A 144,179-nucleotide genomic window follows, 5' to 3' on the forward strand; every position below is an offset into this window, starting at 1 on the left:
ACAACACGGCTCTGCGCCGAGATGACGTGCATTGGCTCTCACTTTAGACTCGCTAGGCTTCAAAAAAACAACAACATAAGTGCAGAAACAAAAAAAATGCTGCATTTCACTATGCCAATTTCTGAAGCAAATTCCTGCTGACAAATTCAGCAATCATGGAGGGAATCCTGCTAAATGAGAGGGGATCTTCTTCGCTTAATAAAATTAACACTAGTAACCCTAAAATTTAGGCGGGACCCCCAAACGCAGAATTCAAATTAGCCTGCTCAAACCATCCGCATTGCTATGCAACTTTCCCTTCTTATATCTAACGGAGAAGTTGTACTCTTGGAGAGTGAGGCTCCATCGGAGCAAGCGGCCGTTTTTGTGTGACATTTGATTGAGCCACGTCAGAGGACAGTGGTCGGTCTCGAAGATGAACTTCGCTCCGTACAAGTAACACGACAACTTCTGGGCGGCCCAAACCAAACAAGCGGATTCCTTCTCTGAAGCGCTGTAGGCTTCCTCTCTTACATTTAGTTTACGGCTGGCGTAGAGGATAGGATGCTCCTCGTTATCGTCGCCGACCTGACTAAGTACCACGCCCATACCTCTGTCGCTTGCGTCGCATTGAACTATGAATTCCTTTGTGTAGTCTGGCGCGCGAAGCACAGGGCGAGAAACCAATAGCGTTTTCAAACTTTGGAAAGCGTTCTCTTTGTCCTTATCCCAGTGTACGTTACTCGGTGCACCCTTTCGGAGGGCGTCTGTTAATGGACTTGCCAATTGCGAGTAATTCGGAATGTACCGTTGATAGTACCCCACAAGTCCCAAAAATGAACGAACGTCCGTTTTCGTGCGCGGCTGAGAAAAATCTCCAATCGTAGCTATTTTCAGCTCAGCCGGCCGTCTCATGCCCTGACCAACAACATGGCCCAGATAAGTAACCTGCGAACAACCAAACCTACACTTTTCCGCTTTCATCGTTAAGCCGGCTTCCCTCAACCGTGAGAACACCTGTTTGAGGTGCGATACGTGTTGTTCCCAGCTGTCCGAAAAAATGGCTACATCATCAAGATAAGGTAAGGCGAACTCCTGCAAGTCTTTTAGGACAATATCCATTAACTTAGAGAAGCTAAACGGCGCGTTCTTCAGCCCGAAGCTGAGTGCGAGAGGGCGAAAAGTGCCTACAGGCGAGATGAATGCGGCATAGCGGCTGGCACTTTCTGAAAGGGGAACTTGCCAGTACCCCCGCACGAGATCTATAGTTGAAATGTATTTAGCAGCGCTAACTCTTTCAATTCGTTCCTCAATGTTGGGTATCGGGTACAGCTGATCCCTAGTGATCGCATTTAACTTCCTGTAGTCAACACACGGACGAGGGTCCTTGTTAGGGGTTTCTACGAGTATTAGCGGTGACGTGTAGTCACTCTCAGCGGGCTCAATAACTCCCAACTCTAGCATGCGCTGTATCTCTGCCTCCATAATCTCTCTCTGTCTTGGAGACACCCTGTAAGGTTTTGATCTTACTGGTTCGGCAGAGGTCAGCTCAATTTCATGCGTTATCAGTTCGGTTCTACCCGGCCGATCACTGAATCTGTCGATATATTCCCCTAACACCCCTTTTAGCTCATCTAGCTGCTCGGGTCTTAGAGCATGCGAGCTTACCGAGTGTTCTACTACTTCTTCTAGGCCGATTTCAGAGTTGGAGGTTGTCCTATACTCCTTAAACTTGGTACCAATGCCATCCGGCTCTTTGACAGTATAGTTAACGACTCCGCTCCGCTCTACATACGGCTTCATCAAATTACAGTGATATATCCTCACTTCCTTCCTGCGACCGGGCATTCTCAAAGCATAGTTAGTTTCTGAAAGTTTGTGCAACACTTTAACGGGCCCGTCCCAGTGAACTTCAAGCTTGTTCTTTCTTGAAGGTTTGAGGATCATTACCTGGTCTCCGGCGTTAAACGTACGAAGCCTCGCATTCCTGTCGTAATAGAATTTGGCGTTCTTTTGAGCTAGTGCCATGTTCTTTCCGACTAGTTCTTGGGTTGCGCTTAGCCGTTCCAGTAAATTTAGCACGTATTCAACCACGGTTGGACTCTCCCCTCTTTCCTCCCACATCTCTCTTAACATTCTCAGTGGAGAACGGAGTGTCCTCCCATACACTAGTTCTGCTGGTGAGAACCCTGTCGCTTCATGTGGAACCGTTCGCAAAGCAAACAAAGTTGCCGGCAGACAGTTCTCCCAGTCCTCCTTGTGCTCGTAACAGAGCGCACGCAAAACTCGCTTAAGCACCGAATGCCACCTCTCTACACTGTTTGACTGAGGGTGATAGACAGAACTGTGTATTAACTTTACCCCGCACTTTTGCAAGAATGTGGAAGTCAGTGCGCTCGTGAATACTGACCCTTGATCTGCCTGAATTTCGGCTGGAAACCCAACTCGTGCAAACACTGTCAAAAGCGCGTCTACTACTTCAGAGGAGCTGAGCTCTTTCAAAGGGATTGCTTCTGGAAACTTGGTAGCCGGACACAGCATGGTAAACAAGTACCTGTAGCCTGATTTTGTTTTTGGAAGAGGCCCTACCGTGTCTATTACAAGCCGTCTGAAAGGCTCTGTTATTAAGGGCACTACCTTCAGTGGAGCTTTCCAAGTCTCTCCTGGTTTACCAGAACGCTGGCAGGCGTCGCATGATCTTATAAAGTTTTCTACATCTTTGAAACAGCCAGGCCAGTAGTATTCCATAAGCAGTCTTTCCTTTGATTTGTTTATGCCTAGGTGGCCGGACCACCCATTTCCATGACAAAGACTCAAAAGGTCCTCCCTATACGTAGGTATGACTAACTGATCTAAAATCTTACCCTTTCGATCTCTGTAATGCCGATACAACAATCCTCCTCTCTCATGTAACGTTACGTTGCGCCTAGCAATGCCTTCTTTAGCTGTGTCACGTAATTTAGCTAAGCTCTCATCATTCTTTTGCTCAGCTGCCAGTGACTCTCTATCCACGCGTAAGAGTTGATCGAAGTTCTTTGAGGCCGGTGATAATAACGACCCTGTCTCGCTTGTGAGCGCGTCTGCTTGCTCTTCCTGCAGGCTAGAACTCTGACACTCTAGTGCTACGCTCTCATTGAGCTGGTCAGCTGGCAGGCTCTCCTCAACTGTTCTTTTGTCCCTCGGGCCTAGCTCGGATTCGGGTATTGAAGTTATGCCCTTTTCTGCTTCCGCTGGAGGAGCTTGAGCATTTTCAGCCGAAAGCGCCGCGATCTTACGAGCTTGGCCTCGGGTCAATGCCTGTACTATGCCCTCTCCCAGTTTGAGCCCTCTGTCACGCAGCAACTGATTCGAACGATTCGAAAAGATGTAGGGATATTGCCGTGACAAAAATTTGGAAACTGCAGCCTCAGTCTCTAGCTCCCCGAATGGTCCACTGATTTTGACTTTGGCCATGGGCAGACACACGCTGTGTTCTTCTACAACCTGTTTTATCCATGCTACTTCTCCGGTGAAGTCATCTACCATCACGTAGGACGGATGGACAATGTCCAGCGTGGCGGCACTGTCTCTTAGCACTCGGCATGGTTTTCCATTAACTTGCAGGTCGTGGAGATATGGACTTAAAAGTTCCATATTCTCATCCTTTTCCTCCACGTAGGAAAAAACTACGCTAGACTTCTCGCAGTTTACAGCTATATGTCCCAGTTTGTGGCATTTGTAACAGCGAATTGGTCTAACAGATTCGAATTTTCTTTTCTGTTCTTTTTGTGTGGTTTCTCCGTTAAGTTTCTCCTCGCTCTTTTCTGCGGGCTTTTCCGCCATGTCTACAGGCTCTGATCGTCTAGTTTGCGCACCCTTTTTGAACGGAAATGGTTTCCGCGGTCCATTTCGACCGTCCCAGTTTCCCTCCTCGGCGTTCAACTTTCTACGGGTTGCGTACTCTTCGGCTAATTCAGCCGCCCTTTCCACAGTGTTTACATTACCTCTGTCTTGCACCCACAGTTTCACAGCTTGGGGGATGGTTTTGTAAAACTGCTCTAGACACATGCATTCAATGATCATGTCTCTGCTGTCGTACGCTTCCGTGCTTTTAAGCCACTCGACTAGGTTGGCCTTTAAGCTATATGCAAACTCCGGATAGCCCTCGCTATCTTTCTTGCCTGTGCTCCTAAACCTTTGCCGAAAAGCTTCGGCTGAAAGGCGGTATTTCTTCAGGAGACTAGCCTTAACTTTTGCATAATCATATGCATCCTGCACACTCAGTCTGGCGATTACTTCCGCCGCCTCACACGGCAACATAGACAGCAACCGCTGTGGCCATGTACTCGGACCGAAGTTCATCTTTTCGCAAGTCCTTTCAAAATTGCTTAGGAACAAGCCTATGTCGGTCCCGACCTCAAATGGCTTTAATAGCCTGTCCATGCGGTACGATTCTGCCTCACTTGATCGACCCAGAGCTCCTTCACTTCCTTGAGACAACTCCAAACGTCTGTTTTCAAGTTCAAGTTGCATTTTTCTTATCTCGCGATCTTTATCGCGTTCCTCTCTCTCTCTCTATCCCGTTCCTCTCTCTCTCGTTTTTCTCTGTCTCGTTCTTCTCTTTCTTTTTCCCGTTTCTCTCTCTTTTTGAGAAGTTCCAATCCCATTTCAATATCTTGCTCACTGGCCTGATTGGAAATTAGCTCCAATAATTCCGATTTGAGCATTTCCTTGCGTACATCTAGGCCCAGTTCCTCACCAACAATCAACAACTCGTCTCTCAGCAGTGTCCTTAACTCCATGACTGCTGCTTTACTGCCTTGATTCTGCTCTCTAAATCTAGCTAGGAAAACACAACCTAGCTAACACACAACAATCTAGCTTCCCTACTGTTCTAAACAGAACAACCACAAAATGAAGCCTAGAAAGTCAAAGCAAAAACCAAGCACTCACCGCAGATACAGCACCATGTCGCAAAGTCCATCTCACCGCTGTCAGCCAGTTGTCAGGATTGGGGGCTCAATCCCTTCGTCCGTGGACCTTTGCCAAGATTGGAGTACGGCATGAATTCGAAGGTAGCTGGCCCATGCCGTCGTCCAACTTATTTACGCTGAGATCGTTGAGGAAGTGAAGAACTGCTTCTCATCGAGAACGGGGAAAAGGGTTTATTTACAGAAATTAACTCAGTCTAACATGACTGTTTGAGAAAAAGAGTAACAGTCCAACATGACTGCTCAAGAGAAGTGTGTCCTCAGCATTCGCACAACCACAGTTTTTATACACTCGATCCGCCGGTCCTACGACGCGGCGACTCTTCGTTTTCACATCACCAACTCGCAGCTGCTCTGAAGATCAGTTTACGTACACAAAGGCAACCACGCTCTGTACACAGAGGCAACCGCACGGGGTGCCGTTCCGGGAAACTATCGTTGCCGATCGAGCGTCGCTCATTGTTCCGTGCCACTCCGAACCGTGAGAAGCACAAAAATACGTAGTCCCCACGGCAGCTTGACCAGGCGTGTCAAATCAGCTCCGCGTTGGGGAACTCTGGAATCATTGTCCACACACCGAACTCGTCCCGTCACAATGTCGATGGGGCTGGGGGGAAGGAAGCGGGTTCCAGCGCAAAGGCCGCTTCTTTGAACGCCTCCCAGCTGCAGCGACGGAGAGGGAGAGGTGCGCGTCTTGCACCCCTTGTCGTAATCGGGTGGCAAGGTGGCAATCTTGTTGCGCAACTCGCCATTCTTGACACTGCGCAGAGAAGGCAGCGAGTCCGGCTAGACAGCGCCTGGGCGCCGGATGTTCAAGGTGTGTTTTGCTGCAGATTGATGCGTGTGCTGCTTATTTATAACTGCTGTGAGCTGACGAAGATGCCTTCAACTTCAAAGAAAAAAACTCAGAGGTGGTGCTTCGTGCCAGGGTGCGATTCCGGTTATAAATCTTGTTCGGAAAAAGTGTCCCTTTTCCGTGCGCCGACTTGCCAAGAACTGTTTTTGAAGTGGGCGCGTGCCATTCCAAGGGCCGACAAACCGCTACGTGTTTCAATACATTCCACAAAGGCCCTCCTGAAGTACTTAACCGAAAAGGTCGGCTTCAGATACCTGATGACGTCGCACCTGAGCCAAGACGGCCTTGAGCGCTCGTTTGGTATAGTACGGCAGGCAAGCGGTGCAAATGATCACCCCACCCCGGCTCAGTTCATCCTTATCATCAGGTACTTGTATATCTTTGGCTGATGTGCCCCATCATCGCACATATCGACAATCGACGCAAGCTCATCGCTGTACGAAGAACGCTGCAAGGCTCACTGGGATGGTTTCTTCGACCATGACGTCGACGGCAGGCTCGTCGAGCATTGCGAAGCACGTGACCCAGGACTGGCCTATATAGCTGCACATCACCTTGACTGCGTGGGATTTAGAGCCGGCACGCTTGCCGACATGCAGCTTACGCCACTGTTGTTTCTGCAGGTTAGTACTGTTCACCTAATTGAAATTTCTAAAGCAGTCATGGCGTTGCCGGCTCTTCCCACGCGGGCATGTGTTGCATCTACAGCGCGAGTACAGTGCACTGGACGTGATAGACGTTTTCGTTTGGTTGTGAACCGAGTTTTATGGCTCGTTTTGCTCTTGCTTCTTTCCGGCGACATTGAGCTCAACCCTGGGCCTTTTGATAAAGGTGAAATGGATTTCTTAAAGACGCTACAGGATACTATTATGAATAAGTTAGAAAACATTGATGCCAGGATAACTAGTCACGATGCCAAAATGGCTGAAATGGACAGCAAGCTTGACAAAACCCAAGACCAGATAGGAAACGTTATGAAGCTAGTACAGGAACAAGCAACTGTAATTAGGGACCTAAGCCATCAAGTAAGAATTCTGCAAAAGAAAAATGTAGACCTCGAAAACAGAAGCCGTAGATCGAACCTCGTATTTTACGGGATAGATGACAATGATCGGTCCGAAACATGGGAACAATCTGAAGCCTTGGTAAAGGGTATCTGCGCTACAAATTTGGGAATCGAACTGCAGTCGGTTCAAAGGGCACATCGGGTTGGTCGTTTTTATGAACGGAAGAAAAGACCTATAATTGTAAATTTTTCATCCGATAAAGAAAAAATGGCCGTTTTGAAGAATGCAAGCAAGTTCAAGGGCTCCTCTTACAGTGTAGAACAGGACTTTTCATTTGAAACTCGAGCAGTGCGAAAGAAACTTTGGGAATACGGCAAAGTAAAGAAGGCGGATAAGAAAAGCCAGGTTAAGTTGAAGGACGATAAACTGATCATAAATGGCAGAGCGTTTACATGGGACGATGAGAAGGAAGAAGTTATTGCCCTGTCAAAACGGTGACGTACAAATGATATTTGCTCTATTTATCGTGATTTAGTTATTGCGGTGGTAAATTGCCGTAGCATAGTCAACAAGATAGATGAGTTTGCCGGATTGGTTGAGTCATTAAAGGCAGATATAGTGTTTGGTACTGAATCCTGGCTAAACCCATCCATTACTGATAGCGAGGTCTTCCCCTGCAACTATACTGCTTATCGCAACGACAGGCCGGGTCATGGCGGTGGTGTTTTTATATTAGTTCATTCGTCCCGTTCGTCTTCGATGTTGAACATCGGTCATGACTCAGTCGAGTCGGTTTGGTGCACAGTTAAACTGGCTAATAATCTTTCTTTTGTCACTGGGGCGTTTTATCGATCACCAAGTACGGATTTCAGTGTTTTAGAATTACTGTGCGATATCGTTTCGGAGGTATCTGGGCAAATAATACTGCTTGCGGGTGATTTTAACTTACCCGACCTAAAGTGGGAAAACGGTACATGCGAGTTAATGAGTGCAAACCGTATTAATCTAGAAATGAGGAACCTGGTTGATAGCTTTGGCTTTTTTCAGTATGTCCTCGAACCCACACGAATTAATAGTACCCTAGATCTTCTCCTTTGTAATTCGCCAAATTTAGTTGGTAATGTTGATGTCATTCCAGGTATCAGTGATCATCGGGTTGTGGCTGCAGAGATCAAAACGAAAGTACGGCGCATAAAAAAGTGCATCAGCAGAAAAATTTTCTTCTTTCAAAAGGGCGATTATTCATCAATTTCTGATAAACTTCTTGATTTTCTTCCTGTTTTTGAATGCTTTGCGGAGGAACATGAAGTAGAATTTTTATGGAGCACATTTAAACAAAAGCTGTTTGACCTTACAGAGAAGTTCGTACCAAGTATTGAATCGGCTAGACTCCAAAAGCGTAAGAAACCGTGGATCACCTTTCGTGTATTGAGGTTAATTAAAAAACGAAGGCATGTGTTTCAAAGATATAAAAGAACAAAAACACACGCGTGTTTTAAAAGGCTGCAAGAATTAACACGCGAATACAAAGACCTGTCGAAAAAAGCAAAAGAACAGTATCTTAAACGATTAAATGACAAAATGAAAATAAATCCTAAACCGTTCTGGCAATATTTGAAGGGATGTGGGTCTGATCCTGTTGGAATAAATGAAATTATTTACAATGAACGCATTCTTACTGACGATGCAGAAAAAGCGACATAAACAGATATTTCCAATCAGTATTTCTTTCTCAATCTGCATGCAGCCCAAAATCATCCAAAAGCAACGTTCCTCTTATGAAACCAATCGAACTCAGCGTTAGCGGCATTGAATCTCTGCTAAAAAACCTTGATGAAAGTAATTCTATTGGCCCTGACGGTATCTCTCCGAGAATTTTAAAACAGTGTTCTCACGCCATCTCGCTTTACCTTTACTTAATATTTCACAAGTCATTAACTACTGGTCAGATGCCACAGGACTGGAAAATTGCAAATGTAGTCCCTATTCACAAAGCGGGCTCTAAAAAAGAAGTTATTAATTATAGGCCTATCTCACTTACCTCGATTTCGTGCAAGATCATGGAACACATAATATATAAGGCTATCATGGAACATCTAACGGACAACACATTGCTTACAAACAGACAACACGGATTTCGCAAGGGGTTTTCATGTTCGACACAACTGATTGAATTTTATGATGACCTGGCGTCAGTGGTTGATATGGGTGGACAAATAGACTGCATATTTCTGGACTTCCGCAAAGCATTTGATACTGTCTGCCATTCTTTACTACTTCATAAACTTCGAATGCTAAGTATAGATTCTAGTGTTTTTAGCTGGATAAAGAACTATTTGTCAAGTCGCCGTCAACGTGTGGTCCTAAATGGTACTACTTCAGATTATCTTGAGGTCACATCAGGCGTCCCGCAAGGATCAGTTCTGGGGCCTCTTCTTTTTCTTATATATATTAATGATATTAACTTAGGTATTGACTGTAACATGCGGCTCTTCGCAGATGACTGTATTGTGTATAGAAAAATCGATAATGAAGATGATGTTCTCAAACTGCAGGCCGACCTAGATCGTATTTGCGAATGGTGCTCAAAGTGGAAAATGAATTTGAATACCGGAAAGTGCGTCCATGTGCGGTTTACAAAGAAGAAAAAAGTAATCGATGCCAGCTACAGTCTAATGAATAATATATTAAGTACTAAATCCAAGGCTAAATATTTGGGCGTAATGCTGTCGGGCGACTGCTCTTGGCGGGCACACGTGGACTATGTAGTTGGCAAAGCGGCAGTTGCTCTGAATTACATTCAAAGAAATTTAAAATGTGCAAATTCCAACCTTAGAAGCACGGCGTACCTAACTTGTATACGACCTATTTTGGAATATGCTAGTACCTTATGGGACCCGTCGCAGATATGTCTGATAAATAAACTAGAAAAACTACAAAACAGAGCAGCCAGGTTCGTCTTGAATAGGTACGGGAGGAGGCACAGTTGCACAGCAATGAAAACAGAGCTCAACTGGGAGTCCCTGTCGTCTCGCCGAAAGAGGCTGCGGCTAAAGCTTCTATATGAAATCTATCATAACAAAACGGGAATTGATAGGGAAATGTACTTAAAACCGCCACACTATATATCGGCTCGCACTGACCACCAGTGCAAAATTAGAGAATACCGGGCTAGGACGGGCCTGTATGCCAACTCTTTTTTTGTAAAAACTATCGCTCAGTGGAATAGACTGTCATGTGAACAGGTGTGCAGTGAGAATCAAGATGTATTCTTTTCATGCTTGTAACCCCCCTGCTGTAACGCTTTCGGGCAAAGCGGGGATATGTCTGAATAAAGAATAAAGAATAAAGAAAAATAATTTTGCTGAATTGCTTCGTGTAATTTCAACATTTGCAGGTGCTTGAGCTTTTACAGTCTTTCAAAGAGCCCTAGAGGTGGAAGCGTGTCGCCATCTGGATCTCCCTTCTTTCTGCGGAAGAGGCACTCCTGGAAAATGAGAAACAAGATGATGTATTACCCATGGAGGCTGTTGAAGTGGCCGTGGACCATGTGGACTATGTTGAAAAACGAAGCGATGCTCGCTTGGTATACTACATCGCAGGCTACGTGGCCAGGAAGCGTGTGCTCTCAACTAGCTGTGCAGCATGCAGGGATGCCTGCCTTGTGCCGAGGGACTGTGTCCCAAAAGAACTCCCAGCTGATGCCTCCAAAGAGTGGGACTTGGATGGGCTTCCCGTCGGAGTCATTGTATCGTCTGATTCAAGCTCTTGAAAGCAGGCTAACACATGAATTTAGCAGAACGCGTCTGCATTCTAAAGCTGCCCTCAGCATACTCAAGAAAGCGAGTACAAATGTGCCACAAATTGGTTGTGGGGAGCATTGCCTGGCGCTTACAGAATCGGTGGTCAGGTTTTGCTGCCTTACCAGAATCCACTTTCATTTGAAGAGCCTCAACCAGGAAATGGATGTGAAAAAAGGCAAAAGAACGAAGCCTTGCGTGATGTGAAACAAGCAGCAGAATTGGAAGTACATTCTGCTGTATGCAATAAAGTTTGCTCGTCCAGAAACATGTTGCTTTAGTTTATCTGGTTTTTGAATTGCAGTGAGAATGAAATGACTCCAGGACGTTGCACTACAACGTATGTCATGGTTTAATGCTGATTTGGCAGGTGTAAACGAACTTAAACGCTTTCGTACGTAATAACGCCCACAACTAAAAAAAAAAAAAAAAACGGGTGGCGAGAATGAACATTCCGGGTGATCCTAGCAGTTATCGCGTTAACCTCGGAGAAGAAAGAATACGATTGCATATAAATCGTGCAAAGAGCATTCTACGATAGATAAGCTCCCCGCTGATTTAGTGGCTTTAATATGGGATTTCTAAAATGCGTGCTCGCTTTCTGCCAGCAGAAAACTCGGTTGTGTTACCCCGTATTCGAAAACCGCATGCCAACCGTAGCGCAATACCGTCTTTGCGATGTCTAAGGGACCACAGTATTAGCTAAAATTTCTAAAACTCAATCAAATGCGTTTCCACTACAGCATTCCCTCTAAACACGCAGCGGACGGCCGCGCGTGCTGACGGCGCCCCTGACAACAGTGCCGCCCCGCGGCATTCACGCGAACGGGGGTCAGGTTTTCCTGGCCGGTCATCACACCTCCCCTATCTAGACACCATACCCGCTGTGGTTGCTTAGTGGCTATGGTGTTGGGCTGCTAAGCACGAGGTCGCGGGATTGAATCCCGGCCATGGCGGCCGCATTTTGATGGGGACAAAATGCTAGAACACCCGTGTACTTAGATTTAGGTGCACGTTAAATAACCCCAGGTGGTCCAAATTTCCGGAGTCGCCCACTACGGTGTGCCTCATTATATCGTGCTTTTGGCATGTAAAACCCCATAATTTAATACAAGAACGGATCGGCAATGACATTCTCGTAAACAGCTTGAACATTCACACATAAACATTTCACCCCTCAGTTACTCAGCTCACATAAAACACAAAAATAAAAAATGAAAACAATGTACAGTTGGATGTAAAATGAAACATGATTGTTTGTGTCTGGCAGCAATTCCACAACACATTACCACTTGCAGCAAGGAAATAGCATAAATAAATATGCAACATATAGAGAGAAAGCTAGTCCACTGTCAATTTTGCAGTTTTTTCCTGTAGCGTAAATAGCCCAAGGACTTAGAAGAACAGACACACACACAGGCGCTAACTTCCAACAATAATTTATTTACGGAACAAACGCCCCATTTATACCCTCACTTTTTCTCACGCTTTTCTTCACAAGCACGTCTACTGACAAGGTAATAAAGCACATGATTGTATAACACATTTGCAGACTAGGCAAAAATTATAATGTTTAACACATGTGCAGCTATTTCAACTCCTTCTTTGATAGTGACAGGAACAATCTGCTAACACAAGCATCACCAAACTCTTCAATGCGAGCACTTTCGATGATAAGCTGAGTTTATTCGGATTTCCTTCCCCTGATAATATATCTTCAAAGTGGGGAATGCATCCGCACTTGTGACAATGAATTGCGAGGAAGCCATCCAGCAAAGGCTTGTTAACATTACTGGAGTGCTCCATATAAGCATATGATTAATGCATCTGCCGGTTTGTTCGATATAACTATTTCCACAGTGCAACGGAATTCTGTAAGTAACACAGGTCCTACAGTTAATGTAACCTTTTCTTTGCTGCTTTTTGCACGCGTCCTTTCTTCTACCATATGGTCTTGTTTTTACACACAAGCTTATAGGCTTGTTGAGAGATAAGGGTACTATGTCAACCTTTCTGTCTCTTTCAGCCCAAATATCTCCACTCTTAATGTCTGAGCTTCCTAGCCACAAGTGTCTGATGGGCATAAAAAGAAAATAATTTTGGCAGATTAACATTAATTAGAAGAGGCCAACATAGCCCACATCATAACTGCTATAAGCACCTTGACAAGCACAGCATGTACAATTTTTCTCGAATGTTCCCAAGCCACTGCATGCAGCACAGCCAACCCCAGGCTTTGGCACCTCTCAACCTAGCATCTAAATGCTCCCAGAGAGTGGAAAGAAACCACTGCGCCTTTGGGACAACCGGACCGAGAAATAATCCCCATCATGCAGGCCTGCAAGAAGTCTGGGGCAGCAAAGTGGCCTGGCACAACTTTTTGACAAGAACAGTACCATCCAAAACAATACTGTCCATTACAAGCTCTTGGTTGCACACAAATACATATGCACACCTTCGAACTACCCAGCAAAGCACGTGGTAAAACAGAAAAAAAGAAGAAAAGGCACATGATAAGAAGGAAAGTGTGGTGCATTCTATTGTTTGTTAGTGTGTCTCTTGGTTAGTGTGTTTCTTGCCAGTGTTTAGTTGCTTATGGGCTGTACTTCTGACAGAGTCACTGCACCCACAGTTTATTCAATGACACCAATTTTGATAACAGCTGATAGGATATATACATGCATAATCACCTTAGCTAAATAGAGAACAGAAGGTATGGCCACGAGCAATAATTGGTATGAGCAGTGCCTCATTCATGTCTTCGGTTTGTTCCCTCCCTAAGCTGTATTTAGCTATAACATGTACAAACCAATCCAAGTCAGCATTCTTCTGCAGGTACCATGTGCAAGAGTATATATACAATTTGAGGGATGATCCAGGTTCCTTCAGGCTCATTAACACAGATCATTCAACAGATGTGTATATATATTGTCTACACTGCTGGTGAAGCCATACACACACACACATGCATGCACACATGCATGCACACATGCACGTGCATACACACACGTACACACATGCACACACATATATGTATACACACAACTTTTTCATAGCAGGAAAGCAGTAAATGCTCAAGCCATAGGCACATAAAACGAATGTATCAGCAGGCCACTGGCTCCAGGTTAGTTCAGATTGCCTTCAAAGTGTGGTACACATGTGGTAGATAGCCCCCTTGCTTTAACCTATCAATTTGCAGGCAAAACTTTCAGCTGCTGAAAACAACATTGTCTTTGAACAGCTTAATGTGTGCAGACTTGAACCTCAACAAAGTGGGAATGATGCTAGGAGGCATAGGGGAACAAAACATGTAGGTAAACATGTGTTCACCAATTAATGTGCGGAGTGGCTCTAGTGCAAAACAACACAACCAGAAACCTTAAAAAATGGGCTCCAATTTTGTATGTTGCATGGCCTAAAAAGAATGCAGCCATATAAGACACCATTCATTTTTGCACTCGATTTTGCACCAGAAAAACTGACTGCCTTCTGTGCAAAGTTCCAGCACAAGGCCAAGAAAGAAGAACATAATCGCAACAGCAATATAGTATATGAAGCACACAGCACCACTGGTCCTTGTAGTATGGGCACAGTCGACATGCAGCCAATGTGTAATGCCCTTTACATGAAACATACCCATTGCTGTAGCAACCCCTTCCATGCCTTGGGGAAGCTGGTTTCATCTCAGTGCTTTGTCGTGCTTCTGGTCATTGCCTCCTATTCAGGTATATGGAAGTTTACTCTGGTGGGGTAAGAAAAACAAGCTGGCTATGAGGTCTTCAAAAGTGGTGTAGCCGGCTCGAGCTTTGATGACTTCCTTGTGATAAAGAAAAGCTGACATCAGCGATGAATCGAGTAATTACAAAAACGAAGTGGCACTGCTCTACAAGTGAATAAGACACCAACATTCTCAATACACTCAGCTCATCTTCTGGCAATTACACGATTATCACATGGTATATAATATAGCACTGTTAACCTTCAGTTTTGCAATACTGGTTGACATTTTGAATAAATAAATACTTAAAACATTGTCTGCAGTGTTTTTGTTAAAAAGTCTGCAATAACACAATTTGGCCATTTTTTGTCTGAATTTGTTGTAATATTGGGCATGGGAAGGGTTCCTGAGCATGCGCAGATGAGTTTTGTGTCTTCTTTCATTTTTCGCCTCAGTGCTCCCTTCAGTTGATAGTCGGCGTTCGTATTGTCCACTTCTCTACTCTTGTGTCCTGTCTGCACGCCTCACTTCTATTTTGCATAATGAAAGGGTTAACATGAATTTCAAGGAACATAAAAGAGGCAGTAAACACTCTTCGTTATGTATGGTTAATGACCTTACTCCATTCATAAAGCCATCATCCTTGTTGTCAGCAGTTTGTTATCTCATGGCCAGCTTAGTTTCTCTTACCATGCTTAGTTTGCAATGAGCTATTTATAGTCAGCACTTGTCCCATTCTTCTTGTACTTGCTCTAATGATATTGCCTCACTTTCCAGTAACAGTAACATATTTTCACCAACTATCTCAATTGTCTGTTTTGTTACTTCAACATACCTAGTTAGCAGCATACCATATTATATAGCTGCATGTCTCTGCAAGCCCCCAAAAAATGTCTCATCCACCAGAATCAGCTTACAAATACTGTTAGCAAAGCACTATTCTCAAGTAGGATGTGAAGGATGTAGAAGTGTATCTGGTAGGGCAAAGAGCTGTCATCACAGGTTAGTGTGGTCCAGGATTGTTTTGAATTTGCAGAAAGAAAGGTCAAGATTAGTCACGAAGAAACAGGTCAACCTAGAAGCATTCGGTGGAAAGGTGGATGCATTCAGGCTAGTGCTCGGGAAAAAAATATGAGGTTTTTGAACAGGTGGATGAGGATGTTAAAGAAATAATGAATGATACCTTTAACAGAAATAATTTCAGAGGCCACAATTGAAGTTGGAGGTTAACCACAAAGACAGCAAACAGGCAATCTCTTTTAAGTAACAAAAGATCTAATAAAGAAACAACATAACATGAAAGTATGCAACCCCGGAGATTAGAGCAAATTTGCTGAATTGTCAAAGCTGATAAAGAAGAAGAAAATAGGTGACACTCAACATTAGCAGGTCGGAAAGATTCAGAAAGCAGTAAAGAATGGGGCAAGGATTAGATAAGTGAGAAGGAAACTTGGTATTAGAAAGAACACGATGTATGCAGTGAAAAATAAGCAGTACAATGGTCATCAGCAATTTTGATAACAATGGTAAAGGCAGCAGTACCCAATGCAGCCATGTAACTATGACTGGACGTAGTGATAAACAGGATACATAAGTTCCATGTGTAATTAACTAATACCAACGAGGTTGGAAGGGCTTTCCAAGATATGTTCAGGAAAAAAGTGACAGGAGAAGGTGTAGTAACAGTAAATCTGATAAAAGATGGAAGGGATCTGTATTTGAAAAGCTCGCAACCCTTTATTTGCAATGCCTCACCTGATGACTTCAAGTGTACCAGATACTTCGAATGCCAACAGCATATCATACCATAAAAGGGAGACATTAATGAATTTATGAATTATAAGCTGATTAGGTTGCTTTCAGCATTGTATAAAATATTCACTAAGGTTACTTACAATAGAATCTGGACAACACTTGACTTCGATCAACCCAGAGAAAAGACTAGCTTTAGAAAGGGGTATTTAACCATAGATCACACCGATATCAAGTAATTGAGAACTAAGGTATTTGAGAAAAGTAACTGGGAAATCTGCAGAGCATAATCAACTTCTGTGTATGGCTTTCATAGATTACGAAAACGCTTTCGATTCAGTAGATAATACTGGCAGTCATATAGGCATTGCATAATCAAGGTGTGCCTGAAGGATACAGTAATGTCTTAAAAAATATCTCTAATGATTCTGCAACTACCTTAATTCTTCAGACGAAAAGCGGGAAAACATCAATTAGGAGTGGGTCAGGCAAGGAGACCGCCAATGCTATTCACTGCATACTTAGAAAAATTCTTTAAGCTGTTAGACTGGGAATGATTAAGTGTGAGGATCAATGGCAAATATCTCAGTAACATGCAATTTGCAGATGACATTGTCCTGCTCAGCAGCGCTGGAGATAGTTGCAACAAATAATTGGGGACCTTAGCTGACAAAGTGCAAGAGTAGGGTTGAAGATTAATATGCATTGAAGTTGAGATTAACAGGAAAAAATGGAGTTGGACAGGCCATGTAATGCACAGGGCAGATAACTGATGGTCTATTAGAGTTATAGAATGGGTGTCACGAGAAGGGAAGCACAGTCAAGGATGGCAGAGAACTAGTTGGTGTGACGCGATTAGGAAAGCTGTAGCCATAAGATGATGGAAAGACAGGGGTAATAAGAGATTTGATGGGAGAGGCTTTCATCCTGAGGTGGAGATAAAATAGGCTGAAGATGGTGATGATTCTCTTCCAGACTGCAGATAAATATCAAGATTTGGATTATAATTTAGCTATCACCATCACATATTCAACTCTTGCACTGAATGTTAATATAGTCTGCACATAACCATACATATTCATATTAGACAAAAATTAAATTATATAATCCTGGCATAGAAAATGGTTGTTTTCTAGAAATATCAAGCATCAATTGAAGCAATGCACTGAAAATTTCCTTTCTGCTAAGCACACAATGGCAACATGGGCGGGAGCAATTGGAGACCTTCCAAGTGTGATTTTGATATTTCACACATGATTTCATGCATTCCAAAGGACTACCAATGATTAGTATGCATGGACAAACATAACATGATGTGCAACACTTTTTTGTCGACCTCTACCTGCTACCAGACTGGACAGAGATTTCAGGATTTTTTTTGGTTTGCTTAACAGCTTGTAAGCCACCTATATAGATGTTGTTTGAAAGCTATCAAGATTGCGATATCCATACCTTCATTTCTTCTACATATCTTCTTCTACTTATTTTACTCCAAATACTCTCTCTCTCTCTCTCGCTCTCTGCGTGCTTGCGTGCGTGCGTGTGTGTGCGTGCGTGTGTGTGTGTGTGTGTGTGTGTGTGTGTGTGTGTGTGTGTGTGTGTGTGTGTTTGTGTCTGTGAACGACTAAGTGGAACAGCCTGCTGTGATGAAGTTTTTAGTGAAGGAAGGCATAAAACTTGCTGAAATTTACAGAAGACGTCAGGCTCAGTATGGTGATGAGACACTCAGTTGCAATAAGACATCTGAATGGTGTAAGCACTTCAAAGATGGCCGTATCTCTTTTACTGACAATCCCGGTCATGGTGGATCACAGCCCACAGTAGTCATTCTTGAGAACATTCAGCGCGTGGAGCAGCTAATAGTGGACAATCATCGCATAACCTGTCATGAAATTGCAAGGGTGTATAATATGTCGTTAGGGAGAGTGAACATAATAATTCATGATCATTTCTTGTTCAGAAAAGTCAGTGCACGCTGGGTCCCAAAGCAGCTGTCTGCATTTGACAGAAAGAGAAGAGTTGAAGTCGGTAGAGAACTGAGGGAACGCTATGAAAGGGAAGGCCAGGATTATCTTGATTGCATCATGACATGGAACGAAACATGGATTCAACATTTCACCCCAGAATCCAAAAGAGCATCGATGCAGTGGAAGCATACGGAAACACCACCTCCCAAGAAATTTCGAACAGTTGCGTCTGGTGGTAAAGTGATGGCAACTGTAGTCTGGGATAAACAGATAATTATTCACATTGATTTTTTACCCCATGGTGTCACTATCAACAGTGAGTATTAATGCCGTGTTCTGCGTGATGTGCACCAGAGTTTATGGAAGAAACGTGCAGGTTTGATCACAAAGGGTGTGGTCTTTTTGCAAGACAATGCATGACCGCATACCGCTCAACGCACATTCTAAACAATCCAGGAACTTAGCTGGGAGATATTACCCCCTCCCCCCTTTAGTCCTGACTTAGCACCAAGTGACTTCCACCTGTTTGGGCCCCTGAAGGAATTCCTTGGAGGAAAACATTTCACCACTGATGATGAAGTGAAGAATGGTGTCCTACAATGGTTTCGTCGTAATTATATATCTTTCTATGCCGAAGCATTCCAGGCGTTAGTTAAATGCTGGGATAAGTGTATAACTGTAGATGGAGGTAATGTGGAAAAATAAATCCACTTCCCATACATTGAAATTTGTTTTTTTATTGTTTTTAAAAAAAAGTCCCGGATTGACTTGAATGACCCTCGTACTTAATAGGCGAGTTAAAGAAATCATAAATTAATGGCAATTAAAGTTTGAAGAACACATATAAGAATTGAATGACAATGACGTTCTCGTAAATAACTTGAACATTCACTCGTAAACATCTCATCCTCAGTTACACAGCTCACATAAAACACAAATAAAACACAAAAATGAAAAATGACAGCAATGAGCAGTTGTATGTAAAATGAAACACAATTTTATGTCTGCGAGCAATTCCCCAACCCATTACCACTTGCAGCAAGGAAATGTAAAGAAATATGAAAGGCACAGAGAGAAAGCAGATCCACTGCCAATGTATGTTCCTTCCTAGCTGCACGTGTCTGATGAGGGTAAAGAGAAAATAATTTTGCCAGCTTAACATTAAATACAAGTAAGCGGCCAACATAGCCAACATCACAACTGTTATGAGCACCTTGAAAAGCACGGCGCATACAATTTTTCTCAAATGTTCCGAGGCCATTGCATGCAGCACAGCCAACCCCAGGCTTTGGGGCATCTCAATCTAGCATCTAGAAGCTCCCGGAGAGTGGAAAGAACCCACCGTACCTTTGGGACAACCAGAGTGCTGAAGAATCCTCATCATACAGGCCTGTAAGAGGTCTGGTGCAGCAAGTAACCTGGCACAACTTTTAAGGTGAAATTCTTCAGTTGCTCATACCCCCAATTGCCTTGAAAAAAAAAGGCATTGTCAGGTCCAATGGTACAAAAACTATCAGCAGCAATGGCTCATACCCCACTAATCAAGCAAAAATGCAATGGCTCATCCCCGCTATACAAGCGCACGAAGCTGCAGCTAAGCATCGAAAATGAGCCGAAGAAGCCGAACTGTGAAAGCAGCAATGCACCGGTGCAAGACAGTGCATTACCAAGTGTGCAGCAGCCTCCATGTGTTACACAAACAAGTGTGACATGCTGCCAAACTTTTTTGACAAGAACAGGACTATTCAGAATGACATCGCGCACTACATGTTCTCGGTTGCACACGAATACATACGCACCTTCGAACTACCCATAAAGGCAAGTGGCAAAACAGAAAAAAAGAACAAGAAAAGGCACATGATAAGAAGTAGTGTGGTGCATTCTCTGGTTTACTAATGCTTTTCTCGCCGGTGTTTCGTTGCTCATGGGCTGTGTGCGCTTCTGACATAGCCACTGCACCCACAGTTTAGGATGGATGGATTCTGGAGTTTGTGCCAAAACCACAATTTCATTATGAACAGCCAGCCATGGTGCTGATTGCCCAAGAACTGGCAGGTGGTAACAGCAACACAGCTTTCAGTGCAGTTCGAGTTACAAGGAGGAAAAAGCTGCGCAGGCACCGCAGTGACACAATTTTGATTGCCAATAAGGTCACCTATCCAAAACACATTCAAAAATGTTCTTGGATGAGAATATTCACAAGGAGACATGCTCTAATAATGTATTCATTTCACACAATTCATAAGAGTGTTTCAGCTAAGGACTCTTTAAACATTGAAGTAGTAGAGATTTGGGGACAGAATTGGTAACAAATATTTCTTTTGGCAATTTTTTAATACTTTACACCTCATGATTCTGTGTTAGATAAAGTTTAACTGGAACATTTAGTTTCTGTTGGCAATGGCTGAGTGAGACAGTACAAAGATTTGCTTGAACATTTCATTGAGTTCAGTGAACACCTAAGCATACACTTTGCTACAATTATTCCATGGCAAAATGCTGACCATATTTTAGTAATGCTTACTGAATTGCATGGCCAGTACAAGACATTTGCAGATGTCTTATAATGGCATCGCCTTAATGTTGTTACCTTTTTATTGTTTTTCATTGCAGAAATTTTACTTGTAATAAAACACAGAAAGCAGTCATTGCACATCACCCAAGCTAGGAATAATGCAGAAATTCCTGGGAAAAAGAAAGCAACCATTTATGTAAATAACTGCTGAAAAAGTCATAGGCCTTTAGGAGAAAAGAGAAGCCCCCCCAACAAACTTAAGGGGAGACGCTCCTCAAAAAAACATTTCTTTACTATTTGTACTATATAGACATTTGAAAATCCACCCACTTATAGAGAATTTCAAGCGGATTTCAAATATTTCATTAGTTTCTGTCTAGCTGCTATAGTTCTTGAGTTAAGTCCTACACAATGGCAAAATAGATTTTGCAGGCACTTTATTGTGTAATGAATTTTCACAAAACGCTTTGTGCTGTAGCTTATTTAGCTCTTTGTAGACCGTAAAGTGCAGATATCTATTCAAACAGCATGTACAATTACTAGAACTATAAAAGAAAATTGGGACACTTCAACAAATTTTTTTTTTCACAATCACATGAAAATAACCTTGTACACTTACAAGTGTCTTATACTAACGAAATTTGGCATACATACCCTTGAAGATACATACAGTGCTAATATTTACTTGAAATTACAATATCTCCAAGCAGTAAGTTGTGAAAGTACATGGTTATATTTCAGAGAATTGAGAAAAAAATTTGTTAAAATGTTCAAATTTTTTTGCATAGTTTCAGTAATTGTACACACTGTTGGCTAGCTATTGACACTTTGCAATCTACAAAAAGCTAAACAAGCTACAGCACGATGCTTTGTTGTGAAAATTTATTACATAAAAAAGTGCCCATCAAGATGATTATATTTTGCCATTATGCATCATCATAACTCTAAAACTATAAGAGCTACACAAAAAGTATTGCCATATTTTAAATATGCATAGAAAACTCTATACTTGCCTGAATTTTGAAACCTCTAATACAAGCAATAAAAAAAAATTGTTTCGAGGAGCGTCTCCCCTCAAGCAACACAGTCAGTGTATGTTTCGTCACTCACCATGATTACTCATCCAATACAAAAAGCGCAACGCCTCAAGAGGGGATGCGGGGCTCGACGCCACGGTACATCCCTCGGCTCCGGTATGGGAAAGGCAAGGACACTGCTTTGGAATGCTACGTTGATGCAGAGGGAGAGTGTGTCTCCATTGGCAGTGGCTCTTGCCTCCTGGCAGCATGTTAACAGGACAGTAATTTTTTATATCTCCTAGCTCTAATAATGAAATGATCTGAAAAATCATAGCCATAAAACGCTATACTTAGACAATGAGCAAAATGAGAACAAGGTGAAAGCAGGAGCCAACGTTTCGACAAGTGGACTTGTCGACAAGTCCACTTGTTGAAACCTTGGCTCCTGCTTTCACCTTCTTCTCGTTTTGGTCATCGTCTTGAATTTCCATCTCCCACCTTCCCCGTGTTTCCCCTATACTTAGACAGCGTTTTACAGCTTCCAATGTATAATCGAAATCTGCAATAGGGCCGGTGAGGGGCCTTTCAAAGATTCTCGCAAGGACAAGAGGCTAGGCGCAAGTTCAGCACCTCTCATGTAGTAAAATAACTAATTCCTTACATTAATACTGTTTCCCACAATTTAAAGAAGACTGCTCAGTGTGCAAGTGTTCGCATGGTTTTTTCCCAGCTTCCAACAAGCTTGGGAAACTTTCTAGGCTCACAAATCTGAAGAACGTAGCAAGTCCTGTTTGGGGAGAAAGACATAGAGTCATATATGCAGATTGTGAATGATGTGTTGTCCATAGGATAGCTTTGTCTTGTGGCAAATATTACATCGGACAAACGCAACACTGTCTTAACGACAGGTTGCATGAGCATAGCAACAATGTTATAAATAAAATTGCAGCAGGCAGTTTTCTTACCTCTCACTGCAAGAGCTGTGGCTGCACCCCTGACTTTAACAGACGTGCGGTTAAGCGCAGTTATAGGATGTTATCATAATCAGCCGACACATGAAATAAAGGAAGCTGAAGTCATAGCAAAATATGGTCAGATGTGTGTAAAGCTTGCCGTCTATAGCTTGATCATGTGAAAAATTTACGCTTTTTTGGCTTGCCGGCACGTGTACATTGAGTTGTGGGTGTATTGCTATTTGCAATGAGTATATAAGCTTTCACAGTTGTCACAAAATAAATAATGCGGAAGTTCAGCACTCTCCTGCGTCCTGTTCTGTTGTGTTCATCTTGTTTCTTTCACACGTCATGAGTTGCCCAACTCACACGAATTACACAAATGTCATGAGTTGCATTTCCCCCAATCTAAACTTCAGTTTCGGTTTCACAGGTAGTTAGGTCTCGCCGAGACCAAAAATGTGCTTTTGTTTTATGTCTCTTATTAAATATTTTTGTCCATTTTCAATACATTCAACAGAAGGTCTTTCATTACTAGAAAGCCAAAAAACAAACTGTCTAACGAGTGAATTGATGCTGCTTTAGGCCACTCTGCGGCTCTAAATCATGAAAAATGGCACTCGCTGACGCTTTCGATGGGAAACGCATGCCACCATCAAGTAAAATAAAACTCATATTCTCTTTTCTATGGCACATATAGTAACCAAAGGATTTCTACCAACTGGGCAAACTGTCGACATTATATTTTACATGGAAGTACTCAATCCTTTAGAAAGAAGCTCCTACTCATCTGCAATGCAACCACCACTACCTGTGGGAATTCTCCCTCATGACACTATGCCAAGTCAAACATCACTGAAAGTGAAGAAGTTTTTGGCTGAGCATAATGTGGAAACGCTGACACAGTCCCCTTGCAGTCATGACCTGGTCCTGGATGACTTCTTTGTGTACCCCAGAATCAAACGTGGTTTAAGACTATCCCTTTTCAGACTGTAAACAAAGTCGAAGCAGCCGCAATGCAGACTCTAAAAGATGCCACCTATCAAGAATCAAACCAATATGGTAGAAATGCTGGCAACGATGTATCGACACCCAAGGAGCACATATTAAAGATGTTTAAGTGTTTGTATCTGTAATTTAAAAAAAATTTTTGTCCTGGCTTATTAGTACTCTTGTTAGGTCTTATTATTACTGTCCGGGCACACCCCGTCGTTAACATTCAGCATCTGGGTTCACATTACTCTGTGATGGGACTTATGGCTAGAGATATACGACTTGTGCAGATCAAAGTACTCAAGAGCACAGTGGCTGGCTACTCCTATCTGAAGTTCACGAAAACTCGATTTGGGGCATGCACAACAAAGGCTCATGAAATTGTCATTGTAGAGCACTTGCGAAATGTTGCTGCTTTCCCCCAGAAAAAATTCCAACAGAAATCTACGTTGGTCTTATAAGAAATACATAGGTCCAATAGGGAAACCTACACATCCCATAGCAAAGTGTACAGGTCCCATAAAGATTTTTGCCGGTCCTGTATCAGGGCAATAGAGAGTTCTATAAGAAAAATAAAATGCATTATGGGTCCTAATTGAAGCAGTAGAAGTACAGTAAAAGCTCATTACTTCATAACACGTTAATTCGAAATTTCGGATAATTCAAACTAATCGCCGCGGTCCGTCCAACAATGTATTGAAAGCAATATGCAACTCATCCCGCTAATTCACACTGAAATCCGCACCGCCGCCGATAATTCTAACCCCACGCCGTCGTGGATGGGGAGAGTGCTAGTGCGCAGGAACACGATGGGGACGATCATCGCCGCGCAGCTTTGCTCTTTCCTTCTGCGGCCGTCTGTTGCAGGTCGGTTCTCTCCCTCTCTCAAGACCAAGATAAAAACGCGGACGCGGCGCTGCGCCTTATTCTTTTTTATTATTGTTTATTGCGATAGAAATTACATGGACACTCCAGGCGCATTTCTGCCGTCGGCGTGGGTGTCGGCGTCCCCGCGAGGTTTCGTATAAAGTCCAAGGGCGATAATTACCACCGTCGCCGCGCGCCCAACGCTGTATGTGCGAGTGAATTGAGTGAAAGCGTGCGAGGGGAGCCTACCATCGCGGCTCAATCACGCCCGCGCGAAAGGGACGAATGCGAAGAGGAAGCGCGCCACCTTCTCTCACGCGCAAGGCACCCAACGTTGCGAGGCCCAAAAGGGGGGAGTCGTTCCCTCCGGCTGAAACTGCCCATGTTACGGCTGCGCGCGGTCGCGCGGCCATATCTTGAGAGCGATTTGCCTTGTGCGCAGACTCTACACTCTTAAGCAAAATTACACCCTTTGGGTCGTATCTTGCCACACAACGATAATCGTAATCTGTTTTGTCCGCATTTCTTTTTTTTTTTCAATGCTGCGAGGCCGGTACTTCCAAGTCACGAACGGCATGCCCGTTATCAGCATGATAGATCATTCTCGACAGGAAAGTAGCGAGCGCAGCGTTTTCAAGGCAAGAAACGCAAGCAAGACTGATGATTATTGGCCATCCACTAGACAAGCATGGCATCCAACCCGTCCCATCCTTTTGTCCAAGTCATTAAAGATTTCCCCACGTTCCTCTTTCAAGCTCTCTCCCGTCTTCTGGGGGTAACGCACCATACGAATGACAGCTTACCACCCAAGTTCCAATGGTATGGTATAACGCTTCCATCGTCAACTAAAAGCAGCACTTCATGCCCATATGACTGCATGATTCCATGGTCAGAGCACCTGCCTTTGGTTCTACTAGGTCTCCGCACAGTTCTGAAAACAGATGCACTGTGTTCCTCAGCAGAGCTCGTTTTCGGCACGACACTTCGTATACCCGGTGAATTCTTCACCTCGGAACCGTCAGCTGCTGACATACAATCTTACGCCGACTGCCTTCACATTACAATGGCCACTGTTATACCACCGCCACTTCGTAACGACAGTAGAAACGCTTACATGAGCCCATCTTTACTGCATAGCAGTCGCGTATTTATCCGTCACGATGCTACTAGCGCTCCTTTACAAGCTCCTTACGATGGTCCCTTCAAAGTCCTCAAACGTGGCACCAAGTTTTTCACACTTCTTGTCAGCGGACGCAAAGAAACAATTTTTCATCGACCGCTTGAAGCCAGCTCATCTAGACTCTGGCAGTGCCATCTACACAACTTAAACTGCTCAACAGCAGTGCCTTCATCACTAGAGAGGGAGCCATGTAGTGGACAGTACTCATAGAGCCTTGCTGTAGAAGAAGAGACTGGACTAGTGCCATCAGGCATATAGGCTCGACGATGGTAGCCGTGACATCAACGCAGTCATCTGTTTATTAAATGGCAATTCTTTGTGGGCCTTCTGTTCCTACACACTAATAGGCCTATTAGACTAATACACCAACAGACCTATCAGACTAACAGACCAATACACCAAAAGATCCATTAGGCTAACACACTAATAGACATAATAGACTGTGTTAGTGTCAATAACCTCATAGGCTATTAGTTTTTGTATTAGAATTTTCGCTAGGGTACGCTCGCCATCCTCAAAGTTTTCTCAACACCACACTTCCTTTTTCACCTAACGACAATGCTTCTGTTGCGCTGATATTGTGTCGTGCCACAGAAGCACATCGGCTTGCCCAGCTCAGAACCCTATCGTCACATTTTCATGCTAAGGCTCGCTACGACACACAACCATCTGCCCGTCAGGATTCGCCACCGGTGGCTTCATGTGGCTGTGGGCACCGGTTCGGAAAAGGGGACTTTGCCAAAAACTTCTCTACAAGTATTCGGGCCTGTTAGACATTCCCAAATGCTTGAGTGAAGTTACCTATGTCATCGCTAAAGTGATGGCTGATAACCGCCATTCACGCAAGACACAAGTTGTGCACGTCACACAACTGAAACTGTACCATCAACGCACACTCTGGCTCGCTCGGTGAGTTTCGTCTGTCCCGGAGAAAAATGTAACCCCAGACTGAAGGAGCGTGGAAGAGGAAGAAGTGGCGCAAGATCTTTGAGTGATTGCCTGTTTCGGACTGTCTGATGTGTTCGCTACCCTTTTCACTGTAAATAAATCTATTCTACATCTGTAACAATATAAACTTGTATTGGTAGTATTGCTTGGCAAGAAGTCGACATAGCAGACGTGCCAAATATCGAGAATGAAGGTAGAAAACCTGTCGCTTTAATAAAGGGTTTATGTATTCCAAGCTGTTTATTCGTTATAGTGAGGATAGGAAGGTATCGTTTGTTGTTTCACTGCATTATTTCGTAGAGATCAGAGCTGGCCACCAGCACATGCGGCTCTATATAGGCCACGATGTGGTGTATAAGTGGTGTCCTATGTCTGAGCTGTTTGGCAAGGCAGCAGCCGCAACCATGACGAGCAAAATGTGGCAGGGTTTCGTGTAGAAAGATTCGCCTTAGAATGAACAATTAATGCACCTTTGTAGAACAAACCACTTTGACACAGAATGCTACTATCTAAACCAATACACCTGTAAGCTAATAGACCAATACAGGCTATCAGTTTTATCAGTGCCAGGCATATTATTTTATGGTCCAATAGACCAATAAAGGCTATCAGTTTTATTAGTGTATCAGGTCTATCTTTTTATAATCCAATTAGATGAAACATATAGACACCAATAAAATATTTCTATTAGAATTTTTCCTAGGTTCGGTCAGTAAACATTGCAACAGGTTTACTAAAATAATAAATAAATAAATAAATAAATAAATAAAGAAGTGGTTCAACATGGGTTTCGCCCAACACAAGGAAGATGCATGGGAGTCATCATGTGGAAGGACAGTATTCTCATTGCTTCCAAAAAGAACCCAGAAGAGCTGTGGGTCAAAGCATATCACGTACAAACATAAGGACAATGTGCACTTTTGATTATTTTTCCGAGAAACAGTAACTGATGCACCATGCAGAACCTAAGCTTCCAACATGTATCGTACCTCAAAAAACACATGGAATGCAGAAACGATATCAAAATGAATAGAACTAAAAGGCCCCACAACTTCTGAGGGGCTGCTTCACTGTTAGGAGGATGTAAAATTCAAGCCCACAGCTAAAGTTAAAACAAGGGGCCCAAGCTAAACCAAACGAGACATGGTCGCTAAAAAAAAATTAAACGTTCTGCTTGACATGAATCACTACCCTACAAATCAGGCTGAACATCAGTGGACTGAGCTGCAGCATCACCTGAAGAAAGGCCGCATCATTGTTCGCAGGGGCCTGTACTTGACAAACAGGGACCATGTTCATCTTAAGACCAAACATTGTGTTCGCTGCCATGGTTGTGAATGGTTCTGAACACTGAACACTGCTGACATCAGTGCTTCAGTTGGCATATTCAAAAAGATGGCCAATTAAAAATGACAACTGTCCAGGGAAACCAATCAGAGTCTGCATCTATGATTGAACTTGCAAGGAGTTCACAAAATGAACTGAGGCAAAAGTTACTTCTAGAGACCAAGTAGTCAGTGTGAAGAGCCTTATAATGTCTGGCATCAATATTGATTTCCTACTATCCCAACGAAACATAAAACTTATCCAGATGACCATTTCAAGCCCAGAAGGCAGTCCATCATGGGTTCGAATGTCGCTGGGGCATTGCACAGGCCAAACGGCATGACCTTCAATTGATAAAGACCGTCTGGCGTTATGAACGCGGTCTTTTCCCAATCATTGTTGTCCACTACAATTTCTCAATAGCCCAAATGGAGGTCGATCAAGGAAAAATACATAGCTCCGTGTAGACAGTCAAGCAGGTTGTCAATTCACGGCAATGGAACATTCTTTTTAGTGACCTTGTTCAGGTGGCGATAGTCGACACAGAAACATCAACTGTTAACCTTTTTTTTTAATGAGGACAACAGGGGAAGCCCAAGGGTTGCACGAAGGCTCAATGATCTCCTTTTCAAGCATCTTGTCGACTTCTTTCCGAATGATGCAACATTCAGTCGTGGACACTCGACAAGACTGCCAATGAATTGGGTTAGCATCACCAGTGTTGATCCCGTGTGCTGCTGTACAGGTTTGACCCAACGGTCTGCCATAAAGATCAAATACATCCCGGTATGACATTAGGAAGCAGTGCAGATACTGAAAGTTGGCCATAAAAAGGTCAGCTGCTATCACTTTATCGACGTTGTCATCCTTGGACAGTGTCTTGGTGCAAGGAGATGGCAAGGCAGTATTGGGATCAACAGCAAACTGGGGATGTTCTTTAAAGGGACACTAAAGGCAAACACTAAGTTGACGTGAACTGTTTAAATAGAATTCCAGAAACCTCGCAACACTTGTTTCAAGCCAAGAAAAGACTTGGTTTATGAGAAAATTTCGTCTGAAGGGTACAAATGCCTTTTTCGAAATTCAAACCTCCCGCCACCCAACTGGGGGAGAGGCGACATTGCATACGCCATCACCATCCTTTGCTGTCATTGGTAAGTCAAACGGCGCCCGACAGACGGCAGTACCGAGCCAAGACAGAGCGATGGATTCGCCACCGTATCTGCCTCTTGGCCAAGTGGTGTAGACCATTCAGGTGCTCGGGCATGTCGCAACATCACATGCATTCAAGTTGAATTCTGTACTACTTGCAATTTGTGCGAGTTTCACGAGCCAGCAAAACCAGCACAGCACTATGCGACAACGAAACTAGTGAAACACAAAAGCATGGGCGGCGCGGAGTCAAGCAAAAATGAAACCTTTCGACCACCCATGTTGTTGCCAAGGGTAACCTCAATTAGTTCTTTTGTCCAAAAAAATATACATATAGAGCTGGACAAGTAGCATTTTACTTAGTCTTATAATACAATACAAAGATGTTTTTTGCAACGAATGGTTGAGTACTAGTGACAGAATTTAACTGAGGAGTACTTTCATCATGGGGCAAGTACTTGAATGTCCCGGGGGAGTCTCCAGGGTGTCTACCAAGTTGACATTTCCAAATTCCCTGAGTTTTCCAGGTTTTCCCTGAGCACCTTTGCGAAATTCCCTGAATGAGTCATATCTTTGTTTTATGTCAAGACAGGCTGACACCACGTTGCCCGATGCTGTCACTCTCTAGTAAGCATGCTGAAACAAAAAAATGACTTAATCCAGTTTGAATAGTAAGGAGTAATATATATTTTATTTAAAAAGAAAACAGAAGGAAGGTGTTAGTAAAATGCACAGCGAAAGAAATGGTAAAGCCCATTCCAAATTGAGTCGAACATTTTCAAATACGAATGAAAAGGAGATGCATACATAAGTAAATATTTTTTTAATATCAGCTATTTCTATCAACTGATAGCAAGCTCATCTGTATGAGGTCCTGAACTTTGTCACAACTATGGTTCTCTCTCAGCAGCTGGGAAGTCAACCTCAACTGTCCTGACATACTCTCAGCCCGTACACAACATCTCAGTGTTGGGTTTCACTGCGTAAACAATTTATTTTGGTTTGGATGAGGGACACCTGTGTCTCAGCATCAGCCATCACTTAGTTTTTTTAGCTCAAGCTCCTTCAAAAAGGTGGCGGCACCCTTCCTTTCCCGTTAATTCCTCAGTGCGTCGGTCCTTTCTGTTCTCATCCTCCTTCTACCACGCTTTCACCACATGGATCATCTGAAGCATCCTCTGGGTCAGTTGTACAGTTAACATTTGATTTCTTGGACTTCCGAGGGGCCGCAAAAAAAAAATTGAAAAAAATTAATGCATGTCTTTAACTGCCTTTAAGGGCTAACATTACCACAGGCACGTCTCAAAAAGCTCTGAAGGCCTGCCAGTACGCTTTTTAGGCATATCAGGGCTTGTACTGTGACAGAAGACGACGTGCACGCATGTGTAATTAAGTAATGTATACTGTGTCCCGCGACAATTGCCCCCTTCACACGCTTGTTATGCTTCACCGCCTAACACTAGTGTACCGAGGCGAAGCTAACTTTCGCAGACTGGCATTACGCAACGCGCTGTGCTCTGCGAGCTTCAAAGCCAATCGCTAGGATTACAAAGGCGGAGTCGGTGCCATTGGCGGTAGCGGCGAATTCTTTCAATGAAAAACACGGCACCGCACGGCAAGAAGCTTAATAGCGAACATAGAAGCAGCTAGGCCAGACGTTGCCGCGGTGGTGGTTACGGATTTGCGGATTTGCCTGCGAGAGTGCCGGTTCGAGGCGGCGAGATAATCAAAATAGCGGCGGTGGCGGCTTTGATTAATGCCATTTCAGACCTGCAGTCGGGGCAATATACATTGACTATATGGAGTACGTGGTGGTGCCGCAAAACCGTGCAAATTATCGGGCATGTCCGAAAAATCGGGCGTCTAGAAAATCGGTCGTTAACTACTCTGGCAATACATCGTGCCGATGACACGGCGTCAATAATGATTCGTTGCGATTCCTCTGTTACTGGAGCCAGCATTAACACGACTTTCGTTCCCTTTCAATAAAGTTACAGCTAATTTTCCCTGATGGAAGCACAAATTCCCTGAGTTTTCCCTGAGTTTTTCCAGACTGTTCAAATTCCCTGAGAATTCCCGGTTTTCCCGGTTTTCCCGGTTGGTAGACACCCTGGAGAGTCCCTAACCATGTCCTGCATTTACCTCAATTTCTCGATTATTAAGGCTCTGTTTGCAATAATATTGACACCTTAAAGATTCTCAAACACTAATCTATCACTTCCACTTGACTTAATATTTGCCTTTAGTGTCCCTTTAAGGGCAGATACACTCGCCAGTCTCATGCCTTGCAGTAAAACTTGTGGAATGGTGCCGAAGTTCAAAAGAGGAACATACGTGAAGCTGTCGGCAACTGTCACAAATGCATGTAGCAGGGATACGTTGCACGTAAGGATCACGTCTAGCGTCGGTAATAGCCCATAGTCACCATAAGGTACCCATGGAGTCGGTGACAAAATAGCATACGTAGGTGCTTTCAGCAGCAGCCAAACAAATTTGACGAAACACAAGTGCGCGAGTTGTTTATTGGATGAATCTTGGAGCAGAGGGAGCTCCAACTACACGAGACCGGCAGCACGATTGACGAGGACTGAGTGGGACAACAGGAAATCACTGCCAATGATTAGTTCATAAGGGCACAGGTCCAAGACGGTGAACAGAACTATGGCATCGTGTACAGCGATGCTTACATCAGAGGTGCGCATTCTGACGATGGGAGGTGTACTGCCATTGCCAACTCATGTGGCAATCGAAGTAGGAGGTTTGAACACTTTGCAGAGACAATGATGAAGGTGCAAACTCATTACCGATATATATGCGCCTGTATCAATTAACTTCAACACTTTCACCTCGTCTACTTCAACGTCCAAGAGGTTTCCAGTTGTGGGCACAGTCAAAAGAGGATTTTCGGGTTGAGCAAGCAATGCAGCAGTACCTCCAGGCACTGCATCCTTTAGTTTTCTGAGAAACGTCTGGAAGAATTGGGGAGTGGGGACTGACGAAGTAGTGGAGAGCGTGATTGACAATTATGTGGCGACAGTGAATGGCTGGAACTCCGTGTGGGCAAAGTTGCATCACTATGATGCAATTGAGAGCACTCCCCAAATGTTGGGTATCTGGACTTGTGGTGGCTGGTGTAGAAGAAGGAGAGATATAGTGGATACGTCCGATTGCAGCAGTCGTAAGCAGTGTGGCCAATCCCTCTGCAGTTGGAACAGGTCGGCCTGTCATCATGTGTACGCCACTCTGCCGGGTCGCGATATTAGCGATAAGTGGGCTGCCACGGTTGAATGGGCACAAGTCCACGGCCACATGACTGAGTGCACAAACAGGCCTAACACCAGTGTCCTCCAACTCCTGGCACACAACCGCTTGAATTAGCGCAATGCTTGGTCAGGATTTGTGGTTACAGCCATGAAAAGCAGTAGGGGAAGCAGCCTCTATCTTGCGTCGCACAATGCACACTACATCTTCTGTTGGAGATATTGGTGAGGCAGTGGGAGATCCTCGCAAGAGGAAGTACCAGTGGTGTTAGGCAATCAGACGAACCTTGATTGACTTTGGCGACTTCTGAGTGCTCAAGCTGCTGGCACTGTGCAGCAACGTCAGCCACTGTGGTTCAATTCTTGAAGACGAGTAAATTAAAGGCATCATCAGCGATACCTTCCAATATGTGACGAACCTTGTCCGATTCCAACCTTTCATCATCGACCTTCCAACAAAAGGCCCAAGTGTCCTGAATGTAGGCGATGTAGGACTCAGTAGTTGTTTGCACTCAAGCACTGGGTTCTTGTTTTGCAGTGTGCTGACAACCATCTGGCTAGCCGAAAAGGTCTCAAAGCTTCTGCTTGCAAAGCTCCCAGCTTGTGAGCTCTGCTTTGTGTGTGTCGCACCACATGTGCACTGTGCCTCGCTGGTAGAATACAAGGTTTGTCAGCATCAAAGTCGGGTCCCAGAAGTTGGAGGCACTAACATGTTTGTACCAGTTTGACCAGTCTTCTACGCCGACACTGCCAGTTCCGGAAAACATACCGGGGTCACGAATTTGCATTAAGATGATCGATAGTGTTACTGTCAGCAAAGCAACAGCAGATGGCTCAGGTTGACTATTCAGTAACCCAGTCTGCATCACCATAACCTTGGGCTGCACGAGCAGTCTACTGCAGAGTTCCGTGTTGCCGTGGCGTTACCCCGCACCTCCACCAAAATGTAACCAGGAAGGCGATATGCGAGCTGTCGCGCGCCTTCATTGTATTCCTTTCACTGTGTTCTCGTGCACGCGCTTGGATAACTCTCCTGTGACAATATTGTATAATGATGTCTTTACAGTTGATGAAATCACTGAATGTTCCGATGCTACTGATGCAGAATGCAGAATGGCCATGATCTCCGACGCAGTGACAGAGTTTTCAGAGCTCATCTGTATCGGCACCTATCCCACAGCTGTCACCAAAATCGAAGTGCCCTTCAAACAGCGGAACAATATTTTTGTCAGAAAGAAGCCTTGAGTTACGGTTCACTTAGGCCTTGAGAAAATTACTTGGTTAAGACAGGAGCTTCAAGGAATGCTGGATGCAGGCATTATCAGACTTTCATGTTGCCCTTTCCCTAACTGATTACAATTGTGCCTAAAGATTGGTCCTTCGACTTGTGCATAGATTACCAGCTCATCAACAGGCAAATGGATCTATTTCCCTTCCAGATGCAAAGAATTGATAACTGATGAGATTGGTTGGTGCAAATGATCTTCAAGAACGCACTTGTGCAAGGATATTGTGAAGTACCTTTTAAGAAAGAAACCAAAAAGTTGACTGCATCTGTTGCACCTTCTGATGAGTCCAATAGAACCGGTTCCTTCAGATGGGAAAATGCAGGTGCATGATTTTGGAAAACTTTGAATAGTGAACTCAAAAAAAGGTTTTATTGGAAAGTTCCGCAGTCTATACATTGATGACATCTTAGTTTATTCATGGACCAGAATTGGCCACATAGCTCATCTTTCGGCAGTGCTGCACACATTGAGTAATGTGCAAAATGAACGTGAGGGTGAGTGAATTCTTTTTCCAGACTGTGGCATTTATCGAAAATGCTTTGATGGAAAGACCAGGAGCACTTAGGAAGAAAGTGCACAATGGATCAAATCTCTCGTGAAGCCACAGACCTCCTTTCTCTTCGGGTATTTCTAGGCCTTGCCGGGCACTTCCGAGCGTTTATTAAGGATTAAGCTAACAAGACAAAGTGCCTCAATGCTTTAAAGAGATGTGCAGGTTCTAGAATGGCAAAAAAATTGCCAAAATATAAATTTTATGAAATATCTTAAAGGCATTTTATTTATGTGGTCCAATGAGCACCAGTACTGTTACTTGCACCTTGTTAACACAATTTCATCTGATCCAGTACTCAAACTTTCTGACTTCACATTTTTTCAGCTCTACACTGATGCTTCACACAATGAAACTGGGGCCATTCCTTAGGAGAGAGATGCAAGAAGCCCGCAGCCAGACAACTACGAATAATAGGATATTTTTGTACATGTTCATCAAGGCCCAAATGAACTACTGATCCATCGAAAAAGAGGCATTAACTGCTGTCCTGACCTCAAAGGGCCCCTGAAACAGTTCGGACAAATTTTGTAGACATGTAGGGTACAGCTAAAGTTAATCATTCGCACCACAATTTGTGTGAAGCGTCTTATATTAAGAGAGCTAAGGACGATTACAAGTTACCCTACTCCATAGTCATGCATTTTCTCCTCAACTCGTTCGTCCAGTGATCGGGGCTAAGCTCCACCTTCACTGGCTCTGCGTCATGATGGCACATCGTGTCGTTGACTGCCAGTTCTCTAGGAGCGAGAGCGCCTCTCCAAACTCTCCGCCACCTGGTTAGCAGTTGAGCCCAAGCGAGAGCTATCGAAGCGGTGAGTGTTGCGAGCACTCTGTCGCAGCACCGAACATGTCTGGTATTCCAGTAACCACAAGCGAGTTGGGCGTTTCAATGGATGGGTAGAGGCATAAACTCAAGCTGATGAAGGAACCTTAGTGTAGACGTATGTGAGTGGCCCAATCGGTCTGCACAGTCCAGCCACCTGTAGGCACAGAGCTTAACCAGCCAAACAAAGTGCTACTATTGCTCTAACCAGCTGTAAAACATTTTAAACATTTACAAAAACAACCTGTTGATTACACTCCTGCAAAAAATTTACATCAGCAGCACAGAAGAATACACTTCGTTACTGCTACTGTGTGTGGTTGAGCTCTGTGCCACCAGGTGGCTGCACCGTGCAGACCATTCACATTTGCACTTCTGCTCATCTCGTGAAATGGCACGATCAAACGGCCAGGCCCTGTCCCCTTGCGCTTGCATTTACCCAAATACGAGACTCGCGAAACGCTATTGCGGTAGTAATCCTCCAGTGTAAAGTGACCGTAAGCACGCAAATCCTGGCACCGAACAGATAGCGGCAGTCCAATACGCTGCAGCCAGTCCGCTCGTCTGCTGCCTTGCAGAGGGACACGATGACGCAACTTGACATATTGCCAATCACTACGTTTACAGCCCACAATGCAACAAAGTCAAATCACGGTGCTCCTGAAAAGACTGAAACTGACTCTGACCGTGGAGCTCTCGTCAAAATGGAGCACATTGTAACACAAGCAGACGACGCTTGCTGTGTGCTGGAAGTGCTTAAGTGTAGTGAAAAATCATTCTTGTGCATTCTCTTTCTGTTACTTTCTTTTTATAGAAACAAATTAACTAACATTCCAACTTTTGCAAACAACATTTGTTCACCATAAAGTTGGAAAAATTATTGATGACGCGCCCTGGGCACCCAATCAGATAGCTTGCCCTACTAACGTCATTGGGGTAAATGACGTCAAATGGCTAGGGGTTGCTTAAAATCCAGCCGAGCAATGTGCTGCGATTGACAGCTATGTACATTTTTAAAACCTTATAATAAATTACATGCTTTACACAGAGCACTTAGATGCGACAATCACTGATCAGAGGGACCTACTCTAACAACTCAGTATGTTTGTACAAAAATGTCAAAATCATTTAAGGGTCACTTTAAGGTATTTTAGAACATACTTGGCAGGCAGATGTTTCAAATTATTTACTGAGAATCAAGCCTTGACTCATCTGCTTCACCTCACACAACCAAAAGGTGGAGTTGCACGATGGACGAGCAAGATCCAGTAATATACGTTCCAAGTTGTTCAATGCCCCGGACAACGCATTTCCCAGACATCACATGCCACCAGGAAGTTGGATCTGTACTTGTGAACCTTGCAAGACTGTGGGAAAGAACAGAAAAATTTACATTTAAAAACAGAAAGGTACATGTACCTGAAACAGTAATGCCAATTGACTTGAGGTAATACCATAACAGTCGGGAATCTGGAGAACATGATGGATTTTGTAGGATGTACAGACAGAACAATCACTCAAACATTGACTAGAATGAACATGAAGGTGGATGTCGCTTTCATGCCATCCTGGCACTATGAATATCAACTCTACAAAACAAAGTTCGGGCTGTGAGGAAATAAAATGGTAATGCCTCTGCATAGTAATGCATGCTTCACTGTATCGCACCTCAATTCTGCATGAGTCAGAAAGAATTAAGAGTGGGAGCATGGGAACAGCACAAGCATTTTTGGTGGCTGTAGATGAGTGCATGCAGTATGTGGCTGCTGAGCTTGGCCATGAAGATGTGAACTTTGTGACTTCACTCCCTGAATGAAGTGTGTTCAAAGATGTTAGGTCATGGTTGATGGCAATGGACCCACTTTTTGAAGCCAGAGTCAGTGTAGGGAATAAAGTGGTACCAAGCTACGTTTTTAAGCACCATACTATCCTTAAGCCAAGTCGCTTGCAGAAAGAGTGATTAGAGACCTGAAACGTTTTATTTGCAAGCTGCATTATCAGGCAGCTAAATATTCACATTTTTTTGCACTTTTCACACTATGGAAACTTTTGAGAGTGTAGAGTCAATTGTATACTTCAGTAGCTTTTTTCAATACAGATGTCTCATCTCTTGCACACATGTACCAGCTTTTTAAAATTGATATTTTGATAAACCAGGTATGAAGGTGTGTCCAAAAGGTCATGTAGTATTGCATTTGTAATAAGCACATGAGGTTCATTTTTGTTGGTCTGAATTCTGGGTCCTTAAGCACCTATGGAAGCATTTTTTGATGTCACAACAGTGACTAATTGAAGTGTGCTTACATTCATCAAAAGGGTAAAGTCAGCTGTTTCACAAATGCACGTTGCAGCGTTATAACACACAAAGCAATAAAGTTCAGAAAGTATGTATAAATTATGCATTGGCTAATTACACACACTGCATGATAATAGTATTAAAGCTCACCACAAAGGCTACAAGAAAAGAGCATAAAACCACAAAAAAGACCTGTTAAAAATGACAAAGAATACAATGGATTGAAACTCATTCATAATCAATGTTACTCAACTGAGCCTCCCTCAAATCTTGTAGCCCTGCCTTTTGTCTAGTTTCTGTAATTAAGTGAAAGAATACAAGGTGATTGTTGTGCAGAAAATGCAGTTCACTTGTGCTGCACCTTCAAAGACTACTGTCGCAAAGAAAAGAATTCCCGACAGTTCACTGATGTAGACAGCTTTAGTTCAGCATGTTTAGTGGAATAACGAGCTTAGTAGAATTGCAGAATCGAAATGTGCATGCACAGGATGCTAAACGACCCATATCATTTAGGGTGCGCATGCTATGTCTCAGATTTAATGTTACCATTCTTGCATGGTTTATGTAAAACATGGTGCCGCTCTCGGCTGCTCACTTCGAACTGAATTTGGCATTGCTTATGTGGAATTCACTTTATTTGAAGCAAATGATTGTGTAAACGGTTTTCGCCTAGTCTCAAGCCTCTTCGACGACAGAGTATTTATGGATAACCTTACGCGGAGTTTTCGAGATTGCTTCTTGTTTCAAATGCATCGAAGCCTAAAGTGCAGAATGATGATTTACTGGCATTCCCTTTGAAACGAGACGGTGACAAACAGTCACCTAGCCTGCTGCATGCCGTACATTCTTTTCATTCTAACATTTTTGTATATATCTCTTTAAACTTTTTTTCTCTAGCTCTTTTTTTTTTACTATTGTAAAAAAAAAAGTCCGCCACCATTCCACCCTGTTAAAGTGGATGTACAGCGAGGCTGGTGCGGACGTTAGACAACTACCACTACCCCAACACAAGACAGTCATTTCAGGAATTGCCCAATGTTTGCGCACAGGTGTAACTAACAGCAGGTGCAAGAGAGAAAATATGGGGGATTTTGCTCCTTGAACATCTGACTTTGCCTAGGTACTACAGAAAAGTTTGTTAGATCGTTTTGTATGCGTTTGTCCCTAGGTGTGCCAGCATTACGGAGTGAGGTCGTGGGTCTGTGTTGATGCCGTGCGTCTCCTTGGATGTTGCTGGCGCAGTGCAATGGTGTGGAGGATTGTTGTCGAGGGTGGCACACTCTGGCAATGCCCACGCATGAGTTTGTTTATGCTCCGATGTTGGCTGCTGGTGAGGTGAACCAGGTGAAGCAGTGGGTTTTAATGCCCCATTTGATATGATCGTTGTGTCTAAGGCTACGTCAGATGTACGCTTATCCCAAACGCTACAGGTATGTCAGACAGACTTCTCGTGCTTTACGGCACTCTACCTTCAAAATAACATCACTCATTATCCCAAGGGAGCAGTAGGGGTTGTAGTAGAGACCGAGCCTGTTCTCCTGGAGCAGTATTTTCGCTCATGCCAGGCTTTTTGCATGCTGCTCTCCGTGGCTTTTTAAAAGCACTTCTACTGGTCCCCTTTGAGTTCAATAAACGTCTTTCTGCAAAAACATGTGCAGAGTTGACAGTTGGTTCATAGCACATGTAGCACAGTCCACAGGCCTACACTACAATGGATTTATGTGACGCCTGCATTTCGCATTCCTAGTTACCTGTCTATTAAAAAAGGACTTGAGGCAACTAAATGAGACTAAAAAAAGGCTTCTTCAGTTGCCGTCAAACCTTGCTCCTAGTGCCAGAGAAACAACAATTCTGTCACCACAGAGGCAGCAGGAAAAAACAGCATATGGAAATTCGCCTACCGCGGCATTGTTCTTCCTTGATCCAACTGAATCTGTTCTCATTGTTCTTCTCTCCTGTCCAATCTTTGTGGCTTAACTTTCGTCATTCAACTGAACTTGCTTTTCATTCAGCAGCACACGAACAGAAAGTTTTCATTCAGATCACTGATACAGTGCTTACACCATTGCAAATGGGCATTCACCACACGTATCACAAGCCCTTTGCTAGTTAAAGACTTACTGTTGTGCATATGCTCCCAAACACAGAATCATACCCTTAAGTGTCATGAATCAACTAGCCCTTTGGCTACCACTTGACAGTTATTGCACTACCTAGTACAAACCGACATCATTGATTGGATTCGTATGAACTTTGTAGCTGTTTTTCTCTCACAGTAACACATTTCAACACACTGCTAATCAATTCACTGGCATGTGGAAGAAAGTGCAACTCTGCTTGCACAAACATGCCAAGTAACGGTGCTCCACATGCACAGTAGCAGCTTCCTTTAAAGCAGTTCCAGTGCCAAGGAGCCTCGCGAAATTGACTGAACAGCCATGCTTTGTCAAAAACAACCTTTACTTTGTCCAGCAAAGAATTTACATAACCTCACAGTAGGAAGGCAGTAACCTTAGGAGAGTCCACTTGCTTAAACATCCCAACAAAGAAGAGGGGAAAGGGAACAGGCTGCAGCTCAAGTGCTCAAGCATGGTGATTGGGTGCTCAATTGGCTCACCAGTGGTGACACAGATAAAGCCAAAAATGATGTATCATTCCAGAAGTAGGTTTCTGTGTAATGCTAAATGCTTGGCTATCCTATATCCAGCTAAAATGTATAGACAGGCAATGTGCTCTTCTGCTGAACTTTTTGAGGTGAAATAGCATATTATGTTATGTTATGCGACACCTGGTGCCCATTGTCAAAGCTGAAACAAACATAATGAAAAAGGCCTTACAATGGGTAAGAATACACGTACCCCCATGTATGAAAGTCCACATTCATGTTCAAGTGCACTGCAGTACTTTGGAAGCAGCAATGCAATTTCAGGTTGTCTGTATACAACTGTTCTTTGGCATGGTAAAATAGTATACTGTGGCCGGGTTCAGTGGACAGTAATCCTTGCAAGATAAATGGAGTATTAACTAATTAGTTAGTTAGTTAGTTAGTTAATTAGTTATAGTTAGTTAGTTCATTTGAGTTTAATGGCGCAAAAGCGACTAAGGCCATGCTGCGCCAGCCAAGGGATTAACTAATTACCATCGACAGTTCAAGCACTTGTACCATACTTGACAGCACCATACCAATAATGGGGCCTCGCGCTCATTCAGACTCCATTTTCAGAATAAAGCTATAGTCTTGTTGGCTGACACTTTCTTCAATATGAATCACTTAATTTCACCCACTGCATTGAAGTTAATGCTATGAACAGCTCTTTTGACGCGATAAAACTGTACACCGCACATGCAATAAAACTTAATTGGAATGTAATTAAGACACCATATGGTGTTTACGCAGCCCATATGCAAAGTTTAGCCCCATCCCAAAAACCCTTCGTTTCAGTTCAGTGCAAATGTGAGTTCTGCGGGTATGTCACCTGCCTCACTCTTTTCTGTGTGCTGCACCGCTTAAATTATTCAAAACACAATCCAGCTAACCCTACTTGTGCACTCGTGTGGCAAAACATCACGACATCAAGCCACTTCGATCCCAGGAAACAAGCAAACAAAAATCATCAGCAAGCAGCTAACATGGTCTTGCTCCTTTAAGGCTGCGTCACTTACACTAAGGGTCCATTGCGGTGCAACGAGCGTCTAACAGGAGATGCAAAAGAAGGGTATGGACAGTGGCACTACTGGCAATTAAGAGACGTTATTACAATGACACAAATGAATCAATTAAAAAAAAGTCCTCATACAATCTCAAAAAACAGATAAGGAATGACGGAGAGGGAGCAGAAAGCAACACTTGCCTTCTAACATGTCTTGCATGGTAGACAAAGTCATGGCAGACATGGCAGACAAAGTCACAGATGAGCATCTAGCTAACACTAATTATCTGAGCTCTTGACTATATTGTAAGCTTCCATACCTTCTAGGGCACCGTTTCTTCTGTGTTGCAACAAGGTATCTGTCTTGTCAAACTACAGCAAGCAGCCACAACTCACACATTGATCTGCAAGATGGCTTCTGGCCTTCTTGTTGACACTGTAAGTACGTTCCCTCAACCAACTATCCATGCATCTATGCATCTGGCTCAAATAACATTTATTCGTGGTGCAGCAATACAGTTTTTTAGTTGTGAGCAGGGCCATTCTCCGGCACCTTCTGTTGTGTGTTCTGTTTGGTGCCCATTACATCACAATGAATCTGTACTACCTAGCCCAAATTTCAGTTCTACACATAAGGGGTTGTCAATGCAACTCTTCCCTAAACGTAATGATGTCAATAAATTGCACGGGCTTGGAAAAGACTGAATCGGACCATTGTTCTATCACACTGCCTTTTCCATCTCATGCCTGCATGAATCAAATGACAATATTGCTTGCATCAAGCTGATAATGTGTCTTGAACAATTTGAGGATTTGAGAGCTTTAATTCTTTGAAACAGAAATCAGCTTCTTTATTTTCTACACATACTAGTTCTCTTATTTTCTTCTTAAGGGGAATGAGCGTGATAGCTTTCCATGAACATATTCCTAAAATATTTTTAAACGTAATGAATATGAACGACAACATAATGAGCACAATGTTACCATTCCACCTTGACTCAATGGTTCTTCTCAGCTCAAATGCCCTCAGTAGCAATGCCCTCCCTGTTGCTCTTTTTGTTTGTTTCTCCTTTCAACGGTGGGCTTAATTATAGTAGTAACTTCTTGATGTTGGCGTCTCGCAAATTTGCCTAACAGCAATGGAGGAACATCGATAGGATGGGCGGACTGGGTTAACAACCACCACTTTCCATTATACTAGATCTGGAAGGGTAAGCTTGTGTGCAAGAGCTTTTTCTCATGAGAAATTCGTGCTCACAAACAAATGCCCAATGGCTGGCACCTAAGAGCCTAAGAGCCCTTGCAGTGGCTGTAATGTTATCGCTGACATATCCTGCAATGAAAAAAGAGCGGGGGCCTTGGAAACTGCAGAGGAGAGCATGCAGTCTATTATGCAAGATTGTAGGTTCCCAGCAGAATGCAGCAGAACATTTGGCCTGTGCATTTAAGAGCATTGCTAACAGACTGGAAACATTTTCTTACCATCTTCAAAAGGTGTTCCAGTACCCCTTTAATGTTATTATTTCCTTTACTCTACTATGATATATCTTATTGTGATTATATTACAGTCTTGGTCAAGTTATTGATGTTCAATTATTGCCTTAGGTATGCATTTTTTATTGCATTGCTATAGCCGCTCTTGTTCGCTCACATGATTGTTATGCACAGGAGGCCCCAATAAAATCAACTATAAACCTCCATTATTACATACCACTTTTTCATGTTTATATTAGAAATCATTAATACATTCTGACGTTACTTCGCTTCATCACAGAACACCCTAGAGGGCCACATAAGAGTTTATCATTATTAAGCGTTGACCATAATTTGTGATGAAAGTGAGAGGGAGAGTGAATGCTTGTGTGTATATGTTACACTGAGGGCTAATCATGACATGATAGAATGCTTGCAGGATCAATTGAGCCGAAATTGGCCTTTTGAAATCCAAGTGCAAAGATGAATAACTACAAGCATAACGATTGCATGAAGTCTGCAATGATTGCAATGTCTTTCATAATGTCCCAACATTAATTAGGTGCCTTGTGTTCACGTGTATAATGTTGCACGCAGTCAACTAGGCAGTGAGGTCTGAATATTGCTTCATTAGACTACATTATACACCTGTAAATCCATGGCTTCACTAACACCAAAAGGTGGAGGAAATGAGTTAACATGATACATTACAGTTAAGCTCATCTCCCGGAAAGATGTTTAGTGATGTCGCATTTATTATTACACAAATAACTGTTAAGGATTTACCTCTTTACTTAGCACACCATAGTAAATCAATCAATTTGGCTGATGGCTTTTCACCTGGGCACGGTGAGAGGGCATGGCAAGGCAACAGGAACAATGCTGCTAACGAAATTGTCACTGTTTTTTGTCCAGGCCCTTCTGCTTGTCCCCGCTGTTGCATCATCGACTAGAGGCACATGTTCAGCGCCCAATATGGGAGATAGCCTGGATGGCTTCGGCTATCAACGTTGTCCCCTGCCTCCAGCGAAGGCCGTTCTGCCCAGGACCATCAGCCCTTGCCTGCTCTTCCCCTCATCGACGACGTCATAGGATCTGGTTATAAAAGAAAGCCTGCAATGGTTCTTCGGCAGTGGGCATAGCGAGGCGACAGGAACAATGCTGCTAACGAAATCGTCACTGTTTTTTGTCCAGGCCCTTCTGCTCGTCCCCGCTGTCGCATCATCGACTAGAGGCACATGTTCAGCGCCCGATATGGAACAATGCTGCTAATGAAATTGTTGCTGTTTTTCGTCCAGGTTTGTTCGAATAATTCTACCACACGAAATGACAACCGTACATTATTGATTGTGCTGTGCCCACAGATGTGTGTTCCGATAGCATAAAGTGCTTGTGTGCTTTAAACTGATTCTATGCGGCGATGTCGAGCGAAATACCGGACCTACAGTCGAGAAAATGTTCGAGCAACTTCAAAGTGGTCAATCTGCAATACTTGGAGAACTTTCGGATATAAAGAATAGACTAGTAGTTACCGAAACAACAGTAACTGCCCTCAGCAAACGTTGAAATGAGTTTGACAAAATGTTGGCAGACATTCGTGAAAAATCTTTGCAAATTCAAAACCTTCGGGACAGAACCGTTTCACTTGAGCAAAGGCGAGGCCAGCAAGCTGAAAAAATTGTTGACTTTGAGGACCATAGTCGCAGGTAACCTTGTTGTTTATTGCATCCAGGAACAAAGCAAAGAAGATGAGCAAATTTTAAGAGAAAAGGTGCTTACGGATTTTTTTGGCAGAAAATTAGGGCAGACTTGCAAAACGGTGGCGAGAATTCATTACATTGGAAGGCGTGAAAATAGGCCAGTCATTGTCTATTTCCAGGACTTAACAGAAAAAGAGGCTGTCCTGCGGAATGTGAAGAATTTGAAAGACACTAATAATCAATTAGTAATGATTATACTGTAGTTCTTCGGCACGACATAAGTAATTACTTCTGTGGCAGTCTGGGAAAGAAGATAGGGCAAACCGCAAGAAATCCTCTTATCCACAAAAACCTCTTATCCACAACAAGCTAAAGCTAGATGGTGTACTTTACATGTGGGATGGAGCCAGAAGCGATTGAGCAGTTGTATCACAGAAAACATTTACGGAGGGTAGCGCAGGGAGGGGAGCAAATCAGGGGAACTCAGCCAGAGCACAGGGTCAAAGGATTCATGAGACCACGCATGCGCAAGGCCGAAATGTCTTAGAGTACTTAATCTTAATGCCCGTAGCATCGTGAACAAAACAAATCGAATGCCTCCTCTTTATCCACAATCCCCATATCACAATAATAATGGAAACTTGGTTGCATGATTGTGTACTAGACGAAGTAATAGTTGACGAATCACACCATATTTCCCATCATGAATGTATGTCCCGAGAAGTGGCATCGCACTTATTTTAAAAAACACACTTTCAGCTACGCTACTTCTCCAGATAGAAAACCATGAACGTATCTTCTAGAAAACAAACTGCTGGGAACATGCACTTACATGTGTGCTGTCTACAGGCCTCCTTCTTCACCCCCTGAATTCTTGTTGGCATTATCAGATTACATGTCGGTGCACATTAGCATATCACTAATTATGGCTGGAGATTTTAATCTGCCAGCAATTGATTGGGCTTGCAGCCCCACATCTCACCTGCTCAACAATACATTACAATATATAATGCTGGCAGGTGACTTAGTTCAAGTTGTTCATGAAACCACCCGTGAATATGAAGGGGGTGCTGCAATATTGGATCTTGCATTTGTCAGCAGAAGAATTGTTGATTATGCTGTCCGTGTAGAGGATGGTATATCCGACCATAAGTTCTTTTTTCTTGCACCCTAAATAACTGCGTGAAGACTTGGCCTAAGAGCAATACTGAGTAAAACTTTAATCAGGCAAATGATGATGCGATTCTCGACGAGCTGTGTGTGCCAGCAGATAACTTGTGAAACCATAGGGCTGTTACTTTGTGGAATACTAAGTCTAAAGAAACTGTTGAAAAATGCACTTACAATTTTGTTACTATGAGGCATATTAAGTCAGGTTGCCACAACCCCTGGATTGATAGAAACATCATACATTTGAAGCGCAGGATTAAGCGAGCAAACAAGAAAGAAGTCACCAATAATGAATCACTGCATCAACTATGAGAACAATTATACCGTGCATTGTCATGTGCAAAAAACAAATATTTTGAGATTAGTTTGCCTAATTTTATCAAAACAAATGCTTAGATGTTCTGGTGTTTTCTCAGCTCAAAAGCTAAACAAGTTGTCGACAAAATAAATAATATAGATATGCTTATAATGGAGCCGAGGGGCATAGCTGATGTGTTAAACGAATACTTCCATTCCATATTCTCTCCGGCTGAAAGTGACATCCAGTCATTTGGACCTTCAATATTTGATGATTACACTATATCTGTTGAAGGTGTCTTTTCTCCCTAACTGAACCTTAAGGAAAGATCTTCAGGAGGCCCAGATAACATTCCCAACGCTTTTTTTCACCGTATGCTGAACCTGTATCATATATTCTCGCTGCGATTTTTCGTTCCTGTTTAAAACTGGCCATCATTCCAGATGACTGGCATGTTGCCTGGGTAGTGGTAGCTCACAAAAAAGGAGACCACTCATAAAAAAAAAGCTTCCGCTACAATGGCCTCCCGTTAGGAGGTCCTGACAGTAGCTCCTCAGGATTAAATAAATTTAGTTGTCTGTCTGTCTGTCTGTCCGCCCAATACCCCTGACTTCATCTTGCTGCAAAATACTTGAACACATCCTCACACATTTCATAACCAAATTCCTTGAACGTAATAAACTGCTATCTAATCACCAGCATGGATTTCGCAAAAAAACTTTCAACAATCACACAGCTTACTAGTACTATTCATGAGATCGCCTCAACCCTCGATTCGGCCGGACAGGTTGATCTAGTCTTTTTGGATTTCAGCAATGCATTGGTCGTGTATCCAATAGTAAAGTTCTAAGCAAACTTCACAGATTTTGCCTACCATCTTTTATTATAAATTGGATCAAACAGTACTTGTCCAACCAAACTCAGTTTGTGCATGTCGATGTGTACTCGTTAACGTGTTCACCAGTTACGTCTCGCATGCCTCAGGGAAGCGTCTTGGGACCCATTCTTTCTCTCATGTATGTGAATGATATTACCACTGTGTCCTGATGTTCCAATTAGGTTGTTTGCTTAAGATTGTTTGATTTTCAAAAAGGTGACGTGCCAGAATGACCAGATTCCCTTAAACTGCAGTCTAGCCAATAAAAGCCAACTGCAGTAACCAATAAAGGACAATCATTTTTATTCATGTATAAAATTAATAACAGCATCGTAACAGAAGCCACAGAATACATATGGAATTGACAATCGCTAACAACCTTAAGTAGTCCTCCCACATCGAAAGCATTTGTACAGCAGCTACTTGGAAACTCGGCTTACTTAGACACAAACTAAAAGATGCACCATTCGATACAAAGCTTCTTGCCTACAAAACCTTTGTATTGCCTAAAGTTGAATATGTGAGCGTAGTTTGGTATCCCCACTATCTGATAGATAAGCATAGGCTCGAGATGGTCCAGAGGCAGTACGCTTTATATTTAACAAATATAAGACAACAGATTCACCGTCAGCGGTAATGCTGTTAAATAAAATCTCAACTTTAGAGCAGCACAGGAAAATAGCAAGACTTAAATTTTTATTCTTGCTTTATCACAACAAACTGAATGTGAATGCGCGTGCATATATTCAGCCATTCTTCTTGCGCATGTTGAGAAATCGGCATGCTCACAATCTACTTCTGTATCAAACACGCACAAACCTTTTCAAGTACTCAATTTTTCTGAGAACTGTTACTGACTGGAGTTTACTACCTGAAAAAAATTGTTTCATCAGAATCTGCAAGTGCTTTTGAAAATGCACTACTTGATTTATTAGTGTTTTAGTATTTTGTCAGTTTTTCTTGGAATCTAAATGTTTTATTGATACAGTGTTATTTCATAATTTGCAAAAGACTGAATTTGTTCACCCGACGTATCTCGAGGGAGAATTCCTTTATTTTTGCATATTCCTGCTGTTACATGTATTGCACTCGATTGTGAGCTGTATTATTTTGCACCCTCCTATGAGCTGTATTATTTTACCTGGGCAGGTTGCACCACTTTCCTTTAATGGTTCTAGTTACACTGATATGTTTGCTTTGTATTATACACTTTGTGTACTTGTGTGCCGTGCGGCTTCATTCATGTTACAAAAGTATGCAATTGTATAAAGAAAATTTTCCACCTGCTTGGTCGTTCGTGACAGCAGTATACTATAAATAAAAATAAACCTGAAACTAAACAATGATAGCATTTCAACAGACTGTGTCATTAACTGTATAGCTAAAGGGTGATTATTGAGGTCTAGTCACATGAGTGATGTTCTGGCAATGTGAGTTTGAAAGCAGTACCGGTGCAAAATTATTATTCTCCTAGTATAGCCGTCATGGAGTAACTATGGCACGAAGTCTCACTTCCTGGAGAGCTCAAGAAATAAGTTATGTCACTGCTTAATAAAGCCAGTTAAAAATGCAGCCAAGTGCAGTGAACCTTTGCACAGGAAGAAAAATACATCACGGGAAACAGTGATGGTGGTGGACAAATGGCAACACACACCACTGACATGTGCACCCTCACCATGACCATGCCTCCAAAAGCTGAGTCTATTATCGCAAAAGTATGAGTGGTTTAATGGCAGGCGTGAAAGGGACGTGACAGGACAGACACTCACTTACAAGTGACGTTTGTGGGAAAGTTGTCCATGAAAGCAGCAATTCATGCATGTGTAGTCAACACACTACAAGGTTTGGTCATGCAGGGCTAACAGGGATATAATGACCAAGACCTTAGATATCAAAAGTGTCTAAAGACCCTAAATTTAGCAGCTTAGAAAGGCTATTTCTTTAACCATAAGTGCTATAGAAGAAACACTAACGCACATGGAAGAATGTGTGCAAATCTGCCCCACTTCTGTGATCTCCCTTGCCAGTCTGCCTTTTCAATTGCTAAGAAGAACCATTCTACTAAACTAAGAAATGCACCTGCATTCTTCACAGTATGCAGACAAATGTGCAGCACGCACTACCACCTTTAAGGATTAAGAATGCTCCATGAGTCTGTCATTTAAATGCTAGCTCGTCCGGCTGATGTAAACTTTTCTGCCACTCAGCAGGTCTTCAGGTACCAGCCCGTAAGCACATGAAACAATATGCTTGGCATGTTTTTTAGTACATGCCGGCTTGTTCACCTTCCCTTTCCCATGGCCATTAACCAGGCAGCACAGCTGAGACAATTTAAAGGGGGCTGTGAACATGACATCCGCTCCATGCCTCATGCTCGACATCCACAAAGTGCAGCTCATAGCTGTGTGGTTCTGCGGAAGGTAGGGAAGTGAATCAGCAATTCAGGATTGGAGCCCCTACAATGTCACAAGGAAGACAGCTTTGCAGTGCCTGCCAGAGGTGCAATTCAAAGAAAAAGCAGATTCAGCCATAGAGAAGAATTTCAAACTGGTTAACTACACCCTCACCAGGGTGAAATCCAGGGCACTAGCCCTCCTTTCCGACATGAAACTAGAAATCTTCTCCAAAGTAGTGAAGACTCACAAGGGTGACATTCCCTAAGTTTTCGGCAAAGACATACAAAACAAAGTGTCCTCTTCATGCCATAGTCACGGAAAAGGGCTGCTGGCAGTACAGTGTCAGCTCTTATCTGCAGCTACACCTAAGCTTGTTGGCACCAACTGACCCCTTCAAATTGAAGTGTTAGGACACGCGTGTGCAAGACGTGTTGTTGGGCATGCCTGGAGCTAACTACGCATATCAGTTGATGTTGAAGAATTATTTTATTCTGTACCACATGACGAATTGTTTTCAGCTATTAGAGAGGCCATTGATACTTATGGGGCAGTGTCCATTCAAAATGATGCTTTAATTATCATAGACAACTTTTTGGAGCTTTTTAATTGCTACCTGTGTACGACCAATGCGCAATTTGAAAATCAGACCTTTGTGCAAGAGAAGGGCATATGCATTAGTTCTTGTGTGGCCCCAGCTTTTTGTAAAATTTTTAGCCAAATTGGATCACCAATTGCAAGCACAGCTTGCGGAACCACTTGTTGTCAAGGTGTACAGGTATGTTGACGACTTCCTTGCATTTTTGAACATACCGACTCACGTTTCGTCCACACTGGTCAGTAGCAGTAGTTTAGAATATTTTAATCATTGCTCACATTCAATATCACTTACTTCGGAACAACCAGCTAATGATGCTTTGATGTTTTTAGACCTTACTCTGTTTTTTTTTTGTTTTTTTGATAAGGTCGATCATGTTTCTTGGGAATTTTCCCAATCTACCATGAAAGGTCTGTTACCTTACGATTCATCACACACTAAGCTTTTAAAATGAGCTATTGCTATGTTATGCTTTAGTTCTTCGTTTGGAAAGCCTTGAAGAGATAAGATCGAGCATAGTTTCAGCATTCAAGTGAGTCGTCTAACCAGGTCGGGTTTCCCAGCCAGTCTACTCGTTGCTGTGGGGGGCAAGCTGTTAAATAAGTTCAAGAAGACAAGCGCTACAAAAGCTGATGATAAGCGGCAACCAAGAAAGAATGTTATGTTGTATGTGCATACTGCATCCCACAATCTGAAAAAGGTTGGTCAAAAGCACAAGGCGGATATCATGTTCACAGCCTCCTGTAACATGACTCAGCTGTGCTCCCTGTTTAATGGCCACGGGAAAGGGAAGATGAATAATTCAGGACAACATTCATTTGGGCTAGATGGTGCATAGACAGCTTAAAGACAGCTTTAAAGAGGAGGGACGGGGGTTGGTTTTCACGCATGAGCTACCCTTGCAGGGGCGATTACAGTTTTTAGACATTAACATTTCCTTGGGTGAACATCATGTATGTTGGCAGTATGCACCTCGAGCACAAAAGGAGCTTCTTCATTATGCGCCAGCACATTCAAAAACCGTAAAACATTCCATTGCTAAACTTTGTCTTGAGTCTGCTCTCGTGAAATCGTGCGACCATGCAATGCATGCAAGCTTTGACAAGCAAGTTGATAGGTTGGTTTCGGCGGGGTTCCCAAGCACGGTTATCACAGCAGTTGCTGAAGCGATCTTGCAAAAAATCAAAGGTGCCATGGTTAAGAAACCGTGCGCACAAGAAAAAACTAGCTGCGTAGCCGGTAGTAATTGCATATGTACATAGGATAGCCCACAATATGAAAAAGGTGGCAAACAGACACGGCGTCCCAGTTGTGTTTTCGGCTCCTCGAAAGCAACCTCAGCTCTGCGCCCGCATCGCGAGTCAGGGTACGAGGAGCAACTGCACCAAAAAGCATGGAAAGCAGTTTGTAAAGTGCTGCACCGGTGTGGTATATGAAATACCTTTGACCTGAGGGAAAACCTATTTGGGCCAAATGGGCAGATGCGTGAATGACCGTGCAGCTGAACATGTGCGGTCGCTGAAAAAAGGAGGTGTGCATCTTTCGCAACACTGCACAACTTGCACTGTGTGTGACCAAGCAGCAGAACATTCGCCACGAAAACAATGCCAGTACTGCAAGAAGTGTGAACCACGGTTCGGAGAGATAAAGATTCTTGGCAGAAGCAGGGGAACAAAGGCAAATAAGGTTTTGGAAGCCTTCCATATAAAGAAAAGAGGAAAAAAATGTGTTAGTGACACTTCCGTGACCCTGTTCAAAAGCGAAATGTCCTATCTAGAATGGTTTGGCAGATGATGCATTATGGTCATTGTGCGCATGTCTGTAATTTTCCTTATATTTTCTGATTTTTCAGTGAATAAAGATAGATTAAATTAGCGGTTGTCCTGTGCCAGACTCAAATCACAGACTCAGGTAGCATTCTTCGTCCTTCAAGGTCGTAGTGGGTGTTGCACACTAAAAAATGCAGGTGCATTCCTTTATTTAGTAGTACGGTTGTTCTTAGCAATTCAAAAGACAGGCTGGCAAGGGAGATCACAGAAGCGGGGCATATTGGTGCACACTCAACCACATGCATTAGTGTTCCTTCTATAGCGCTTACAGTTAAAGAAATAGGCCTTCTGAACTGTTAAATTTGCGGTCTTTTTGATATCTAAAGTCTTGATCAGTAGCCCTGTTAACCCTGCATAACCACATCTTGCAATGTGTTTTGCACGAATTGCTGCTTTCATGGACAACTTTCCAATCAACATCAATCGTGAGCATCTGTCCTGTCGCGTCTTTTTCACTGCTGCCGTTAAACCCCTCATACTTTACAACATGTTGCACTAACTGGCCCAGAAGACTACTATCCAAGTCTGTTAAGCATTCAATGGGATAAGAGTGGATAGATGGTAAGAGCACTCCCAGAGAAGTGACAGCAGAGGACCAGGCTTGAGCCACATCGAATATTGTCACGAGAGGAAAAGCCAGTCAGACAGTTCTAAGCGAACGGCCGCTTACAGTTCGTTTTCGCAGCAGCTACCACGCACACTTCTTCTTCCTCGACAGCTCGCGTAACTAGCGCGTGCCATTACCCCTCCCTCCAAAAAAAAGAAAAAATAAATAAATAAATAAATAAAGTTGGGGAGATGTTAAATGCCACAAGGAAAAAATAAAAGAAATGAGAAAGACAACGGACGAGACGACAGGGGCCGAATCACAAAGTTTGTGGATGAGAGTCAGCGCGAATGGTAGGGCTTCATCCTGGTAACGTGAACAATGTCAGAGGAACGTGGTCTACGGGAGTGGTGCGAACTGTCGGCTGGAATAACTTCGTAGTTGACAGGACTTAGACGACGCAAAACAATGTAGGGTCCAAAGTATCGGCGCAATAATTTTTCTGACCGGCCTCTTTGACGTATAGGGGTCCAAACCCATACAAGATCTCCCGGGTTGTATGTGACGTCTCGATGACATAGGTTGTATCGACGAGCATCTTGACGTTGTCGGGATAGAATTCGTTCCCGCGCAAGGTGCCGCGCTGCTTCGGCACGCTGAACAAAGGCGTCTGTATCTGGTGCGGTATGTTGCGACGAAGTTGGTAGGAGCATCACGTCGAGCATAGTGGTGACGTCACGTCCGTAGACCAGACGAAAAGGAGGAAACCCGGTGGTTTCTTGTAGGGCAGTGTTGTACGCGAATGTCACATACGGGAGCAGTTCGTCCCAATTTTTATGGTCCGTGGCAACATACATGGAAAGCATATCCGCGATCGTTTTGTTGAGACGCTCAGTTAAACCGTTAGTCTGCGGGTGATACGCAGTTGCCGTACGGTGCGTTGTCCCGCTCAGCTGCAGGATATTTCGGACCAACTGGGCAGTGAAGGCCGTACCACGGTCTGTGATGACGACAGCGGGAGCACCATGTCGAAGGACGATATTTTTGATGAAGAAGTTAGCAACATCTGAAGCAGTAGCTCGCTGAACGGCTTGTGTTTCGCAGTATCGAGTGAGGTAATCGGTGGCGACGACGATCCAGCGGTTATCAGCCGAAGACTTGGGAAATGGGCCGAGTAAATCCATCCCAACTTGTTCAAAAGGTGAGCAAGGAGGTCGGACAGGCTGAAGCAGACCGGCTGGTTTCAGAGGTGGAACTTTGCGACGCTGGCAATCTCGACAACTTCTGACGTACTGCTTCACGGTTTTTGTGAGTTTTTGCCAATAGTACTTCTGCTTGATCCTCGCGAGAGTACGCGTGAAACCAAGATGCCCAGACGTTGGTTCGTCGTGGCATGCACGTATAACGTCGTCGCGGAGAGTAGCGGGAACAACGAGCAGGAAAGCGGTTGCCGTAGGGTGAAAGTTCTGCTTGTATAGGATGTCGCCACGTAGGCAGAAAGATGACAAGTGACGCGCGAACTGCCGTGGGGGTTGTGGGCGGCTTCCTTCAAGGTATTCAATCAAGGGCTGCAGCTCGGAATCTTGGCGTTGCTGTTGAGCAAGGTTTAAAGACGGAAGAGTACAAAGAAAACCCGAATCGTCGTCAGTATCTAGTGGTGCGGGTTCGACGGGGGCGCGAGAGAGACAGTCGGCGTCAGTGTGTTTCTGGCCAGACTTATAGACGATGGTAACATCAAATTCCTGCAACCGAAGGCTCCATCTTGCGAGACGGCCTGAAGGATCTTTGAGATTCGCCAGCCAGCAGAGAGAGTGGTGGTCGCTGACGACACGGAAGGGGCGTCCGTACAGGTATGGGCGGAACTTCTGGAGAGACCATATGACTGCCAGACATTCTTTTTCAGTTGCTGAGTAGTTTTTTTCAGCAGCAGACAAGGTTCGGCTGGCATACGCAATAACGCGCTCAACACCAGCTTGAAACTGTACGAGTGTCGCTCCGAGACCAACGTTACTAGCATCAGTATGCACTTCTGTGTCAGCCTCGGTGTCAAAGTGACCAAGGATCGGTGGTGTCTGTAGACGTTGCTGAAGGTCGTGGAAGGCGTCGGATTGTGCCGAGCCCCAAACAAATGTGACGTCGTTCTTGATGAGTCGTTGCAAAGGTTCGGCAATTTCACAAAAATTGGGTACAAAACGCCGGTAATACGCGCAAAGCCCTAAAAATCGGCGGACATCGTGTTTTGTCTTCGGTATCGGGAACAGAGCGACTGCCATGGCTTTGTCAGGGTCAGGGCGCACACCGGTGCTGCTGACAATATGACCTAGAAATTTGAGCTCCTCGTAGCCAAAGTGACATTTTTCGGGCTTCAGGGAGAGGCCGGCGGTGCGGATAGCTTGAAGAACCGCCTCAAGCCGCTGGATGTGTTGTTCAAACGTGGTGGAAAAAACAACTACATCGTCTAAGTAGACTAAACACGAGTTCCACTTGAGGTCAGATAAAACTGTGTCCATCATGCGTTGAAATGTGGCCGGAGCGGAACACAATCCAAAAGGGAGGACCTTAAATTGATAGAGACCGTCGGGTGTTATAAACGCCGTTTTTTTCCTGGTCCCGTTCGTCAACTTCAATTTGCCAGTACCCACTACGCAGATCCATTGAAGAAAAGTAACGGGCATGTCGCAGGCGATCCAAGGAGTCGTCAATTCGAGGAAGTGGGTAAACGTCTTTTTTCGTGACCTTGTTCAGTTTGCGGTAATCGACACAGAAGCGTAGTGAACCATCTTTCTTTTTAACTAATACAACAGGTGAAGACCAAGGACTTGTCGATGGTTGAATGACATCATCGTCGAGCATTTGTTTAACTTGATGACGAATAGCATCCTGTTCTCTTTGCGACACGCGATAAGCGTGTTGGCGAACAGGTTGGACGGTCGGTTCAGTGATGATTCTGTGTTTGATTAAAGGAGTCTGTTTGACCTTCGACGTGGTGGCGAAACAGTCGCTAAATGACGATAGCAGAGTGAGGAGCCTCTGCTTCTCATTTTGGTCTAGCTGTGGGTTGACGTTGATGTGACTGGTCAAGTCCACATCGCTGGGTTCCGGAATCGAGATTGTCGTTACCGAAGCACAGGCGTTGGAATCGGCCACCGTTTCAAAGTAGGCCATGGTGGTATGCCTCGCAAAGTGCTTGTATTCGCCACTGAAGTTGGTAACTAGAATCGTGGTTTGCCTATGTTGGAGCTCTACGAGACCTCGTGCGACGCCGACTTCGCGATCCAGCAATATGGCGAGGTTACCTTCGGCAATGCCTATTCCTAGTTGTTCTTGGGGGCATTCAACGAGGACGAAGATGCTACTTCGAGGCGGTAACGTCACGCAGTCATCGACCACGCGTAAAGCCGTGCGGTGATTATCATCCTCCACACTCGAATCCGAAGAAACGTAGTTAGAAAAAGTCACGAACAAGTCACGAAGGTTAATGATCGCCCCATACTCCTGGAGAAAATCCATGCCCAGTATAACTAGTCGAGAACACTTGGGCAGCACAAGGAAAGACGCTACGAAAGTCGAAGTAGAAATTGCAAGTCAGGCGGTGCATCGTCCAATGGGTGACACGAGGTGTCCTCCGGCCGTAATCAGATGTGGGCCGTCCCACGCTGTCAGCACCTTGCGTAGCCGAGTGGCCAGTGAGGCACTCATAACCGAGTAGTCAGCTCCCGTATCGACAAGTGCAGTTACCGGATAACCGTCGATTGAAGCAGTAATAACAGCAGAAGTTCTTTTTGCAGTTTCGAATGAAGGCGTCAGCGGTACGTCGGCGGAGGATATTTGACGGTTCGCATGACAGCGGCCTCACCCCCGGAGGTCGCCGTTTTCAGTTTCCCCGGCGCAGGCTTCCACCGTTGACTCCAGCGGAATCAAAGGCGGGTCGAGCACGGTTTGGTGACGCGTACCGACGAGGTGAAGGCGACCGTGACTGTCTTCGCTGTTGGGCAGGAGGAAGCCGGTTACTTTCTAGGTATTGCTCGATGTCGTGCGGGCGTTCGCCATAGCGCGGGCAACGGGCGTCCGGATGGTATCCCCGCAGACCAATCCGTCGGTACTGGCAGTCGCGATACATGTGACCAGCCTCCCCGCAGTGATAGCACAACGGACTGTTGTCGGGGGCGCGCCATACTGTAGATTTGCGCGGACCAGGATGAAAAGGTGCTTGCGGGTTCGTGCGGTGGATCGGACTTGGGGAGCGTCGAGAAATCCCAGCAGGCGGCTGCGAAAAACGGCCCGTCGACGGCGCGGAAGCCCGAAGAGCATCCGCGTACGAGAACGTGGGAGGTTCGGGTCGTGTTGGTGGCGAGGGATGAACCACTTTGCCGATTTCTTCCCGAATGACATCCGTAAGAACCGCGGCACTGGGAGGTGCCGGAGCTGATGCATAGGACTTCTGCAGTTCTTCTCGAACGATTTGTCGTATTAGCTCGGTAAGGGACTCCCTGTCATCATTTGCAGGTACGAGAGAGCATGCAGCAGTCATGGTGGTCTGGCGTTCATACTGCGAGAGCCGCTGCCGAAGCATACGTTCCATGACTGTTGCCTCACGAATGAACTGAGAGACTGTTGTAGGAGGATTGCGCACGAGGCCCGCGAAAAGCTGTTCTTTTACGCCTCGCATTAACAGACGCACCTTCTTGTCTTCTGGCATTAGTGGATCGGCCCGACGGAACAATCGCGTCATGTCTTCGACGAACATGGCGACGGTTTCGTTTGGCAATTGGAACCTCGAAGACAGTGCCTGTTCGGCTCTTTCTTTCCTTTCGGGAGTGCTGAAGGCTTCGCAAAGCAGTCGGTAAAACTCCTGCCAGCTGGTAAACGAGGCTTCGTGGTTTTCGTACCATACTCTCGCCGCGTCTAAAAGGGAAAAGTAGACGTTCTTCAACTTACGGCGATCGTCCCAGTCGTTAAAGGCTGCGACCCGGTTGAAATGGTCCAACCAGTCTTCAACGTCCTCAAAGGCGTCGCCATGGAACGGGTTAGGCGTGCGAGGCGCGTTGAGAATGCATGGTACGGCAGCATTTGGCATCCCCTCGGTTTGGCTTGCGGTAGTTGTTGACATCTTCCTCACGGAGCTTGCCAGGGGGCTGTATTGCGGTGGAAGACCTTGGAGGCGACGGCTGCTTCGATAGATTTCTGCCGTCCCCGAGGTACTGGCGTCGGTAGCTTCTGGTTGAGGACCCGTAGGCATACGATGGATGCGTACCCCGCACCTCCACCAGTTTGTCACGAGAGGAAAAGCCAGTCAGACAGTTCTAAGCGAACGGCCGCTTACAGTTCGTTTTCGCAGCAGCTACCACGCACACTTCTTCTTCCTCGACAGCTCGCGTAACTAGCGCGTGCCAATATGCAGAAGCGCAGATTGAAGGATGGAAGAACCAATTTGGCAGTACGGTCATCGTGTTGCCTTCGGCCTGTGTACTGGGCTGACTGGTGCATGTGAGCAGTTTATGATAATGCAATACCACCATCTTCAGTATCTATGATGCATCCAGCCTCCTGCTTCATGTCCAGAGCTACACTACACTTGGCATTACGTCTTGAGCTAGTCTCAATAATAAGAGACACAATTAATCATTTGTAGCACTTTTGAGAGACTGCAGTTCTATTCCACAATTACCATCAACAGTTGCCTCCAAAACAAAAAAGAAAAGAAAGGCAACACAATAGTATTTTCATGTCAGTGCTCCAAAAGGAATTATCATCTGCAGTCAAACAAGCAATGCCTGTTGCCCTCACAAAAGTCCCATTGTAGAAACTTTGGCTCCAGCCTGAGACATCCCTCATTTGATCAGTGTTGATAACTTCAAGTCTCCTACTTCCTGTGAACATCTGTGTTGTTTAGATTTACTTCTCTAAGAAGTACGACATTGGCTAAAATTGCTCTCAAACTGTGGCATAACAAATGGTACAAATTATACTTTTCAGTAGCCTCAGCTGCAGCTTCTGTAGTGACAGCAGCAGCAAACACTCAGCGGATTATCAGGTCACCTAATTATGAACTCTTGTATGCTTTACTAGTGTAGTCTTGGAACTCCAGGCTGTGCTCTGTGTTCAGCATAGTTTCATCACTTTCATGATGCACCAACAATGAACATAATTTGTGTTCCTAGCGAAAGAGAGAGACAGAGATGCAAATGAGAGAAAGGCAGGAAGGTTCATCATCATCATCATCATCATCAGCCTAGTTACGCCCACTGCAGGGCATAGGCCTCTCCCATACTTCTCCAACTACCCCGGTCATGTACTAATTGTGGCCATGTTGTCCCTGCAAACGTCTTAATGTCATCCGCCCACCTAACTTTCTGCCGCTCCCTGCTACGCTTCCCTTCCCTTGGCTTCCAGTCCGTAACCCTTAGTGACCATCGGTTATCTTCCCTCCTCATTACATGTCCGGCCCATGCCCATTTCTTTTTCTTGATTTCAACTAAGATGTCATTTACCCGCGTTTGCTGCCTCACCCAATCTGCTCTTTTCTTATCCCTTAACGTTACACCCATCATTCTTCTTTCCATAGCTCGTTGTGTCGTACTCAATTTCAGCAGAACCCTTTTCGTAAGCCTCCAGGTTTCTGCCCCATATGTGAGTACTGGTAACACACAGCTGTTATACACTTTCCTTTTGAGGGATAGTGGCAACCTGCTGTTCATGATTTGAGAATGCCTGCCAAACGCACCCCAGCCGATTCTTATTCTTCTGGTTATTTCAGTCTCATGATCCGGATCCGTGGTCACTAGCTGCCCTAAGTAGATGTATTCCCTTACCACTTCCAGTGCTTCGCTACCTATCGTAAACTGCTGTTCCCTTCCGAGACTGTTAAACATTACTTTAGTTTTCTGTAGATTAATTTTCAGACTTCTGCTTTGCCTCTCCAGGTCAGTGAGCATGCATTGCAATTGGTCTCCTGAGTTACTAAGCAAGGCAATATCATCAGCGAATCGCAAGTTGCTAAGGTATTCTCCATCAACTTTTATCCCCAATTCTTCCCACTCCAGGCCTCTGAATACCTCCTGTAAACATGCTGTGAATAGCATTGGAGAGATCGTACCTCCTTGTCTGACACCTTTCTTTATAGGGATTTTGTTGCTTTCTTTGTGGAGGACTACGGTGGCTGTGGAGCCGCTATAGATATCTTCCAGTATTTTTACATATGGCTCATCTACAGCCTGATTCCGTAATGCCTCCATGACTGCTGAGGTTTCGACTGAATCAAACGCTTTCTCGTAATCAATGAAAGCTATATATAAGGGTTGGTTATATTCTGCACATTTCTCTATCGCTTGATTTATAGTGTGAATATGGTCTATTGTTGAGTAGCCTTTACGGAATCCTGCCTGGTCTTTTGGTTGACAGAAGTCTAAGGTGTTCCTGATTCTATTTGCGATGACCTTAGTAAATACTTTGTAGGCAACGGACAGTAAGCTGATCGGTCTATAATTTTTCAAGTCTTTGGCGTCCCCTTTCTTATGGATTAGGATTATGTTAGCGTTCTTCCAAGATTCCGGTACGCTCGAGGTTATGAGGCATTGCGTATACAGGGTGGCCAGTTTCTCTAGAACAATCTGACCACCATCCTTCAACAAATCTGCTGTTACTTGATCCTTCCCGGCTGCCTTCCCCCTTTGCATAGCTCCTAAGGCTTTCTTTACTTCTTCTGGCGTTACCTGTGGGATTTCGAATTCCTCTAGGCTATTCTCTTCCACTATCGTCGTGGGTGCCACTGGTACTGTATAAATCTCTATAGAACTCCTCAGCCACTTGAACTATCTCATCCATATTAGTAACGATATTGCCGGCTTTGTCTCTTATTGCACACATCTGATTCTTGCCTATTCCTAGTTTCTTCTTCAGTGTTTTTAGGCTTCCTTCGTTCCTGAGAGCCTGTTCAATTCTATCTATATTATAGTTCCTGATGTCCGCTGTCTTACGCTTGTTGATTAACTTAGAAAGTTCTGCCAGTTCTATTCTAGCTGTAGGGTTAGAGGCTTTCATACATTGGCGTTTCTTGATCAGATCTTTCGTCTCCTACGATAGCTTACTGGTTTCCTGTCTAATGGCGTTACCACCGACTTCTATTGCGCACTCCTTAATGATGCCCATGAGATTGTCGTTCATCGCTTCAACACTAAGGTCCTCTTCCTGAGTTAAAAGCCGAATACCTGTTCTGTAGCTTGATCCGGAATTCCTCTAGTTTCCCTCTTACCGCTAACTCATTGATTGGCTTCTTGTGTACCAGTTTCTTCCGTTCCCTCCTCAAGTCTAGGCTAATTCAAGTTCTTACCATCCTATGGTCACTGCAGCGTACCTTGCCGAGCACGTCTACATCTTGTATGATGCCAGGGTTCGCGCAGAGTATGAAGTCGATTTCATTTCTAGTCTCACCATTTGGGCTCCTCCACGTCCACTTTCGACTAACCCGTTTGCGGAAAAAGGTATTCATTATCCGCATATTATTCTGTTCTGCAAACTCTACTAATAACTCTCCTCTGCTATTCCTAGAGCCTATGCCATATTCCCCCACTGACTTGTCTCCAGCCTGCTTCTTGCCTACCCTGGCATTGAAATCGCCCATCAGTATAGTGTATTTTGTTTTGACTTTACCCATCGCCGATTCCACGTCTTCATAAAAGCTTTCGACTTTCTGGTCATCATGACTGCATGTAGGGGCATAGACTTGTACCACCTTCAATTTCTACCTCTTATTAAGTTTCACAACAAGACCTGCCACCCTCTCATTAATGCTATAGAATTCCTGTATGTTACCAGCTATTTCCTTATTAATCAGGAATCCGACTCCTACTTCTCGTCTCTCCGCTAAGCCCTGGTAACACAGTACATGCCCGCTTTTTAGCACTGTATATGCTTCTTTCGTCCTCCTAACCTCACTGAGCCCTATTATATCCCATTTACTACCCTCTAATTCCTCCAATAACACTGCTAGACTCGCCTCACTAGGTGGCGTTCTAACGTTAAACGTTGCCAGGTTCAGATTCCAATGGCGGCCTGTCCGAAGCCAGGTATTCTTAGCACCCTTTGCAGCGTCACAGATCTGACTGCCGCCGCGGTCAGTTGCTTCGCGGCTGCTGGGGACTGAGGGCCGGGGTTTGATTGTTGTATTCATATAGGAGGTTGTGGCCGAGTACTGCACCAGGGTGGCCAATCCTGCTCTGGTGAGAGAGTGCGTTACCGGTTCTGGTCACCGGGATCAGGCCACACTCCAGGCCTGTTTGTGCAATTTTCTCAACACACGTTTTTTTTTTGTATATTCCAGTGGAGAATTGCGCGGCACCGGGATTTGAATCACGGTCCTCTAGGAAGGTTAACCAGAGTTAAAGCCTCCGGTTTGCTACTCTGCACTAGGGGAAGGGTAAAGGGGAAGCAAAGATGGAAAGAAGAACGGGGACAAAAAGAAAGGCATGAGAAAAAAAAAGGACGGGATCATTATAGTATTTCTAATAGGCCACTGCCATGTAAAAAGGTCAACAAAGCCTTGACTGACTTTCGGTGCGATGACAGTTCATGTCGGCATTCCAAGACTGCCTGTTCTGAAAGTGGCCTGTCGTCAAGGCATGCCAACACGGCCGCTAGCGACAGCCGGTGCGCGCTGTATAGAGGACAGTGGCAAAGTATGTGTTCTATAGTCTCCCCGCCACTGCAGTGACTGCAAGCCACGCTCTCGTCCATACCGACTCGAAAGGCAAAATATCTTGTGAGAGCGACAACTAGCCACAGTCGGCAAAGTACTGTTGTCTCGAGTCAAGAGAGTCCAGATGGGCGTCAAAGTCGAAGGGACGGGTCCAGTTGGTGCAGACGTGTGTGCTTCAAGCTTGATGTGTTCCATAAAGATCTTATGGCTTCCTTTGCAAGCACACGAATTTTCATTGCTGCATCTATTCTTGAGAATGGTATGGAGTCTTGCAAGCCCTCTTCATGTGCAGATCATGCTGCTGCATCGGCATATTCTTTGCCCATTATGCCACAGAGGCTTGGAATCCACTGTAACGTGATGTTGTTTCCTTGCTCGACGAGGTCGTGAAGCAGCAGTCTTCTTTTTAGAACTAGTTGTTCATGGGGTCCGCAGCATAGGGCAGAAACCAGACAATGAAGAGCAGCCTTGGAGTCACTGAACACACTCCATTTCCTGGGCAGTTCATCAGAAATTATTCGAAGTGCATAACGAATAGCAGCAAGTTCCATTGCAGTCAATGTAGTCTGGTGAGATAGCCAAATCTTTATGGTGGAGGCTTTTGCAGGAAAGATCACCGATCCTGCAGACCCATTCACTGTGGGTGAAGCATCAGTATATAGATGGTGATGCTTGTTGTATGTCTCATACAGCAAGAGCAGTGAAAGCTGCTTGAGTGCTGGAGATGAGAGCTGTGCTTTTGTTCGTATTCCTGGTACCATTAGTCGAATTTTTGCTTGAGCCAAGCATTATGGGGGAAACGGAACTTTCGCTGGAGCTGTATAACCTGATGGAAGGTATGCACGATAAGGCAGGACTGTTTCACAAAAGGAAGCACGTGGTCGATCCTCTGGCAGTGAGGCTAGATGATGGGCAGGGGCTCGAGCAAGGTGTCTAACGTGTGCTCTGAGCACTTCCATGATTATATGGGTCTTGGCTGGGTAGCCGTGCGCAATCGCAATTGTTTCAGCTGTTGACGAGCATCGCAGCAATCCAAGGGACACTCTAAGTGCCTAGACCTGGACGCTTTCGAGTGTACGGATATTAGTTCTGCAAATGTTGGTCAGCACAGGCAAGCTGTATCGCAAATACCAGAGAAAGAGCATCCTGTATAGTTGCATCATTGCAAGTACCCCAGGCTTTTCCTCCAAGAAACTTGAACACATTAGAAACATCCGTCAGCCACTTCTTTAGGTAGGCCACATGAGGACTCCAGCAGGGGTCACGATCGATGATTACTCCTAAAAATCGGTGAGTTTTGACATAAGGTATGCTTTGACCGTCGATAGAGAGATTGTATGATCTCATTGGCTTTTGGCTAAACGCGACCAGTGGGCATTTTTCTGGCAAGATCTTGAGGCCTTGTTCAATTAGGCACATCGATTTTAACGTCGCAGCCTTTTGAAGCCTTGTGCGTACCTGCGGCCGTGTCACACCAGATGCCCAGATGCAGATGTTGTCGACAAAGATGGATACTTTGACCGTGTTCGGCAGTTGTTCCATGAGATCAGTGAGTACAACACCTTGTGGAACTCCTAGTGTTCCTAGTGATTAGCTATTACTTGTGAAGGTCTCATGTATAAGATGCTATGTGGAATGCACGTGAAGTGTTATCACTCAGATCAGAGCTCGGCACTCATCTCAGCCAGACCTTCAGAGTGCCTTACAGAGAGGGTACGTTTTCACCTAGAGTCACCTGCAATACACTAAAGGGAACTCAGGTGCTGCAGTCACTGACCAACCATGGGAATGATGTGAAGTACATGGATTTGTCTGATCTCCGTGCTTGTGGATTCAGACGTTCTTGTGGCTTTGTTTATTATGCTTTATATGCATAAATTTCAGGGCAATCTAGGCTCTTCGAAGTACAAAAGACGCTGCAAACATGCACAATCACTACTAATTACAATGATTGAGCTTGTTGAGGTGGCCAAATCAAAACGCGCCAAGCGTCTCAAGGCACTGGCATACCCACAATAAATTCATAAAGGCATTTCACTTCACTTGTCGATGCATGCATCCGTGGCATAATGGTTTCAATATCAGGCTTCTGTGCTAGAAGTGCTGTGTTCGAATCCTGCTGTCGGACAATTTTAATAATGTTCATTCAACTGTTTATTATGCAGTACATTGTTGAAAATGACAAAGCGGCTTGAAGGAAGAAGTTTAAGCAAATCCATGTACTTCCCATAATTTCCATGCTCACTCAACTACCCCCATTGCAGCTCCAGTAGACACTAGTGCCAGAGTTCCCTCTAGTAATTATTGTATGAACCTCTATGCATATTCAGAATGTCAACACTGCCCTTGTAAATCGTTACCAGATCAGCCAAAAAATTAATGCCTTTTGCCATGATAAGCAAACACTAAATGCAGGTTAATGCAGCAACTCCTTTTTGTAACACTATGGAAGTTCCTACTCAATATCTGACACTCACACTGCCTAATAATTTGTGCAGCCCAAGAGCTTTATTTAAGGAATGCTTCACTTCAGCAATGGATAAGCTTTCCAAGTGAGCTTAAATAAAAATGATCTGGGATATAAATGCAGCACAGACATGACCTGCTTCACAGCCATGCTCACATATATACCACAAATGTGGGTAAGAAGAACTTGGCCTAACTGGTATTTACTGCATGACATGTTTACAACCATGGAGAGATGAGGACAGTGAAATAAACACAAAGAACAACACAGGCAGTAGCTTCCAATTATTTTATTTGGTAAAATATGCAGGTATAGACAGATTTTGCATGTACAGAGCACAATGATGAGTTTACATGTCCACATACCCTATAACAGAGCTACCATTTGTCAAAGAAGCTCACCTGCATATCATACAACCTAATGGAAATGTGTGATACAGACTGAACCTGTCTCCTTTATAAGATATGCTTTCATTAGTTTTGCAAGTAGTCTGGTCTTTGCTATTTACCTATAATCTTAAACTTCTGGCAACACGACTCACACGAGCAGTCATTGCAGTGTGTAGGCAAGTGTGCCAAGTCATCTATATTCAACTTTACATTGAATAAACTGAGACATGTTCAGACTGTATTTGTGACACTTTGCTTTCATTGTGCGATATGGTGATCATCTTTTTTGACAAGTGGTTGCTCCGTTAGGATATCTGGACATGCAAACTTACCATTGCATTCTGCACATGTGATTTTTTTTTGTATATACTTGCATGTTTGTCCTAAATAAAATAGTTGGAAGTAACTATCCATGTCAACCTCTGTGTTTATTTCGTTCATCTTTTTTTAGTGATAAACATATGTCACGCACAAACATCTGTGGGTCTTTAATAACATATGGGATCTTGCAAGCTACAAAGCTTGGCCTTGGCTACTGCTCCATAGGACTTTTTTCAAAATTATGCAAGGCTGCTGCTGCGCTCCATTAATGAGCCAACACACTCCTCAAGTACGGTGCGTTCTGAGAGAATTAAGGCACAAGTACAAAGATGAGTGTCACATATACATAAAATGTACCTCAAGATCCATTTTATAATATAAGGTTTAAACCTGACATTTGATCCATAGGCGAACATGTACAACAAATAACATTCTAGTGAGTCTACAGTCACGTCATAACTTGTGGACTCGCTCATTAGCTTTGAAATTTCGCCCACAAATAAAAAATAAAAAACAGGTGATTAGCGCTAGCACTTTAAAACAAAAACCAGACACATATATAGACAGCATGAAGAGCAAATTGCATTCCGGTTTTGTCGTGCACCTAGAGCAACGAATATCTCCAATCTGTAGACGCGAACAGTCCCTGCAACCTGACTATTTGCGTGTATTTGTGATCAACCACTTTCCTTGACAGGTATCGTACCGAAACGTCTCGATCTGACACGTGTTGTATCAACTCCTCACGTGATTGGGAAGGTTTAGCGGTCTAGCAGGTAATTTTAGGAAGCTGGTATGTGCATTTGCGTGTATTTTTATACACGGGTAAACAGCGAGAATTTGCGCCAGTTCACTAAAAAACAGCACACCATTGTTCCGGTACAAATCTACTTATTCACCTTGTGAGAAACACATACTCTACTCAGAAGTGTACACTCGAAGTTCAACCGCTGGAAGACCTCGTTCATTTAAATTTACCTTTGTATTCATCCTCGGTTTGCCGCATTTTTTTTTTTTTCTTGGCGTCCAGGCCAGGCAAGATGGCGAGTAAACAGCTGTGTATACCGAAACCAAGACCACTTCTTATGTGATACTGCAACGCTGAGTATTTATTTTTGCTTCAATCATTAGCAAAATAAGCCAAATACTTTAGTGTTTTATTGTAAATTGCTCCTCTTTGTTATTCAAACTGTGTCTATATGATATGCCTCCTTGCATCGGTTCTACTACGCACTCTAGTTCCACTGTCATCGTCATCGTAGTATGGCAGCCTCCAGAACCGACATTTTTGTCGTACGCTGTCTGGTTTAAAACTATTTGAAACTACCGTTTCTAATTTTTAATGGTGTGAATTATGGTCAAAATTGAAATCTTCATACGTTTCAGGCTTGAAGCTTTTATCTGTGAGAAAGTCAGCGAGCTATGACACCTCACTACGTTGTCAACAGCTAGTAAGGGTATTGTTGTGCACGGTGCTACTGTATCTGGCACGTATGCGCTGAAGAGACTTCCAGTAATGCAGCGTTGGCTTGTTTTTGCGAGGAGAAATCTGCTGACCTGTGGCGTAACCTGCAATACCACAAGAGCATCGTCAGTGAGTTTCTTTGTCGTTGACCTGAGTGGTTGTGGCGCATATACCCACAGTGGGAGATTGGCCATGAATCGGGTGGTGTACAAAAACAAGGCAGTTAGCAATTTGAACGTGGCTACGTCTAGTTTCAGATCGCTTTCGCCTTCATTTTCTGGTAAGCGCTACGCAAAAAGGCATAAATCTCACAGCCTGTTATGTGCGCTGAGATAAATAAAACTACATTTAAACTTAACTGCATGTTGCCCAAGTAAAACTGATCATTCCAGGCGATATTGCATCCCCCACAACTCTGTGTAGTGGATGTTTTTATTTTAGAATTATTATTCTTTTTGAACGCACGTGAGCAGAGTTTAGTCGAGCAGCTTCTGCCAGTACACGGAAGGGGAAACAAAAAGTGTCAGCCTATGTGGCAATATGGTAGAAGCTCGTACGTACGTTATAACTAATGATAAGGCAAAGTATACCATCGGTTAAACCAGCTGAACTCTGTGGAACCTATCAATGTAAGATATATGTTATCGAACTCTGAGCACATTTTGCCACCAATAGAGCAGCTCTGGCAGTGGTTGCCGCGACTGTCTAATGGCAAGACAGAAAACGTACATACTACTTGTGTGACACGATGGATTTTCGATCGAGCTTGATCGCCATCGAAAGTGCTCCGAATGACTGGAGCACGGTGCTGTTGAGTTCCACAGTGCTCACTCTCGTTGCTTTTAGGTGCAATTCCCGCTATCGTGCACATATACAATAGTTTGAAGGCATCATTGTGCTGTAAAGAAAGCCATACGGTTTTCTAAAAAAATCTGGGAAACATTTGATTTCGTTTAACATGAGGCTGCGTGTGTTTTAACTCTTTCGTTACCACGCCTATGGAAAACGATTAACTTTGAACGACAGTTTTTTCTAAACGCTGTTAAAGATTTCCGTTGGAATTCTACTAGTAACATCATGCACAGTCTGAAATGACGACTGAACTTCAACTGCTTGTCAGATTCGACAATTTTTGGCAGATTGGGGCGTCTATAAATGTAAAGCTTCAACTGAAGGTACCGTCGAAGCTAACCTCCAGTGCTCCTAGCACTTATAAAACAATGCAAAATTCGCACTTTAGTCGACTCAGCAACAACATTTTTAAATGACAGCGTTAGTTAAGACACAGAAGCTTCTCTCAGTCTGTCAATTTTCCGATCTGCCATATCGGCTGTTTCAACGATGTCTCAAACAAAGGTAGAAGCTCATGAGTGCTAATATCGAGTGCAACTTTGGTTTCCCACCTCGGGTTGCTTTAATGTATCAGCGTTTCTTATTCGTTACTGTACAATGTTGTCCAACACTCCACATTACTGTACAGCAGTGTACAGGAACTGAACAAAGCATGTGGAGGCTCCAACGCCAGTTGAACACACACTTGCCTGTACAGAAAAGCTGAGCGAGCGCAATAAACAAGTATGAGGAAGCTTCTGCATGCTCCCTGACCTGACAGCCATTGCTTCGCAAGCCTAAAGAATGCAATAAAAAACTAACTAGGTGCCTGCTGCAATGAATAAAAACAAATGCTCCCTGAGCAAAAGGAACTTACTCATTTTGACATTTGCGAAGCTATTGCTTTCCTGCATAATATGGGCATCACTATGGCTAGTATTAATGCCAGCAAATCTTCATAATCTTTTTTGTTGTTGTTGCCTGTTAAAAAAGAAAAGTTGGGAACCAGGAGCCTGGTGCATACTTTGTTGATTTGTCTTTTTTTTTTAACTCACAATATGTATGCTAAAAATAGCAAATTATTACTTTCATTTATGTTCTGAAGGTGCTTCTTTGAAATTTCACATAAAAATTCTCAGAAACTGCCTGAGCAATTATTACTCCTTTGCATTCTAAAGCGCCAATGATGAGGCTGTAATTTTATGCAACCCGGTATACGCTGCAACGACTAGGTCTTGAAATAAAACATTATTACATAAAAGCACCGAAAATGAGCACATTTCTAGAGTTAACAAAAAAGTTAAAAGGAATGCTGGCATAAAATGTTTCTCTCTTTTATTTCTTTATTAGATACCTGACGGGACACCGTTTCCTCCGCACGGTGTAACTGCTGTCAGAATACGCCGCGCCACCCTAACGCCTTTTATGCTAACTTAACCTAACCTAAGGTAACCTAAATCTAACCTAAACCTAAGCTAACCTTACGTGGGCGAGACACAAAGCCAATAATTCTCACGGTGGGACATCAGGCAGTGGCGTGCCACCGCGGTTGCTAAGGCACTGTGCGTTTATTTCACTCAAAGGGGACCACTCAAAAATGCTCCTGAAAAGCCGCGGACAGCAGCGTATGAAAAGCCTGCCAAGAGCAAAGATACTACAGCAGGAGAGCAGGCTGGGCCTTTACTATGGCCCCTACTGCTCCCCCCAAAAAATCTGTGTTTTCTTGAAGGTAGAGCGCCGTAAGGGGCAAGAAAGGTTTAATCCGGCATGACTGACTGATCACCAGTGCCGCAGGCATGAAAAAGTCTGTCCGACGTACCTTCAGACACAGCGATCACCAAAGGGGGTGGCCGTGCCCACTGCCTCACCACGCAAGCAGCCAGCATCGGAGCGTAAACAAACTCGACCCTACTCCACAATGCCGACATGCCTAGGGGACAAACGCATACAACACGCGCTAAGAAACCTCCACCATACTGCCTAGACAGACTCATATATTCAAGAAGCAAAAGCCCCCAGGTTTCTCTCTCGCTTGGACTGAGCAGGGGTCGCACTAGGCGGTGTTGTCTGGATGGCTGTTTCGCCAGTGCCCACAAGAAGTGAGAATTAGTCACAGAGTAGATGACATTAACCGCACAGGCGTAATCCCCACGAGAAACAATTTGGCAGGCGCCACTGCGCGCCACGATAGCTGCCCCACACGAGACTTGTGACCAAACAAGCAGCGTGTGAGACAAGACCGAAACAACGCATAAGTGCCGTCATATTTTGTAATCGCCAGCTACCCATGGAGCCCGCTGGTGAACGCATTGTACCCGGAGGTTTCTTCAGCATGACGAACGACTGGAAGAAGCGCTTCGGCAACACTTTACAAGTTCCTCCTTGACCTGAAACTGCTGAAGCTGTGGCGTAAAGTGAATAAGTAATAAAACAGTACGAGTACGGACAAAAACATATGACTCGAATAGGGCATGAGGTGTAGTTCTTAGGGCAAATATCACGTTTCACCACTGCATGTGTTGCTTTATGGTGTGCCATAGTGCTAGGCGTACATATGCAGGCAGTGAGGAGGCGAACAGAATACCAATTTGCGTACATTATTTACCCACGTAAAGTGTGTGTACAGGGTGGTCCTTTATGAAAGCGAACACGCAAGCACGTGGCCCGTGCTCTGCGGAGGCTGCTTAACGCGCCTGTAAGTGGCAGCAAGGAGAAGCGCGTCTGCTTGTGACGTCATCTATTGGCAGCCAGAATAACCAGGCATGGCCGATAGGCAAGCACCTGCTAGAATTAGCTGGAACCCCCTCCCCCCCCCCTCCTCGCATGACTATTGCGCAAGGAGCGGGGCCTGCAGTGCGTCTGCTGCTTGGAAACCACATTGGATATGCAGGCGCACTGTAAATGTGCAAGCGCCAACTTACGCCCGGTAGTTATTAGGTACTCCTGGCGTATATATATTTATGCGTAAGCATTCTAGGGCTACTTCGCTCGGAACTTTGTCCGTCCATCGTTCCGTTTTTCTGTGTGTAATGCATGACGCGATGCACTGAACACATGGTATACATGATGTCCTATGGAGGTGTATATGAGAATGCCTTATCACTGCGTATGACTAATGAGATTTATGATTTGGACTATATATAGTGAGTACCTGAGATGTATAATTGTAAATAAGGTTAATAAAGACTAATAAGATTAGTTACGATAAAATTAGTCAAGTGTAACGGCAATTAATTGAGAGTAATTAGGAATACTGAAGCGAATTAAAATCAATTTGTTAAATTATTAGACCAATAAAAATTACTCCGGTTAAATCAACGGAGCCTAATAAAGAATTAAGGGTACCTTGATATTAGTTAGACCTAATTAAGTAATCTTAATTATTACAGCACCCGCCGTGGTTGCTCAGTGGCTATGATGTTGGACTGCTGAGCACGAGGTCGCGGGATCGAATCCCGGCCACGGAGGCCGCATTTCGATGGGGGCGAAATGCGAAAACACCCGTGTGCTTAGATTTAGGTGCACGTTAAAGAACCCCAGGTGGTCAAAATTTCCGGAGTCCTCCACTACGGCGTGCCTCATAATCAGAAAGTGGTTTTGGCACGTAAAACCCCAAATATTATTATTATTAATTATTACAGATATAAACGTCATCGCCATAACTTTAACTAAGGTTAAAGCAAATGTAAGCAAGGTAATTAAGCAAATGTCATCATTATAGAAATAACCAAGCCTGAATAATAAATAACAAAGTAATTACGTTTATTTACCTAAGCTAAAGTTTCACCTGAGTGCGTTTCTCTCTTAAAACGCTCCAAATCAGCTGAGGTTTATTCATGCTATGGGGGAGTGGGTAGCCAGGGCTCTGTACTGCAAAAGAAGCAGGCAGAAACTCTACCGGAGTTGTCAAAGTGTGCATAAGCCTACTTCCAAATTTAAGTTGGCCAGTCCCCACATTTCAACTTGCCCCACTACCAAATTTAAGTTGGCCCGCCCTCAAATTTAAGGTTGGCCCGCCTCCAAATTTCTAGTTGGCCCATCCCCAACTTTTATGTTGGCCCGCCCTCAAATTTAAATTTGCCCACCCCCAAATTTCACATTGGCCCGCCCCCAAATTTCAAGTTGACACACCCCGAAATTTAAATTGGCCCACTCCCAAATTTATGCTGGCCTAGACCCAAATTTCAATTTGGCCTGCCCCCAGTATAGGCTTCCCCATGCATTTTCCGTGGAGCCTGTGTATCTCTATGGTTATTCTCTCTAATCATTTTTTTTTTTCAATTGTTCCTCATCACTTATAAAGCTACCAATCATCTACAATTGCGCTATTGATTAAATGTCGTAACTTCGCACATTACGCATTTTTGTGCAGATACAAGGCAGTACACTTCTCGCGTGGCAGACAGATCTTGCTGCGGTACTCACCAAAGAATGCTTGCACATTAAAATAAGCTGGGAGTGCCTATTAACTAGCAGGCATATGTTGGTCCTTACGTTTCCAATGTGCTAGCGTACCGAGTGCGGTTTGATAGTAGCAGACACTGTGTTGCAGGTCCCGCCTGTTGCGCATCCATCTGGCGTGGGAGGCAGTCTACAGTCGCTTGCCTATCAGCCGTGTCTGTTTATTCTGGCTGCTGATAGGTGGAGCAACAAGCGGAGGTGCTTCCCCTTGCTGCCTGTTGCTGGTGCTCTAAGCAGCCTCCGCAGAGCACAGGCCACGTGCTCGCGTAGTCCCTTTCATAAAAAATCACCCTGTACATCTACAAAAATGCCAAAACATGGTCAGAGTGCCCAGAATCGGTGATACCTCCTGTTTGTGAGGCACCTGTCTTCCTCTTAGAATGTGCCGTGGTGCAAACATGGCCGTCGAACACACCTTTTTTTTTTTTCTTTAATCGGGCCGTTTACACAAACAGCGTCGGTATAAAATTCAGATGTCTGGGCAACAGCGAACATGACCCTGAAATGTGCCAGTTACACATAAGATGCGCCACTCAACTCCAGAAGACGCCGCACGGGAAAATGAGCCTTAGTACATACCATAATACATCACGATTCGCTAAACGAACTAGCCTCCTGCAAGTAAATGTTACACTACTTAGTGCCAACAAGAATGACGAAACGACAACAAGCAACGATTGCTAATTAGAATCATCAGCTACTTCCGCAGTACACGCTGTTTCCCACATCAGCCCAGGCGCGCTTGGCTCCAGCAGATAACTTGCTGCAAGTGTGCACGGTGGGAAGTTGCTAAATGACGGTGTTCTAGCGCCGGCCACACAGAGACGATAGCAAGAAAAAAAAGAACACACTTCGTTTTTCACTCAGCCGGCTTGTGCACGCCCAGAGATCATTTGTTTCGCTAGCTCAAACATGCATTTGCATCTTTGTTGAAATTATTCATATGAGTCAGTAACGACAAAAACAGAGAGGTAAACTATATATGACAATACATACCTGTCACAAAGTCCTGCCATAGACGCCCTTGTGCATATTGCCGCTTCACAGCCCTAATTCAGGCTTCACGGTGCTGTCGATTGCATTTTACCAACGGGAATCGGAAAAACCGCATTGTCCTGCTGGGATAATCATGGGGAGTGCAGCGGTAAGCGGCACATGACATTGGCATCGCGCCAAATTGCGATGGCAATAATGTTCGAAAGGTGTTCTGTGTGTGCGGCAGCGAGAATAGCGAGGCTGACGAGTGAAAGAACTTTATTGGAGTTCCAGCAAGGACGCGAACTCGTTGCGTACCCGGCTAGTCCCACATCGGGGCCGGCAGTTCTAGCCCATTGGCCCGGTCGCGGCCATGCCGGACAGTTAGGATTTGCTTGTCTAGAGCGGGGCTATGCAGAAGCGAGTCCCATTCCTCGCTGAACTTGGGCATCCCGACCCACACTCCCAGAGCGTGTGTGCTAGAGTGGCAGTCTGCCCACAGGATGGGCAGGCGTCGTCGCGATATACGTCAGCGTAAACTTCATGTGGAACAGCCAGACACGGATATGTGCCAGTCTGCAAGAGTCTAAGAGAAATGGCTTGCGGCCTATTCAACTGACAAGTGCAGCACCTGCCATGGCCGAACTCGACTTACTCGGAGGAGAGAGCCGGGTCCGGCTGTGCACCTGCCAAATCGCTTCGGTCCTCAGCCACTAGAGTGCTGTGCATGTGCAGTTCGGCGTGACAAAAAGTGGATTGGCATAAATATAGTAGAAAATTAGCTACATTACACCACAGACTACACAACCGCTAGGATTGGCCTATCCCTGGTGCCTTGGCTGAAAGGAAGGGTCAATCAAATGTGGATGCTAAAGACAAGTTTGACGTAATAATTTTGCGTAAGAAATGATACAATAAGATACGGTATGTGCGAGTAATAAATATAAAAGAGAAAAAGATACGCTTAATATATATATATATATATATATATATATATATATATATATATATATATATATATATATATATATATATATAGATATATATAATAACACCATTAGAACCTCCACATGTGTCGACTTCGATCATCTTCAGCGTCAACAATTCATTGAGCCTTTCTTTCTTGTTCTTTTTTTTTTATCCCTTGTGTTCTGAAGAATTAACATCATTCAAAAATTTTTAACTCTATATGCTCTAAGTTTTTGCTAATTGCATTGCACTCACTCCAATTTTCTTCGTTTTTTAAAATATCAGATGCAATGACGTGTGCAGTTTTATTTCGTAACTATGCGCAAGGAACTGTTTTTCTCCCATCGCAGAGGTCTTTTGTTCTTCTATACTCTTCACGTTCTGCACCGCAATGTGTAGCATATATATATATATATATATATATATATATATATATTTATATTTATATATAGCATGTAGCGAATATGTGCCTTCCTGATAAGGCGCTCGGTGTTGTTCTTTTCTTTTTATGCACTGAAAATGTACTTCGGTCCCATGACACGGTTACAAAAACCACACACTCCTACAATGCAGGTTTTATATGCTCAGCCTTACCTACATTCCTCTGTGCACCGCTTCCGTGTGCACTTATCGAACTTATTTCTTTCTTAAAACAAGTCTAAAGTCAGGTCCACATGGTGCAATATTACACTACATGTTTTGTTGCTACGATCTCTGCAAATGCCTACTTCGCATTCCGTTTCACATGCACAGAGTGCGGCAGCTCTGATTTTCGCATTTGCAAGCACCTAGCGGAGGACTGAATTATTCTTGGCAACAGTTCGCTTCGGTAAGAACAAAGTAAAGCAACTTAGAAACTGTTTTCATGAAAGGTCTCTGTGTTTGAGTGCACTACTTTATCAAAACAAAAATTAAGTAGGAAGGCCACAGTGACATGTCCACAGTCCACGTTGTGACTGGTTCCCCGTCCTCGCCGCATGTGCATTTTCGCGGAGAAGTTCAGCACTGCAAACATCGAAAAATCGCCTGCACGAAGGATCCGATGGCCCATTTGCTGCAACTGGGAATACGGAAGTGCGAAAATGCAGTCAAATTCACACCTAGTGAAACGGGCTTAAGAGGGCGCAGAGGTTAAAAGCGATATGGACGCTTCACAGGGCCCTGGCTCCCTTTTGTGGCACAGTGCCGGTTCATTCATAATAGCCATAGGCCACGTCGCAGAATAGTTCAAGCATGCACGACAATCAAAGTGCCCCCCGACAGTAGGATGTCTCCCGACATGCATCGTTACAAGGCCCCTCACCAGGTCTGGCCATTTTTAGCTGACAAGCACAGTGCATACAATGCGCACTAGCGATCATGTCTGCTAAATATTGAATTGCTATGTGCTGCAGCAACAGCTGAAATTTCAGACCCCAACGCCGTTTGCCATTCTCCTCGTGGGCGCCGCGCTCCCAGCCGGAGAGGTGACGCATATGCACAAGTGCGCCTATGTGCATGTGTATGCTGTGATGTTGCTCATAGTGGCATGCGACTTCAACAATTATTTAAGGCAACATCTGCTATTTGTGTAATCTGTTGCTGCAATAGACAAATTAAACTTTAGAGAAATGATAAAACACACAAGCCTAATGTTTGTGTGTTTTTGTTTTACTTCGCACCACAGAAAGGTAGATGTATTTCTGTTTGGTTTGCTTGTTGCCATGTCGTGCAGTCGCACACGCAGAATGCAAAACTGTCATTTTCTACTGTGTTCCAGCACATGATCATGCTCTGTGATCCGCTTGTATTTACCTCACTATTCACGTAGCACTGCGTTATACCACTAGTCAGGCGTTCTCGTGTAGAGGGCACAAAATGGTGCGCTGCGCGAAGCGAGACAAACAACAACTCATGTGCAACACCACCAGTGGAAATGTGCCACAGACATGGAGGAGGCCACGCAGCAAAAAAGCGAGGAGAAAAAAAATAATGAAGGCAGGGCCCGTGATGTATGCATCACACCATCCTCGAGCTCTGGTATGGGAGAACCCAGGGACGGAATTTCGCTTGCGGAGGCTAGACGGGGGAAGTAGAGAGAGCATTATGTTGGCCGTGATGCTCGCCTCCTGAAATCATGGGTTCGCGGCACTGAAATATTTCTATCGTGGCTATTAATGAACCAGTTTGAAAACTTCTTGCGTTATAACATTCCCTAGAGGGCATGTAATGACTTCCAGCATATAACAGAAATTTTCTGTGTGGCCTGGTGAGGGGCCCTTTAACAAGCATTGCTCTTCACAACCAACACTGATCCTTTCTTACGAACGTGAGGGGCCACTTGCTTAACATATAATGAAATGAAACAATAATAAAAAATTAACTTCTCAAGACGGGTTGAGAACGTCGTTCAAGCAACTCGTCAAGTAAGCAATTGGAATGTACATTCAGTTTATAACTTTACCATTTCTTATAGTTTCCATCGCCAAAATGTGGTGCTATGTGCCAAAAGTACAGTAGGAAAAAAAATGCAAACAAAATGCTGAAACAAAATGAAGTGCCGATATATATACACGTTGTGCCACATAACTTGAGCCGAATTTTTAAAAATCAAAGGCACTCCGGACGCAAGTTGAACAGAATGCATAATCTTGGCACTGGCCTAGAGTTACTCAGGCTATTTCTTATTTTACCCTTAACTAACAGACTAGTTACCTTTAATTAATACACCTTTTTTTAAGTACCGGCTGCAGACCCCAAGTGTGGTACACAAAGTAGTAGAGCACCTTGAGAAACCTCTCAATAAATTGTTTCCAAGACGATATATCTCACGTGGTCCTTTGTTCCGTGTTCCAAAGAAAGCCTGCGAAATATGAAAAAATACTACGTGACGGGGCACTTGCGCCCTGTTATTGTGCTGCTCTCAAGCGTGCAATGGATGAACAAGATAGCTGCAGCGAGACTGGCCCACAACAGGGCGTTATGTCTGGTGTAGTTATCTGGGTATGTGGGTTTTATCGCATGGCGGCACAAATACGTGCTGCTGGCCGAGCAGTGCTGAAATGATAAAGCCTGCAGACAATGCTTAAAAAGTTGATTAATTAAGTATAACTAATCCGTTAGTTAAGGGGAAAATAAAAAAATTGCCCGAGTCACTAGGCCAGTGCCAACATTTTGCATTCAATTCAACTCGTGTCCGAAGTGCCTTTCATTTTTAAAGCTTTGCCTCAAGTTATGTGGGACAACCTACACCCTGTTGTGTGTGTGTGTATCAATCTCGCAACTTGGAATTGCACAATGTAGAAAAGTTTAAAGAAATTAGGAATATGAATGCGCTCATGACAGTTCACCTCTGTGCCATGTATACGAATGCCCGACAGCACACTTGCTTGCGATGCAGCGTATAACGTTCCAATTTATAGAGAACTGGAAAACTTGCAAATAGTGTGCCAGTGTGAGGGTCGAGCTGGTATGTACCGTGAAGGAAAAAAACCGGCCAGGTGGCAACCCAAAATGTGCCCAGTTCCTGTACTCAAGGTCCTCGCTCCGAATCCCCCATTGAAACCACGACATCCTGTAAACTTTGAGTGGTGAATAAAAAACTAACCAGAATAAAATAAAAGAAAATGCATGCCTGTGGAGTTGTACTAGTCCAGGTACAACCGCACTATGAATGTCTTTATACTAAGACTCCTTCAGCTGTCTCGCTCGCTTAATGGCATATAAAGTGACCAAGAGGACTCCCCGAGTACAGGGAAGATGTTCCATACTTAGTTGCAAGTTAGCGCTCGTGTTGCTTCGTCTTGCTATCTGTCCTGCGTGTATTGTTGCGACGCCGGTTACTCGAACCTCGATCGGCGTTACTACTGGGTATAGTGGTGTTGTCGGCAGGCTGCACGCATCCGGTAGACCATGGCAACCAGGCAGGGGCGAAACGATTTCTAGTATGAAACTTGCACTGTTTATTCCATGGTTGCTGAAGATAAAAAAGAGGATTAATGAATAAAAAATACATTGCGGCGCTGCTTAAATAGGCCCGCTAAAATTGTAGGCAGGATTTTGCTCACGTCAATGTCACGTGACATGTACCGAGTCCCGTCGGTGCTTGGCGGCTGCTCCCTCTCTCCTAGGCGACGTTGCACGTGCTTGCCTCCGCTGGCGGCAACCCGTGGGTCCTGTTTGGTTTGCGGCAAGGGTCTCCCCTTGAGTCGCACATTCACAAAGGGGCTCGAAATCACTTCGGGGCGACCGCCAGACCAGCAACCTCTGGAGACAACCATTGCAAATTAGGGATTCATCATCCGTTTCATTTAGGCAGGGTCTTTCGATCATCCTTTTTGCATGGGGTGTTACACGCCAGTTGTAACAGCATGTACGGCGGGGGAGGAAGATCACGACCCATAGGGGCCAGAAGCCACTGGGCAAGAGATTGGCGTTTCAGCAGCAGAATTTCCTTCCGGGGTGACGAGCTTGTAGATTCCCTGGAGTTGTTTATCAGTCCTCGTGGCACTCTTGTATGCCTTTTCTCCCTGGTCCGGTCCGGTGAAACCGGACTTGCACACTGGTCTTGCAACTTTTCGTCTCGTTTGGGCAATCAATCGCTCCAGAGTAGTGCCGGACCCACAAAGCAAGCAAGCACAAGGCCACCCTCCCCCAAGACACACCAGGCTTTACAAAAAAAAAAAAAAAAACACCGCTACTGCTTTCCCATCCCTGTCGCGCATCCTCCCCCCCCTAAACACTAAAAACAGCCATTTCTTAAAAGCGTTAGACATGGTTACTAAAATCAGCCAACAATCAACTACAACTTTGCGATAATAAAACAAAACATGAAAAAAAAATACCCACGTAAAGATGACATGGAAACCAGAGTGAGCATGGGGCTTTCGCTACTCTAGGGGCAACAACTCAGACCGTCGACGTTACCATTAAGTTTACCCTTATAACGAATATCGAACGTGTACTGTTGAAGAGCCAAGCTCCAGCGCAAAAGACGGACGTTTTTTTGTAGACATGGACTGCAGCCATGTGAGGGGACAGTGGTAATCTCTATGGTGAACCTTGAACCAGCGATATAGCAAGCTAGCTTCTGCGCTGCCCATACCACGGAGGCGCATTCCTTTTCTGATGTACTGTATGCTTCCTCACGAACTGAAAGCTTTCTACTGCTGTAGAGTATGGGGTGTTCATTTTCGTCATCTCTCTTTTGACAAAGCACACCCCCATACCCCGGTCGCTGGCATCACACTGAAGAATGAATGGCTTATAGTAGTCAGGCGCGTTTAACACTGGCTGACTCGTTAGTGCTTTCCTTAGCATACTAAAAGCCTTTTCTTTTGTTTCGTCCCACTTTACCGTTTGCGGTTTTGTTTTTCTCAGAGCATCTGTTAAAGAACTTGCAATCTTGAAATAATGCGGGATATATCTTTGTTAATAACCTGCCAAACCAAAGAATGACCTGGTGTCCCGCTTAGTGCGTGATTGCGGGAAGTTGTCTATTGCGGCCAGTTTAACCTCTCAACACCGACGATGGCCTTGCCCTATTACATTACCTAGATAAGCTACCTCTGCGTGCCCCAATTGGCATTTGGGAACCTTGACAGTTAAGTTAGCCTCTCGTAGGCGACACAACACGGTTCGCAAGTGTTGCATATGGTCCGCCCATGATGAAGAAAAGACTGCTATGTCATCGAGATATGGAAGGGCAGAGTCCTCCATTCCACATAGCACCTGGTCCATAAGGCTAGAGAAACAGTAGGGAGCATTCTTCAATCCAAAGCTCAGAACTTCCGGCCGAAAGGTTCCCATCGGGGAAATAAACGCCGCAAGCCTGCTTGCCCTCTCAGTCAACAGAACCTGCCAGTACTCTCCGACTAAATCGAGCGTAGAGATGAAATTACCACGACTCACTCTCTCAAGCCTTTCCTCGATATGCATTATTGGGTAGGTCTGGTCCTTCGTGATTAAGTTGAGCCTGCGGTAGTCGATACACGGTCGTGGCTCCTTTCCTGGGACCTCAATCAAGATAAGAGGCGAGGTATAATCAGTCTCTCCTGGCTCGATTACACCTAGCTCTAACGTCTTGTTTATTTCAGCGGCCATGACTTGATGTTGACGAGGTGAAACGTGATAAGCTTTCGAACGAAGTGGGTCCGATGAGGTTAACTCGATATCGTGAACGTTCACAGTGGTCCTGCCTGGTGTGTCCAAAAATATGTCTTTAAATTCAAACACAAGTTCCCTCAGTTCGGCCCTTTGATTGGGATTCAACTCCACCTGCTCTACTAGCTTGTCAATGGTCTCGTGAATGTCTTTGTCCCCATTATTGATGTTAACGCCGGAAAGTCGACATGCATCACCTCAGGTTGGTTAAGCGACATGTTCACAATGGCCTCCCTCTGCCGGTAGTGTTTAAGTAGATTGCTGTGGTACACTTGTGGTGTTTTTCGTTTTCCCTGTACCATGATTACGTAGTTTGTACCAGATAATTTCTGAATTATCTCAGTCGGTCCTTCCCATTGAAGCTGTAGTTTGTTTTTCAACAAGGGTTTCAGGATCGTTACCTTTTCCCCAACTTCAAAGCGTCGCGTGCGAGCCGTCCTGTCATAGTAATGCTTAGCATTGCTTTGGGCCTTGCGCATTTCCTGCCCTGCTAATTCTTGAGATGTGTGCAGTCGGTCTAACAGTTTTAGCACCTAGGCCACTACCAGAGGGTTGTCCGCCAGACCTTCTCAGGCTTCTCGAACGATGCGACGAGGGGACCGAAGGCAGCGACCGTAAACAAGCTCTGAAGGTGAAAACCCTGTTGACTCGTGCGGTGCAATTCGAAGCGCGAACATTGCTGCAGGCAAGCAACTCTCCCAATTGGCTTTGTGCTCATAACAAAGGGCTCGCAAAAGGCATTTCATGATTCAGTGGACTTTCTCTTCCGCGTTTGACTGCGGGGGGTACACTGAGCTATGAATAATTTTAATACCGCACGTTTCCAGAAACGTCGAGGTCAGTGCGCTCATAAAAACGGATCCTGGATCTGACTGGATTTCTGCGGGAAACCCCACTCGCGCGAAGATAGACAAAAGCGCATTGATGATCTCCACCGAGCTTAGTTCTTTGAGGGGCACCACCTCGGGGAATTTCGTTGCGGGGCATAGTACAGTGAGAATATGCCGATAGCCAGACTGCGTTGCAGGAAGTAGGCGTACTGTGTCTATTCTGAGCCTGCGAAACGGCTCCGTGATAATGAGAACAAGTTTCATTGGTGCCTTAGCCTTATCTCCAAGCTTGCCTATGCGTTGACATGTGTCGCAGCTTCTCACGAATGCTTCCACTTCCCATAAGCAGCCAGGCCAGTAAAATTCCTGCAGTAAGCGGTCCTTTGTTTTCCGAATGCCCAGATGCCCTGTCCAAAAGCCCCCGAAGACCATGTGCAGGAGCTGCTCACGATAGGGATGTGGCACCATGAGTTGGTCGAATTGCACTCCCTTTCGACTGGCGTACTTTCTGTAGAGGATGCCTGCCCTCTTGAGGAACTTTACGTCCGGTTGGTCACACCTTTCGCATAAGGCCGTAGGTTCCGCACGGTGGAATCTTTTTTCCGTTCAGCAATCAATGTGGCAGGGCTTACATTCAATAACTTTCTTCTGCATTCTGCCTCTCGAGACATTTCAGGCTCTGGTGCTTTCCTGACCTCTTCATTAGCTAGTGTACTTTCCGCAATATCCCCTATAGGGCTGTCCTGTTTGGTGCTGGTTAACGAATCCTCCGTCAAACCTGTTTCCTCCACCACTGGTCATTCGTACACTGCCTTGGCCTCGAGCTCCCTTGCCTTGGAACGAGTTAGGGCTTGTACTATTCCCTGGCTAAACCCGTTTCCCCTGCGTCACAGCAAATCCTCAAATTTGTCAGAAAACAAATATGGATACTGCGGCGGGAGATGTGTCGAGACGGCGGCTTCAGCGTCCAGTACTTCAAAAGGGCCTTTGATGCGAATCTTTGCCACAGGGAGACAAACACTGGAGGCCTCTACGGCTTCCCTTATCCAAGCACATTCTTCCGTGCATGAACTGGCCTTCCTCCACGTACGACGGGTGCACCACGTCCATTGTGGCTGCCGAGTCGCGAAGCACCCCACACGGTTTGCCGTTTACCATGAGGTCTCGAATGTACGGTTCTAGCAATTTCAAATTTTCCTCGTTACTACTGCAACATAAACACTAGTTTGGGATTTCTGCACCCCACGAAGATATGCCCCGTTTGCTGGCAGTTGTAGCAAACTACTGGTTTCTTTGCCTCAAAAGCTTTTTGCTTTTGCCTTTCTGCCCTCTGTTCGGTTGACTCCTCCTTTCCCTAGCTGTTCTCGTCACTATTTTTCACCGAATCTGACCTTTCCCTTGATTGAACCGGGAAAACCGGGCATTCTCAGGGATCTTGAATGGTCTGGAAAAACTCAGGGAAAAGTAAGGGAATTTGTGCTTCTATCAGGGAAAATTAGCTGTAATTCTATTGAAAGGGAACGAAAGTCACGGTAATGCTGTGTAACAGAGAGGAATCGTAACGAATGGTCTTTGACGCCGCGTCGTCTGCTGGAGGAGTTGCCAGAGTACAGTCAACGAGCGACTTTCCGGACGCCAGATAATTGGGACGGCTTCGCGGCACCATACGTACCCCATAGGGTCAATGTATAAGAACTGAAATTTCGGACGCAAGAACCCTTCGCCGTCCGATTTTCTTGACTTTTTGCCGTAACTGCAGGTCCAAAACAGCATTAATTGAAGCCACAACCGCCGCCATTTTGATAACCTCGCCGCTTCGAACCGGCACACTCGCACGCAGATCCGCTGGCAGCCGTAGCCACCACTGCGGCAATGCTAGGCCTAGCTGCTTCGATGTTCGGTATTAAGCTTCTTGCCGTTCTGTGCCGTGAACGAATTCACCGCTATCAGCAATGGCACCGACACCGCCTTTGTGGTAATCGCGATTGTCTTCGAAGCTAGGAAAGCACGGCGCGTTGCATAATGCCGGTTCCTGAAAGTCAGCTTTGCCTCATTGCAGAAATGTTACGCTGTGAACAGTGATGCCACAGCTGCTGATTTATCAGTAGATCTACTGATTTTTAAAATTTTCTGCTGATTCAGTGATAAAGCGCTTGAATCTGCTGATTTTCTTGCTTTTCTACTGAAACGGAAGCGGAATCTGCAACGTTTTCAGTACAGAGGATGGATGGATGGATGGTTATAGAGGTTACAGAGGTTACATTAATGTGATGCTACCTAGCGAGAGAAAAAAAAAACGTGGTTGGCTCCGAGGTTAACATACATTCTTGCGTTTCCAGACTCTCAAACGTGGCGCTAACTCTGTCTTTGACCAAAGTGGGGAAAAGGCATAGAGTTCCTATGCTCTATGGGAAAAGGTGAGGCGGTGAATTTGTGAAAGTGGGTGCATACCGAACCCCACAACTATGAAACCACCATTATCATCATCATCATCATGACCAACCTATTTTTATGTGCACTGCAGCACGGAGGCCTCTCCCAGCGATCTATAATTACCCCTGTCTGGAAGATACTATGCTCTAAAGCTTTCAGGTACTAACTACCATCTGACGCCTTTGAATAGGCCATCGGAGGGCTTCACTGTTTTTAAATTCGAGCTTGACAATGGCTCTCTGGATCCCCGGGTTTTTCAAACGTATCGCTAAGAATCTCGGGGTCAATTTTTGTACTATTTCCTGGAAGCTACAATACTTCAACAGAGTACTAATATAAGCGCTGAATTCGTGGGCTCATAAACTGAGTGCAAAAATTGAAATTAAAAAATCTACTGATTTCTACTGATTTTTCGCGAAAAAATCTACTACTATTTTTTAATGTGTCGTGGCAACACTGGCTGTGAAGCATAACAAATGTGGGAAGGGGCAACTGTCACGGGACACAGTATGTATTCTTTAATTATACACGCTTGCACCCACCATCTTCTGTCATAGTACGAGCACCGATATGCCTAATAAGTGTACTGGCAGGCCTTCTGAGCTTTTTCGGGCGTGTCTGCGGCGATTTGAGCCCTTAAGGGCTGTAGAAGACATGCATTCTTTTTTTCGGACGTTTTCGCGGCCCCTAGGGAGTCCGAAAAATCGGACGCTGACTGTACAACTGTCGAACAGTATGCTTCAAACAGTCCGTGCGGCGAACGCGTAGCCGAAGGAGAAGAAGAAGACAAAGGACCTACGCATTGAGAAATTAACGGGAAAGGAAGCATGCCGCCACTTTTTTGAAGGAGCTTGCACTCCAAAAGCAAAGTGTTGGCTGACACCGAGATGTAGGTGTCCCTCATCCAAGGAAAAAAAAAAAAACTCTTTAAAACAGTGAAACGCAACACTGACGCGTTCAGCGCGGGCCGAGAGTATGTCAGGACAGTTGAGGTTGACTTACCAGTTGTTGCGAGAGAATCTCACTTGTGATAAAGTTTGGGCCTCATACCAATTAGCTCGCTATCAGTTGATAGAAATAGCTCATATTCGAAAATATTCTGTATACATCTATTTTTTATTCGTATATGAGAATGTTCGACTCGATTTGCAATGGGTTTTACTATTTCTTTGGAAGCTATTTTATTCGCTCTGCATTTTACTAACCCCTCCCTTCTGTTTTCTTTTTGAATAAAATACACTACTCCTTACTATTCAAACTGGACTAAGTTCCTTTTTTTTTAACATGCTTACTAGAGAGTGACACCATTGGGTGACATGGTGTAGCCCGTCTTGATATAAAACAAAGTTCTGTGTCACTGAGGGAATATTGCAAAAGCACTCAAGGAAAACCTGGAAAACTCGGGGAATTCGGAAATGTCAACTTGGTAGACACCCTGTGACTCAACTTTGACCATTGCTTTGGCTTGTCGGGTCTGTATTTATTCATCTGCTTCTTAGGAGCTTCGTTGCCTTCGAACGAATGGCGAGTTACGGACTCCTCAGTGAGATTGGCCGCGCTCGTGGTAATGTCCACGCCTGGCCTATCCTGAACCCAATACTTGATGTTTTCTGGCAGTTGGCAGAAGAACTGTTCTAATGCATCGCACTGCATTGTCTTTTTGGCGCCGCCAAGTGCACCCTCCTCTCTGAGCTATTCTTTCATGTTTGACTCCAAGGTGTATGTGAAATCTGAGTATGACTCCTCTTGGTCTTCTCGACCTCCCTGAATTTTCACCTCAGTGCTTCTGCTGATAATCTGTACTTTTTAAGCAGACTCGCTTTGACTTTATCAAAGTCCTCTGCTTCTTCTTTCCCCATGCAGGCAATGATCTCAGCTACCTCACTTGGCAGCAATGTATGCAAGCGTTGCGGCCATGTGTTTCTCGCGAATTTAGCCTTCTCACACACGCGCTCAAACTGCACCGGAAAAAGACCTATGTCCCCTCCTACTACGTGCGCTTGGATGCATGCAGCACATTAAGGGGTCGTATGGTGGTCGAAATTAATTCGCAGCCCACTCACAACATTGTCTGTTGTGGCCTGTGAGTTGCTTTGGGGCGTTAAAATCAGTAATGTAATTTGAATGAATGAATGAAGCTTTATTTTTCATTTAACATGGAGGAGGGTGAGAAAAAAGCCATAAAGAGACGACTTGAAAACTTTCAACCCCCTGACAACACATGGCAATGAGACAGGTCAGCAAATTTGGCGCAGCATGTCAGCATATACAGAAAACAGCTCTGTTCCTCCTGTGTACATTAACAAATACATGAAATCTATAAGGTATGCTGTGAAATTTGTCAACAAAACACAAGCAATGGTAATAACAACAAAAGACACTGTCACAGAGAAGTGCCTTGACAAAAGCACTCATAAACAATGTGTGTATACAGAAATAAGTAATTTACATAATGAATGGTGCAGCCAAATGAGATTAACTAGCGAAGTGTCTATGCCCAATACATAAAATTCGTTTAATTCATTTAATTTAGTTTAAAAAGCACCATCATTTATTACCGTACATACTTACTTTTAAAAATACATAGGCACACATACTTACTTAGCTGTATATGTCTAAAATTTTTTTCTTTTACGATCTGGATGATTAGCTTCCGAGTCTAAGTTAATACTGAATTGATGAAATACTGCTTATAAAAAAAGGAAGCACTATAACGAAGTGTGTGTGTGTGTGGGGAGGGGGGGGGAAGGGGGGTAGCCTTATACCAGAAATGTGCAGGTTTAGGTTCTGTATGTGTAAAGAAGACAAATTTGAGATCACTGTGCCATTCAGAAAATAAAGAAATAAACCAAATAGGGGGTTTCCTGAATGGCAAAGTATGTGATGACTGTACTTGAACACGTGAAACAATAACAAACCTCTTTTTTTTTCTTCTAAGACTGGGCCAACAGAATCGAAGATACTTAACAAACTGAAGGAAGCCCTCAACGTGAGTTTTCATGCTGCTGCACTGTTGCTGCTACTACTAGTACTACTACTACTACTATTACTACTACTACTACTACAACTACTACTACTACTACTACTACTACTTCTACTACTACTACTACTACTACTACTACTACTATCAAACAATGTCACCTACTACTACTAGAGCGCTACACGGGCCTGGATCAACCCCCGGGTTGGGCTCGGCATTGAAGCTACGGGCCCAGGCTCGACTTGGGCCCACTGATTAAAGGGGCTAAGTCATGCCTTCGAGCACACACGAACATTATGCATTGCATGGTCCAAGGCATTCTGTGCCAAGTTGAAGTGGCATGTGGAAAGAGCTGGCTCTTAGTGTATCTTTGCGAAGAAAGTAGAAAAACAGATGAAGTTCAAATTTTTTTTCTTTTCCACAAAAACCAACATTGTTTCCGTGTAAGGAAAAGTAAATTACACAAAAAACCACTCTTCAAACCATTTCCCTGTTACCGCTTTTGCGATTGCACTATAACTACTCTCGATACTATTACATTATTTCAGCGCTAACGCAAGGGGTGTCTCTTTCTACTTGTGCATTTATTTTATGTTGTATGCTCATGAATTTGCCTGTTTTATATGTATATACATATATATTCACATGCTAAATCACCTTATAGGACCAAATCGTATGGTCAAGGTAAATTTATGCACCCCAGTGGAAAAGTAACAGCACATGCAATGGGCCAGATCACTGATGTTCCCATGGGAGAAACAGATTTTGGTCTTTTATTGCTTATACACTGCAGCTGATTAGACCCCTAGAAGGTGAGGCTGACACATGTGGTACAATCTGTAAGTAAAAAAAAAAAGGATATATTTTTTATGTACAGGCCGGGACTGGTCCTGCACACGTGGGCCCTGTCTAAGCTTAGTAATGAACGCCCAGGCCCGGGGTGGGCTGGTCTCGGACGTCTTAAAGTGGGCCCGGACGGGGCCTGGGTGGGAAAATGAGTCTTGTGCAGTGCTCTAACTACTACTACTACTACTACTACTACTACTACTACTACTACTACTACTACTACTACTACTCATTGTTTGCCGGCAGTAAGTGCAGGCAAAAATAAGATTAAGGGGCTCGACACTAACAACGCCTTCGGGGGCCCTCTTTTTCCGTGTCTTGATATAAATTAGCCATATTCCCCTACTTCTAGTGGTTGGGTATTGAGAGCCCGAATGTCCATCAATACGGAATGTCCAATGGAGACGGAATGGCCAACTAGTCTGGGTGTCCACTATCAGACATTCCAGCGCATTAAAGGGACCCTGAAACGATTTTGTCGATTTTCTACAAACATACTGAGTCATTAGAGTAGGTCTTGTGATCATTAATTGACGCATCTAAGTGCTCCGCGTAAAGCGTCTAATTTATTATAAGGTTTTAAATATGCACATCACTGCCGATTGCAGCACACTGCTCGGCGGCATATTAAACCGCCCCTACCCATATGACGCAAGTCACCCATATGACGTCAGTGGGGCTAGCTATCCGATTGGCTGGCCAGGGCGCGTGATCAATAAATTTTCGAACCTTATGGTAAACAAATGATGTTTGTAATAGTTGGAATGTTAGTTAACTTGTTTTTATAAAAAGAAAGTAACATAAAGGGAATGCACAAGAACTGTATTCTGTATATTTTAGTGCACTTAAGCACTTCCGGCACAGAGCAAGTGTCGTCTGCTTGTGTTACAACGTGCTCCATCTTTGATGAGAGCTCCGCCGTCAGTGTCGGTCTGTCTTTCCGCGAGCGCTATGATTCGACTTTTTTCGTTGTGGACTGCAAACGTAGCGACTGGCAATATGTCAAGCTGCGACCACATGTCCCTCTACAAGCCAGTAGACGAGCAGACTGGCTGCAGCGCATCGGACTGCCGCTATCCGATTGGCGCCAGGATTTGCGCGATTGCAGCCGTCACTTTAGACCGGAAGATTACTAACGCACTAGCATTTCGCGAGTCCGGTATTAAGGTAAACGCAAGTGCAAGGGGACAGGGCCTGGCCGTGTCCCCTTGCGTGTTGTTTCATGGGAATAACAGAAGTGCAAATGTGAATGATCTGCATGATGCAGCCACCTGGTTGGTTGCATAGAGCTCAACCAGACACAGTAGCAGTAACAAAATGTATTCTTCTTTGCAGATGGTGTAAATTTCTCGCAGGAGTGTAATCGTTAGCACTTTGTTTTTGTAAATGTTTAAAGTGTTTTACATTTGGTTAGAGCAATATTAGCTCTTTCTTTGGCGGGTTAAGCTCTGCGCCAATGGGTGGCTGGAATGTGGAGACCGATCAGGCAGCTCACGTACGTCTACGCTAAAGTTCCTTCATCAGCTTGAGTTTATGCCTCCACCGTTCCGTCGAAACGTTCAGCTAGTGTGTGGTTACCGGAATACTAGACACGTTCGGCGCTGCGACAAAATGCCCGCAACGCACGCTGCTTCAATAGCTCTCGCTTGGGGTCGACGGTGAAGCGGCTAGCAGAGAGGTTTCGCGTGGGTGGGGGCGGGCTCCAAAACAGCCGGAAGTGGACGATGTAACGTCGCATCGTGACGCAGAACCAGTGAAGGCGGAGCTTAGCCCCGATTGCTCGGCAAACGAGTTGAGGAGGAAAAGCATGGCTAGGGAGGAGGGTAACTTGTAATCGCTTGTAGCTCCATTAATACGTAACACTTCACTTAAATTGTGGTGCGAATGTTCTACTTAAGCTGCACCCTACGCGTCTACAAAATTTGTCCGAACCATTTCAGGGGCCCTTTAAACATTCTGGCCGCAAGCGGTGGTTGAGGGCCCAGGTCTGCAACCACCAGCTGAGATTTCTCGGATGTCTTGCACATGTCATTCCGTTTTCTCTTCCCGCAGCCGCAAGAGCTCCTGGTTGAGAACGAGAGCTACATGCACAATGTTCCCAAAGGTATGTGCTGCACACTGCATATGCTTTTGATAGGCACCCACCTTAACCCAAAAGTTGCAGGCGGTATCTGTCACGTGCTACCCGAGGCAGTTACTGTCTCAGCAGTCGCCATATAGGGCTTGTTTTATTGCGATAGCAATTACATGGACACTCCTAGGTGAATTCTTGCCGTTGCTGTGATGTTCATATAACCTCCAAGTGCGATAACATTGCGAGATGCGAGCGAAATCTTGCGAGGGTGAGCCGAAAAGGATGGGTGGCTTGATCGGAGATGTGTTCTCACGGTCACAAGGGGAGAAGGCGGAGAATCTGCACGCCGTCTTCTCACGCGCATGAGCGGGGGAGCGGGAAGATGTGCACATGGTACAAGGGGAAGGGGGAAGGGTGGCAGGTTAGTGCGCATCTCCTCTTCTATTCCAGCTGCGGCAGCTGAGCGCAGCCGTGTGCCTTCTATCTTGGAGGCAATCTGCACTGGTTTTAAAGACTAGCCGACCTGAGATAGATGATGGCTTCGTGTGCACTGTGTTTTTGCACACATAGTTTGCATTGAAGCGGAGCGGCACGAAGGGGAATTCGCTTGCCGCTGCCGCTCTTCATCACGCCACCGTTTTGACGACGAGTGTCCGCTGTCATCAAGTGAGATGTGTTCATGTTTGCCTGTGCGTTCCTGACAACATTCTTGTTAATTTAATTAGTAATTAAACATATCTTTACAGCAGTTTATGCAGATGATAAAACGACTAAGCTTGCTTCGTATTTCTGTATAATAATTTCATATAGCAATCAGTGCTTCAAAACTGTGACTATTTTTATATCAATGTCGTCAGCTGCATTTAAAGCATGCGCGCATCTTTCTCTTTCTTTCTCTGAGTGTGCACAGCACCACTTTCTGTGTTGTATAGTTGACACCGGGCAGCATGTACAAATGTGCATGACCAATCGAGAGTGGCTGCATGGTGCTTTCTCATCAGCGCTTTCCTTTTCCCACTTACAGGATCTGAAACACACTTCCGGGTGACTATCGTGTCGTCCGCGTTCGAGGGTAAAAGTTTAGTGCAGGTAAAGTTGCTTCTAGAGTCGTTTGTCCATATAGTTTGATCATATTGAAAACTTACTTAATTATGCAAACTACTGAGCACGTGCTGGTGGGCGATTTGGTTATGCATGATTACAGAGAAGGCGACAAATAAAACAACAGATGAAGTTACGTGTCTCGTGTCTCCTTCCTTCGTCTGTTGTTTTATTTGGCGCCTTCTTTGTAATTATGCAAACAAAAATAAACTGACACTTATCCTTGGTGGTGATTTCAATATAGATATGTTAAAGGTATCAACACTACAGCACAATTTTGAAACAATATTGTAATCTCATGGCTTCACTAATGCAATCAAAGTGATGGCACATATAATGCCTAATTCAACTACATTAATTTATCTCTTTATTACTAACCTAGATCCAGATGACACGTTAGGAGGTGTTCTCACTTCATGCATCAGTGACCACTTGCTAATTTTTTTGCTTATCAAGTTTTGTCAAGATGTCAGAAAGGGATCTTCTATTGATCGCAAGGTTTGAAACATTAATCAAAATACATTAGAAAGCTTGCACACTACATTAAATAATATAGCTTGGGATATTGTATATAACTCAAAGATGTCTGACGAGGCATACAAAGCATTTCTATCTTTATTTAAGGAAGCCTATAATCAATCATTTCCTTTAGTTTCAATCAAAAGGGCAAACTGGTCACGAAAACCTTGGATAACAAACTACTGCCTCAAAATGATAATAAAGAAAGATTATCTTTTTAAGAAGTTCTTGACCACACGTAATCCTGCAGACTGGAAAAAATTTACACAACACCGCAACAAAACTAACTCTCTGCTACGTAATGCGAAGCGCAATTATCTATTCAATTTCTTCCAGATTGATCAGAATAACAAAGCATATGTTGTATGGAAGAAAATTAACAAACTATTAAAACGGCCCTGTGCACATCAAAACATTACTGAAATAATTTTAAATGACAAACCTGTTTATGGTTGCAGCCTTGCAGGAGCCTTTAATAACTTCTTTGTAAACATGGTCAATAGCTCTTACCACCCTGATGCTACGAAAATGGTCCCCAGGAACATAAACAGCTTTGTATCTTAAACTGACATGTGAAGTAGAGGTTCATGCAATATTCGTTTCATTATGCATAGATGGCATAGAAATGAAACCTATTAAATATTCGCTTGACTTAATCTCAGTACCACTTGCTCATGTCTTTAATTTGGCTCTTTCTATGGGAGACTTCCCTAAAAGAATGCAAGTATCGTAAGTTATTGTGGTTTTTGAACGGGGGGGAGGGGGGGACAAACACAACTTGTTGAACTACCGCCCAATTTCTATTTTGCCCGTATTTTCCAAAGGCTTGGAAAAGATAATGCATGGCCGAATTTCAAACTTCGCTGAAAAATTCAATCTAATATATACCGCTCAATACGTGTTTCACAAGAAAAGATCCACTGAACAAGCGCTTTTAGCTAAAAAGAAAATACTCAAAGCCTTTGAAGAAAAGGAGCTCGTAGCTGGCTTGTACATCGATTTTTCAAAGGCATTCGACCGTCTAAATCACACAACGATGCTAAATAAACGAACTTTACGGAATACAAGGCTTGCCTTTAACACTTATAACTTCTTATCTCTCATACCGCATGCAAAGTGTTGCTATAAATGACACTTTATCTACACTTAAAATGATAAGCACTGGTGTCCCCCAAGGGAGTATTCTTGGACCACTGTTCAGTTTTTATGCCGGTGATATTACTTGCATAAACCAAAAACAAACATTAATCATGTATTTGGATGACACAACACTATTATTTCGTCATACTGATCGCAAATCGCTTCAACGTGACATAAATGAATGCCTTGAAAATTTGAGCGCATGGAGTACAATGAACTCATTAGAGATGAATGCTGAGAAAACCAAAGCCATTCTTTTCATTACAAGGCAATCGACCGCTGCATTAACAGGAAATCTTATTCTTGACAATTCTGCTGTGGAGGTGGTTGACTCAATTAAAACACTTGGAGTATACTTTCATAAACATATGTCCTGGGGTGCCCACATCAATTACATAATTACTCGGATATCAAAAGCTGTCGGCATATTGGCAAAATTCCATTTTTTTGTTCTACCATCTAGTATTACACTGTCTATTTACTATGCCTGTCTGTTTGCCTCTCACTTGAATTATTTCCTGCTTGTTTGGGGTAAAACAACTTTAGCAAACATAAGAAGCCTGCATACGCTTCAAAAGAAAGCACTTTGACACATAGCTGGTGAGCCTTTCCACGCCCATACTAAACCCCTTTTCAAGCGCTTTGACCTTATCTGCATTCCCAGTCTTTATGCATATACACTGGCAATAAAATGCAAACAAAATGTTATCACCCCTGAGAAGATGCTAGATTTTATTGCTCATTTAACATTCAAGACAGGCATTTATCCTACACATGATATATTTGGAGCATGCCATATTCCCGTACATATTATGGTACGTAAGTGCTATGACACACTCTCCCGGTTCTTCTGAATTATCTGCATGAGAATGAGATTTCAGTAGAAAATGTAAATAAAAATGCTTTACGCACATTTTTTGTTATGTAACTGTAAGACACCTGGTATTTCTATTGTGTATATTTAGTATAATTCTCTCAAATTACACTTATTCACATTGTTATATGCTTTATCTTCTATTTTGCATCCCTTTATGTTACTCATACCTGAGCTTGTATCACCCTTGTGTAATAATTGCGACTGAATTGCATTACTGAGTGCATTTTTTTTCGCTGGTCATTACGGCTGTCTGTCATGTAAGCAGTGGCCTGAACCTTCGTCAAGTGAACTAATTTTCACTGTTTGTTCAGGCCTCCCTTCATTCCTTTATGGAAAAAGCAAACTTTATTTTATTTTATATTTACACAGCTTTCTTTTTTTAACCTCGAGCACTTTTGTTTTAGGAAAAAGCTACAAAATTTACTGAAATCACCTTGCTACGGATGAATTATCTGCCCAAACAGACATCATTAGTGAGAAAAACCGAAGCCATTTGCTAAATAAACCATTTACATCAGTTAACGGCAAGCCTCGAAATCACATCGTGGTTTTGGCACGTAAAACTCTGGAATTTATTGTTTTACCTATAATTAACGTGTTACAAACTTTACACCTCATGTTTGTAACGAAAGTCAAAGGGAATCATCATAGAAAACCTAGTTACATGTAATTTTTTTCGTTTCAGAATGACCGTGTAGACCGAAATAAACGGCGTCAAATGATTTGTTCAGTTTACGCAATTACACACAAGGCACCACAAATTAAGCGCTGCTGTCTGTCCAACTCCTCTATGTCATAAAAGTGTGGCATAAAAGGAAGCCGCGCTTGCCTCTTTCCACTACTGAACTGATTGGCGCTTTGTGCAGCACCCGATTGGACTTGTAGTCACTTCAGCAGCAAGTGCGTGAGACGAACCACCAGATAACAGGGTATGGTGAAGCTTCATTTTTCACCACCACACTATACATAGCCGGAGAGTTTCACTGCGCTTCATGGTACCACCTGCATGTTCGAATAAATGGAGCGAATAATTTGATGCCAGTTAGTTCGGTTTACATGGCTACTGCAACATATAGGAACATTGAGCAAGATGTTTATGACGATTCCGTTTAACTTTCGCTATAAGCATGTGCCTTTAAGTTTGTAATAAAAGCTTATATATAATTACTCAGCTGATTGATTAATTTAGTTTTTCTTGCAACTGATGTCTGCGGGCAGACAATTAATCTGTAGCGACATGATCATAGTGATGAAGGCTTCTTTTTTTTTTATGTGCTGGAGTAAAATAACACACTATATCGTGGCCATTGATCTCATCCAATCATGTGCACTCCATGATCAGCTTTGATAAATGTGAGCAAATGAGGATTGCCTTTTAGCCGGGCTGGGTGCAAAGTTACAAGCTTTTGATTTCGATAAAATTAACGGCTGTAGGGTGATCTATTGTGGAAGAGAACACTTAATTGGCTTCCAGGCAAATATCTGTGCAAATACATGTCATTTTTGAAAAATTCCTTGGCTGATAACTAAGTCACTAATTCTTGCAGATGGAATAATATGCACCATTGCGCTTCCTTGATTTCAGCGCAAAAATAAGGGCAGTTTGCGATTTTAAATACATATTGGGTGTTGCCTTCCATCCTATTCTATTCTACGCATGGATATCACAGCCAAACTCGCTATAGAAGTCATTGACGACATGGACATCGCTGTGCAGGATAATTGTCTCCGACGTTGTGTATCCAATGGTATACATGTACACCAGAGCGTCCCTGAGTTATCACTCATCAAGGAAATAATACCTACTGGAGACCTCCACACCCGCGTCAAAATCGGGACATCATTGTCAGATTTTTCTCGTTCGTAAGAATTTGCATTCACCCTCCGATTCTTGTTCACAGTGCACCAATTAGGCTTATACTCATGCCATGAAACAGCTTTGAAAACTTTTGGTCAAGGGCCGTAATGACGTATGAAATAGCCTGGACTGTTTCTCTGACATGGTTTGCGTGAAAGTGCAGGGTATTGCGGCTCTCACACAAATAAAAATCAAAAGTGGAGATTTTTGTAGTGAGAGTTAACCATTCATATTCACGTGATTTAATGAATTGTAGGGTTTTACATGCCAAAACCATGATTCCATTATCAGGCACGCCGTAGTGGGGGATTTCAGATTAATTTTGACCACCTGGGGATATTTAACATGCCCCCAATGCATGGGACATGGCCCAGGTGTTCTTGCATTTTGCCCCCGTCAAAATGCAGCCACCGTGGCCGGAATTTGATCCCGCAGCCTCGTGCTTAGCAGCGCAACACCAAAGCCGCTAGGCCACCACGGCGGGTGTCGTATTCATGTAATGAAAATGCCTGTGTGTACTGGCAAGAAATTGATCATTTAGTTTATATTTTATCCATGCATCAAGGAGCCTTAAATGAATTTGTCCAAGACAAATGCAAAATACACGAGAATAGGACCATGCATCGAGAAGGCTAAACCCAGGGTTCGTTGTTTCCTCCAGGGCAAGATGGCACTTTTCTCGAATTGTTAGTCAGATGCATTGTCGGTGCAGTCAATATTATCAATGTGTAGCCCTCATTGTTCCCACCATGGTGCTAAATAAATTTGTGTTAAATTATTGCAGACGTGATTTATTTTCAACTCTTCATTTACTGCATTACTTGAAGGTCCAGGACCTTGAAACTTTAGAAAAAAAAATACTGACAAGTCTCAGAGCACCCTCAGTAATTTAATATATTTGCTTCCCTGCAGCCAGTTTCAACTTCATTTCCCAGGGGGTGACCGTGTGGCCCAGAGCTGACCCAGAAGGTGGTCATGCGGGGAGCAGGACGTCGCTACCTCCTGGCACTCGCTCCGGCCTGCTCAGTCGTCTGCTATAATGCTACTTGGTGCGAGGCTCAATGTAGCAGCATAGCAGATGACGCTGCGGGCCGGAGCGAGTGTATTATATTAAATCACATGGTGGTATCAAGAAGTTTCGATAGTGGTTCTGTTTAAAAGGAAGTAATTTATTTATCTGCATTGAAACACTGTCACCTTGCAAATGGTCCCCTTACACAGCGCTCCCAGCGTTCTTGCCACTTTGCGAATATCTCCTGGCCGTCTTCTTTTGGATGGAGTCTAACACGCCTCTGCAATTCGAGCTTCATGATGGCAATTGCGCCAAAATGACAACTTTTGAACTGTGTTTTTTTGAGGAAGAGAGTGAAATAAGCGGGAGCCAAATATGTTGGTAGAAACCATGTTGTTTCCAGCGAAAAAGTCGCGTGTGCTGAGTGATGTACAGGGTGTCCCGACTATCATGCACCAAGATTTAAAGATTTGCAAATTCCATGCAGCTGGACAGAACCAAGGTAATGTTGTTGCCGTTGCTTCGAGATACTTAGAGTATTTTTGGTATTTCGTCTAATTACATAATTAGTTTTAAATAATTAATCAACTTCTCAAATATTATAATCAGGGGATAAGTGTCAATGAGTAAATTCTAGAGCAACATGAAAAACCCCTGATACAGCTTTCTGTTGCTCAATACATGCTACATAAAAGTGTTTTTCTGAGCATGAATGAAATCTGCATATTCACGAAAAATTGCCATGCTTGACAATTTTGCATGTATTTGTGGACTTCTTTCACGCTTGTATGTTTTTTGTAAAATACCTGTATGTGACAGAGTGCATTGTTGTCGTGCAACATCCGAGCCCTCGTGCATCCTAGATCGGGTCATTTGCTCCAACCGGCCTCCCTCAGACGCCCTAAAGCTTGGCACTAAAACTCACTATGCATAGTCTGGCCATTTGGGACGAATTCCCAATGCACAATATACTGTCAACGCTGAAAAATAGGATGAGCATGCTTTATGTCGCGCAGCGGACATGCCTAGCCTTTTTTTTTTTCAGTCATGCAGACATTGAGCTTTTTCACTGCGACGGCAAGAGGAAACCGATAAGGTTAGCTAATTAACTATAGGTAAACTATGGTTAAACGATTAACCCCCAGCATGGAGCAATAGAAGGTACAATGCACCAGCTCGGACCTAGAGGTGCAGATGGGGCTTCTGAACCAAGTCCGGCGGGCAGCAGAGGCCAGTGGAGCTCAGGACCTCGGGCCCCATCCATAGGATCTCCAAGACCATCTTATTCCCTAAATAAATGTTTTCATCTTGATCACATGCGACGACTTGCTTCGTCTCAGGGTAGTACCTGCGTACCTAGATTTGGTTCCTATAGAACGTACTAGGACGTGAAAGCCAGGTCCTTCGTAAGGATTCATTTCCAATTAATTCCGCCCTCTTCTCAAAATTAAAAACCGAGCTCAAATGTTGCCATTTCGGAATGATTCCTTGAATCGTGTTCAAATCTCAGAAGGATGTTCGACTCATTCCGCAGAAGAGACCTCTAGGACACATTCGCAAATTGGCAGGAGTGCTGGGAGCGCTATGTTGCTGTGCAAGGGAACTATTGTCAAAGGTGAGAGTGTTTGAATGCACGTAAATAAATTGCTTTCTTCAAAACTGAACCAGTATAGGAACTTTTTGATACCACCTCTGTTTAGGACTGAGGCTGGTCAGTATATTTTTCTGGGATTTTGAGGTCCCGGAAGCTTGCACTATGCACATCTGTGTGGGTTTAAATTTGTCGGGCTGTGAGCAAGTCCCAGTCAGCCACTTAGTCATAGCTATCCTGTTTGTCTTTTCTTCTTTTTCATACATCACAGCAACATGCCATGGTGTATGCTGCATTGAAAGACGAGCTGAAGAATCCGGTTCATGCTCTCTCAGTTGAGGTTGGTACAGTGTTGATTTGTTTCTCAACGGTTAGAGATATTAGAGTTCTTTTCTTAGCGCAGCAGTACAGGCGGAGTCATGTGCGGGAATACTGGAAGGCTTATCTGGGAATGGTAGTGTTGGTGGTGGCATGTTGTGGTACTGGTCGACTGTAACATGCAAAAAGCATTCTTGAACAAGACTGAAAATCAGTGGCACCCTGGGTCTCGATGTTTAGTAGGAAGCATATGAAACTGATAGGCAACTACAGGCATCACTGTCTGCTGGCATCTATATGCCGTATGGAATACCAGCGCACCGACCAAAATCCCCACACGAATTCAGGAAATTATGCACGTCTCACCAAGTCCCAAGAACATGCACCTGAACTGGGCGACAAACCTAAGGGCAGTCGCTCATGAGGAAGTATTAGAACCACCCCAATGTCTTTTACGTAGACAAGACCAGCACCACAAGAAGCACTGCATTCGTCATCAGCATAGTCGACAATCACGGGACCGAAATGAATGCGTTGTCGGTTTCCAGAGTGAGCGCTGCAGAGGCAGAGGAACTAGCAAGAGCTTTAGCTATCACAACGAAAGTGCACTGGGAGTGCATTATAGTCCTGACGGACTCGGACGGTATGCAAAAATTTTTTCAGGCCCGCACATCACATTCTGAGGGGAGCACATTAGCTTCTATTGTACATACAACTTGTGTGGACACAGCGGCATGAATCCTTACACGGCAATCAGCAGGCATATACTTACGCCCAAGCGCATGCACACTGGCTGCCGCGAGAAGTACGCGCCGAGCAGTTCTACCCCGAGCCACTACCATTAATCTACACACAGATCCTACCACACTATCGCATTTCACAAAAAGCACTACCACTGCCTCATAATGTTTGCATGTGAGGGAATGCCATAGTATGGCGGAAACTCCGAACAAATACATATCCACACTTCAGTCTCTACCATGGCATATTGTCACCTGGTAGTGATGTATAAAATGATGTATACTGTACTCTGCACCATATTCTTATAAATTCCCACGCTGCGATCAATACGCAATGCTCTACCATGTGGTATGGCCTTGCACAAGCACACCAGAGCTCACACCCATGACACACCTCGCCACACGCAGACGTCAACCAGATGTGTGCCATCAATGCAGCCATAGATTTCTCCATGAGCTTTCATCTTTCAATAATCGAGAATCATATCAATGGCTTATCAGCTGTCGTGATAAGCCTCGTGTTTGTATTTCTATTGCTTTTTTTGTTTTCATTCCACTTTGTCTCATATCTCTGTATCTCGTTACTTAGCCCACGTGAACTTTTGAAACACTGTGCATCATTGTTTTTATCAGTCACGGTTCGTGACAGACGTCTATGGAAACCCTTATTTATAAATTTTTTCCATCATGGATGATGGGGGAGTCGGGGTGATAGTAGTGTGCCTCTATGTCACTGCCGCCTAGCGAGGCACCCTAGCTGGTAAGAGCACCTATGTATACGCTGTAAAGCTGATGAGCAAGTAAGTCTCCCGAACAACGTGAAATAAGGAATAAATTTCTTAATTCTCCACTTCAATGATCGAGCGCCAAGTATATGTTTGCTTAAAGGGACACTAAAGGCAAATACTAAGTCGATGTGGACTGTTTAAATGCCTTTTCAGAAACCTCACAACGCTTGTTTCGTGCTAAGAAAAGACTTGGTTTACGAGAAAATTGCATCTGAAGGGTCCGAATACCCTTTTTAAAATTCAAATCTCGCCCACCCAACCATGGGAGTGGTGACGTTGCATACACCATCACCACCCTTTGCTGCTGTTAATGAGTAAAACGGTGCCTGACAGACGGCGGTACCGAGCCAAGACAGAGCGGTGGATGCGCCGCTGCAGCTCCTTTTTGGTCAAGTGGCGTAGACCATTCAGGCATCCCGCAACATCACATGGAAGTTGAATTCCCTGCTACTTGCAGTTTGCGCGAGTTTTTGCGAGGCCCCCGCAGGGGCGTCTGCGTCGGCAGGCGTTTGGTGTGTTGCGACACCACGTACCCGAGCACATGAGGGTTGGACCCACCCGCGTGTAGCCGTGCGTGCCTTAGCCGTGTCTGGGGAAAAGGGGATCCTGGGGGTTGAGCCGATGCTGGGTGTTTGGACCTTTAAGGCCCCCTGGCGGAGGCAACACACCTCTTCGGCCTCGGCTTCACATAGACGGCACCTCCAGAGTGACCCACCTGGGGGAAATCGGCAGTCGCCTTTTCCTGTCCTTCTCTCCATTCTTCGTCTTTCTCTCCAACTTTTCCATCTTTCCTGTCTTCTCTTCACTTCTTATTACTTCCGTATTTCCTGGCGGCAAGGGTTAACCTTGTGCATTATGCCCAACCTCGGGTATAGGTATTTGGTTATAGTGGGGATGTACCGCTGGCGTGCGCAGAACTGGATACTTCCCGTCCTGTGGCGGCCATCCCTGCCGAATATTATTATTACTTATGGAATCAAATTTCCCTCCACTCCCTGATCGCTCCTTCAAGGGGGGGTGCACCGAAGATTCCTTAAACTTCTTCATGAGTCACAAAGAAACATTCCCAAAATACCATGTCATTCACAGTCAACATGAAAGCAAGACAGTCCGAACAATATCTCCTTTTGTTGTGGCGAAATCATTGGCAAACTCCATTGGCCCAGGTTACAAAGTAACTAAAATGGGAAGCGGCGATCTTCTTCTTGAACTTCGTGACAAGACACAGTACAGTAAATTGTCAAAACTAATTGCTTTTGGGGACATTCCAGTTTCAGTAGGCCCACACAGATCTTTGAACACTGTCCGCGGTGTCGTCTCTGAAGATGACCTGCTCGATCTTAGTGAAAGTGAGCTACTTGAGGGATGGCAAGATCAAAATGTAGTAAAGGTCCAGAGAATAACGATTAGGCGGGACGGCAAGGAAATCCCTACAAAACACATAATCTTAACTTTTGGAACTAGCAACTTACCAGACTCAATAGAAACAGGATACTGCGAACTCCGTGTAAGGCCATACATTCCTAACCCACGCCAATGCTTCAAATGTCAGCGGTTCGGGCACGGCTCACAAAGCTGCCGAGGGCGCACTACTTGTGCAAAATGTGCATCAAACGAGCACTCATCTGACACTTGCACTTCCACCACCCATTGTGCTAACTGTGACGGGGATCACCCAGCGTACTCTCGTTCTTGCCCATCGTGGAAAAAAGAAAAACAAATCATCGAAATCAAAATCAAACTGAACCTTTCCTTCCAAGAGGCGTGCAAGCGCTTCTCGATGAACCAATCTAGTCCGTCTTACACCGATGTGGCGCGCCGGGGGGCAGCGCTACGTCATTCGGCGGCCGCCCAAGTCACACGGAGTGTGACGGCGGTCACGCCACCAGCCCCTCCCGGCCGGAACAGCCAGCGCTGTTCAGGCCCCTTCAAAGGAGGAACAGCAGACCCTCGGGCCTGTTGAACTCAGGGCCACTGCTCGGGCAGATCGGCCCACCACTCCCGCAAACGTGCCCGCTCCGCGGGCACTATCCACCGCCTCAGACGAGGCGATGGACACAAGAAATAACACTCCGGCGTCTCAGACGCCCAAGCAACGGCGCGGCTCTCTCGAGCGCACCGGGAAGAAAGAAAAATTCCGTATCACGGGGCCTGGAAAGGCCTCGTGAGCTAATCTAATCTATATCTCTTAGACACACAGCACAAAACATATATAATATGGACACGCAGATATTACAGTGGAATGTGAGGGGTTTACTCCACAACCTAGACGACATTAAGGAACTTTTACATAAGTACACCCCAAACGTGCTGTGTGTCCAAGAAACACATCTTAAACCTTCGCAAACAAACTTCCTCCGACTGTATGCCATTTTCCGAAAAGACCGCAACGAGGCCCTGGCCTCGTCGGGCGTTGTGGCAGTAATACTAGATAAGAGTGTTGCTTGCCGGCAGTTACAATTTAAAATGCCCCTAGAGGCCGTTGCTGTCAGAGCAGTGCTTTTTAGTAAGCTGCTGACAATTGCATCCTTATACATTCCTCCAAACTATCAACTCTCCAAAACTGAATTTGAAAGCTTTATTGCGCAACTTCCGGAACCATACATTGTCGTTGGAGACTTGAATGCCCACCATACCTTGTGGGGCGACTCTAGGTGTGATGCCAGAGGGCGTCTCATTGAAAACTTCCTCATCAGTACGGGTGCATGCTTGCTAAATAAGAAAGAGCCAACTTTTTACAGCGTTGCGCACAAGACATTTTCATCTGTAGATTTATCCATTGTTTCAAGTACAGTCGTGCCGTACTTGGAGTGGAACGTACATAAGGACCCATACGGGAGTGATCATTTCCCGATTGTTTTAAACTTGAGGAAACGGGACGAATGTTCTCCACATATACCCCAGTGGAAAGTTGACTCAGCGAACTGGCAGCGATACGGAGAGCTGACATATATGACCTGGGCTGATATTCGTGCGCGTTGTATTGACGACGCATTGTCATATCTAACCGCATTTATTCTCGACGTAGCGTCAATATGTATCCCGCAAACAAATGCATCGCCTAATAAACAACGTGTTCCGTGGTGGAATGATGAATGTGAGGAAGCACGAAAGAAACAGAATAAGGCTTGGAATCAGCTCCGTGACTCTCCGACTATCGGAAACCTTATCAGCTTTAAGAAAATAAAATCAGAAGGCAGAAGAACGCGCCGCCGTGCCAAAAGGGATAGCTGGCAAAAATATATTTCCGACATTAATTCTTATACAGACGAAAGAAAAGCCTGGAACAGGGTAAACAAATTAAAAGGCCGCGAAACTCATCCTCTACCATTAGTAAACACACAAGCAGACACTCTTGAGGAACAAGCTGATTGTCTAGGAGCACATTTCGAGCACATTTCCAGCACATCTCATTATACAGATACATTCCTAAAATACCAGCGACTAGCAGAACAGCTGCACTTGAGTCGGAAAGGCACATCCACTGAAGCATACAATCGTCCATTTGGAATGGCTGAGTTGCAGGCCTCACTGAACTGTTGCAACAAATCTGCTCCAGGAGGTGACAGAATATTGTATGACATGATCAGACACTTACACCCTGAAACTCAAAATACACTGCTGTCACTTTTCAATTCCATGTTCTCTGCCGGCTACATTCCTTCTGCCTGGAAAGAAGCAATCGTAATCCCCATTCTCAAAGAGGGCAAGGACCCTTCCTCACCGAACAGTTATAGGCCTATAGCTCTGACAAGTTGTCTATGCAAATTATTTGAGAAAATGATTAACCCTCGCCTCACCCATTTTCTTGAAAGCAACAAGATACTCGATCCCTTTCAATGCGGTTTTAGGGAGGGTAGATCCACAACAGATCACCTTGTCCGCATCGAGACAAATATCCGAGATGCCTTTGTCCACAAACAATTTTTTCTATCAGTATTTTTAGATATGGAAAAGGCATACGACACAACCTGGCGCTATGGAATTCTCCATGACCTGTCTGAAATGGGAGTCCGAGGCAACTTGCTGAACGTGATTCAGAGTTACCTCTCCAATCGCACGTTCTGTCTTAGAGTTGGTAATGTTCTGTCTCGTCCATTTACGCAACAGGCTGGTGTTCCACAAGGTGGTGTGCTAAGCTGCACTCTTTTTATAGCCAAAATGAATTCGATCCAGACTGCCATACCATATACTATGTTTTATTCGGTGTATGTGGATGACATCCAGATAGGTTTCAAATCATGCAACCTAAGTATCTGCGAGCGGCAAGTACAGCTTTGCATAAATAAATTATGTATGTGGGCGGACAAAAACGGCTTCAAGCTAAACCCACAAAAAAGTATGTGCGTCATATTTTCTAACAAAAGAGGCATAATGGCGGACCCCGCAATAGATCTAAATGGAGGACGGCTATCTGTGAGCCATGAACACAAATTTCTAGGAATCCTTTTAGACAGTAAGCTGACTTTTGTAGCACATTTGAAGTATCTGAAGTCAAAGTGCCTCAAGTCTATGAACTTGCTGAAGGTCTTGTCACGTACATCTTGGGGAAGCGACAGGCGGTGCCTTTTAAAGCTCTACAAAAGTCTAGTATTAACACGCCTTGACTACGGAGCAATAGTCTATAATTCTGCCGGAGCTAATGCTCTGAAAATGCTTGATCCTATTCATGACTTAGGTATCAGCCTTGCTACAGGCGCCTTTAGGACTAGCCCTGTGCAAAGCCTCTACGTTGAATCAAACGAATGGTCATTGCACTACCAGAGGACATATTTAACTTTCTCCTACGCCCTTAAAGTTAGGTCAGATGTTAAACATCCTTGTCATTCCACTATATGCGACTTGTCCACTGCTAGGCTGTTTCGTAACCGCCCAGCCACTAGGCCTCCTCTGTCCCTCCGATTGGAAGCACTATCAGAAAGAACAGGGGTCCCACTTTTACACAATGTCCTAATGGCTCCTACACGGCTTCCACCGCCTTGGGAGTGGCAGACTATCCAATGCGACAACTCTTTCTTAGAAATATCGAAACGAGCCCCGGAGGCACACATATATTCGCATTTTCTGGAACTCAAGGAGAAGTACTCATGTGATGAATTTTACACAGATGCTTCGAAGTCTCCAGCTGGTGTTGCTTACGCAGCTCTGGGACCCTCACTTTCAACATCTGGACCACTAAATCCATACACCAGTATCTTTACAGCAGAAGCATACGCCATTCTTAAGGCTATTGAACACATACAGCTCAGAAATATCGCTAAGGCTATTGTCTTCACTGACTCATTAAGTGTAGTGAGAGCCCTAATTAGCTTACGAAAGCATAACAACTCGGTTTTTAATAAGCTGTATAGCTTGTTATGCTCCGCATATATGTGCAACCAAGCGATTATACTATGCTGGGTACCTGGCCATAAAGGCATAAAAGGCAACGTAGCTGCTGACGAAAACGCTACATCAGTGAGTTTTAGCAACACAGATGGAAATATCCCCATTCCTGCCACAGACCTAAAGCCCTTTCTGCGCCGTAAATTGAGGAATCACTGGCAAGAAGAGTGGGGTACACAAACATTGAATAAGTTGCACATTATAAAACCAAAATTGTGGAATTGGATAAGTGACAAAACAGCACGGCACACGGAAGTACTTCTTTGCCGATTAAGGATAGGCCACACATACGGCACCCACTCTCATCTATTGACTGGGGGCGATCCTCCAACTTGTGTTAAGTGCGGCAATAATCTCACTGTCCTCCATGCTCTCATTCAGTGCCCTGCAATAGAAACAGACAGGAAAAAGTATTTCCCTGCTGCATATCGCGAGAATTTACCCCTTCACCCTGCATTTTTTCTTAGCGATGAACCTCTTTTTAAAGGGATACTAAAGTAAAAAATGATTTCTTCTGCATCAGTAAATTACCGTTCTACAACACCAAAAACACCACTCTTACAACGATAAGATGTTTGGTAAGACAGAAAAAGCGCAAGAACGAAATACGGGTGGTGACGCCTACTTAAGTTCCCGCACCTGGGGGCTGTGATGTTTTGGATTTTGATGGCATCTCCTAGGGCCTACTAAATATATATAGCGGTACAGATTGACTACATCGTGTTCTAAAGGAACCGAATAATAAACATGGCAAGTTTCTGGAACCTTTATTCAGCCAACGCGGCTCAAATGCGAAAACATACTTTGGAATCCCTGACGTCACGCTGACGTACCGGCGCTGGGGTTTCGGCGCAAAATTCAAATACTGATACTTGGACCTTCATTTTCTCATCTAATAATCAAACTATTTTTTTTTAATGACTGCCTGCAGGGTTCTCAAACAATGCTTCATTAGTCTAAATTGATTTATTGTTTCGCTTTAGTGTCCCTTTAATCTGCAAACAGTCTTAGAGTTTTTAGCCGCAACGGACACCCTGAAAATCATCTGGCCAGGCAACTTTTAAGCAAACGACTAACAGCCCTGCCTTCAAGGGCTCTCTTGAAACTCTGGTGTCAGTGTTATGGTTTTATTGCATCATCTTTTAACGAAAGCCCATTGCCGTAGCCCACATCACATCCTAGTCACCGTCATTATTTTACCACCTATATATTCCACTCCACTTACAGCGTAAGTTTTTTAGGCCCTTTTACAGCCATATCACATCTACCATGATGAGTTCATTGTGCATGTCATCCACAATACATCGTCAACATTACCACATGTCATGGCGCTCTTTGGTCAAACCTGGCCCTTGCGCCATAAAACACCACACATCATCATCATCGAGTTTTTGCGAGGCAGCAAAACCAGCACAGCACTACGCGATAACGAAACTACTAAAACGCGAAAGCGTGCGCGACGCTGAGTCGAGCGAAAACAAAACCTTTCGACCGACTGTGTCGCTGTTAAGGGTAATTTCTATGCGTTCATTTTTCTAAAAGTGAAATAGAACTGGACAACTAGCATTTTATTTCGTCTTATAATACAATGCAACTGTTTTTTGCAACGAGTTATTGAGTACTACTAACAAAATTTAACTGAGTGCTTTCGTCATTGGGCAAGTACTTGAATGTCCTAGGGGAGTCTGTAATCATATCCTGCATTTACCTCAATTTCTTGATTATGAAGGCTCTGTTCGCGATAATATTGACACCTTAGAGATTCTTGAACACGAATCTATCATTTTAGCTTGACTTAATATTTGCCTTTAGTGTCTGTTTAAGGTTTATAATTTTTTTTAAATAAAATGTATAAAATTGCGTGCGAACATTTTCTATATACGAAGTGAAGGAATTAGAGTGGGCTCTTTTTGAATTTGTCTTGTTGCATTAGTGCTTCATATTGTAATGACTGAGTTGTTGATGATGGCATGGAGTTTTTTTACATCAGGCTAATTTTCACTGTGGCCATGAGGTTTCGTATAAAGTCTAAGTGCAATAAGGTCATATCACACCCCATGCGCTATCTGCTGTGGATGCGAAGGAAATCGTGCAAGGATGAACCGAGAAGAATGGTGCTTGTTCCCTAGTGTTGGAGGTCATGTGATAAAGCGTGCAGAAGGTGTGAGAGAGGGGCAAGTGAGCACACGTATCCTTTCCTAGCCATGGCTGCGCATGGCTGTCCACGCGGCTGAGCGCATACACCACCTGCGCCCTGTCTTGTAGGTGCTATCTGGCAGGCGCAAAGTTTAGTCGGGCTGAATTGGCTGGGGACTGCATGTGCACTGTCGCGCGCCTATAGCTGGAGGTCGTGTAATCTAGAGCTTCGAAGATGCGCTGAAGTGAGAGGCAGCAGAAGCATTCACTCTCATCTGTTGTGACAGTGATTGTTCGTGGTCATCGAGTGAGATCGCTTCATGTTTGCACATGTGCGCGTGACATCATGCTTGCTAATTTAGTAAGCAAATGTTTGCTGCAATTTATACGGCCAATAAAGCTCGGAACTTCGTGTAACTGTCTAATATACTTTGAAAAACTATGAATGCTTCGTCTTTCGTGCGAAACTTACTTTTTTTTTTTAATTAATGTCCTCGCCTTTCTTTACTTCCAGACGTCGACGCCGGACAAGTGGCAGTCAAAGACAGGAAAATCGCCACCTTGCCTTGGGGGGATGAAGAGGGAAGGCTGAGACAAAGACTGAAGCAGTTGTAGCGACTGGGGTTGTTCGCATGGCTCTAGGGAATGCTGGTCGTCTGTTATGGAAAGGAAAAAAGGGCATGCAATCATTATATAGTTATGCTTGTTGTTTATTTTAATGGTTATATTGTTTTATAGTGCCTTCATTTTGTCTACTGTTACACTAAGGTAAATCGAAAATGACTTGAACGAATGTCTTCGTTTAATGAACAATTGTAGAATTGCCGCGTCGGTAGTGAACCATTATATTTGCATTTCACCTTAAATGAATTATTGCTTTAGCGAACACTCTCTTGATATTGATTGAAATTCTTTCAACTACAGTTTATTGTATATCAGCACAGCGAAGGTTCAGTCTGAAAAAAAGAGAAAGAGAAGAAAACACACCATTTGCCAAGCTTTAGCAGCTCCGAATTCTTTCAGGAAGCAGTGTATGTCATGTGGTAACGAGTGCACTATATACCAAAGTATTGTTTATGATGATAAAAACCTTACGTATACTGCCAGAGCCACATTTTAACTTCATGGTTGAGAGCACGCAGAGCTGTAAAAAAAGAAGCCTCTGTAAAATGGCTTTACCCACAAAATGTTTGCTTGTTAATTAAGGATAACGGTTGACCTTTCATATAGGTCTCTTTGTAGCAGACTTTCGTCACTCATTTAATTTACTTTCTGCATTAGGCGCGAAGATATACAGGGGCTCCATCTACCGAAAATGTGAAGCTGACGTATTACGAGAAATAATGTGGCGTGCTCCTCATGCGTAGTCTCTCTGCCAGTGCGTTAATGAAGCACCACGTGCGTGTCCTCCTGGACATTTCTGAAAGTGCCTCCAAAACACGGGGAGTTGGTAACTGCCGAATGACTGGTCGAGAGAAAAATGCAAATACAGAACACTTTACACACACCGTATCTTCACAAAATACAATGCAAGGCTACTGTTCGGCTAGTTCGGAAAACTCACTCATGAATCGACTCACTTATACCAATCCATGAGTCTGAGGGAGTATGGTCAAACTGAGTAGAGCTGCATGTGACTAGACGTGCGGCACTTTTCTCACGGGATTTCGCTGGCTTTTTCAGGCTTTGAAAAAACTTTTATTTAGCATGTATTGAGCAACAGAAATCTCGAATGGGGAATATTTCAAGGTGATCTGCAATATTCAAGTGAACTCTTTTGCTTTAAGCATAGTATCTGAGAAGTTTATCAATAATAAGTAATTATGTGATTAGGCAAAATACAAAAAGAAAAAAAGTCTGACTTGCTCCATGCGACGGTAAACAGTGTTACATTGCTTCTATCCAGCTACGTGGCACTTGCATATTTTTGAAATTTTGGCACAAGTTACGCGGGACACGTGGTATATCTCGTATTATCAGTTCATTAATAATCATCGATGTATTCAATTCACTAGAAAGCTTGAGTTTGTGTGAGCCTGTAGCGCAATTAGACCTGCCTCAGTCTGACTCTGGTGAGTTTGCCCAAGTGAAGGCTGGCTGTGAAACATTTTGGTGAATCTGAGTCTGAATGAGCCCTGCTAAGTAGAATTTTCGGGAGTCTGAGTGATGCTCTGAGCAAAAAATCTAATTTGTGAGCGAGTCTGAGTGAGAGTGTAGTTTATTTTACTGACCTGTGGTCATTGCAATAATCTGTCGAGCTGTGGTTTTTGCATGAAAGCAGCTTCCACAATTTCCCTAGTGAGCTGTGTCTCACTAAAACTTCAGTATCTTCAAAGAGGGGCACGCAGCCGAAGTCCCGGCAATGGACGCCCAAGTGGCCTAGTACAGTGCTGTGGCCACTTGGGCGTCCATTGCCGGGACTGCGGCTGCGTGCCCCTCTTTGAAGATACCAAAGTTTTAGCGAGACACAGCTCACAGATCACTCGGGCAATTGTGGAAGCTGATTTCATCAGAAAACTTGGTAGTATTTGCGTTAGTGCCTCCTCTATCGCGCTGACCCCTGGTGAAGTCACGTATCTAAACAGATAGAAATCGTAATGTTTTTTATTTTTTGTTTTTCTGGTGACCATGCTCTTAGTTCAGTGACTTGCTGTTAGAACACCCTATGTGACTGCCTTTCATTTTCTGCGCATGCCCTTTCTTGTATATATACACACGATGTGGCAACGCAATTAAATGTTGTTGGAAGTCAGTGCTGTGTACGTCGTCTTCGCAGTCCTTGTCTTTCGCGCTGTACGTTATTTTTGATAAAGAAATATAGGTTCTCCAACTTCTAATATTGAGTGTGGCAGCACTTAAAGAAACGTATTGCAACTAAAAATTGCAACACATATGATGAAACAAATGAAATAGCTAGGGAGAGTTTAATAGACCAATAAACAGGAAGTGCCAGTTCCCAACATTTCTGAATACTTCACATATGTACTCACCTCATAAGTATGGCTTCTCTTAATTGCTTGCACCTCTGCCTTAATTTCATAATTCTCCACTCTCACTGTTTTGCTCATGCTGATCGACACCTAGCACAAAGGTTAAGGTAAAAGCAGCTGAGCATGTGCTTGTGTTGTGAGGTAAGCTGTTCATGTTTGCTAACCACATGCCAATTTCTGAGAGCAGATGAAAGCTAAGCCATAGAGAAAACTGATACCTTGGTTCAATGATAAATGAAAATGCCAACATGGAAAAATTAAACAGCCCACAAGAATCAGCAGAATTTACACAGATTGGGAAAACTGAAAAGATGCATCATGGTATTTATGTTGCACAGGTCCTAATGAAGCTGATATATATTTTCAGTCTAATAAACTTATAAGGCAATACACGACCAGCAATACTGTATGGAGCCTAAACAATTTTAATAAAGTCATCTAGAAATCAGGATAGAGAAATGACTGAATTGAGGATGCTAATTAAGGTGCATGAGGTGGAGGCAAAATGTGAAAATAGGTCTTAAAAAATTACATCCAGCACACACTTAAGGTGGCAAAGATTGGACTCAATTTCATTTCATTTCATTTTATTACCTTAAAAGCCCCCTATAGGGACATTACATAAGGGGTGGGCATGCATATATTATACATCAGTCTAAGAATAAAAGAGCGTAAGTAACAACACACGTGAAAATTAGGTACATAATTACATCTAGTACACACATAGATAGCATATCCCATACATTTTTTTTATTCTGAAAAATGGTCTGTTAGTTTTTGCATGAATGTAGGTGCACAGGTTATGGCGGCAATTTGGTGGGGCAGGTTGTTCCAATCTGTTGCTGCGAGAAAGAAGAATGAGGCTGAAAAAGTGGTAGTACGAGTGCGAGGGCGGCCAACTTGCTACGCGTGCCGAGTGCGATGCGATATACGGGCAGCGGGAATAATGTATGGTGGTTGATTAAGTGAAGTATGATAAAACTTATGAAAAAGAGAGAGAGTTGAGATGCGACGGGCAATCGGCGAGTGTAACCAATCCGGATTCCTTTAAAAATGTAAAAAAAAAATTGACTAGGATGATTGGTATACATACATGAGAAAGCAGCAGCAATACAGCACAGATAACTGTCATGCAAGAGAGGACATTAGTCTAAAAATTAACAGTAGATCAAAAGAATGGTTAGCATGGGCTCAGGCTTATGCAGAATTCCATATGGTAAGCATGATGTCAGAGCTGCATCTCGTAAAGAGCCGTGATGCTTTACATGCCTCGATTATGATATGGGCCAAGAGTGTATCACGGATAGCACCAAGAGGGGGCTTCCTCCAAAAAGAAAATGGGAGGGGGTTGGAGAAGAGGTTTTCTACATAACAGGTACAGAGTCGTACGAGTCGAAATTAGAGCCAAATTAGAGCTCGAGGGAAGAGACAAGTTTCCTAGACGACGTCCTCTGGCTGTTTTTCGACCAGATGATGTTCCTGCGCTACACAATGGAGTGTAGACCGCAAGTGATCTTGAAGTTTCCATCTTAAGTGGCGGGTTAAAAATGAAACGCGGCATTCTAGTGCTTTCCCTTTACTACGTTGATCGGAGATGCCGTATGTTTGTATTATAGCTGGAAATATGCACCGCACTTGTGGGAATCGACTCAAAATTGTGCTTACACAAGTAAATCGACGCACAGTGTGCATTATATTCAGCTTTGTCTATGTGGCGATAAAATATTTGTGCGGAATCGCTGCTCCGATTATTGCATATTTCGTTAAATGTGATCCGGTAAGGGGACATACAAGCAGTACGAGGATAGCTTTGTATACTTATTTATTTAGGTACCCACAAATCCAGTTTGGCTTTGCAGTGGGGAGCAGAGAAAGCAGAAATACAGGTACAAAATAACAAGTAAAATAGCACACAAAAACCTAACAATAAAGCATAAGACAGAAGTACAGAGAATATCACATACGAATTAGCAGGACGAAAAAGAAAAGGGCTTGCATGATGCACACACAAAAACAAAACACAAAAGATGCAAGCAGTTTCTTTTGATTCTGTGCACTGATCCCAGAAGGCAGCATGCAAGTCCATGACCAGTATTTAACCGAGTATTGAATGTTGCTATATTCACGTGTGTCTTCGTCACCGCAATGAACAGCTTTAATTTTGCATTTTGTTGCGTGCCAGCAGTGTGCAAATTAGTGCTTCATCACAGACCCTCAAATATTACCTAGCTAGCTTAGGGATTCATTCAGTGTCATCATGCTTTAGGAATAAATGCACCATAGTACTGACAACATTGTCAGCTGTGTAATTGATAATTATTTTTGTGTCTGCTCAGCAGTGTCCTTACCTAATTATCAGCCTGCAGTTATTCTGCAGATCCCAGGTGCTGTAGTTTGTGGGGTCTGATGTGGGATTCTCGCACCGTACTCTTGGGACAAAGGAACGACAACACAGTAGTGCAAACAATCACAAGGGCATTTATTGCACCTTTCATACATCAATGCCTGCTAGCCGAGTTGCTATCCACAAAACATGCCGATGGGCGCGCGACAAATCTGGAAGTCCGACTTACCGCGACCGGAAGCGAGCGAATGTGTTCGCCCCATGCTGGATCCCAACGCCTGCTCGTTCGCGTGTATAGTCACGCGAATCGTGGCGCGTTCGAAGGCGGCCACGCGAGACGGTCTCGCCGAAGCATCGGTCGGCGCGCACGCGGGAGACGTCCCCGCCGTGCGCCGACCCGCCGGGAAAAAGGGTCGCTGCACGTGGGGCACGGCGCGTCCGTCCCGCTTGCTGTCTCGAACCCAAGAGAGCGCCTTGTCTCTTCCGCACCCAAGTAACCCCGCAGCAGCGCAACACTAGCGCCATCTCTCGGACTGCGCTTCAACCACATCGACCGCGCGGACGTCACGCAGGCCACGCGGCGAAGCGGGATTACAGGAGACGCGCTATGCGGGGAAAACATCAGGGGACGCGCGAGAGTCGCGCATCCCCACAAGTTACTGGTTTAAGCGAAGCTTTCATAATATTTGTGGAGAACGCTGTTCCTGCTTAGCAAAATTTCCAAGGAAAGACTAGATGATCCAGTTAAACACATAAAAATGTAATTATAATGGGTGATATCAACATTAACCTACTCAATGACACATCACCAACAGTTATTTCTTACACCAGTCTACTACAAAGCTACGGATATGAATGCTTAATTGATGTTCCTACACGACAGGTTCCTAGTGGCACAGGAACGCTAATTGATCATGTCCTATCTAACTTAATAACTTCACCAGAGGCAAAAGTTCTTGATATGGACATAACAGATCACTACCCATTGCTTCTACGTTTTAAACATAACTCGAGTCCTTGCCCTCTTCCACACTTCAAATACGTTCTGGACAAAGAGAGCTTCATAACTGCCATTACTAATATAGACTGGTCTGAAATAAAAACTTATAATGATCCTCAAAAAGCATTTTCTAAATTTCTTACTGTAATTATATCGCTTATTCATAAATTCACTTGTAAAAGGAAGTGTAAAAAAACCATTGCATTCTCTCACAATCCATGGATGTCTAAAAAGTTATTAGCAGCTTTGCGTAAACGCGATAACCTGTACAAAAAAACTAAAAACCAGCCTTTTAATACCAAATTAATTGCACGATATAAAAGGTTACGTAACTCTATAAACAACCAGTTAAAAGTGGCAAAACGATTATATCTTGAACAAAAAATCTTGCAAGCCGGCAATAACAGCAAATTGAAATGGAACATCGTCAACTCCTTTCTAAACAGAAATTCTAAACCAGAACAGCTATCAAAAATTATATACAATAACTCAGAGTATAACTCCCCTAACGAAATAGCTAACGCCTTCAGCTCCTACTTTTTTGATAATGACACACCCTCTCCTTCACAAGTCACTCAACTTAATCGACTCCCTCACACATTTTTTCTTTTTCCCACAACGCCAGAAGAAATATATAACGTTATATGTCACCTAAAACCCACCAGTGCTGGAATAGATGAAGTTCTACCTGCTACTATTAAAATGATTGCCCACTTAATTTCTGATATCATGTCTCATATTACTAATTCGATATTCAAGACTGGTGTGTTTCCTAACGAGCTTAAACACGGTAAAGTCATTCCAGTTCTAAAAAAAGGTGACAGTACATTAATACATAACTACCGCCCTATTTGTATTTTACCCTTTTTCAGCAAAGTTCTGGAGAAATTAATCGCAATGCGTCTAACCAAATATCTCACTAAATTTAACATTCTCTCCTCATGCCAATTTGGCTTTCGTAATGGATATTCCACAGATTTGGCACTCATATATCTAACTGACCAATTAAAAAAAATAATTGACGATGGTCTATTTGCAGGCTCAGTTTTCATTGATCTAACAAAGGCATTCGACTGCTTAAACCACATTATCCTTTTTACTAAACTTGAGGCTATCGGTGTTCGTGGTCCTGCGCTCTCATTATTAAAAAGTTACTTATCAAATAGGGTTCAAATAGTGTCTGTATCTAACGTCTACTCCAGAGAACAAACCACTAACATTGGCGTCCCTCAAGGATCTATCTTAGGACCACTACTGTTTTTGATTTATATCAATGACCTACCTAACTGTTTGTCCTCTACTAAGTGCATTCTGTACGCTGATGATACTACCATATTTTCCTCTGATAAACACATGTCACTTCTTATTAACAAGCTAAATACTGATCTACAAAATGTTTTAAGTTGGTGTAATGCCAACCTATTATCCATTAATGCCACTAAGGCTAAATTTGTTGTATTTTCCTCACATCAACAACATTCTGCATTCTCCCCTTCTTTAACTTTCGGCTCACACTCCATCTCTCCCAGTCCATGCTCATCTTTTCTTGGGATTTCTCTTGACTGCTGCTTGAAATATAAAGATCACATTTCTCGCATCAAAAAGAAAATAGCATACGGTATTCGCGTTCTAATTAAAACTAGTCCCTACTTTACACATAATACATTAATCTCGCTATTTATTTTTATTTATTTATTTATTTAGGAATACTGCAGGCCTTAGAAGGCCCAGGCAGGAGGGGAAAGGTACATACAAAAAAAGAAAACAATAGATTGACAAAGGAGTAAAAAAAAGAAAGCTCCGGAAAAAATGTATTAGAAAATACAATCGCATAATGAGTAAAGCACCTCTAAATAATGCATAGAGAGTGGCAGGCACAAATTGAAACACTGTTTCACAAGCAAAGTTTCAAAGCACAGAAAATGTAACAGAAAAAAAAGGAGGAGTGCATAATTCAATATTACTACAACGCGCAAATGAATAAATATTGCACAACGATACAAATTGAAACGAGATTTCGTAAGAACAAGCACTAAAGTTAGATAGTAATAGAGGCTATTGAGTCAGTGCTGAGAAGTTTGTTATAGGGTAGGCTGTTCCATTCCGTTACTGTTCGAGGGAAAAAGGAAGACATAAAGACATTGGTTCTACCATTATAAGGCGTTAATGATGCAGCGTGGCGATGTCTTGTTCAGCGGGCAGTAAGGGGTGTTATGTAAGGTTCGGGAGAAAGAGATAGTTTATTGTTACTCAGCAAGAAGAGAAATTTAAGCCTGTGAATTTTTCTTCTTAGTTGCAAAGACTGAATATTGTGTTCAGCCATTAACTGAGTTGGGGAATCACTTGTGCGATATTTAGAGAAGATGAACCTTATTGCTTTACGTTGTATCATTTCTAGCGCATCAATGTTAGTTTTAGTATAGGGATCCCATACAATAGCTGCATACTCGAGTTTAGGACGGACAAGAGAGGTGTAGGCGATAAGACGGGTTTCAGAAGGAGCGTGTTTTAATTTATGCCTGAGGTAGCAAAGCTTCTTAAAAGCCGAGTCGCAAAGATGGGAGATGTGCGAGTTCCAACTAAGGTTACTGGCTATTGTAACACCGAGGTATTTATATTCATTCACCTCCGTAAGAGGTTTGGATGCTAGGCTATAGGTAAACGACAATTTATTAATTTTCCTAGTTATTTTCATAAATACTGTTTTATCAATGTTAAGCTGCATGTCCCAGCGCGCACACCAAGCTAGTATGTCTTGAAGGTTAGAGTTTAGAATAACTTGATCTTGTCGGCAAGTGATCTCATTAAAGAGGAGGCAATCATCAGCAAACAGTTTTATTTGTACGGGTTGAGTAACAGTGTCGACAATGTCATTAATATATATGTTAAATAATAATGGTCCAAGAACACTACCCTGGGGAACACCAGAAGTGACAGGAAGGGTGCTTGAAGAGCAATCATCAACTACTACGAATTGCGTACGGTTAGAAATATAAGCGCGAATCCAATTTACGAGATGGGAAGGAATGTTCAAATGTTCAAGTTTTTCTATTAGCTTTGCGTGTGATACAAGATCAAATGCTTTCCTGAAGTCCAAGAATATGATGTCAGTTTGCCCTGATTTGTCAATAGTGATAGCGAGACCGTGAACTACAGTGGTTAATTGGGTTACAGTGGAGAGGCCCTTTCGAAAACCATGCTGCATAGGAGATAGAATGGCTCTATCGTCGAGAAATTTATTGATTTCAGAAGCAATAATGTGTTCTAAAAGTTTGCAACAAGATGAGGTTAGTGAAATGGGACGATAGTTTGCCACTAGTGATGGATCGCCTGTTTTTAGTATCGGAACAATACGAGCAGAAAGCCAGTCGTTAGGAAGCACCGCCGATGAAAGGGATGCACGAAAGATGATTACGAGAAAGCGAGATAGCATTTCAGCGTACCTGTGGAGAAACACGTTTGGTAGGTTATCAGGCCCAGGAGATGATTTTGTTTTTAAATTCAGAAGCATAGAAAAGACGCCAGACAAAGAAATAAAACTAAAATCATTGTGTGCTACGCCATTTACACGAGGGGAAACGGGCGAGTTCGAAAAGACACTGTTAAAATAAGCATTGAAGTGAACAGCGATATCTTGTTTAGCGACGACAGGATTGCCCTCATGCATAATATGGTCAACTGATTTACTTTTTTTACTAAGATAACCCCAAAACTTGGAAGGAGCAGTTCTGATGAAGTTAGGAAGGGTGAACTGGTAATAGCGAAGTTTAGCAACACTGATAGCCTCATTTAATTTTGCTTGGTAAGGTTCTACTATGTCACGAGAAAGACCCTGTCGTCTTAGTCGTTTAACCTTTCTCTTTATGTGCACTATGTCGCGCGTCATCCAGGGAGTAGCTCTATATGTTCGCTTGGTTTTATTTGGAATAAAGTTATCAATACAGTGCGTACAAATATTCATAAATTCATCCCAAAGTTGAACGGTGTCATGTCCCCCAAAACCGCTAAGACTAAAGTCAAGATAATCCAGTATGCTCTCATCCCTGGCACGTGAAAAATCCTTTACAGTAATAGTTTTACAATGAGTCTACTCACTCATTCTACTCATTCATTCACTCTCATATTAACTACGGCATACTATGCTGGGGTAACACTTATAACACTCACTTGGCATCCCTCCAGGTAATCCAGAACCAATCCATAAGAATAATTACAAGCAGTTCACGCTTTGCTAATGGAAAATCCTTACTACATGAAAACAACATCCTAACCATTTCAGAACTGACCAAATATAATCTAGGAATTTTATTCTACAAATATATGACTAAGGAACTACCATCAATCTGCTTCTCACCTTGTGACCTAATAGCTCATAGTCACACTAGATTTGCACTCAATAATAATTTCCTTCTACCTAAAGTGCGAACTAACTACGGTAAACAGACTGCGGAATTTTCCGCAATATCGCTTTGGAACACTTTACCCCCTATCATCAAAAATGCAAAAACTTTATACCAATTTAAAAAAGAACTAAAATCATTCATAATAAATACTTACTGAAACTCTCCTCATTTTTTTTGTATTCCGTTTTTTTATATTGTCCTGCTGTTAACAAGTGTTCTTATTACTCATATGCTATAAACATGTTTCGATATTACTCCTAGTTCTCATCTATACTACTGTTGCTTTAAACTTTGTGTAACATCATAAGTGTCTTTAGCAGGAGGTCCCGATACAGTCTTTGACTTTGGGACCTCCTTATGTATACTACGCACATGCAATTATCTGTATTTTTACTAATAAATAAATAAATTGTGAAATTCACACTATGCACAAAATGATTATTGAAATTTTACATGCCAAAACCACAATCTAGTTACATTATTATAATTGGTATTTGCATTACGTCCGGTACTGGTCACTCGTGCAAGACAGTAGTCAGCTGGAATGACAATGGTTCAACGACTACATTAACATCAGTATGAGGCATTCAGTAAGAGCTATTTGGCAAGACAGTAGGAGCAGCGGTGGGAAAGTCCAGAGAAGAGGCAAAAAAAGCTTGGCTTTAAGAAACCTTCTAGAAGGGTTTGCTAGCTAAGATCAGCTTTACTGGGCCAAAACACCCTTTACAAGGCAGATGGCAAGATGACAAACATTATTTTATGTAACTTCCTAAATACAAACAACAAATGCACTGACTACTACGTACACAGCTTCACACTGTGTTTAGACATACATTCAGTTAAGAAAAACAGTTTAGAATGAGATGAAGTTTACAAACAAGTGAAAGGAAAACAAAGTTACAAGCCAAGAGCGTTTCAAGTAGAAAAACTAGAACAGGAGAGAGCCTTGTGCTAAAGCAAGACCTAACAATACTACTACTCTATGTTTAGAAAGTGCAAGCGTAGGTCGATCAACATGAAATATATTAGGTGGTTTAACTGATTAAATGTAGTAGAATGCTTGCTGCTAATTATTTCAAAACTGAAACATTCCAAATATCATGCACTGTTTTGAGTAGAAGTTATCACTAGGCTTTAGGCATGCAGATCGCATAAGAACTGCTTAAATGCATCACAAGCAAAAACAGAAAAAGATACAAAAGCTACACTTTAGCGCATGCAGAACCTGTTCATTCTGGTTGTGTAGGCAAGCCACTTTTGTCCCTACAAAACTGACTCAGAGCTTCGGTGTTCTCTAATAAAATCACACATTAAAACGAATGTGGACTGATTTGAGCCTTCATATATTTTTGCATTCAGACTGGCCATTATTTACACATTGGCAATATGTGCAAACCTTATTACGCTCACACACAGGGTGTCCGCCAACCTTCCACTAGTGCCCCCATCGAGTGAGGAGGGAAGTGCTGCAGACATGTCAACAAAGAATGTGGCAGTTTTTCGATCTGGCAACACTTGAAGTGCCATCACCATCAAGTGAAGAGTCAGAAGCGCCAGCATCGACTCTGTCTTCGATGTCGCATGAGTCTGTGGAGTCTCAGGACATTTTGGAATCTCTTGAATCACCTATGTTTCCAGAAGTTCTGGTTCCCGAGGCTTCTGAGGCACACCACAGCAGGCCGCAGTCACAAGCATCGCTGGCTTCAGCAGGCAGTCGTAGGCTGGATACGTTGGGAAGCATTGCTTCCGAAGCAACGTCAAGAGGGAGGAAAAGGAAAAAGAAAGATGAGAGTCAGTTAATATTAGAGGATCCGAATTAGGCAATGTTTCAAGTGCAATCAAAAGATGCAAACCACAGGATGACCTCAAACTTTTGCCATCTCTCTGCTCAAACACATGAGAGAGGTCAGTGAGGATAAGCATCTCGATATGAAAATTAAATTGATGCAAGTAGTAAAGTAATTCAAAGATTAATGTTTTTTAATGTATACTTTTAGTATAATAAAGCCAAGAGAAAACGAAACAAAAGGAAATCATTGATGAATTTAATTACTTTATATCGAAATGGAGAAATAAGGAGGAAAATGAAAAGGTAACCTCCCATTTATGGGAGACGAACCCACAACCTTTGAATTCTGCTTGCATTGCTTTACCAGTAGAGCTGCAGCAATGGCTATAACTCTGCAAACTTTCTTGAGCCTGTATGTGCATGTACTAGATCTCAACCTGGTAGCGTTACCCAGTGTTACTCGTGCAAGAGCACTGGAAGAGCCTAAACTAGTACACATAAACATTCTAAGAAATAGATGGTGGAATAGCCTCCAGCTCAATTGGTTTTGGGTTTAGCTCCCACCAGTGGCAAGTTATATTTTGTCCACTTTCATTTCCCTTCTCCTTGTGATGTCGACATTGCAAATAAAACGACAGTTGTTTTCCTTTATACTTTCTATAAGTTTCCTTGTCTGTTGTTGACATATCAAAGCCCCTCAGCTCTTTTCTTTTGTTCATTTTACATTGTGTTGTATCCATATTTTTGTGCGGTATTATTCAAGAATTTCATAAAGTTGATATCTGTGGGCCTGGTTGGTTGGCCGTTGCTGCTGTAGAGATGTGTGAACATGTTTTAGCAACACACCTACAATAGAGAAAGAAGCACTGACTTGCAACTAAAGGTTTGTTGTTGCAAGACAGGGGTTTATCGCTTTCATCTGTCTTTGCTCATTCATGCTGTCTTGCAGCAATGAACCTTTTTGAGTTCACCACCTGTGCATGTAGAGTTTGTGCATGCATCTAGAGATGCCTGTACATGCCTATAAATAAAAAGAAATGTAATGAACCTTCAACCAGCCCCCATTGAAAATTTTTGTTATATGCTGCAAGTTGTAAAGCCTGTCGGGGCGTTCTAGCAGCTCAAGTATTTTTCAAATTGTTTTATTATTATTACAAGAGGTAGCAGAAAGGGAAAAGTCTTGCCACCACATAGCCAGCAGGCAAGGTTCACTGCCAACATAGACAACCTCTACCTCTCCCACAACTATCATCCACAAGCCACATTCCTTGCATTTTTTTTTCTTTGTGTTCTGTGGCTCAGTTCCAGAGTTGGTTTTGCATGTTCTGCATTGGATGTTTGGCCAAAGTCATTGTACGTAATCAGTGACACTGAAGGCAGTGCGTAAATGAGACATGTATACGTATGACCCTGCTTCTCTGGCAGGAAGCAGGGCTACCTGACGGGAGCCGTGAACAGCATGTGAGCTTTAAAAAAATTCTTAAGCTGAAAAAAATGTAAGGAATTTCTGCGGCTGTGGTGCTGTTCTGCAGTTGTTTAATACTTTGCAGGCACGATCGCCACTATACGACTTACACACCACTGCAGAGTCTAGCCGCCTCAATCCCCACACGTCTTGCCCGAATGCCAAGTAGCTTGAATGCAAGTTGAAAAAAATTAGTACCCATGTCTCAATTGTTTGCATACTAATTATGATGACATGACTTTTCTTGACAATGATCTGCATGGATGTGGGGGCCCTTCTTGAGTGACATACGATCAAAATTCATTTGTGTAGGTTAGCTACCACCTTTGTTTAATACTACATGTACCATCATTCCTCAAAGTATGTTTCACAGGTTGCGCAAGGTCAAAAGCACTCAGGTAGCTTTTGTGTGATCCCATTCGATGGCACTTTTTTGTTAGCTAACTGCTAGCCATAGTTAGCCATAACTGCTACAGTGGTGATGCACTAAGTTGAAACTTTGTCTCTGTGATCATGTGATCTTTTTTTTTTTTCTGGTATTTCCTTTCACGCGCATTGTCAGTACCTTCATTACTATTTCTCGTTTTGTATCAGCATTTTGTGTCCCATTTTTTTATTTGTTTATGAGTTAATAAATATTTAGTTGTGTACAATGAACTAGATTATGTAATAGTATTTCTTATGCACGCTCATTGTCGGTCATTTCATTCTTTTGTTGTGCTTCAATGTTTTGTGACCCCTTCGTGATTTGGCTGCCAAAAGGCGGCGGGCAGCATTGTGTAAATAAAATAAATGATACATTACATGACAAAGAAACAGTGTTCTTCTGTATTCCTGCAATCGCACATTATTACTCTAGGGGCAATTATCCTTTACAAACCTCAATGCTACAGCAAGTCGTTCTCCAGGCTCCAGGGGTTTCTTGAATGTGGTGCTGCCGTGTGGGGTCCTCTGCGACAAAGCCCAATAGCTTGTCAAAGAGCTGTGGTGTCTTGCGAAAGAACTTGTAGAAAAATCCGTGGTCATCCTGACGTATCCGTTGCATCTGTAAAAAATTGTGCATTATTACCTGGCAGAAGGACCGTACCCTGCGTGTATACACTCGCAGGTACCGGGAGCTGTACACTTTTCACTGACACACACGCATAGCCACTAGCCATGATTAACTTTACCCCCTGCTTTGTTTATATGCTTGAATACAAACAGTGTGTCGGCAAAACAGGAGAGCCAGTCAACGGTATATTAAAGAAAAATCGTGCGGCCACTGCCAAGAAACTTCCGAAATTAGTTGCACAGCATTTAAACCTGTCAGGTCACAATTTAATTACATTACACTTCATATTCTACAGTCACACTTCTGAGAGACAGAAAATATTGGAAATTGTATCTCATCCACAAGATTCATATACGACAATCAACACGTGCAAAAAGGTGTTCTTGAATCTATGCGCTATACTAATGGCACAAATATAACTAGCGGTCCTTAACTTTTTGTAGGGGTGTGCTAATACCTAAAAGTAGATTTAGAAAAGAATATCGAATGAAATGAAGAAAAAAATAAGCTGGATATCAAATAAAATATCGAATAGCAGGAAATGTATTACAAAACCTAATCCTTACAAATTTTGTGCAAGAGGATGCTACACAAGATCTGCATAAACAGTATGGTCTACTGTTAATGATGAAGGAATTAAGTCCCAGATTAGTATTACAGATCGTCTGTTAAATAGAATCAAGTGCTTCTTCCCCTCTGAAGCTGAAGAATTAGTGACGGTATGCTGTACTAGTATACACGGGTTAGACAGACGGCTGTTGAAACGTCGTGAGGTGTCGTCACCACGTATCCAATGTACGATCTGTGTGCTTCCGGCGGCTAATCAGCCCGATCTTCGCCTATGCTTTCGCGCTTTCCGAACTACACCCTGCTCTTGTCGTTCCCTCTGTTCGCGTACGTCACGTTATCGTTTCGATCGGTGCCGTCAACCTGGACGAACCTTGCACCGACGACGCGTTGCTGTTCTGCGAATTGGGCGTTCGCGCGCTGCGAGTACGATCCCCGCATTGCTACTTTAACCCTTTCACTTATGTCTCCTATATGCGCGCACTTAAAAACGCTGATAAGTAATTGCTGTCCCGACGAAGATAAGTCCCCATGTCCAAACACTGGCTCCTACTTCTATCACTGTAGATCATCGAAAGGAAAGAAGTTACTCACAGCCGTAAAGTCCTTCTCATTTACGCAGTTGAAAGACTGGCCGGACCCTCCAACGTCGCCGCAGACGCTTTCTGTGCTCTCGCCGCCTTTGCAAGAGCAGCCGCAGCAAAAGCTTCTTTCTCATGTGGTACATTGCGGGAAGAGAACGCTGATGCCGGCGAAGCAAGCGGCTAAGCAAAAGCTCGACAGCAACGTCGCTTGTGGTCGCGCGCAGATCCGCAGATGTCAGCGTGTCAGCTGTAGTCGTGAGCACGAGCACATCGAAAATGGATTTCACCGCTCTTTCTGCGCACGCGCGAGGAGCAGTGGTTGCGAGAGAGAAATGTGGGGACTTTTGGTGCTCAAAATTTCTCGTCGTTTAGGTACTATGGGGAAGAAAACCGTTTGCTCTGTTTGTCCCTAGCCAATGCCCTAGCCGAGCTTGCAGCACAGAATCGACAGGATGCGTGGCCGGCAAGGCGAAAAAGCCGCGTCCGAGGTGAGTTTGTTGCTATTTTGTCGCGACGGTAGCATATTAAATTTTGTAGTCGCAAGGGGATACGTTTGGGAGTGAGGTGTCTTCTCGGATCACTTTAGTAGCAAAGCATTACGTCGTGCCGATGCATTGTTCATTAGTGTCGTTGTATTAGCATACAACACACTTGGAGATTCGTGGGAATGGAAATTTTGTACTCTGTATGTGTAAGTACTAAATCTTGCGTCGCCATGCAATCTGAGCCGTAGATCGTTGTGAGAGCTGTACAGCCACACTGGCAAAACACTACGCCCTGCGGATGAATACGGAGCAAATTTATGCTAAAGAAAAGTGGTCGTCATGCAATTTCATAACAGTAGACCGTTGTGAAAGCTGTACAGTAACACTGATATTGGTTACGTGGTGCAGATTCGTAGCGTTTCTGAGGTGCTTGTGCGCAAGGGTAATTAATAATCCCGGCTGTTACGATGTCTAGCTCATATACGGGGCGCTCTATGTGGGCGAAACAAGGGCTCAGACCGCTACAACATGCGAAATAGCTCTGAATGCCTGCCAGTACACTTGTTCGGCGTCTCTGTGCTTGTACTGCGGCAGGAGACGTGACGGCAATTGGGCACGTATATCACAGTGGCCGCTTTCCACTCTTGGTATACTTTGCCGCAATACAATGCGCATATGATGCACATTGTATTGCCCTGGTGAAAACAATGTTTTCATACAGGGCAAGTCATCCATGTAGTGGAATTGCATTTATCGTTGGTGTAGTGTTGATGCACTTTCTGAAGTCCAACCTTTAATGCAACTTAGTTTTCGTTGGTGCAAGTGCTTCTACTGGAAACATCCAAAATATGATTTAACAAATCAGGTTGCTGTCTTGTAGTTTTAGAAATTTTCCTCTGGTCTTAAGTCTTTTCTGAATCTGGAAGAGCTGGCTGATTGCACATTTCATCTCGAGATAGCTCACACACTTCCAGAAGCACAGGTTAGCACACTTTGTTGAGTGCAGATGAGCACTGCAAATTCAATCATTTTGATGAGGCACCGATCTAATGCCGCTCACTCTTGCCACAACACTTTTTCAACTTGTACTGTACTTGTTTCTTCCACCTTCCATTTGCAGCACCAGGGCTAAGGCACAACAGCAATAACATTTCTAGCAGAAAATTCTTGCTCCTTATCATCTGAGCTCCCCATTCATTTGCTACTTTCTTCAAATTTTTCTTTTCATGTGATGCTCTTGCCTTCACACACTGTCAGGCTTCTCCTTCATGCGTTTCTTTAATACTCCTTCTGTCTGCTTCTTGCTCGACATACCGTGCATGCCTTCAGTCATGTCCAATTGATCGATGCAGTGTTGTCCTTTTGTCTCTCTCCTCCAGAACCTGCAACTTTCGACAACCACACCCCAGCATTATTTTGCTTCTTTTTGTGATAGTGCCTGGCTATCTGTTGCTGATGCCACACATTCACTTTGCAATGGTTTATAAGACCACATACATAAATTAGTAGCTGTACAAAACCTTGATTCTCCAGCACTTCCACAAAATTCATGCAGATGTGGAAACACAGATTACACTTCATTCCTCACCACAGCTTACTATGTCTGCATCAAAGCTTGATATTACCTACACGTGTGCACTGTCTTTGTGTCTTCCTTTGTAGCTGTAGGTCGCTGCATGAGCAGAAAAAGATTTTGTTGCTTAAATGTTCATGTGCTTAAGTAGGCAATGTAGTGTACTTGATTTTCACAATGCTTAACTCAATTGGTGGTATGCCTGCACTATAACATGCACAAACTGAACAGCATATCCAAACCAGAAAATTGCTAGCCTATCACAGTTAGGTTGAGTCATTTGAATGAAAGTAGGGACAGTTTTTGTATGGGATGGCTGATGGCATTCAGGCTCATCATGTCAACATCAAAGTGGGAGCAAAAACGCAGTACATGTATAAAATAGGAGCAGTTTTATTGGATTGTGGTGCTTTACATGCACCTCACTTCAAGCACAACGATGTCTTTGCGTGTCACCTGTGTCCAAATGAAGCCACTGCAGCTGGTGAGCAATGTGCTTGTAGATGGCACTGGCTACATTCCTTTGGAAAGGCATCCTTATGTTGCACAATGTAGTGAAGATGAAGGCTTTTAAATTAATGTGTACTTTATTTTTTATTTACCTCTCACCTACTGTCGCCAACACAAATGATGTCTCCTTGTAAGCCGAATGCCTGTGAACATTGCAAGGCACAGTGTCAGGCAACCGTTTATAATCTTCAGCATAATACTGTAGAAGGCGGCCTTCTGGTTTGTATACATGAAAGCACCAGGAAAGCAAGCTAGATAGACTAAAGACTAGCTGACTTGACAGCTCTGTACAGCCTGTACTGCTTACAGAAAGCAAGTCACACTAGTCACGGGACCTATAGCAGCGGCATGCAAATAGAGGTTTGTATTGCCTGTAGTACATATACATAGCCTTTCTTTGAAAAATATGTTTGGTCACTTTTCATTAACTTTACCTAGTCAGGACATGCATTATCACTGCTTGGTCTTCAAATAAAACGAGCATTTTCTGCATAGTAACTTTTACTTACATGAAATATGTGGTGGTGTTGACCTGCAGAAGTGTACAGAATACATAAAATCTTGAAGCACTGAAGCAGAATTTATAAACAATGCTAAATTTAGGTAGACTGACAAACTGGACTGTACAACACAGATAATATAGGGCACTTGCAAGACAGTTTCTTTATGGCCTAGTTCCTAGAAGGTATTTAGAACGAAAACAGTGTCAACTGATTGGAAAAGGAAAGGGGACAGACACAGTGCTCACTTATGACTCGAGGTTTTTTTTTTGCGTGTGTGTGTGTGCAGTAATATATACGAGGTGGGTTCAAAAAGAAACCGAACTTTTGAAATAGCATGCCAATCAGCAGAGCGAGCGCGCTGCGGCTACTGAGCGCATGTAATGGCAGGTTTAGACAACAAACTGCCATTTGCCACGTTTCGCTCTGACCGTAGTTGGCGAGCTACAGCCACTGAAGTGAGCACATGAACAAGCTGCTCTTCAGATTGGTGCCAAAGTGACAATGAAGGAATTGGAAGAACAGCGTGTGTGTGTGAAGTTCTGCTACAAACTTGGGAAAACTTTCACAGAGACTTTTCAGTTGCTTAGCCAAGCATACGGGGAGGACTGTGCGAGTCGCATGCAGTGCTGTGGTTGGTTCAAGTGTTTTGAAGAGGGAAGAATGTTGGTCGGTGACGATCCCAAGCCTGGACAACCTTCCACATCCACAGATGATCACCATATTGAGGGAGTTCGAACTGTGATTCGCGGAAATCGTTGTTTGACCGTTCGAGAAGTCGCTGATGAAGTGGGTATCAGCGTAGGATCATGTCATGAAATTTTGAGTCACAAACTAGGGATGCGTCGTGTCAGTGCAAAATTTGTGCCACGTTTGTTGTCTGGTGCACAGAAGCAGACCCGTGTTGAAATCAGCCAGGAAATGCTTGCCACTGCCACTGACGATGAAAACTTCCTTAAGAACATCATAACAGCCGATGAGACATGGGTTTATGCCTACAATGTTGAAACGAAAGTGCAGTCGTCGCAGTGGGTGGCCAAAGGTGCTCCTCGTCCAAAAAAAGCACGCATGAGTCGATCAAAAATGAAGGTGATGTTGGTTGTGTTTTTTGACTGCAAAGGCATTGCCCATCAGGAATTTGTGCCACATGGTTAGATGGTAAACAAAGAAGTTTGCCAGGGAACCCTAGCATGTTTGAGAGATTCTGTGTGCAGTAAGAGGCCTGAATTGTGGGAAAATCAGGCTTGAATGTTGCATCATGACAATGCCCTGGCTCACATGTCGCTCCTTGTCCGCAGCTACTTAGCGAAACACCGCACTTCTTTTGTGCCCCACCTACCATATTCTCCGGACCTAGACCCTTTCCAAATCGTAGAGGAGATCCAGGACAATGCGAGAAGAGACCTGCATGCCATTCCAGAAATTTCATTCCAGGAGGCTTTCCAAAAATGGAAGAAAAGATGGGAAGAGTGCATTGCCAGTAGAGGGGACTATTTTGAAGGGGACAGCACTTAAGATGTTGTACCATAAGCAGCAAAGCTGTTATAGCAAAAGTTCGGTTTCTTTTTCAACACACCTCATATGCATGGAAAGGGTGGGGTTCAAGGCAGGTGCAACAAGAACGCCCAATGTGAGGTCGAATGTAGAGTTTAATGTCCAAACCACAGCAGTAAGCTGGTAACCTTTAAATGGTAAGTAGAACAGTAATGCTACGGGAACTGTCAGGCCCTTCATAATTGTAACAACCGTCGGAATGTTGAAGTGTCTTTTCAATGTCCCATTAATTTCCACTATTCTCATTCTAAATGGGCAAATGCACCTACATTCATTTACCATAAGACATATCAAGAGATCAACCCCACTAATGCTAGTTCTTTCTAGGTAGCTGAAGCAAAATAGCATTTCGTTTAGTCAGTATTGATGCAAGTTTTCAAACACTCCTATCATGAAATAGCTCAGTTGCTCAGATCTTGAGCAAGGCAGTTATTAGCTGGTATAATGTCAGAATTTGTTTATCATTTACTGGTAGACCTGCTGATGATAATGTAAGCAGAATGCTGCTGAGACCAATGAGAAAGTGTGAAAAAGAAAATAATTATTACATTGTTCCAGCCATCATTCTCTAATGTGTCCACCCTGCCCCATCGTAAGCAATCACTTCACATCCCAGCATTCATATCTTGCGCATTTCTTTATTTCACTCTTTCTCTATTGTGTAGGACTGGCCATATTAGCTTAAAGCACTAGAAATCAATAAAATGACATCAGCATTGCCGCTGAGGAAAGACTGAAGTTAAAGAAAACAGAACAAAATCATACAAGGAAAGTAAGGTACAACACAGGTACAACACAAATTGATAAGGAAAAAAAAATGTTCACAGAAAATCTGTACATGTGTAACAGAACCATGTGGGTGCATAAAGAAAAGAAGACTAAATGTTAACCTCATCACCCAAAGGGTCCCTGAAACTATTTTATTGGTGTGACCTACACGTACACAGTATCTCTCCTCGAATGGTTACTCAAAAAAAGCTTCATGTCACCATGCTATATAAAGAGCTGCAAGTGGTTAAAAATTACCCTCCTCTAAAGCCTTTCCTCTCCAATGTCACTTTTATTCTATGTGGCCTTGGCTATGTCCTGCCTCATTGGACACGACATCGTACAGTGACAGTAGTGTTGGCTACTTGCAGTTTACTTGAATCCAGTGTGTTCCCATATGACTTTTAGAGATGCAGCTTTTTTTTTGTTATTGTGGTGATGATGGCCTCAAAATGAAGTTTACATAGAACGCTTATGTTTTGTACAGTGTGCAGTCGCGACCCGCCGTGGTTGCTCAGTGGCTATGGTGTTGGGCTGCTGAGCACGAGGTCGCGGGATCGAATCCCGGCCACGGCGGCCGCATTTCGATGGGGGCGAAATGCGAAAACACCCGTGTGCTTAGATTTAGGTGCACGTTAAAGAACCCCAGGTGGTCAAAATTTCCGGAGTCCTCCACTACGGCGTGCCTCATAATCAGAAAGTGGTTTTGGCACGTAAAACCCCAAATATTATTATTATTATTAGTGTGCAGTCGCGGTAACTTACTCTCTGCACTCACCTGCAGTACAAGAATATAGGTGCAATAGGTACAATGCAAGTTTCTGCCACCACATGTACCCCTCTGCTGCTTTGCTTTGGTTGCTGTCGTCACTGTGCTATTGTTAAACATTATTGCATTCTTTTTCACTCTTTGCCTGCACATCTACAGCCTGGCACATCTATTGCAAAGCCGTGCTTTTTTGGAGAAACTCTAATTCATACCTTCCCTACCACACACGTACAAATGTACTATTGACCCAAAAAGTTAACAAATGAAGGGATCTCACAAAAAGCTGAATATCTCCGCAGCCTCAAAACGAAGCCTGGTATTCCCATTTCCAGCCTCTACTAGTATATGCAAACATTGTGATGTACGGTTTTACTGGCTACTTTTAAAGGCTGCTCGGATATTTAGCATTTTCTGAGATCCCATGGTTCGTAAACTTTTTTAGTCGATAGTGTGTGTGTAGATAACAGTGGCAGACAATCTGCTATCTCAGGCTAGTCTACCATTAGACTGAAGAAACATCTACATGTCTTACATTAGTGTGTTTACTTTTACAGGTACATCAATTACTATGCCTTCATATCCTACTAAAAATAAGCTAAATGAGGAGGCTTGCTTTGTGTATTCTTAATGATGTCATGTGGGAAGCCAATCCACTTCATGAAAAAAGATCACTAGTTCGTTCTACTAGAGGTGGCTCAAAACCTGGGGAGTGGTGCCGCTATGACATCTAGCAATGGTGATTTTTAATACCTAATAATTACACAGTTGATACAGAATACCTAAATTTTATTTCATCATTCATCATTAGTACAGAAGGACGTCCCGGAGTTACAAAAACTGTCAGTGGGACCTATTAGTAGTTTAACAATATAGTAATTAATACATTATGGCAACATAGCAGTGATACACATCAGAATACACGAAGTTAATGAAGCGAGTAATCAAATACAAGGAAGGTGCTTACAAATACAAGCAAATGAAATAGATGCTGCGTATGAATAAATAAAAATGTAGTAATTGGCACGTTATGGAAACATAGGGATGACACATATCAAAGAACACAAGGTTAATGTACGAGATAATCAGAAACAAAAATGTGCTTACAATATGCAAAGTACAAGTGAAATATATACTGTGCGACAAAAAACTTAAAATTTCTAAAAATAAGGAAGAAAAAAATAAAGACAATGGGATATAGAGAATAAAAGCGATACATTTGGCAAATACAGAAGCACTGAAAGTGGTAAAATGAGTTTGTATATAATATGTGTTCGTGGTAATGAGTCTGTAGCCAGTAGTGTCGATAGTAAATATGTCTTCATATCTCTCTTGAATGTTAATGTTGTGCGGCAGGCTTTAATATGGGGTGGTTTAATTTAGTGTTTAATCGCCATAAAAGAGCAGTAAACATTGACAATTAGTGTTTATTTGAGGAAGGAAAGAATTGTTAGAGGAATATCTCGTATTGTTAGTGTTGGCAAGAGCAGATATATTAAATGCTGAACCCTTGATGATCACCAGTAGGTATGCTACTGACGGTGCACTTGCACAAAATTCAAAATAATTTCAGAGCCCTGAAAACGAAACTTTTTTTTCCCTACTCGTCAGGTGTTTCACAATCTGCACTGATGGTATTCTTCTCGAGTATGGCTGGAGTACATATTTGTGCTGTGCGAATGTTCAAAATGTCAAATGTAAATCATATAGCTGTTGACCATTTGACTTGTATTTAATTGGAGAACACGCAATTAGAAGTTATCAAATCTTCCTTTCTGTCAATAATTACACATACTGGAATCTTTAGGGAGAAAGTCAGGTGCTTGTGGTGACCATTCTCAAAGGGAACTGCAGTTCCTGAGCGGACATATACAGCAGGTATTTTTTTGCTTTGCTTAGTAATTTCTAGTCGCGCAGTAAGGATGCCTCGCTTTTAGGCAGCCAACGGATTTTTCTCAATTGAGGCTGTAAAAATTATCATTTGGACAATGTGAACATGTTCCTGATGTCATCTTGGTGCAGCAGATACTATCACCTTTCAGTCACTCTCATTTACAAACTTATCAGTTGACCAGAAACCTGGTTGTGACTGGCATTACACGTGTCAAACAATCTAAAAAACATCTCTTCTAAAGCTTTCCGCGGTTTCTCTCCACCTCTTGAGTTTCAAAACCCGCCATAATGCCTTTGGCATTGTGTGCTGCTAATCCCAAAGGCGCGGAATCAAATTCCAACTGCAGCAGCTGCATTTCCACGGGGAAGAAATGCAACAACACCTGTTTACCATGCATTGAGTGCACATTGAAGAATTCCAGGTGGTCAAAATTAATTCGGAGTCCCCCACTATGGTGTGTCTCATAATCATGTCGTGGTTTTTGCACATAAAACCCCAGACTCACTTCTTGTTCCCTGTAAGTAGCATTGGTTACACGAATTTAAGGCCATACTGCTCCACTCAAGGCCTATATGTAGTAGGCGTTTTCATATCCTGATATTTCTGGATAGAATTAAATATGGATATTTGACGAAACTGACCTATTGAATATTGAATAACAAATATGTTCACATTTCAGAGAAGTGTGGAGTATTCTTGAAAAAAAAGAAACTTTACATTGCAAGGGTGGACTTTTAACATTGTTGGTACAACATTTTTTTAATGCTTAGCGCAGAAACCATAGACAAGACAGGCGAGAGAAGAGACACACACAAGTGGTACTTTCAACGATTTATTGGAAGTTGGATCACGGGTTTATACATGCAAGCATTTGCTAGCATTCTTGATAAACCTGGCCAGATTGATGTTATATTCCTGTATTGCAGACAGAAAAGCATTTGAGCTTGTTTGACACTCTAAATTAATTGAGAAGCTCTAAATCGCAAATCTTCTGCCATACTTAATTGGCTGAATCTCTGCATACTTAACTAAGCACAAACAATTCGTCAGCATAAGCGATTGCCCTTCCCATGAAGTGCCAGTTACTTCCAGTGTTCCTCAAAGCAGCATGCTTGGCCTCTTGTCATTTTTAATATGTATTAATGATATAGAAGTAGTCAGTCACCCCTTTTAAATAAAGTTGTTTGCTGATGATTGTTTTTTATTTAATGAAATACATTTCTGTGAGCCCTAACTTCTGTTATTTCAATCTCAAAATTGGCCTTCGTCGGATAATTCGAACCTCACTGGTCAGATTCGCCCAAATACAGCCGTGTTATGCGCTGAAGCATATGCAACTTACTGTGGTGAAGCATATTGAGAATGGAAAAGGCCCACTGTCACAGGACATCACACGTGTTCCTTGATTATACAAGCATGCAGTTTCCTGTCACAGTAGGAGAACCTAGCCACCTAATAAGCATAGTGGCAGCCATTCAGAGCTGTTTCTTACGTTTCAGTGGTGATTTGAGTCCTTTTTTCACCTTCCATGCATGTCTCGTGTATGAGACTGTTAATGAGGCCTAGTATGTCTTCTTTAAGTAAATGTGCCGTGCACAGAGAAGTGGAAAATAATCATGTGTTTTGGGAAAGCTAGCAAAAAGGAAGGCAGTAAGTTGAAAAAACTGCGTTAAGCCGAGGAGATGTTAAAAGCCAACAAAAGAGTGTGAATATATCAAACTCTGAAGGCCTGCCCATACACCTATTAGGCGTCTTGGTGCTCATACTGTGACTGGAGACTGCACATGTGCATGTATGTAATTTAGGGAACACGTGCTGATTTGCAACAATGGCACCTTTTCCTGCTTGGTATGGTTCTATGCATAATATGGCTGTATTGCAGTGAAGCTAACATTAAGAAAAATAGTAAACTGGGCGAGTTCGTAGCTGTTGATGGTTGCAGGTGTAGCGCTAAACTGAAACGCGGCCAAAGTTAATTTTGAAGGCAAATACTGCAAAGTGAAGCAATGGCATGTTTCAATGTTTTTTTATGCCTTTTGTTTAATTCGACCAGTCTCAGTGGTCCCGTCAGGATCGAATTAACGGGCATGCCTCATAATCAGAACTGGTTTTGGCAAGTAAAACCCCAGAAAGATGATCAAATTAATGGAAGTCGACTGTATATATGGCTGAGTAGAGCCACACTGTCTAAAACCGGTACAGCAAAAAAACACCAAGAAACCTAAATGACCCATTGCAAATGCAGTCAACTTTCATGGCATGCGAAAATAATCTAACTTTCTCACGGACAATGATAGTGATAGTTTGCTGATACATTGGTCAGCGGCCGATAGGATTTGCCCAGTTTCTACTATTAATCTTACACACTTGCGCTTATCCCTGTATATAATAGCGGTGTCATTTAGAAGAGGGCGACATGGACATGTATTGCAATGCAAAGCAAGAAAATCGTCACCTGATACACTATATTTCTGTGCTCTCTTAAGTTCTCATTAATGCATCTTCCGGTTTGGCCTATGTAGCATCTACCGCATGACAGTGGAATATGATAGACCACTCCTACACCGCATCCGACGAACTCATCTTTGCAATGCTACCACAAACCGGCTTATTTGTCCTTATTGGGTTAGTGGTTTTACACAAGGTGCTTAGCTTATTTGGAGCTGAAAAAACACCCGCACATTACCTTGGCTTCCTATCTTCTTCAGGCTATGTGATATCTGGCGTATATACGGAATCACAGCGGTTTTCACCTGGTCACGGCTGCTAGCTCTTGCATTTGCACGGAGGCATCATCTCGAAAGTTCCTGTTTGAGCAGCCTTTCTGCCACCGACACCAACACGTTGTTAGGGTAACCAGCCTCCTTAAGACTTGCAGCCGATTGCTGGAAAATGGTTTTCATTAGGACGTTTTTGAAACACATGTTAGTTACGAAGGGTGTAAGATTGGGCTTGTTGATAAATTATGCTTCAAAGTCAGGTTATAACAGCGCAAAGCCACCAGAAGGGATAGAAGAGAGAACGGAGCGCTGAACTTCCAACTGTTTCTTTTCTTTTCAGAAAGCATCGCTATTTATACAGTCACACAATAGCCCACCAACCATGCTTAGAACGCCACGACAACGCCACACAAAATTCAACGTGGTGATAGCCCGAGGTATCTGATGTCCTTGTCAGTGAGAGCGATAAAGGGGTGCTGATGCAACCATCCTTTAAACGTAGAATTTCTCCCGCTTTGATTATCTCACGTGTAACATGGTCTCCATGTTTTGCAACGATAAAACATTTTTTTGAATTTCGGCCTACATCCACGTGCACAGCAGTAGGCAGAAAGCCATCCCTATTAGTTAGTTATGCCCCTCTTCACCAAATTCAAATGGGCTGAATGAAATTGGAGAAGGGGTTTCTTAGCTCATGGACTGTAAGCCCAGCAAGTCCTACTATCAGCAGAGATGAACTGAAAGTCAAGAAACTGAAACATATTGCACTTCAAAAGTCATTTCAAGAGGTCTCAAACACTCGCGAAAGATCTTAGACATCGGGACATTTTTCTAGACAACTATTACTAGGGAAATCTGGAAACACTAAAAAATTGTTGACAAATCTAAAAGCTCGCTGAAAAACTGTTAGTCCCATGAGGTGGTCATATTTGTGCCTATCTAATTGCGCTAAATATAGGTTGCTAAAGACGGGAGCCAGACACAACCCTATGCAAATGCCTTTCTTCTGCAGATGCAGCCTATTGTTCCACTGTGCAAAGGTTGGCGACATGTAAAAACACCATAATTCTAAATAGCCTTCTACGGAAACAACCTGCTTCCTGTGAAAACCTTACGGCGCCATATTTGTCAATACAATCCTCAACACATTGAATAAGGTCATTGAGCAGGATAGAATAATATAATTCTTTGACCTTAGCTGAAAAGGCCTTGAAGCCCTTTTTGCCGTGAAACCTAACAAAATCAAGGATTCGTCAGAACCTTTTACAAGAAACTGGTCATCAATCTCTTTAACGTTCAGCTTTGAAACCAGGTACGGGGGCAGCTTGCTTCTGCCAGGTACCCCTTTCGGAAATTATGACCCGAAAAGGAACATCCTCCTTGTGTACTTACTAAAAATTACATCTTTGAACTTTTCCTTAGTTTATCGAGATTCAACTTTCTGTAAATTTCACTTGGTTTCGCTTCTACTTTCATAAGTGATACATCCTTGCGCTCATTGAAAACTGCAGAAATTGCTTGACTGGCTTTTTCCAAGAAACATTTAAAGGAAAAAACTGCAAAACCACCCTCTTTGTCAGCTGGTATGACACACAATGATTTGCTCTTCAGGTAAGACTACACATTTTACAGGTAACTTAGAAGGTTGGGGCTTACATCACAACAGGGCATCTAAACCTTCCGAATTCATCCTCACACCATCTTCTTGCGGGGCTCTTCTGGACACTTTACTTATGACGGACAGGGAAGTTCCGGTTTAGTCCAGCTGGTAGCTTGGGCAAATTTTGGACCGAGGCCAAGAACTTTGCACACACTGTTGGGTAGGATGAAACCTTCAGAAACATAGACATCACTTGTTGCTTTCTGTCAATCCTTGTTCACATGAGCCCGTAGTAGTCTTATTTGAGGTTGTCAAAGGAACTTGGTGACCTGATCAGCTAAGTGCAGGTGCCTCCACAGAAGATTCTTTGCAGCGCACGACTCATACTGATAAAACATCTGCACGCTGAGGTAATCTCTGTGGAGACACGCCTGCTGAAGTTGTTTGGCACGTACAATCTTCAAAATTCTTTTTCCGTGACCGACATCCGAATGGTGCGAAACCAGTAAACAACGATTTTATATCCTGTGGAAGCTGCTTGTTATGAATACAGAACCTTAGGACACACGTGCTGCTGGCAGCCATGGCAATGAGGGCAACAGTATGCCCGGAATCTCGAGGAAAATATTGAAAAAAGCCTTTTTTACTAGAAATAAAATCGACAAGGGTGGCAATATGGGCTTGTTGGTCGGTCATCATGGAATGGTATCTGGGTAATGCAACAAAACACGGACATAATAAAAGAAAGCTAGAACTACCTGTGAGCGCATATATATGCACAAGTGCATGGTTGAGTAAACTCACAGGTGTTTAATTTGTTTTCTTCTGTTGCTACTTTTTCTTGCATTTTGATTGCTACATATATTGTAATTCCCGCAAAAAGCATCAGCTGGTAGTCACCACTGTATTTTGCTATGCAATTTGTATTTTGTTATGCAATCTTATCTCAGCGCGCGCCTGAAGGCGAAATTGTTGCCTAGGCAAACTATCGCCGAAGTGGAACGTTTCAGAAGACGTCCCCAAGTATGTGCACAAATATTTCACTGAAAAACATTTCAGGCGTATCTTTGCTTTGTTGCTACTAAAATTTCGCAGCAACACAGCATTTCTTTATTCCAAGTTATTTATGAATCACTAGATGTCATTATCTACGTCGTTCATGCGTACTTTAGGCAGTGAAAACGGCACACCCACCTGCGAGCTTCTCCGATACCGACGTGCCTGTTATAAGGCGATGATATATACATATATATGTTGTTCTGGACAAATCGGGCGAAGCCAACATGCTAAGCATATAATGAACGATGAGTACCAACAAATGGGATCTTGTTTTGAAATCGAACTAGAACTGAAGGAAACGAAAACGCAGGTTAAGATTACGGTAGAGATTACGGTTACGTAGTACCCATGTAGTGGTTTCAATACCACTTTTCATCAGGCCTATAAGAAGTGGCGGTCAGATGCAGCTGCATACCGATAAAGCATGTAGTTAAATTACAAATATCGCAACGAAATATTGCTTGCAACGAAGGTCGGCGCAAGCTGGCTGAGAGGGTTTGCTTACCTCCAGAGATGGCGCGTATACAAAGACACACGTATCGATGCTGGACTTTCTAGAGGCTCCACAAATACACACAGCATCTATTTAATGACATTGCGTCATGCATCACGGCACAGGAAAGCTTCGAGACTCAGCTGCGTTAGTTACGCCAACTTCGAAAAGTAAACAGGAAGCTGCCACTTTTTGCAGGAAGCAGGTGGCGCTTCATGCATCAGAAACCGAAACAGAAACTAGCAAAACCATTTTTTTTTTTTGTAAGCGTTAATCTTGTTTTCGGCGCTCGGAACTTATTCCATTGGTTTGTTGCAGGACGTCCGTGTCATTGAAGGATTCAGTCCCAGTTTAAATGGTTTAAATTCTTCAAACAGTTTGTATTTTTTGCACCGCCAGTACACAGAAGCGTTTTATAACGATCTTTATTGATAAATCGATATGTGGCCATTGTTTATTGCGTTATGAAGAGCACTCGCTTCGTCTTTCCAACAAGACGCGTAGGTTCGGCGCTCCGATTTGCATTTAAAGTGAGCTTTTGATAGCCTTACTTTATCCATTTACGCGCTGTATATGCGTTGTGACGCCTTTCACTAGTTTGCGACGGCGCAGAGTATAACAGCGGAGTCCCGCTGTTTACCTTTAACATGTTAAACGAAGCAAAACCTCGGTAGTGCATCGTAAATTTTTTCTAAACATAATGCAGGCACCACTCGCACCGTTAAAGCATGACTGTTAAGAAGCATTTGCTGCAGCTCATTTGTCACTACGTTGGAGCGAGAATATTGCTCATCTGCCGCGTTACCTTTCTTTACTGCTCCGTATTTTTGTGTATCCGGATATTTTAATTTTATGCAAACCACCCCTTCCGTGTGAAAAAGAAAAGAATTTAAGGAAAGGAAGATGCAACAGTTGCAAGGAAGGTGCAACAGTTGTGTGAAATAAATAGTGCTTTACTAACATCTGTAGTGACCTGGTGATCGTGCGCCTTGGGCGAATTCATTTTGTGTAAAAATGTGTTCCGGCTACTTAAAAGGTAAGCGTGACGTTGTAGCATCAACTGCTATCTCTCTTGTTGAATGAATTTTCGACAATACATCATTGTCATGGTACTGAGGCAAAACAACTGAAAGGCACCTTGCAACCAAAACGTTGCCTTTCAACATACGACAGGAACACATAAACAAAACATTAGTGTATGCTTCAGTATACCTTATTTTTACAGCTATTTTGAGCTATAAAGCTTAGGTAGTTGTGAAAATGAGAGGCAACTGTGATGGATATAGAAGAGCATAGTGTGCTTGCATGACCAAGAAATTTTTTAAGGATGAAATTTCAGTACTTGAAAACAGTGCATAAAAGTAGAGCACTGCATGGACACTTTTCCCTGGCCTGACCAGAGCCAGTGCCATGCACTGGTCCACCTAGCTCAGCTAGGTTTGTCCAGTTAGCCCTTGAGCCTCAGTGTAGCATGATCCACCTCTCTGTTGTTATGAAGATGCCAACTGCATATGTATTTGCTAGATACATATCTTGCTAAGTAGTTTTCCACTTGCGTTGCTGCCGACAAGTGGCAAAAAAAAAAATTTAATTTTTGGCAGCAGTGAATAATTTGCCACCTTGCATTTTAGCTGTGGTCATAGTAATGCAAGCACAAAAAAATTTAGAAAATTTCTGAGAGAAATGAAATTAACTGGAACTGGACTGGACATGGAAGGAAATAAATTATGGATATACATTCACCAATCATGTTGCACGTTAAGGTGTAGTCCAACCGACTAATGGTTTCCATTTAATTTCTTTATTCATTGTTCAAGCAAGTTGAATGAAGTTCTGTGATTCATTGCATAATTACATCAGCATGAATGAATTCTTGATTGAAAGTTTTCTTCATTAAATACTTGAAGGGGGATGCTGCAAAATTTCTCATTAGTGAAGGGGATTTGGAAAACAGAAAAAAATGTAATGTGTCACCGCAATGTCGATGAGATCGGTAGATGAATAGGCGACCAGAGTGTAGTGGCTCTGGTTTGAAGAGGGAAGGCAGGTGGCGGCAGATGGTGGTGGCGTTCTGGCCAGGCAGCTGGGCGTAGAACTGGGGGCCCATAGCCCGACTGCTCTCGTTCTGCCCATAGGCGCAGAATTTCGCCGGTTTCGAGCAGCAGTTCATGATCGGGTAGAGTGGCGAAGCCCAGGAACGGGTTGGCAGGAGGTCCCGGTTGGGTGAAGTCCTGGTGGCTCGGGTCCGAAACCTGCCGGCCGGTCTTGAACTCCCGGTCCGGTGGCCGACGTTCTCTTGGCATCGCTTCCTGGAACTCTCCCTTCTTCTGCCAGCACACCTCACTTTTCTGCCGCTCTGGTCGATTTGTCCTTTCCTGATTGGCCCCTGGAAGCTCCGTGTTTTCTTTTGATTAGATGCCTTTTCCTTTTATTTTATTCTTCTAGTGCTGCGTGCTCACGTGCCGGACAGTCTTCAACGTTGTCTTCCATCCAGTACGGAATTCACCTCTGCGTGCACATTCTTTCTCGTCTGCTTCTTGCCTCTCTCCGTCTACCGTACCATGTCACGCACTACACACCACACTATGTAGTACAGACATTCATATTATTACGATCTCATCGAGAGATGCTCAAGAGACGAGCCGCCGCGAGGAAGAATTGAAGTGTGTCTGGGCTCATGGCGTGAGCGAGTGTCGGCCTGGCTGTCTGGCTCCAGTGTAGATAGCATGTAAATAGCCTCTTTCATTTGTGTATTTTGTCTGTGTCTGTGCAACATTCTGGTGGAGGTTAGCGATCCCCGTCCTCTTCACGGCACTCCGAAGTGGTCGGCATATCGAGCTTGTCACCATACCTCCCGGTGACGAGACCGCATCTGCAACGGCTTCAGCTTGTCCGACTGCTCTTATAGTCATGGTTGCCCAACATCGTGACCCTGGTCTCTTCTGTGGCCTGGAGGGACAGGACGTTGATGAATGGCTCAAGCTCTATGAATGCGCCAGTGCTAATAACAGGTGGAATCCTACAATTATGCTTGCTAATGTAATCTTTTATCTCGGTGGCACCCCATGCGTGTGACTCCAAACACATGACGAGATAATGAGCTGGGACAGTTTCAAAGTAAAGCTACGAGAACTGTTCAGTGACCCCTTCGGGCGCAAGGTTGCCGCGAGAAAGGCTCTTGCGCCTCATGTCCAGACATCTACAGAGCCATACGTTTGATACATCCTAGACGTCTTGTCTCTTTGCCACAAAGCCCACGATACTATGTCTGAAGCAGATAAGGTGGCCAAAAGGCATCACGGACGATGCTTTCAATTTTTTGTTTTCGGCAACGTCTTTCCTATCGGCGCCATGATAAATGAATGCCGTCGCCTTGAATAAGCTAAGAGCCGCCGTATCACACACCACATCACGCAGCTACCCAACACCGCTGCTACATCGACATGTGAGGGTCGACCACATCAGACGACCACCTGTGATGACCTAACCCGTATTGTTCACCGCCAGCTCGAGGCCACCTGTTGGCCAGCCTTCTCCGCGACACCTCCCGACCCGCCAGCAACCACAATTGCCAGGATTTAGGCCGTCGTCAGACAGGAATTTGAGAACATGGGTCTGAACTCTGTGTGTTTAACGACTCAACCCAGCGTTCCCCCATTCTCTAGCGGCCCTCCTTGTCCCCAGAACTCCTTTTCTGCCACATATCGCAACCTGTCCAAAAGGCGTACCCCTGATGACAAGCTGATCTGCTTCCACTGCTGTCGCATCGACCACGTCGCTCGTCACTGCCGCAATTAATGGCCACCACCTCCTCGGACATACACCTGCGCTTATTCCTGCACCTTTGGACCTACTGTTCCCTATCGAGGTACATCGAGTATACGCCTGTACGTTGTATACTCGATGTACCTTACTTAACACATACTAGTCCTCTATTTGAAAAGCTTAATTTGCTGTCAATGCCTAACATTTATGAAGATATGTTACTACGAAACTATATGACCAGTATTAAAAGAAACAATGACACCCTAAAACGTATTTCCAACTTAATAGTAAAACATAAGGTGGTCAGTACAAGGAGTTCTGAAATATGGGATCTACCAAGGCCTAGAACAAATTATACTTATCAAATGTTACGTTTTCGACTACCCTACCATTTAAACAAGGCAAACATAAAGTAATGCTTACTTCTGTGCTACGATAAACATATATCTAGATGCGAATATGTACATAGACGTATGAATCTTCTTTGAACAGGCTCAATTCTTGTATAAACATTTTATTTTTATTGTGCGTATCGAATCCTTCTGTATATGTTACTGTATTAAATAATGTTATATATTGTGTCGTAATAACGATGTACATAGTGCTGCATTTGTTTTATTATATCTTGTGTATTTGTGATGTATTTCATGAATAGCTGTTGTTTTCGTACTTTTTTTGTGTTTTCGTTACACTTACTCATAGTTATCATGATTAATGTTTCGTAATTATTAGTGTGGAAATCCTATTTTTCCAATTACTATTGTATTTAACCATGCTAATCCTTTGTTGCATTTGTTGCTGCCTGTAAAACGGGGCCATGGACCACGTCAAGCCTTGCTGGCTTTTTGTCCATGGTCCTCAGCATCTGTTGTATGTTGAAATAAACTTGATTTGATTTGACTTGACTATACCACCCGCCTAGAACCCACTGCCGCTGATGCTCCACCTCCGAACCTTCGCTACAGCCACTCGCCCTCACCTCAACGCCATCAGTCTCGTTCGCCCCAGGCCCGTTGCTTCTCCTCGCCGCCTATCGCCTCCTGGATGCCACATATCGCAACCTGTCCAAATGGCGTACCCCTGATCCCCTGATGACAAGCTGATCTGCTTCCACTGCTGTCACATCGACCACGTGACTCGTCACTGCCGCAACCAATGGCCACCACCTCCTCGGACATACACCTGCGCTTATTCCTGCACCTTTGGACCTACTGTTCCCTATGCCACCCGCCTAGAACCCACTACCGCTGATGCTCCACCTCCGAACCTCCGCTACAGCCACTCGCCCTCACCTCAACGCCATCAGTCTCGTTTGCCCCAGGCCCGTCGCTTCTCCTCGCCCCCTATCGCCTCCTGGATGCAGCCAAAAAACTAGGCACTACAGCTTCTGGGGGTGAAGCTGTGTTGTCGACCCTGCCCTCAAATTCTCTACTCATGTTACCTACGAACCAAAACTTTCTTGGCATTGACAGGTATCCTGTGTTACGTTCGACCAGCGGGGGCTGGCGATCTTTGAGTAAGGGACCGACGGAAAGGCGCCACCAGTTCTGCTGTGACGACTCGCTTTGAAAGGACGACCAGACATCAGTCCCCAGCCCATCGGCGCCACCATGGCTGTGGCGGCGACTGGTTTTGTAAGGAGGACAATGCGCCGTGTCCCCAACGGAAGGGTGCCGAGATGGCTAGACACAGTAGCCAGAGCAAGTATTGTTAGTGTGTACACCGTCAAGGTCTGCTTGGAGCAGGGGAGCTCCTGGAAGATATTTTGCGGTGCCGTCTCATGCAGCTTAGAACCCGTCTCACGTGTCAGTCAGCGGACAGATGCGGCGGCCACTGACTGCAGGGTCAAAGGTGCCTGCTCAGGTCAAGCACAGTGTCTGCGAAAACCCTCTCACCTCGGTGTGGTCAGTGCAACCTGTGCAGAAGTGAGTGCGTAGAAGAAGAAGAACAACTTTATTGTAGAATAAAACGCTCAATGGGTGGAGCCCCTAGACAAGGGCCCCACTGGCTTCCGCGCGCCGTCTTGCTTGTCGGATGATGGCCCTTTGGACCTCTTCCTTTGAGCTGGACAGCGCCGCCTCCCATTGTGTATGCTCCCCAATTTCTGTGTTTGTCTTTTGTGGATATGCCGTGCATGCCCACGAGATGTGGTCTAAGGTTGGCGTGGCTCCGCACCATGGGCATGTGTCCGTATATCTTTCCGGATTAATTTTATGGAGAATGTGCAGGTTTTATGTATAGGTTTGCAGCTTTCTCCTTAGTTCTTCCTTAGTGAGATTCTTATCTGGGGGTGGTAGCTTCATTCTATTTCCTCTGTGATAGTTTAAAATTGCAGAGTAGTTCTGGTCAATCGGGATCGGGTCGTCAGAGGCTTCCTGTGAGCACCCGTGGGGTGTAGCATGCGCACGGGCTACTCTGTCAGCCTCTTCGTTTCCCCTGATTCCCTCATGACCGGGTATCCATAAAAGGTGAAATCTGGCTCGGGGTTTTATATCTTGCATAATCCTATAGGCTGCGGTGCATACTCGTCCCCTGAGGTAGCTTCTGCATGCCGCTTGAGAGTCTGATAGGATGGTTATTTGTTGTTGGTTTGGTTTTGTCGCTTTGATAGCAAGGGCTATTGCGATTTCTTCTGCTTCCACGATAGTGGTGTTGTGAGTGGAGGCGCTGATGATTTCTCTGCCCATGTAGTCAGTGACAGCAGCTACCGTTCTTTTCTGCCTGCCTGGGTATCTTGCCGCGTCCACGAAGCAGGAGTTTGGTTTGTCGCCGTGCGTTTTTTCAATGTATGCAGCTCTGGCTTCTCTTCTGCCTGCATGTAGAGTTGGGTCCATATTTATGGGTATTGGCACCACTTTGATGCAGTGTCTGATTATTGTGGGGATGGGCTTAGTTTGGTTGTGTTTTTCAAGGAGCTCATGATACTCGAGTCTGCCAAGGAGTTTCCTACCCGTGGTCGTTTGTGCGAGTCTGTTTCTTTGAGTTATCAGCTGAGCGTCTGCCAGTTCCTCGAATGTATTATGAATTCCTAGAGACATGAGTTTTTCGGTTGGGGCGCACTGCGAAATTTGTAGGGCGATCTTGTAGGCTTTCCTTAAGCACGAATTGATCGCATCCCTCTCTGTTTTCGTTAGCTGGTAATACGGCAAGCTGTAAATGAAGCGGCTAACCACCAGACTTCTTATTAGGCAAAGGGTGTTCTTATCCTTCATCCCCGTCCTTTTCGTGGCTACCCGCTTTATCATTCTCGCGACTTGTTGTGTTGCCGTCTTGATGAGGTTAAACCGTCCCCCTCAAAGGCGGGTTGGTTACGATGACTTTGGACGCTCCGAATTGGTCGGCGGTGAACTGCTGTGTTCCGTCACCTAGGGATTTCAGGAGGACAGTGTATTTAAGGAACTGTTGGCAGCTCTTCAGGGTGCATTTCTTTTTCAGTCATGTTAGACTGATGAACTGTAACATTCTCATGCAGATACTGTAAATAAATCCCAGATTCCTCGTTCTTGATGAGAACAAGTCTCTCCCTTCAACAACGTCCTCAGTGTGGATAAGTTTGATGACCGCATGGGCCAGCTACCATCTATTTCATGCCCGACTCCAACCATTACACCTGTCACTGCACTCATCGATGCAGGAGCACATCTTTCTATTATAAGTGCTGCCTTCCGATGACGACTGAAAAAGCACTTCACCCCAGCGTCAGCACGCGTTGGTCGCGTTGCGGATGGCGGTACTGTGCCTATCATCAGCATATGTACGGCATGTGTCAGCATCGCCGGCCGCCACACTCCTGTTTTCTTCACTGTAATTGCTCATTGCCCCATGACCTAATTCTCGGACTCGATTTTCTCTCTGCGCATCCTGCTCTTATTGACTGCTCTGCCAGTACCCTTTGCCTTGAGGTGCCGATTCTCGTAGAACCTTCTAACGCACCCCAGTGCCGCTTACACCCCACCTGCTTTATTCGCCTGCCACCGAAGTCAACAGCCTATACTGAACTGTTGTGTTGCCCACCTGTTCCTGATGGCGAGTACCTCGTCACTCCCCTGCCCAACATTCCACTACAGTATGACATCACCGTGCCTCACAGCATTGTGACTGTTACTGCTAACCATACTCGCATGCCTATCTTTAACTTTGGATTGGGAAAGCAAATACTACTGCAAGGTATTTGCCTTGTCAACGTTGATTGTCTCG

At 43.8% G+C, this 144,179-nt stretch overlaps 1 protein-coding gene and 2 long non-coding RNA genes across 3 annotated transcripts; 1 reads left to right on the plus strand and 2 right to left on the minus strand.

The window, feature by feature from the left end:
- Positions 1–10,207: 10,207 nt before the first annotated feature.
- LOC139052486 (uncharacterized) lies at positions 10,208–19,509 on the minus strand. The gene is made up of 3 exons (XR_011509927.1): positions 19,397–19,509; positions 14,249–14,354; positions 10,208–10,299 (listed from the first exon to the last, which is right to left on the minus strand). It is a non-coding gene; the product is annotated as an uncharacterized lncRNA (long non-coding RNA).
- A 19,066-nt stretch (positions 19,510–38,575) lies between these two features.
- Positions 38,576–107,815, plus strand: LOC135909084 (bolA-like protein 1). The gene is made up of 8 exons (XM_065440919.1): positions 38,576–38,653; positions 41,201–41,311; positions 85,673–85,723; positions 88,613–88,664; positions 89,659–89,723; positions 96,676–96,756; positions 97,004–97,072; positions 106,614–107,815. Exons 1-8 carry the CDS (start codon positions 38,600–38,602, stop codon positions 106,689–106,691), a joined length of 561 nt encoding a protein of 186 aa, XP_065296991.1. The 5' UTR covers positions 38,576–38,599; the 3' UTR covers positions 106,692–107,815.
- A 6,289-nt stretch (positions 107,816–114,104) lies between these two features.
- Positions 114,105–122,536, minus strand: LOC135909085 (uncharacterized). Its single transcript, XR_010566565.2, has 3 exons — positions 122,306–122,536; positions 120,971–121,135; positions 114,105–118,579 (listed from the first exon to the last, which is right to left on the minus strand). It is a non-coding gene; the product is annotated as an uncharacterized lncRNA (long non-coding RNA).
- Positions 122,537–144,179: the final 21,643 nt, after the last annotated feature.

This window comes from Dermacentor albipictus, unplaced genomic scaffold, assembly GCF_038994185.2.
Source record: "Dermacentor albipictus isolate Rhodes 1998 colony unplaced genomic scaffold, USDA_Dalb.pri_finalv2 scaffold_24, whole genome shotgun sequence".
NCBI lineage: Eukaryota > Metazoa > Arthropoda > Arachnida > Ixodida > Ixodidae > Dermacentor > Dermacentor albipictus.

What these genes read in the sequence shown, in the direction of transcription:
- LOC135909084 (XM_065440919.1), top strand. Translation starts at nt 38,600, where the DNA reads ATGATCGTTGTGTCTAAGGCTACGTCAGATGTACGCTTATCCCAAACG. An exon ending in CTGGCCTTCTTGTTGACACT is followed by an intron (nt 41,312 to 85,672) that starts GTAAGTACGTTC and finishes TTTTCTTCTAAG; the next exon opens with ACTGGGCCAACAGAATCGAA. An exon ending in AACTGAAGGAAGCCCTCAAC is followed by an intron (nt 85,724 to 88,612) that starts GTGAGTTTTCAT and finishes CTCTTCCCGCAG; the next exon opens with CCGCAAGAGCTCCTGGTTGA.